Source organism: Myotis nattereri (genome assembly GCF_964212035.1).
Source record: "Myotis nattereri genome assembly, chromosome: 1".
NCBI classification, from domain to species: Eukaryota; Metazoa; Chordata; class Mammalia; order Chiroptera; family Vespertilionidae; genus Myotis; species Myotis nattereri.
Genome location: NC_138075.1, coordinates 31,152,765 through 31,293,927, shown reverse-complemented (window position 1 = coordinate 31,293,927; position 141,163 = coordinate 31,152,765). Strand labels below are relative to the sequence as shown.

Genomic DNA, 141,163 nt, shown 5'->3' with positions numbered 1-141,163 from the left:
TAAGAAATCAATAAAATATGTTTGTTTGTTTGTTTGTTTTTTAAATATATTTTATTGATTTTTTACAGAGAGGAAGGGAGAGAGAGATAGAGAGTTAGAAACATCCATGAGAGAGAAACATCGATCAGCTGCCTCCTGCACATCCCCCACTGGGGATATGCCCGCAACCCAGGTACATGCCCTTGACCAGAATCGAACCTGGGACCTTTCAGTCCGCAAGCCGATGCTCTATCCACTGAGCCAAACTGGTTTCGGCAATAAAATATGTTTAAAAAAAGAAATAAAATTAAAACTTCAGTTCCTCCGTCGCACTAGCCACATTGCAAGTTCCCAGGAGCCACAGGTGGCCAGTGGCTCCTGCGATGGACACTGCAGGTCTAGAAGATTCCCACCATCACAGGAAGGTCAGTCGGATGGCACTGCCCTCAGCCCCCTCTCTCTTCTTTATGATTCCTATCTGGAGAGACTGGAAGCTGCTGCTCCCTAGTCTGGGACCCCAGACTGTGCTGCCGACTGAGAATTCAAAAGCAGAGCCTGAGCAAAGTGGAAATAAACACCCTCAGTCCTCACTCAATGTTGAGTCCAGGATGGCCTTGGGCTCGGAAGTCTTGCTTTTCCTGAGTGTGCCACCCACCGTCCTGAAGCTGCCACCCCACCCTTTCAGGGAGCTGAGCCTGCAGCAGGGGGTCTGTTCTGCTCACCACCAAATCCACTGCATGCATTTTTCAGGGGGTCCCAGCCTCACCTGGTCTTCCGATCCAGATCCCTCTCCTAAAACAGCACATCTCCTTGGATGTTTCTCCGGTTACTAACCCTGCTGCAGGGTCCTGGAGAGAGAGAGCTGTTGCCTGTACACAGGCTCTCTTGGCCATTGGTTGTTAGTTTGCCTGTGAAAAGAGGCTGGCCGTTAGGGGTGGGAGGAAGTGGGGATGTGTCTCTCTGGGAAGACTGAAACAGAGGATGAGGCTTCTAGAATAGGGCAGCACGGCCTTCCCGCCTTCCCCGGGGCATTTAAAGCCTTCACTGCTTAAACTGGTTTGTATTGACGCTCTCTGTCGCGCAACCAACAGAATGTTAACTAATATAGAGCCAATCGGTCTGAATGTTTGGGAGGGGAAAGCCTCTGTCTGAAGACCAAGTTCCAGTCATGCTAAGACACCTGCAAGGAATGACGCACCTGGAAAGAGACACGAACCAGAGGCTCACAAACACCAGAGACCCACCCTCCCAGCGCTGTTTTCTGCTTCTGCTATTCCCCCTCCTCTTCAGCTCTCCCAAAGTCTCCCACTCTCTCAAGACCCTGTTAGACGGGGGCGGGGGGGGGGGTGGGCAAAGGGGGGGGGAGATACCTACAATAATGCCAAAATTAAAAATTTTAATTAAAAATAAAAGACCCTGTTAGATCCTAGTTCCTCCAAGAAGTCTTCCCTGACCACCCCAGCCTCTACCCTCTGGCTTTCAGTACTCATTATATTACCCAAGGACGAAAAACGTCTAATATCATGTCTGCTTTCATTGTTTGGAATGGCTCGTTATATATTTGCAGTTGGAATGGGATCTGATGCTTCTGTGTCCCTGACAGGAGCCAGCATAATGCCTGGCACAAACCAGAACCTCAGTGGATGTGTGTGGGTTAGAAACCTGTGGAAACCAGTGTGACACTCAGGTCCCCCTGCAGCTCCTCTCAGTGGGAAGTGAGCGCTCGATGTCAGTGTCGGGGATGCATTCCTCTAGCCAAGCTTCTGGCCTCTGACCAAAGGACTCTGTTTCACATCAGGAGGGAGGAGGGAGGAAGAGGAGGGACAGGGGAAGAGCGCGGAGAAGAGGTGAGAATGTCGACCTTTGCCTGATGGCTGAGGCCTGCAGGAAGCTTTTGTGGGTCACCCAGGAGAGTGGAGGAGAGAAGTGGCGCTGTGTCCCAGGCTTCTCTCAACTCCCCGGGGCAAGAGTGGGCGTGGGGTGAGGACAGGCTCAGGTCTGAACCAGCTCCTCTGTGGAAATACCTTCAGAGCTGGCTCAAGAGCCGCGTGGGGGAAACTAGCGTCCTCACGCCACGGTCACACCTCACTCTCAGTCCATCTCAATGCAGCTGGAGTTATACTTTCCACCAGACTTGGGTCAGAATGGTATTCGGCTATTTGCCAAACATACTCCCCCAGCCTTGAAAGCCCAGGATTTGCCAGCATTGAAGCTGTTATAATAATTTAAAGGCCTTTTGAGTGATGAGAAGATATTTGACATAAGCACATATCCTCATTCTTTGAAAGCCAACATTATTTGAATATATGCATTCTGGAGTCATACATCATGAGGGAGAGAATCTCCTTCCTCCCTTCAGGTGTGATCATTGTCACATCTGAGAGCAAAAGAAAATATTCAGTTAGGTCCTCAGCTGTTCTCTGCTTGTCTTCTGGCTTCTCTCTTTTCCATTTGGTTATACATTTCCCTCATGGGGGCCAGGCCACCTCTCGCGTCGTCCAAAAACCAGGACGCTCAATAAGTGACGACTGGATGAACAGATGGATGGTTGGATAAATACTCAGTAAATTCCTACTTAGACAAATAACGACAAAACCCTGTATTAGGGTTCTGCAGAGCAACAGAACCAGTAGGGTATCTGTATGCCTACCTATCTATTTAATCTTATTTTATTTTATTTTTAAATATATTTTATTGATTTTTTACAGAGAGGAAGGGAGAGAGATAGAGAGTCAGAAACATCTATGAGAGAGAAACATCGACCAGCCGCCTCCTGCACATCCCCCACCGGGGATGTGCCCGCAACCCAGGTACATGCCCTTGACAGGAATCGAACCTGGGACCCTTCAGTCCGCAGGCCGACGCTCTATCCACTGAGCCAAACCGGTTTCGGCTAATCTTATTTTATATTTATTATTATGAGGTATTGACTCATATGATTATGGAGGCTGAGCAGTCCCATGATCTGCCATATATAAGCTGGAGACCCAGGAGAGCCTGGGGTGCAGTTCGAGGGCCGGAGAGCCACAGAGCCATGTGGCAGATTCCAGGCTGAGTCTGAGGCCTCAGACCCAGGGTGCTACGGGCAGCAGAAAACTGACATCACAGCTCGGTCAGACCAATTTTCCCTCCACCTTTTGGTTCTATGCAGGCCCTCGATGGATTGGGGAGGGCCATTGGCTTCACTCAGTCTACCAATTAAATGCTAATCTTTCCTGGAAACACCCTCACAGACACACCCCAAATTTAACTAGATATCTGGGCGTCCGGTGATCCAGTCAAGTTGACACATAAAAGTAACTATCACAAACCCTAACACTTATTAAGCATTGACTGTATCCCAGGCACGTGCTGCTTTACTGATATTATCTCAGCAAATGTGCATGTGAAAATTACATAGAGAGAAATATTCTAATACTAGGTGACTTCTAGGGCCTCCTCCAGTTAGAAGATTCATTGGCATGGTGAGGCATTAGCGAAACTAGGATGTTGAGGTGGGGCTTGGGAACTTAACACTTGGAAGCAGAAATAAAAACTTCTGTTACTCGTTACCTCTTTCTGTGGACTAGGAGCTGTGCTAAGTACCTTTCAAATATTTCTCACTTATTCCTGAGTAATACCCTATGAGATAGGTACTACTACTTACCCCATTTCGAATGAGGAAACTGAGGCACAGAGCGATTAAATGGTGTCCCTAGCATTCAGGTGTGTTGACTCAAAAGCCTGTGTTCTTAGCAGCTCCCTGCTTCCAGGGGCACTGCAAAGCCCTCTGGCCAGGATGGAGGGCCTTGCCTTTCCACAGGGGTGCAGGTGAGCTGGGGGAGGGCATGGGAGCATTGCCAGGGAAACAGGGGCTGTGAGAAGGGGTGGCACCCCTGGCATCTGGGGCTGAGGAAGGTTCTGGAGGCAACTCTACAGGAGTCTCTGGGCCAGCAGGAGGCCAACGCCCACTCCTTTCAGCAGCACTTGGTAAACCGCAGCTTTGCTCCCTCCATGTCTCCCAGGGGCAGGCGGGACAGGATGTTCTGAGTTCTAGCAGCAGGACTATTTCTTGGGAACTATGATTCGGACTCAAAAGTCTGTGGTTGCTAGGCAAAGGCCCTGCCTTACCTTTTATAGCTGTCTGGCTGAAATGTCACAAATATTTACAGACTTGCTTTTTTCCTCTCTCATCAGCTTTGTGACCCTGAACACATTCTCCCTTGTGTGGTAGGCAGTTAGGCAGGAGCAGAGCTAGGATGATGGGCCAGGTACAGAGGTCACCAGGCAGAAAAGCTCCGGGTGTCTGGCCAAGGACCATGGTAGGGTGGCACCTCGCCCCCACGGGGCCTTTCCCCCCTTAGCAGCATATGGTTGGTCATGCGATTTGGACCCTCTGACCTTTCTTTCCTAGAGATAACATCTAGGCCTCAGTTACATTTCAGCTCCGGGCCCAGAAAAGCGGCAAAACCAGACAAGCGATACCACCAGTGACACCAACACTGACCCCGGGACCAGCTGCATTGAATAATGACCCCTGACCTGGTGCTGACCAACCAATCAGCGGAGACCTGGACACACCAGGAAAGCTGCTGAATATTCTATTGCGACCTTCCCCTGGGACTTCCCCTAAAATCTCACCCTTAAAATCCTTAGGATTTGGACCCAAGGCAATCTCCCTCCTGGGAACACTCCCAAGCCTTTCCCTTTCCTCTTCTCCCTCTCCTCCTCTCCCCTCCCCTTCCCTTTTCTCTCCCCTCCCTTCCCCCTCCTCCAGTTTCCTTATTACCTTCCTCACTCCCAAGCTCCGAGGAGCCTTCCTTTACCTCTATAACTTGTTTTCTAAACCCATTTCTTCAACAAATTACTTCTTCCTCTGTGGTCTTAACGTAAAAAACATTCAAACCTATAAAGAATTTTTGTGAGTTTATTTGAGCCAAACTGTCCACAATTCCCGGGAAGCAACATTGGGATTGGGATAGTGCTCCAGAGAACAGCGGTTTCTCATCTATTTGTATACATTGCAATCAAAGGAGGGGGTTTAGGTGGGTTACATGAAATCCATTGGTGATAGACTAGAGAGGTGGGAGGAAGCAAAGCCAGGAAACCTCTGGGACTGGATAAGAAGTAAAATGATAGACACACACTTAGGTGGGCGCAGGAACAATTAACATGATAATGAAGGAATTTGTGGTATCTGTCCTGGTGCCCAGGCACATTAGGTTGTGCCGCAAGGGGTCCAGAAATAGGGAAGTTACAAGTTACCCAGACATTTCAAGGATATGTTATCATAGATGCAAAAAGACAGATAAGCTCAGTTAAGGTAAAGGTTGGCCTTGTCAGTGAAGATACCGGCCTAGGAATCTTCCCACCATACCTGCCCACCATAACTGCTTTAGTTAAAGTTTAATTTCAGACCATCTCTGTGGTTACTTTAGGTGTTTGAGTTTGAAAGACTCCCTTTCGTCCATAATGGTTTTCCAAATAAATGTGCTCTTATAGATTGAGTCTATAAGATTTTTTTCCTAGCCGGAACTCAAGTGCCGAGATTGCTGAACCCCAGGTTCTGACCCCAGGGGTCTCACACCTGGTGCCATTCAGGCTGCCTACAACACTTTTCTTCCTATTATTCTATTTACCAGCCCCAGGAACAAACTTGTGAGCCCATAAGACTTTCTGGTGAGTTGCAAAACAATTCACACTGGCTTGGTTGGGCAGAGTGGGGTGGGAATATTTCTTGGGTTTGATTTGGTTAAGTTGCTCTCACTTCCTCTGCTCAAGTCTATCTGCTCCTAGGAATCTGGGATGGGGAATTTTGGTGGCCGGATGCTGGGTAAGAGCACGAGTTCAGGCTGCAGAGGGCCTGCACATGTCTCGAGTTTGCCATTAAAGAGCCACGTGACCTGGGACATGTGACTTGGCCTCTCTGAGACTTGATGTTCTTCTCATCTGTAAAATGGGAGAGAACTGTTAACTGCTTCAAAGGATTGGTGAGGGTGAGCCAGGCTAGTAAGCCAGGACAAGCAGAATAGGGACACTGAGACAGTTAAGCAGTTTGCAGCCATCTAGTAAATCCTATCTCCCCTAAACTAGGGGCACTTAAGAGTAAATGGTTTGCACTTCTCCCCAACCAGAGGGTAAATAGCGTAAATCACCCTATGCAGGGAGACAGATAGCAGAAATCCAATTAATGCTATTTGCCAACCACACCCAAGCACAGAGGAAGTTAAAAGAATTGCATTGGTACATGAGCATAAAGCTAGTGAATTTCCTGTTGATCCTCCCCTAAGACTTCTCTTAAATGCCCAGCCTTTAAACACCCTGAAAAGGAAGGTCAAGGTGCACTATCTCTGCTCTCCCTCCAGTACACCCTCACCTTTCTCCTTCCCATCCCCCTCCCCTTCCCTCACAAGCATGCATCTCCTAAACCAGTGATGGTGAACCTGACACGGGTGTCAGAGGTGACACGTGAACTCATTTTTTTGGTTGATTTTTCTTTGTTAAATGGCATTTAAATATATAAAATAAATATCAAAAATGTAAGTCTTTGTTTTACTATGGTTGCAGATATCAAAAAATTTCTATATGTGACACGGCACCAGAGTTAAGTTAGGGTTTTTCAAAATGCTGACACGCCGAGCTCAAAAGGTTCGCCATCACTGTCCTAAACTCTAAGGGGCCCTACCAGGCTTGCTACCAGGGCAGCGATGGGCCTGGGCAGCTTGTCCTGGGCAAGTTCCCTGACCCAGTCCCCAAGGCCCCCTTTCCTTTTTTTTTTTGTTTGTTTCACTTATTTATGCATTCATTGGTTGCTTCTTGTATGTGCCCTGACTGGGAATCAAACCAACAACTTTGGACAATGCTCTAACCAACTGAGCTGCCCGGCCAGGGCCTTCTGTGGCTTCTTAGTGACCTAAAGCAGACCAGCCTAGGCCCATTTCCTCACCTAGTTATTCTGTAGGCCTTCCTTGTTTCACTGTCCCCAGCTTTAAAAAAAAGTTGTTTTTTAAATATCCTCATTGGAGGATATTTTTCCATTGATTTTAGAGAGAGTTGAAGGGAGGGAAGGTGGGAGGGAGGAGGAGGAGGAGGATGAGAGAGAGCATTGATGTGAGACGCACAAGGATTGTTTGCCTCCTGCACTCACGCAGGCTGGGGTTGAGCCTGCAACTGAGGCACATGCCCTTGACCCTTCGGTCCATGGGCTGATGCTCTAACTACTGAGCCAAACTGGTTAGGGCTCACTGTCCCCAGCTTTAATAAATGTCCTCTAAAATTCACCTGGACTTGTCTGGCCAGTGTGGCTCAATAGTTGAGTGTGAACCTATGAACCTGGAGGTCACAGTTCAATTCCCCGTCTGGGCAGATGCCCGGATTGCGGGCTTGATCCCCAGTAGGAGGTGTGCAGGAGGCAGCCTATCGATGATTCTCATTATTGATGTTTCTCCCTCTCCCTCTCTGAAATCAATAAAAATAAAACAAAAATAAAGTAAAATTCACCTGGACTCATGTTGTGAAATTTTTCCTGCACGAAGTCAAGAATCTACACTACCCGGCTGGCCCTAAGCAGACCCACTAGGGCCAGGCCCCCTTCCTGGTAACAGGAGGACGGAGTGAGAACGCTGACGGAGCACAGCTGTCCCCATAGTCTGCCTGGCAGGACAAGCGCAGGCCTGGGATAAGGGTACTTGGATCCTAGCATCGGGGGTTATGAACACAGGCTTTCCTCCCTAGGCAAGCTTGGAGATGAAAAGAGAGCTTGTTGTAGCTGAAAGGTCCAATTTGGGGTTTCTTAAGATGGTAGAATCCAAGGTTTCTAAGATTGCAAGAGACGCTGGGATTCCTCTAAGACGGGGAGGAAGGCAGTTACATAGCAGGAGAGTGAAAAAGGAGTGAACCAGGCGACTTCCACAAAGCACCACACATGGGGAGATGTGAGGTTTTGATGGGAGTGCCTGGCAGCCAAGAATAGGAGGGGACTGGTGGGGTGTGTGAGCCTGCTCACTGCTCAGGTGAACAGTTAACCCCATTCACCTTGGGTCAATTCCTCATTCCCCCTGGAGGGGATGCTAGTGACTTCAGAAACTAGACGGACTTGGTCCCGGTTGCCCTAATCTGGTTACAGCCAACCCATGTTTCCTCTAGGGTCTGGCACAGAAACCAAAGGAAGGGTCTGCAGATCTGGGCCCCGCGGGTTCCTTGGCACAGCTGCTCTGTCCGCTTCCCCGACGACGAGATAGAGAAGTCAGGGCTGGGAACCCGTGGGCCCCAGTTAGGAAGAAAACATCAACAATCGAAATTACAGCCTGGAAGAACTGCCTCGTCTGCAAGTAACTGGGCAATTACCTCCCATTAAGCTCTCGTTAATTTGTTTTCTGAGGGTTACAGTACAGTCCTGGGTGGGTGTACCCACCCTGCTGATCACCAAGGTGTTGAAGAAGATTAAGTCTTTCAAATGAATCATGGTGGAACTCTTCCATCTGGTTAACTATAATAGCCGTACTTATCCAGCAGTATGAGCCAGGCCCTTTTATCTTTGGAGCCGTGGGAGGGATTGCAGGGTTTTTATTTTGAGTCCTGTTTCAGGGGAGGACGAGGAAGCACCAGGAGGGGAAAAGAGACACAAGGCAGAATTTAGGCCAGTGTTTTTCAAAGTGTGGTCTGTGGCTGGATCTCTCTTGCCTATGAATCACTTACTATTAAACAGGCAGAGTCCTGAGTCAGAAACTTTCCAGGTGATTCTTACAAATACTCAGGTCTGAAAATCTCAGGTAGAAGTGGAAAGCCTCCTGACATTGGGATATTACTGACAGTGATAAATGAGGTACACAGGCAACATCATTTCAGCCCATAATTTCTAAACCCAGCCCAGAAGATCTTCACGTTAGCATGAAGCTGGGTAAAGCTGGACTGTTTCATGTTACACTTCATCCATCTACTAGTACAGCTGGTGGTGCAAACAGAAAAAATGTCCGGCCCAAAGGCTAGAAGTCAGAGATGAAAAAGCTTATTTCATCGTCTCAAGGCTGACGTCTTAGTTTCAACTTCCTGCTCTCAGGTGTTGTAAATGCTGATACACCGTCCCTTTATCTTCTGATAACGAAGGTGAACATAAGTGATCTCCAGAAATGGTTCACACGTGGTTCCCAGGTTCTTGAAAAACCACAAGTGATTGGCAAAGGTTTGTGTTACAGACAAAAACTCAAACAAACAGCTCATTTCCTTCAAGGGCTCCTCAGGCAGTGGCTGGCAGCCTGAATGCAGTAAGGAGGGAAGTCTTCCCTTCCCTCCCCCCACATCTTCTTCCCCTTTCTGATGTCAGATTTTTCTGACACTATGGAGTCCAAACTGGGGGGAAAAAGCTATTGATAAGGAATGGGACTCCCACCCTCACCCCACCTCTGAGGTCACTGCCCTCTCAGAGTTGGTTACAGACATTTCATTTTATTCATTTCAGGAAGCCCGGGGGCCACAAGGCTCTGAATCAATATCTTGTAAGGCATACAATTGAACTTCGTTCAGTGTGCTCCGGGGAAATGCAGACTTGGGTTCTGATAGGATTCTGTTTACAAGTAGCCTGGGTAACTCTGGAACAGGTGGGAGTGACCCACACATTTTTACTTTTTTTTTTTTAAAGAAATAATCTTTTTTTTAAATTTTTTTTTTTTTCAGAGAGAGAGAGAGAGAGAAAGGGAGAGAGAGAATGAGAGGAGAGAATGAGAAAGAGAAACATAGATGCGAGAGAAACCTCGATCAGTTGCCTCCCACAGGTGCCCCCTGGGGCATCAAACCTGAAACCTGAATATGTGCTCTGACCGGGAATTGAACCCATAGTCTTTTCATTGTATGGGATGATGCTCCAACCAACTGAGCCACACTTCCTAAAAAAAAATAACAGATTTATTGAGATATATTTCACATACCACACAATTCATCCATTAGCATAGTCAATATTTTTAGTATTGTATTACTCCTAAAAGAAACCCCAAACCTGTTAGCAGTCATTCCCCTTTTCCTTCAAACTCCCCAGCTGTAATCTTTTTAAGATTTGCCTGTTCTGGACAGTTCATAAATGGGATCAGTCAGACATGTGCAGTCCTTTGTGACTGGCTTCTTTCACTTAGCTTAACCTCTTTAAAGTTCACCTATGTGGTAGTAGGAATCAGCACTTCATTCCTCTAATGACTGAATAATAGTCCATTGTACGGATATACATTCTGTTTATCAGCTGAAGGACATTTGGCTTGTTTCTACCTTTTGGCTATTATGAATAATGCTACTATGAACATTCATGTACAAGGTTTTGTGTGGGCAGATGTTTTATTTTTCTTCTTCTTTTTTTAAAAATATATTTTATTGATTTTTTACAGAGAGGAAGGGAGAGGGATAGAGAGTTAGAAACATTGATGAGAGAGAAACATCGATCAGCTGCCTCCTGCACACTCCCCACTGGGGATGTGCCCGCAACCAAGGTACATGCCCTTGACCGGAATCGAACCGGGACCCCTGAGTCTGCAGCCCTATGCTCTATCCACTGAGCCAAACCGGCCAGGGCTATTTTTCTTCTTTTAATATATTTTTACTAGAGGCCCGGTGCACAACAATGTGTGCACTCGGGTGGGTCCCTCAGCCCGGCCTGTGCCCTCTCGCAGTCTGGGGCCCCACGGGGGCCCCTTCCCCTGGCTGCAGGCACCAGTTTTCCTCCAGTGCCCGGAACCCAGGCCTTCGCTCTGCTCTTCGCCGGGAGGGGCCGGCGCGGCGGGCAAGAGGCTTCGCTCCTCGCTCACCGCATGCGGGCCCTGGGGGCGTGGCAGAGGCCGGGGCAGCGGGCTTCCCTCTTTGCTCTTTGCATGCCGGCCTTTGCTCGCTGCTCCTGCCCGGGGCCAGCTGGCTTCGCTCTGTTGCTTGGCACCTATGTATGCAAATTAACCATCTTTGTTGGCAGTTAATTTGAGTATCGCCCTGATTGGCCAATGGGAAGCATGGCGAAGGTACGGTCAATTACCCTTTTTGTCTTTTATTAGATAGGATTGATTTCAGAGAGGAAGAAGGAGAGATAGAAACATCAATGATGAGAATCATTGATCAGCTGCCTCCTTAGTTGGGGATTGAGCCCGAAACCCGGGCATGTGCCCTTGACTGGAATCAAACCTGGGACCCTTCAGTTCGCAGGCGGATGCTCTATCCACTGATCCAAACCGGCTAGGGCCTGGACAGATGTTTTCATTTCTCTTGTGCAAATACCTAGGAGTGGAATTGCTGGGCTGTATGTCTAACCTTTTCAGGAAGTGCCAAACTGTTTTCCAAAGTTCATTCTTCATTGGTGTCTGAGAGTTCTAATTTCCTCCTGTTCTCATTAACCATTATTATGTTTTTGATTTTAACCATCCTAAAGGATTTGAAGTGATGTTTCATTGTTTTTTTTAAATATACATTTTCATAGAGGCTAATGATGCTGAACATGTTTTCACATACTTATTGGCCATTTGTGTATCTACTTTGGAGAAATGTCTATTCAGATCCTTTGCCCATTTTTAAATTGGGTTATTTGCCTTTTTATTATTGAGTTGTAGGAATTCTTGACATATTCTAAATAAAGTCTCTTATTAGATACTAGAGTCCCAGTGCACAAAATTCATGCACAGGGGGAGTCCCCTCAGCCCAGCCGGCACACTCTCCTGTCTGGGACCCCTTGGGGGATTCCGACTGCCAACTGGCAGTCAGACATCCCTCTCACAATCCTGGACTGCTGGCTCCTAACTGTTCACCTGCTTGCCTGCCTGCCTGCTCGCCCCTCACTGGCCCCCTGCCGGCCTGGTCGCCCCACGCAGCCTGCTGTTCCCTTGTCCATCCCGTTGTTTCAGTCGTGACGGCCTCTGGTTTTTTATATATTAGGGTATGATTTGCAAAACATTTTCCCCATTCTTTGCTATCCTGATATGTCCTTTGAGGCATAAAGGTTTTAAATGCTGATGATATTCAGTTTTGTTGCTTGGGCTCACACTTTGAGAAACATTGCTAAGTCACAATTGACAGGAAATCTCCAAGTGTGGGACTTCGTTTCCCCACCCCAGCCAGCTGAGGCTCCTTCTCTGGGCTGGATGCACAGAGTCCCAGGGGACCTTCACCATGTTTACATCCCCTCCCACTCCTGAGGTCTACCACAATAGAGCAGCTGAAATGACAGTTTGCAAATGTCCTTTATTGTGAAAACTCAATGGCCTTTGTCTCTGGAATTTGAAATTTTGATGCACATGTTGGCAGCCAAGAGCTTGGAAGGAGGAGGGGAAGGGCCCAGAGAAGAAACCACGCCATTGATTTCCATAGTGAGTCATTTCTACTCTATGTTGTCTTGGTTTTTCTCACCCATACAGTGGGGGAAATACCTCCATCTCCCCATGTCAGTGGGGGTACTATGAAGAAGAACTCTTTGAGATCTTGGATTAAAGGCATCACTGAGGCACACGGTATTATTATAACAATAAATTATTTAATAGCAGGGAGAGTGAAGCTACTAAAGCAAGAATGGATAGGGGCAGGAAGGAGAGAGGCTGTGAGTTGTGGATGGAGGAGCTGCAGCCTACAGCTCCTGGGTCCAGAGACAGGTTTTTATTCTTAGAGGTGAGACTGTAGGTTTCTCCCAAATGGTTTGGGTTATTTCATCTGATTCAGCATTGCTTTACTGAGTGCTTCTGTAAGAAAACATGACACTCTTTTTTGGAAATAAACTCGATGTATATATACATTAAAACCATTAAAAACATTGCAAGACATTATAATCAGATGCTGAATTGAATATAATGAGTATCAAAAAGAAAGACCAGACGGTGAAGAGCAGTGGTCCCGTTATGCATCCCAGGTCTGTCACACGCGTGTGTGATCTCGGCTCCTCAGTTTTTCTCTTTCTGTGACTGCAACTGTTCACTTAAAAGGCTTAGAATAATGGCTGGCTAGCACACAGGAAGCACCCAATGTGGGATCTACCTGGGATTTCATCTTGCACTCCTTTTGTTGGTTACACAATCTTGGCCAAGTTGCTAGATCCCTCCCATCCTCAGTTATCCAATCTGTAAAATGGGCATACAGATAGTTACTGGCTCCCTAGGCGGCTGTGTAGACGACGGGAGACAATGTAAATCGCATAGTACCTACAAATGGTAAGCATTCGCTAAGTGAGTTATTATTACAGTCATTAACACTATTTCCCGCCCCGGTGGAGGGGTAAGGGGTGCGCTCAACGATTAGCTGAATCATCAGCTCTCTCAGGAAGCTGGAATATGAGATGGGCAGGAAGGTACCGGTAGGATTCCGGTGAGCAGAGAAGAAAGCGGGATCCAAGAAGACGGAGGCCTGAGGACGGACTGCCGTCTGGAAGGCAGGGAAGGACCCGGCCTTCTCCAAGTGTCCTCCAGCCCGGAGCCCGGCCGGCTGCATCGGGTCGAGACGTGGCGGCTGTGTACCCCCGAATCCCCTTCCACGTTCTCGACTCTCACCTTCCCCGTGGGCCGGTGCAGGCTCAGCAGGGCAGGCGCAGCCCCTCCCTCCCTGAGGAATGTGGGTCCGCGTCCCGGGCCCGCGAGGCCCAGCGCATACCTCCTCCCCCGCAGGCAGGAGCCCCGCTGTCTTCACCTCACCCTCCGCCCGGATCCTGTTTCAAAGTCACCTGAAAGCCATTTCCTTCCGCGTCCGCCCCTCCCCTCCCCGCCCCGCCCCTCCCCTCCCAGTAAATCTGCTGGAGCTTGCTTGTACCTGGAGCAGCTTTTTTTTTTTTTTTTTTTTTTGGGGGGGGGGGGCTTGTTTTGTTTTTAAGAATTCTCTAAGCACCGTTTACTATACACACTCGTCTACCCCCGGATCTCAACTATACCCAGTGGTTCTGATCCCAGCGTCCCTTCCCTCCTTCTTAGGAACAGGTTTGAACGCCTAACCAGTAGGACCTCCTCCAGGCTCCCAGCCGGGCTTCTCCCCTCTAGCCGTGTGCTGGGACCGCATCTTTTATCCAGGACCTTTATTGCTGAATTATTTCGCGTTTTCAAATGTATGCTCTTGCTCAAAACCCAGCCTGCTCCTGTCCCCTCCCCCCTCTCTGGTGTGTATCTTCCCATGCTACAAAACGGGGTCCTCTATTGCCGTAGGTTCTGCATCTCCCCCTCCGCGCCCCCCCAGTCTCGTGGTGGACTCCCTCCAAGCAATCGGCTTCATCTCTCGTCAGCTTCTCACAGGCTCGGATTTACATCAGGAAAGGGTCACGGGAACCGAGTTTCGGGGAGGAATTCAAGTCGTGCCTCTCGGACTCAGAAGAGCCAAGCGGACCAGCTCTGGTGGGTTCAGGACCCCCAAATCGGACCGCAACCGGAAGCCCCCTTTCCTGTGCGTGCCACGGGGGACGTTTGGGGGGTGGGTCCGGAGCCCTCTCGGGAGGCGGTGACATCAGGTATGTGACACCAGGGTGACCCCACCACGTGCGTGTTTGCATCTTGGAGCCTGGAGGCTGCCCGGGAGCGGCCCGCGCGCTCGCCCAGCTGCAGGCGGTGATCGCCCGCCGCGCGCGCTCCGCCGCAGCCTGCACCCCCGGCTCCCGCTCGCAGCGCCGCGAAGCTCCCCGGGCCCCCGCCGAGCCGCCAGTTGCTGGATTCCTGCAGCGGCCGAGCTCCACCCACTGGAAAAATTCCTGGGCCGCCCCTCCCTCTCCCCTCCCTCCCGCTGCAGCCCGCTCGGCCCCGACTTCCTGCCCTGCGCTGGGAGCCGCGCAGGCCGGAGTCCCCGGGGGCCGCCAGGGGCTGGCAGTGGGCGGGCGCGGCCGGCAGCCTCGGTTCCTTCCGCGAGCGGCGTTCAAACTCGCGCCCGCGTCGTCGCCGCGCTGGGCAGCCTCGCGCGCCGGGCGTGCGGGACCCGGCGGACGGCCGCCGCTTGGTGAGTGTCCTTCGGCCGCCCCCTCTCCCTCTGCCGCTGCAGCCGGTGGAGTGGCAGTGCCCGGAGCCCCTCCGAGGTCCCCACCTTCCCGGGACACCCGCCCATTCCCACGCGGGTGAGGACGCGGACTCGGTCGGCCTAGGGGGGCCCCGGGCTGCCTTGGCTCTTTCCAGGGCGACCCTCCCGGCTCAGGGCTGGAGCGCGGGAGGCTCTTGCAAGGAGACGTTTTCCGTCCTCCAGCCCCCACCCCGGAAACAAAAGGAGCGGACGCGCGGGGTGGCTCCGAGAGGCTCCGGATGAAGCCCGGGAAGCCCGCGAGGCTGCGCCCCCCTCCCCGCCCCCCTGCGCGCTCGGTCGCCCGAGGTGTGGTCCTTGCCCCGGACGGGGCGGGGGGGGGGGCGGCGGGGCGTTCTCTCCCGGGAGGGACCCGAGCCGCCTCGTCCTGGGAGCCCGAGAGGCGCCAGCAGCCGGTTCCGGACGCCCAGGCTGGAGCTCCGGATAGTGCCACACGGTGCTGGCTCGTGGGAATCGGCTCATGTCCTGGAGGAGTGAGAGTAGGTGCCTGGAGTGGGGTGTTCGGAGCGGAAACCACCGTCTACCTCGACCTCACCCACCCCTGAAATTGGGTTGGCTCATTCGCTCCGCATTCGCAGCCCTTTGGGTTGGAAAGCTAGGATAAGGCGTGCACACTTGAAAGTTTCAAGACGTTTTTCAGTAGCTGCGTTCACTCTTTGGAGCTGCTTTTGAAAACAAAAGGAAGAACGAAGTGGGAAATGTAATGGTGGGAGGCTGGAGAGGTGTGGCCTGGGGGGCGGGGGGGACGGTGTTACTGGCAGTTGTTAGAGTTTCATCTCTGAGGTCACTCTAAACGGTTGGCAGATGAAGGGGACCGTTCCCTGCTCTGGGGCCCCCAGGAGGGGACCTGGACTGCAACACCCTACAGGGAACCCTGGACTGGGGTTCCCAGAGTCTCACCGGTCCTGCCTCTGCACGCAGCCCAATCACACTGACCTTGCTCAAGAAATAATAAGCAGGGAGAGTGGTGACAGCCTCAGTGGCTCCCTGTTGAGCAAATCACTCTGCTGGACGGGGAGTGGACTGCTGAGTGACTTGGCTGGGGTACCTCGCCTCCACCATCCCTAGCAGAAAACCCGGGGAGTAAGAACCAGAGGAAGGTGTACCCCTTCCCTCTGTTATTCACCCCTTCCCTTCGGTCCTGGGACACCATATCTCCTTCCACACCTGCTGGTAACACTTTTGCTGCCCCCCTCCCCCTTTCGGGAGGGTTGGGCAATCCCTTGGCTCCCTGGGTATCTGGTTCTGGGTATGGGGCAAACCAAGAAGCAGAGGGAGGGGTTTGTGTAAGAGCTTGGGGGCCTTTCTACTGCCTTTTATTAGAAGTGGCATAGGTCTCTCTCTCTCTCTCTCTCTCTCTCTCTCTCTCTCTCTCACACACACACACACACACACACACACACACACACACATATCCAGAGCCCCATCACGGCAGGAATTCTTAGCTAAGGAAAAAAAAAAGAAGTGGTTATAGCAGGAGGATGGAAAGAGCTCTAACCTGGGAGTCCAGCACAGGATTTTGCTCAAGATTTAGTCCTGTCTCTACTGCATCCCATCAAAGACTGATAGAGTCTCTTGGGCTGGAAGGCATCTCTAACTGGCCTGTTCCATTGACATGAAGGCAGCAGAGCCCAGAGTTGGGAGGCGATTTGAGCCTGATCCCGGTTGGCCAAATAGGGACCAGCACTCAGGTTTCCTCACTCTGTCTAATCGTGCTTTTCCCCACATGACTTGGGCAAGTCACATGTCTTTTTTACTCAGTTTCCACCTGGGGTGCTTGCCTGCTCTTCCTCATAGAGGCTGGGGTGAGAATCCAGTGAAGCCACACATGTGGCGAGTGCTCCATAAATTCCTGTACAAAATAAAGGGCTCCACTGTGGCTAAACGGGGCTCTTTCTAGAGCGTTATAATTTCCTGGGGTCGTCCCACATGTGCCACAAGGAAGGGTAGACACCAGAAGCCAACGGTGAAAGTTTACACCCCTGGCCTGTAGTATCTCATCTCCAGTGTAAACATTTGCTTCACTAAATCTCAGGGTCACTGTTTACACTGGAGGAGGCCAAAGGCCATGGCCTGGGAGATGACCAGAGTTGGAGGGGAAAAGGACTGTGCCTCCCCCCCCCCCCCCCCCCCCCCCAGATCAGAACCTTGTGAAGGCTCTGGCTCCAAGCCTGGAGTGTTGCTACAAGCCCAGGCTGGAGCTGACCTAGCAGGGTTAACTGTGGAGCCATCTAGCTATTTTCTGTTGTGTTGGGGGTGCAGGGGACTCTGCACTTTGGGAATGTGCTGCCTTTCCAGCTGCACTGAGGGCTGTTTTCAGCTCCTCGTTTGCCCCCCTCCCCCCACCCCAGGCTGCCCCTCTGGCCCAGGCGGCTGCTCTGGCCCGCCTCTCTGGCCAGCTGCAGGTCCATAGGCCTTTGTTCCAGGCCCGCCCTCCCTGGCAGAAGCCCTCAGGCTGGGGCCTGGCAGCTGGAACTCACTCCTGTCAGCAGGAAGCCTCTACTGGAGTCGCAGAGGGCCTGGCAGACCCTCATTTCCTCCTGGGAGGCTCATGTTGGGGCCCCCAACTGGCCCCTGGCCAGATTCTCGCACTATCTTTTCTCATCCCCTTTCTTCCCCTGAATAGTTGGATCGTTCTCTTTTTCTTCCATACTCTTGCCTCTTAGTTCTGTTTTACAGCATTCATGTATTCATTCAACAGTTATTTATTTGGCACCTACTATATATGAATGCTAGTGCAGGAGACACAGTGCTGAACAAAATATGCAGCTATCATTGACCTATGCAGTGGACTTCTAGTGGGGGAAGCTGACAGTAAGCCTGGTAAATAATTAAACTAGAAAGCATTGTAGCCCTGGCCAGTGTGGCTCAGTTGGTTGGAGAGCAGTCCTGTGTACAGAAGGGTTGCGGGGGAGGAGGAGTGGTCCATCACCAACCCCTGGGCAGCCGTGTGTAAGGGAGGCAACCAATTGATGTTTCTCTCTTACATTAGTGTTTCTCTCCCTCCCCCTTCCTTTCTCTCTAAAATCAACAAAAACATATCCTTGGGTGAGGATTAAAAAAAAAAAAAAGCATTTTAGTGATAAGCAGAAAAATATGATCGGGAAGGTGGATGTGAATTTAGATGATGTCTAAGATGGAGTGGCCTGGGAAGCAGCTGGAGGGAGGGATGTTTGAGAGAATGCCTGAAGGAGGTATTTCCCTTCATCTCTGACTTCCTTTTCTTGAAAATCTTCAAGCAACACACTGCGAACTCTGACGCACCTGTGTGCAGATCCCAGCTTGGCAGCCTGTTAGCCCTGTGGCACTGAGCTCCTTTGTGCCTGTGTTTCTCACATGTAAAATGGAGTTAGTCATCATACTTACCACGTAAGGTATTGTGAGAATGAACAAGAGATGATGGACGTTAAGTGCTTAGCAAAGCCTATCCAGGTGTTCAATAAATGACAGTCTTGTTATTTCTCAACAGAATCCTGCAGGGGTAGCCTAAGATATTTAATGCTAAAGACTGTAGATGAGGAGTTTTTTATTTCAATTATTAGGTGGGAATGGGGAATTCGAGGGAGATGAAAATAGAAATCCTAGTTAGTGCAGCTTTTTCTACAGGACCCTAGGCTCTGGGTGGTTGAAGATGTGCAGGAGAAGGTGGATGCTGCCTGCCCTGGCGACTGGCTGGGTTGGGGGCAGCTCTGATCCTCTCTTGCTCTGGAATTCCCTGTGTTTTCCACCAGGGAATGATTCACACCTTAATCTCTGGCTTCTCTACTCTGCCTCAGGTTGGAAAGGCTCGCAGCCCCTCTCCCGGTGTCTTGTAGATAAGTTTGATGGCGTGGGAATTGGGGGTTGGGGGTGAAGGGGGTGGGAAATGAGGGAGGGCTGCCGAAGAGCTGGGCAGAGGGAGGGCGGAGCTGTTCTAGGGAGCCTGTGGAGGTGGTAGAGGATTGGGATGGAGGCTCAGAGGCAGCCTGGAAAAATGTTTTAAGAAGGTTCCACAGGGGCCAGAATGTAGAGTCACGGAATAGACAGACACTGTGAGATCTCAGCGTCTAGCTGCCCCCTGACTGCTCAGCACTGCCCAGCTCCCACCCCACTTCCACCTGCCAGCCTGAGGAGGTTCTACCCCTCCCAGCTGGAACCAGGACCTCAAAGGGAGGGGCCCATAGAAAAGACCGCTGTCACGGGCTGCTCACGGGCTGCGGTGAGCTGTTTCCTGGGGGCCCTGCTGGCTCCGGAAGCAGGGTGGTGGAGGGTGGGGCCCAAGGAAATGGTCATGGGCCAGACCACTCCCCTGGAGAGCCCACTGCGCTCGCAGGCCAGCTAGGCGGGCCCTGCGGGGAAGGAACTTGTGCCTGGAGACCAGCTAAAGCTAGATATGATCTGGCCTCAGAGGAAGTTGCAAAGAGGGCCCTGAACAGCCCCAGACAGTTTTGTCATAGAAGAGAGAAAAGTGGGCAGGGTCAGTTAACCTGTGATTGTACGGAGAGGTGCGTGTGGAGATGCTGGCGTTCTCTCTGGGGGTTAGCTGTCTGGATAAAGGCTGGTCTTGGCAACCGGTTTTTGCTGTGTTCATCTTATTTTGGTTAGAAGCTCTCTGAGGGCAGGAACGCTGCTTGACTCATCTTTGTTCTCCTGCAGCCGGTAGAACAATAGAAAGGAATCAGGGCAGCTGAACTTGCCCTGGGGTCCTGCCCTGAGGGATCCGGGCTTAGTGGTCTCAACTAGGCCAGCTTTTGCTCCAGGAAGTTGGGGGGGGGGGAGAAGGATGGGGGGGATGTCAAGCCCAGCCCCTATGGGCTGTTGCTATCTGGAAATGCAAGCTAAGGGAGAGGGGCTTTTGGAGCCCCTTTGCTGGCCTCTGGGGAGGGAGCTTTGGTTTAAGCTCAAAGAATGGATTTTCTGTTCCATGCTGACCTGACTGTGGGGCTGAATACAGGACACGATGGTGGCTGTGCATGAGCCTTTGGGAAACAGTTTGAGGAGGGTGGCTTTGATTATTGTTAGGGTCTGGTGGAGAGTGAGCGGATGCAAGAGCAGGGAAGTCAGTTTTACTGTGGTAGTAGTATCCCAAGAGGAGAGGTGGGTTCTGCAGGTACTACCAGGCTTTGAGACTCGTGTGTGTGTGTGTGTGTGTGTGTGTGTGTGTGTGTGTGTGTGTGAATCAGAGGTTCTTGAGCAATAGATGGCAAGTGTTTATTGAAAGGAAAAGGGAACCAGTATTCAAGCAGCCTCTATGCATCCTGCACATTGCTACATCCCCTGTGCTTGCTGGATTCCAATAGATGGTTTGTCGAATAATTAAAACCTTACTGTGTGATGAAACCTTAGGAATGAAAGACATTTTCACAGTCTTCACAGATGTTCTATTCCTGTCTGAAAGTGTCCAGGATAGAAGATTCTAAGAAGGTAACCTGTGGTCAGCCTGGAAAAGCGAAAGGGACCAGTCCTCCCACTCCTGCTGCATTTTGCCCCCAAGCAGACTGCAGGGTGTGCTTAATAGTTTTGAATATAGTTCATCCCATCACATGTCCCATAAAATGCATAACATCTCTCCTACCTTATTCAGGACTTGGCCACCCAGCAGCCATACTTATCCACATAAAGCCAGGTAGGTCTCAGGTCAGCCAGGACTCAAGTTACTACATTTCTTTCCATGTCAGCCCCCGCAGACCCTGTTTAACTTTTGTATATAAGCTGTGTCATCCTATTTCCAAGCCCGCAGCTGAAAGGAAGCAGCAAAGAAGAGTGTAAAGAGAGGGAAAATGACCATAGTGCAACTAAGCGTTGAGAGTAAGTGTGGATGGAGATCAAAGGCTATAAAAAGGCAGTCCTAATAATGTCAGAGTCGGAAGTCATTTATTTAGGAGGAATGGCTTGGCACTCCTGGGCCCTTGTGGGAAATCCTCATTTTGATAATTGATGCGATGATGTGGATCGACCTTGAGAGTATCATGCTAAGTGAAATAAATCAGTCAGAAAAAGCTAAGAACCATAGGATTTCACTCATATGGGAGATATAAAACTGAAACTCAGACATAGACAACAGAATGGCGGTTACCAGAGGGGAAGAGGGTGAGGGAGTGGTAAAGGGTAAAGGGGGTCAAATATCTGGTGATGGAAGATGATTTGACTGGGTGGTGAGCACACAATGCCATATACAGATCGTGTGTCATGTACACTTGAAACATATAATCTTATTAACCAATGTCACCCAATAAATTTAATTTTTAAAAAAAGGTAATTGATGCTTTGCTGGTAATTGTGACCCTGAGTCATCAAGAAAAGGTTAAATTATATCCCTTGGTCCTGTTTAGGAAGGAAGTGGAGTGCATGTTTTTAAAAGATTCCCAATCAAATTGACTAACATTTTTAAAAATGTTGATATTGACTAACATTTTTAAAAATGTTGATATTGCCCGGCCTGTGTTGCTCAGTGGTTGAGCATTGAGGTATGAACCAGGAAGTCACGGTTCCATTCCTGGGCATATGCCCCAGTTTCAGGCTCAGTCCCCAGTAGGAGACAGCTGATCAATGATTCTCTCTCATCATTGATGTTTTTTCTCTCTCCCTCTCCCTTCCTCTCTAAAATCAATAAAAAAATACTTTAAAAAAGTTGAACCCTAGCTGATTTAGTTTAGTGGTTAGAGCATCTGCCTGCAGACTAAAGGGTCTCGAGTTCGATTCCTGGTCAAGGGCACGTACCACGGTTGCAGGCTCCATCCCCAGCTCTGGTCAGGGCACATGTGGGAGGCAAACAAGCCATGTGTCCCTCTCACATCGATATTTCTTTCTCTTTGTCAACTTCCTCTCCTTTCCACTCTTTCTCGGCTGAGGATTAACAAAAAAAATGTAAAAAATGTTGATACTTAGGTAATAATATCACTAATCCTCTCAACAAGGAGAAATGAGTGGTGTTACCCCATCCACAGATAGGAAACTCAGAAACTCAGAAGGTTCACTGCGCTAAGACTTGGGGGTGAGATGACCTTCTGAGAGACTCGCGTGCATGCTGGTAGCCTTAGGACCCTAGGCTTTTGAAACTCCCGACTTTCTTAAAAATGTGGCTTTTTGGACAGCTCTCTCCGCAGGGAGTCAAGGTCTCACTGTGTTAACAGTAGAGCCAGGCAGGGTCCACCTTAATTCAGCTCTACCCAGGCAGACTGCCAGTTAGCCCCAAAGGGCACTTGCCTGGGTGAAAACAAGAATGTTTTCAGTACACTTACCCTTGCAGCACCTGCCTGGGTGCCACAGCCCTTTCTGAGGCCAGAGAATGACAGGGAGGAACTGCCCTTCCAGAAATCCCAGGCTTCTGTCCATCAGGAGCTCTGTTCCTTTGTTTCGGTTCTGGATGCTGCTGAAAGATGCTGTGCTGTGCAGTCTTGTTCTAGCCAGTATCCAGGGTGACGGGAGCTGCCCCATATGGGAACCCCTACCCCCTGTTCCCCCCATCCAAATCTGGCAAATGGTAATTTTATCAGGTCCACTGCTCTCATTTATTATTGAGATAGAATGTGACATACATTTGAAGCTTCCTTTGTTTTTCTCTCTAATCCCATTCTCTTCCCTCCCTCCCCAGAAGTAGCATTCTCCTGAATATGGTGTTTATCGTTCCTATGCATATTTTTATACTCTTTACTGTAATCTGTAAGTAATTAATATTTTGTGTTGCTTGAAATTTGATCTATACCATATTGAATGCATTCTTCTTGAACTTGCATTTTCTGGATTTATGCATGTTGATGTATTTAAATCTAGGTTCTTCATCTAACTGTGTCTGTTGGTATGTATTGTACTAGTATAAGTACATCACAGTTACCTTATTAACGGACATTTAGGTTGTTTCCATCTCCACAGCGCTATAAATAATGCTGTGTTGAACATTCACGTGCCCGTCTTCTCTGCTGTGTGTATCAGCAGTGGGATTACTGGGTCAAAGTTGTGCTTTTTAAGATACTGCTGCCCACGGAATGCCCCCAAATGATTCCTAACCAATTTATATTCTTACCAGAAAGATGAGAGCTCCTGTTTCACTGACATTTGGATTGCATCTTTTAACCTAGTAGACATGAAGTGGTATTTTAAAATTATTTTATAAATTGGTCTTTAAGGTAAGCACTTTGATTACAGGAAGGGTGGTCACTTTTCCTGTTTACTGGCCAAGCATGTTTATTATTCTGTGAATCTTTGCACTTTACATTACGTTTTTTTTTTTAAATCAGTTAATACATCCACATGATTCAAAACCCCAAAGGGAATACAGTGAAAAATTTCCCACCCCTGCCCCCCACCTTACCATCTCTGCACCCCGTTAGAGGTTCCATCATCTTCTGTTGATTTTTAGGAGTTAAAAATATGTTAAATAACCATCTTTTGCTGATGGTATTCATTACAGTTTCTTGATCTGTAAACCTGATGCTCACTTGCCCCTCTCCTCTGCCCTGGCTGTTGATAAAGATGGAAGGGTTAATATCCTCAGGCTTTGAGGGCTGGGGTGGGGGAGGAGCCGCATAAATGGAGTATTATTGTGCTGGTGAATGAGCTGGCTTTGTTCGCCGCCCTCTGTACTTGACTTCCTGCAGTTAGTGTCCCCGCGTTTAAATTGCTGGAGATATTTGCATGGCCTCCGCAGTGTGGTGCTCACCTGCCTGGCTCTGGCCTGGGTCCCCAGCCAGTGGGGCCTGCTGAATTGGAGTGGGAAGCTGCATTTCCTCTGTGAGGGGCCTCCCAGGCATCAGGAATGATAGAAATGCAGAAAGTATGACCCACACGCAGAACTGGTTCTGAATAGAACATTTATTGGAGAGGTTTTGCGGGAGGCGCAGGCGCTTTAATTCCCCAGGCTGTTGGTGGCAGCTCTCTGCTCGCCCCAAGCCTGTTAACTGCTCCTCTGCCGGTGGGAGAATGCCGCTCCCTGGTCCTACACGGCCCTCCCGGTGCTCAGATGGGAGCCCTTTTGAGAAAAGCAGTAGGTACCCAGCTGGGGCCAGGCCAGGGGGGCGAGTGGGGTGTGTTCAGGACTCTTGTCAACGCCAAGCTTCCAAGCCTTGCCAGGCGTTACCCCCCCTCCCCCCCGCCCCCAGTGAAACCTGGCAGCCTCAGGCTTTGGGGCAGAAGGTAGGTTTCTCCTTTGGGGGCTCAGAAACTGAGGCCCGCACAGGTACAGGGGTAGGACAGACAGCTGGTCCTTTTCATCCTGCCTGGCTGCTGCTTGTGGATTTGTCCATCCTGGCTGGGTAAGTGCACGGCAGGCCTGTGTCCTTTGGAGGTGGCTGCGGATGATTCTGTTGGGGCCTTTGGAGGCCTGCTGCTCTCTGAGCATTCAGAGTTGGGTGGTTGGAGGAGGGGGCCTTCCTAGAGTGACCCAGCGCTCGCACGCAGGCACTCACGCACTGGGAAAAGCAGAGTTAATCTCCTTCTTCTTCCTGGAGTTTCCTTTTCCCAGAATCCACAGAGCGTGGTTATTAGAAAATCAACAGTGGCAGGTGGAGCAGGTGAAAGGCAATTCTCCCCCGCCCTGTCTTGTCCGTGATGGACGGACGCCACCAGGCAGGGGCAGTCCTCGCCACTCTGGGGCAGGTGGCCATGCCAGTGCCCCCCACTTCTGGAGGGAGCTCTGGGCTGCGGGAGCAGGGGGGTTGGAGGCAGAGCCTGACTTGGCTGTGCCTTTCAACCTTGAATCAAGGTCTTGCTTTTCCAGAAGCAGGACTCTGGGCCAAGCCACTCTGTGCCGTGTGTAACCCTCGCGCAGAACCGGGGTTTGGGGACAGCTGCCCTCCTGTCCAGCTGTGTAACCCCTCAGCTGAGGGAGAAAGCTCCTCTCCTCCCACTTGGGAACTGGTTGGATGAGTTTTCTGGGCCTCCCTGGTGAGGCCCCTTAGAAGGAAAGGCAGGGACCTGGGGGTGGGGGTGGGGGTGGGGCAGGTGCTAGTGGGGAGTGGGGCCCTCCTGGGCTCTGGGACAGGGATCCCTGAGGGGAAGTGCGTGGTCTGCTGTCTGAAGGGCTGGCTGCCATTGAGAATTGACCGTTGTACGTGAGTCTGTCAGGTCTGCCTGGGAAATCCATGTTCCTGTGTTTTCTGGGTCAGGCACCAGGCCCAAGGTCAGCATCCAGGACAAGAAGGGGTGTTCCTTGGGGCTCTTCTCTTGCTGAAGTGTCTGAGGGACGGGAAAGGGCAGGGCTGGTTTGACTGACCGAAGCCACAAAAGGGGGCTGCGCACATTTATACACTTCTGGATGCTGATGCTTGGAAATGGAGAGGAAGCGTCCTGCTGGCGGCCGTGCCCCCTGAATCTAACTTGCTTGGGGAGGGAAAGTGAGGATTTGGGCAAGGGAATCCCTCACGTGCAAGGGGTACCCTGGCCCCTCCCCCAGCCGTGGGGGCAGCCCCTGGCCTGAAATTTCCATGGGAAATTCCCTTCCGGGTAAGCCCTGTCTCAGTTTTCTAGAGGAGGTGTTCTCGTCCTGCTTTTAGAGGCACTTAATTAATTCTCAGGTCGCTTCATAGCTTCACATGTGTTTGTGGCTTGTCCCTTTCCTCTTCACGGGGGTTGGAAGATGTCTCATTCTTTCTCGCAGGTGCTTCCTGGGGCTCTTTCTCCTCCTTTAAGCTGTCAAAAGAGTCAGCACCTTTTCGGGCCTCCGGGTTCTTGAACACTCCGGTTATCTGGACTCCTCCTGCCATAGCCCCACATGGCGGTTTCTCACACCTCGGCTCCTAGAGCCCCATCTCCACCTGTCTTGGTAGTTGTTCCTCCAGGCCTGGCTCACGTGTGTCCTTTTCCTAAAGCCATTGCCCATTCCTTCCGTCTGTTCTGGGCCTGCCTTTCAGCCTGGCCTCTCGCTGCCAGCGGCCCAGGTCCTTGGGTGGTCCGGGGTCTTTAGGGACTCAACTGTCCCAGGCTGCTGTCTTGCATCGAATGCCCTCAGAGCTCTGGCAAAAGCTTACTCACCATTCAAGACTCAGCTAAAATGCCCCCTCCTCCTTTAAGTGGGCCCCGCCCCTCACGTGGTACTTCTGTACCAGCATTCAGCGCACTGCTTTGTGGATCATCTATTACATGGCTGTTTTTCCTTCTGGAATTCGGTTCCTCAGAGACAGGGACAACATCTTATTTACTTCAGTGTCCCCAGGGCCCTGCAGGCATCATACTCAGGAGTGTTGCCCTAAACTGGAGGCAATCTGGGATTCCCATACTGCCCACGACACCACTCTCTTCCTCCTGTTATTGATGCACGTGTCTTGTTTCGCTGATAAACATCAGCTCTGGGGAGCGGGTTCTGTGTGTGGTTTATTTTTGTTCCTCCCACAAGGCTGCCACGATGTCTTTGTGCAAAGTGGGTGCTTGACAATACTTGTCCAGTGACTTCTGAAGCTACTTCGGTAGGAGGGGTAGTCCTGTCATCCCGAAAGAGGGCAGGCACTGGGGCAGAACCGCTGCCTTCCTCCTTCTATCCAGCTAGTTAGAGCAGAGCGAGGACTGGTGTCCAGAGATGCTGGCTGGAGCCCCTGGGCTCATTTGTACACATCCTGCTGCTTCCCCCTGTTTGATATTCCCTGGGACTTAGAAAATGGGTGAACACCATCTTTTTGTCTTATGTCCTGGCTCTCTCTCTCCGCATGTTCACCATGAAGCTGGTTTTTGTCTTTTCTTTAAAACCCAAGGATCAGTGTCAAGGACCACTTATTTGTGATCTTGCTACCTCCTATTACCTTAAATTCTGCTCCTACTCAGGCCTGTTCTCCATGGCTCTGTTCCTCTCCAGCTCTGAGCAGGACATGCCGTCTCTCCCTGTGGAACCCTGAGGATTGCGTCTTGCCCGCCACAGGGAGGGCTCGGAATTATTTATACTTCATCTTCTGGTTTGACCTTCTGTTGGGCATGGATGTTAGACTGTTTTCCTTTCCAGCCGAATTGCTTTATATTTGCCCTTTTAAGAGCTTGGGCCGGATCGATGCTGGGATCATAGATGATGGATGGTCAGTGGGGAGGGTTAGGCCATGTTGGCTCACCAAGTTTAACAAGTATCTTTGTTATTGATTTGAGATGTGGTTCAACATTTTAGGTACAAATCAGAAAAATCTTGTCCTGGTTGCTTATGAACAATAATAATTTAGCTATCATTATCATCATTGCTACCATTTGTGGTGGCCTTTCTCTGTCAGATGTCGTACAAATAGCTTTGCTTGTATCATCTCAATCTTGGAGATCAGCCAGGTTGGTGGTATTATTATTATTATTATTATTTTAAATATACTTTTATTGATTTCAGAGAGGGAGGGAGGGAGAGAGAGATAGAAACATCAATGATGAGAGAGAATCATTGATTGGCTGCCTCCTGCACACCCCCTACTGGGGATTGAGCCCACAACCAGGCATATGCCCTTGACTGGAATCGAACCCAGGACCCTTCAGACCGCAGGCCAACGCTCTATCCACTGAGACAAACCAGCTAGGGCCAGGTTGGTATTATTGCTCATTTTGCAGAGGAGGCACTTGAAGCTTGGCAAGGTCAGGTGACTTGCCCAAGGCCACACACAGCCCGTGAAGCGGAGGAGCTGGGGCTTAAGCCAGGTCTGCCTGACTCCAAAGCCTGTAGATCCATTTAGTGCATTGAACCTCTGGGCTCTGTGGGCTTGTGTATTCTCTGTTCCTCTGCTGAGAACTCTGGGGACCCAGCGGGGCCCCTCTGTTCCCACTCGGTTCCAGCTGAGATTCTCCAGATGCAGTAGTAAATGCTGCAGCTCTTGAAGGTGTGGCTCCTGTTTCCTCTTCAACCCCACCCCAGCCTAGAGGCCTCGAACCTGGCAGCCCCTACAGTGGGGAAAGGGGCAGCAAGATGGCTAATTGGCAGGGCTGGGTCCCTGAATTTTGCTGATAAGGAGCGGTGGTCCTATGAGCCTTTTTGACCTCGAGGTGAGAGGGGTGGGGCCTCTGGGCACATTGGCTCTGTGATTTCTAGCACCGGATTGGGCTACTCCATCTTCTGGGACGTGTGTCATTTCCCTGCTTGATGACAGGTAGTGCTGGCAGCCAAGTTGACCTACCCTGGCTGTGAGCAATATCAATTTCTAATCAACAGTAATTGCTCTCAATTGCCTTTAGCACACGTCTACGGGAAACGTCCTGCTGGCCTAGAGGGACCTTATTGCAGTTATTTCTCCAAACGCCAAAGGTCCCATGGGGACTTCCCCCGCCGCCCAGTTTCTTGTGGCTGGTGTGTGGCACGGCAGGGCAGCTGTCCTGCTCTAGTCCTCCGCCTGGGGCAGGCAGGCCGGGACTGGCAGGGTGAATGGGCAGTCACCACCCCTGGGCGCCTCTTGGCTGATCGGAAACTCGCTGGCAGTGACTAATGTGGAAACCCACTAGTCAAGGAGGAACCGGCTCAGATCTTGACGTTGACCACTGTTTACTGCTCACCTGACTGAGGGAGTGGTGAGAGGTGCTCCGGGCACGCTCCTGCAGTCCTTCCAGCGGGCATGTATGGAGCACCTCATGTGTGCATTGCCTGCTGGGGGTGAGGGGAGAATAGGGAGAGAAGGCCCAGCCCACGGGGTTTTTTACTATTTAGTCCAGAAGAAAAGCTTACATATGTGAGACCAGGAGGACCAGTGTTTTAAGCGATACTCGGGGCCATTAGAATGGAAGAAGTGTTTGGTGACCGTGTCCTCTGGTTGCTGTCAGAGCTCCCAAACTCAGCGGCTTAAAACATTTACTAGGTTGCAGTTCTGTGGGTCAGAGGTTAGCCTGTGCTCCTTCTGGAGGCTCCAGGGGAGAACGTCTCCTTGTCCTTTCCAGCTTCCGGAGGCTGCCTAGGTCCTTTGACTTGTGGTCCCTTTCCTCCCTGTCAAAGCCAGAAGCGTCTTCCCATCTGTCACTCTGTCCCTCTGCTTTTGTTGTCACGTCAGTGTGAGTTCCGCTGCCTCCCTCCCATAGGGACCCTCGGGATTACAGGGGGCCCACCCAGATCACCTAGGACAGGGGTTCTCAACCTTCCTAATGCCGTGACCCTTTAATACAGTTTCTCATGTTGTGGTGACCCCCAACCATAACATTATTTTTGTTGCTAACTTCATAACTGTAATTTTGCTGCTGTTATGAATCGTAATGTAAATATCTGATATGCAGGATGTATTTTCATTGTTACAAATTGAGCATAATTAAAGCATAGTGATTAATCACAGAAACAATATGTAATTATATATGTGTTTTCTGATGGTCTTAGGCGACCCCTGTGAAAGGGTCATTCGACCCCCAAAGGGGTCGCGACCCACAGGTTGAGAGCCGCTGACCTAGGATAACCTCCCTTCCCCAGGCCCTTAACCTGAGCCCATCTGCAGTCTCTTTTGCCATGTAAGCTAGCACCCAGGTTCCTTAAATCTGGGGATTAGGATGTGATATTCCTACAATCGGGTGTGCGCTGGAGGGGTTGGAAATGGTTGAGGAGGCCTTTCTGAGGAGGTGGTTTGACCAGGTCTGTGTAGAGAGGGGGGTCTGGGACGCAGTCCAGGTCTGAGGAAGAACAGGAGCCGTGAGTGAATGGGGCTGTGGGCTGGTGGGAACGGTGAGGTGTGGGCCAGCGAGCCTCCCACAGAAACGGCGCTTTCCTCTCCTCCCAAGGCCAGGCCGAGGGAGTTTTCTGGACTTGGTTTAGGCCCAGACTTCCTCCCGGATCCACGGGAGAGGGCCCGTTGGGAGTCACGGTCCTTTCCCTCCCGCAGCTGCAGTCCTGCTCGCAAGACGCAGCCGCACTTGGTGGCCCGCTGCTGTGCTGGGCGGTGGGAAACGGAATTCACGAGGGAAAATGAACCTGAGCCAGCTGGCCAGGGTTTGGGTGGCCCAGAAACGCTGGTCACACTGGTCGCACAGCCTCCAACAGTCGCCTTGGGCACATTCACTCTCCCGGGAGCCTTCCCTTGTCTGTGCTTAGGGTGCGGAGGGCCCCTGAGTCTCCTGGGAGGCAGGAGGGGCCAGCGTGAGGAAACTGCTGGTGAAAGGGGCCCAGAGCCGGCCCCTCTCAGGGGTCCTCCTGGGGAAAGCCTGGGGTGTCTGCAGGGTGGCTCCTGCCGGGGTGACCTCACTCGGCTCTGCCCAGGGAGAAGTGCCTGAGTGGGGGCCAGAGTTGGGGAGCAGCGTGGCGCTGGCTGTGCCAAGCTGTGGGCGGGAGCCCAGCGGAGGTCTCTGTGGAGGCTCACATTGCTTCTGCCCTGGAAACGGTGTTTGGAAAAGGTGTGACTTTTCTCTCCTGGTTCCTTCTGGCACCTTCTCTGAGGAGATCCTGACAGTGGAGTGGGGGGTGGTCCTGGGAGGTCAGAGGCTGTCTGGCTGCCTGGGCTGGGAGGAGCTTTAGAATGTCGTGGAAGACACAAGGCAGCTGGCAGTCCCGGAGGAAGGACTTGGCCCGTTGACCTCCTTCCCTTTCCCCCACTTTGGCCCGGGGACTTTGGAGCGGTTGCCTTTTGGGGGAACCCCCTTGCTCCTTTCCTGCCTCCAGAGCGGGCGTGGTGTGTCCTGCTTCTACTTCTTGGGTGTGGGGTGAGAGGATGACATCAGCTTCCTCCGCACCTGGACCCAGCCTCCCTGATCGGGAGTGTGTTCTGGGGCGCCTCCAGAGCACCGGCCTGCTCGGAGGGTTCACCAGCAGGCGCCCCTTCTTCCCTCTCCTGCCTTCTCAGCCCACTGGCGGGGAGACAGGGCCAGCAGGGAGTGTTGCTGAGTCCTGGGAATTAAGCAGAGGTTCTCCGGAAGGTGGGTGCCCCTATGAGACCGTTTTTTTTTCTGAAGTTGGTTGGGGGGAGCTGTGTCCTGTTGCTTCAGTGACAAGAGCCCTAAGGACAGAACATGGGGGGAGGGCTGTTGTGGGTTTTGGGTGATGTCATTTTCGGGGTGTGGGTCGGATGCGGGGCATGGCGCCCAGGCGCAGTGGGGAGGAGGATGTGCACTTGCACTTGCAGCTGCGTGGGAATCCTGGGGGCCTGCCTGCTGCCTGCCTCCTGGCTGGGGATGTTCGGGGAAGCTTGTCTGGAGGCAGATGACCTTACAGGTGTAGCTTATATTTAGATTTAGTGAAAGTTTAAACAAACGGGAAAAAAACACAAACCAGATCTCCCGTCCTCTCTTGCCCCCAGGCTCTTGACGGTGTATGTCTGAGCAGCAACTTGGGCCCCTGCGAAGGAAAGGTCGGCCCATCGGAGTGGCTCCGTTGGCTGAGCATTGTCTTGGGCACCAAAAGGTTGCAGGTTCGATTCCTGGTCAGGGCACCCAAAGAGAAAGGTCTTTTGTGACCTTGTCAGAGAGCGCGTCACAGGCCTGGCGTTTGAAATATCAGTTTTCTAGAAGACTGATTTGCTGATTGATGACTGAGTGGATTGAATCATGTTGAGAGATGTCAGCGGTCATGGCTGGGAAACAGGTGGAGGAATTGGGGACCTGGTGCCATGGGATGCAGTGGCCGCGGGCATCTGGCTGCCGTCTGCCTGTCGCCTCCTCTCGGCTCCCACTTCTCCAGCAGACAGGGTCTTCAAGATGAGTTGGAAGACCCGAGTTCTAATCTTGGCTTTGGGGTGAATCTTACAATATGAGGTGATGCTCAGTGAAGAAGGAGAAAAGGTTGGCTCTGCCCAGGGGCATGTGGGCAGCTCCTCTCTGTGAGTCTGAAGGACACACAGGGCTGGTTGGGAACAGGCATTTAGGACCAGATTGCACTCAAGTTGAGTGTGATGTCTCTTTCAGGTCACTACCAAGTGGTGTCTACTCACAGTCCGCACCGGACTGTGCCTTGTTTGCTCTCATTGCCCCCTTCACTCTTCATCTCTCCCTTGCTGCGTCTCTACATTCTTTTCCAGCCCTCCTACGCAGGAGAGAGAGCCTTGTGATCCTGGGTCTCCTGGTCACTGCCCAGCTTTCCTCATCATTCAAGGAATTCACCGTCTGACCTCATGACCGTGTGCGTTTTCCCTTCTCTGTGACCTGCCATCCTTTGCCCTGGAATCTGTAGCTTATTATGTTGTTCTAACAGGAGGGTAAATGGTCACAGAGTAGCAGGTCTAGGAATAGCCATAAGGAATCTTAACACTCAGCCTTTTACCTCCATGGGGCCTTTGTGGGGTAAATGAATGTCAGGTTAAAAGCCCCCATGGCTTATGCTGAGGTGAAGCCATGGCGCCCAGGGCTGTGACTCATCCTTGCCTGTGGTCCTGGCTGGTATGAAATCCATTAGGGAGACAGGAGAGCATGAACACTGGAGCTGAGTTCATATCCAGGCTCTACCACATGCTACTTCTGTGGCCTCAGTTTCTGCATCTGTAAAATGGGGATAATAGCTGTATCTACCTCTAGAGTTTTTACGAGATGTCATTGGCTTGTTAGGCCTATAGCGCTTAGAACGTTTTAGCTGTTAGGCTTGGTTTTAGTCCCGGAGGATTTGGGCAGGGGCATTACTTTGAAAAATGTGAGCTGGGCTTGCAAGCAGATGGTTATGTTTAATCAGAGAAAGTTGCTTCAAGTAGGAAGGGCACTTTAGTTTCCGAGCTCCAAGTGTGCATGGGGTACCGAAAGGGTGTCCGCAGAAGGCATCCTTTAGAGATAAATGTCCCTGAGAGCGTGTGTGTGTGGGGGGAGGGGGTTGTTAGTGGGGATTGGACCTGGCCAGCTGTGAAATCCATTTGGGACTTGGGCCTTTTTCCATTTAGCATCCCCCTAGGGGCTGGTTTCAGCTGGGACTGATGGGGGAGGGGGGAAGGTGGGGTGTGCAGGCCTGTGCATTCTGCAGTGTGCTTTGAGGACAGCAGAGGCCCACAGGGCTGGGGGGTAGGGCTGGGGCTGGGGGTTAGGGCTGGGGCGGAGCATGGGTCTTCCTCTTTGTGCTGAGATAACATGGTATTGCCCTGCGGCTGGTTCTGTAGAAAGGCCTGGCTGGTTCATTCTGAAGGCTCTTTGAAAAGGGAGGAAGAGGCAGCCGTGCTGCATTCCCAAGGGGCTTTCCTCCTGATGCTCAATTCCACCAGGGTGATCCTGTTAATTAACCTTTTGCTGCGCCTGAAGGGAGGGAGGATGCAGGGTTCACCCCAGTGCTGCCACCCATCCTCATCTGCAGAACGGGAGGCTCACATGGAGCAAAACACCCCAGCTGAGGCGCAGGGACAGAGCCCTGGGTTTGAGGGTCCGTGCTCCTTGCTGAGCCGGCATGGATGGCAGGTAGGTCTCGATGCTCCTGATGTAGCTCAGTAGACACACTGTTTGTTCATCATCATTTGCCAGATCGCCCTTAAGGCCCCCGCCCTTAGGTCACTTACAGTCTAGGATAGAAGGTCTGAAGCTGCTCACAGTCCCGTGCAGTGAGTGCTAGAGTAGGGTGCTGAAGGATTATGCAGGAGGTGCCCCAGGCTTGCCTTCTGGGAAGGTTTCTAGGGGCCCCAGGCTTGCCTTCTGGGGAGGTTTCTAGGGGCCCCAGGCTTGCCTTCTGGGAAGGTTTCTAGGGGCCCCAGGCTTGCCTTCTGGGGAGGTTTCTAGGGGCCCCAGGCTTGCCTTCTGGGGAGGTTTCTAGAGGCCCCAGGCTTGCCTTCTGGGGAGGTTTCTAGGGGCCCCAGGCTTGCCTTCTGGGGAGGTTTCTAGGGGCCCCAGGCTTGCCTTCTGGGGAGGTTTCTAGGGGCCCCAGGCTTGCCTTCTGGGGAGGTTTCTAGGGGCAGGCGGTGGTGGCTTCTGATCTGGACCTGAGGGTTGGATCTGAGTGAAGTGGTTGGGTTCAGTATGTCATGGGATGGATGGGGAGGAAATAATGTCCAAGCATAGAGAACATTTACAAAAGCCCGAGCCTGGGGTGTTGGCGTAGGTTGGGGCAGAGGCACAGGAAACCAGGGGGCAAAATCATCGTTATCGGAGTGATGGCAACTTCTAGACCCTTTTCCTCATAGCCGTGGTCTGTGATCTGGTAGCTTCTGAGACCTAGAACTGGGGGCGGAAGGCTGTGGGCCAGTGGAGGTGGAGGGATGCTCTGGAACCGTTTCCTGGGCACTTTCTGGGAAGGGGTGTGAGTGAGCGCTGGTCCTCTGGGGTGGAGGTGGCGTGTCTGTCCTTCTCCAAGGCCACGGCCCCTCCCCTGAGTCGCTGCTTCGGGCAGGCCTACCTGTGAGTCTGCCACCATCTGCTCGGGATAAAGTCCACCCGAGGCTGTGTTTGCCTCATCGGGGAGCAGCTTCCTGCTTGCTGCGCTGCCCTGGCTGAGCTGAGGTGAGCTGAGCCCGGGGAGCGTGGGAGACTCACCGGTGGCTCAGCCCTGGGGAATTTCCTGTCCCTGGGAGCCAGGGTGAGTCAGGGGCTGGTACCAGGTTCTGGGCCTGGGGTCAGGGGTCATGTGGGCTCAGCCTTTGTGCCATCTCCTCTGCCTTCTCTGTCAATATCTGGAAGTTTCCAGGTTCATGGTGTAGTCACTGGTGCCCCAAGATTTTGGAACCTTGGGGAGACTGTTCCCCTCTGGCGTGCCTGTCCTCTTAGATTTTAAGAGCCAGGTCTTTGCCTGCCTTTGTCCAGTGACCCCAGCACAGGCCCTGACAGGTGGGCACTTGGGAAGTGCTCTTAGACAACCACCATTAGCATCACTGTTTTGACAGTTTATGGAGCCCTTGCCCTGTGCCAGGTGCTCAGAGCCTGGAGGACACAACACTTGGGCAGATGGTGAGGAGCCGAGGGCCTGAGAGGCCAGGTGCTTGGGATTCCCTCAGAGGGCACCCCCGCCGTGGCTCTGGCCGAGGTGTTGTCTCTGCTCTTCTGGGGCCTCGGGTTTCCGAGCCCTTATTGTCCGGGTGTGGCCCACCTGTCTTCCACCCTGGAAAGGTGGAGGTGGAGCTGTTGGAGTCCGGAGGGAATGTTATCCCTACCAGTGGTTCTCAACCATCTGGCCCTTTAAATACAGTTCCTCATGTGGTGACCCAACCATAAAATTATTTTCGTTGCTACTTCATAACTGTAATGTTGCTACTGTTATGAAACATAATGTAAATATCTGATATGCAGGATGGTCTTAGGCGACCCCTATGAAAGTGTCGTTCGACTGCCAAAGGGGTCGCGACCCACAGGTTAAGAAACCGCTGCTAGAGATGCTCATAGGGTCTGGGGGAAGGGACTTCCTGGGGATTCCAAGTTGCTGTTTTTTTCTTTTTTTTTAAATGTTTTTATTTCAGAGAGGAAGGGAGAGAGAGAGAGAGAAACATCAATGATGAGAGGAAATCATTGATCGACTGCCTCCTGCACACCCCCTATTGGGGATCAAGCCCACAATCTGGGCATGTGCCCTTGACCGGAATCGAACCCAGGGCCCTTCAGTCCTCAGGCCGACACTCTATCTGGCTAGGGCTAGTTGCTGTTTTTAAAATTGTGGTAAAACTGTTCTTAAAATAAGATAATATTTGCATTTTAACCACTTTTATTAAGTGGCCTTAAGTCCATTCATATTGTTGTGTCCATCACCACCAGTCCACCCGCAGGACTTTTTATGATCTTGCAAAACTGAAACTCTGTATCCAACAAACAACAACTACCCCGGCCGCCCCCTCCCTCCCTGGCAGCCCCCCTGCTGCTTTCTGTTTCTGTGAGGACTCAGAGTTTGACACTTTGTCTGCCCTGCCCAGAATCTCCCCGGAGTGCCCTCGCCAGGCAGCGATGCCAGGATGCCCGTCTCTACCTCCCTCCACCAGGACAACAGCCAGGAGCGGCCCGTGAGCCTGACGTCCACCGCGAGCCTGACCTCCACCGCGTCCTCGTCGGGCTCCTCCCGGGACAGCCGAGGCGCCATGGAGGAGCCCAGCGGCCCTGAGGCCTTAACCAAGAACGGGGCAGGTTCCCCGCGTGGCAGGCACGCCCCCAACAGCAACAACAACTCCAGCACCCGGCCTAACAAGAAGGGACCCCTGTCCCCATTCAACAGCCGGGCAGCCGCGGCGCCTGCGCACAAGCTCAGCTACTTGGGCCGGGTGGTGCGGGAAATCGTGGAAACGGAGCGCATGTACGTGCAGGACCTGCGCAGCATCGTGGAGGTAAGGAGCGGGGGCGCCAGCCTCCTCTCGGGCTGGCCTTGCAGCCCAGCTCTGGCGCATAAACCTGCGGCCACCCGGAAAGACAGTTCTCCTGACTCATTTATCCTGGAGGTCTGCCTCCCCACCGATCCTCTCCGCCCTGACGGCTGAGGCTCACACTGCCATGTGACGGGGTCAGCCACTTGCTCCGCCAGCAGAACTTACTGTGGGTCCCCAGGGAGTAGACACCCTTGACGAGGAGGGAAGGGACTCTGGTGCTCCGTGGAGACAGACTCTGGACCCCGCCTGTCTGCTCCTGGATCCCTGTTTGCTCTGTTGTTCCCTAGCTGTGGGGTCTCAGGTACTGGGGTAGGGTAGCCCCTGAGGTTCCTCATTGGTAAAATGAAGATCCATGCACCTGTGCAGGTGAAGTGTGCACACTGTGCCGGGCACACAGGAGGAGGTGGCTGCCGCTGCGGAAGCCGCCTGCAGAGGGAGGAGTATTGGTTTCGCACGGCTGCTGTAACAAATTACCACAGACCCAGCGACTTAGGGCGCAGCCATTTCTTCTGTCTCTCTCGGAGCAGGAGGCCAGAAGTTAGAACCCAGATGTTGGTGGGGTGGAACTCCTTCTGGCGGCTCTGAGGGGCTGCCTTCCAGGCCTCCTCCTGCTCCTGGTGGTTGCTGGCCTTCCTCCTGTGCCGTGGCCTGTGGCTGCATCACCGCCCTCTCTGCCTCGTCTTCACGTTGCCTTCTTCTCCGCCTCTGTGGTTCTCTCCTATAAGGACACCGGTCATTGGACTTAGGACCCACTCTAAATCCAGAGCGATGTCGTCTTGAGATCCTTAACTAGTCGCATCTACAAAAACCCTGTTTCCAAATAAGTTCACGTTCTGAAGTTCCATGTGGATATTAATTTTTGGGTGCAACTATCCAACCCAGTCTAGTAGGTGATGCCTGTGAACTCGCGCTATAGCTGTAAAACGAGGCACGGAAGTGAGGTGTGGCTGGGGGCACAGGCTTGTGCGGGAGGGGTTGCGTTCTGATGCCTCTCTCCCTGCAGGACTACCTCCTGAAGATCATCGACACCCCCGGGCTGCTGCAGCCAGAACAAGTCAGCGCCCTCTTTGGGAACATAGAAAGCATCTATGCACTGAACAGGTATGAGTGGGTCCGACGTACACCCGGTCCTGCCTGTGAGGCCCGTTTCGGGGCCTAGAGAGGAATCCTGGGTGTCCTGGGCGGTGGCGTGTGGGCCCAGGGCCTGATCTCTGAGGATGGGAGGGATGGTCCATCCCTATACAGAAGTATAGCTGCTCCCTGCAGGGAGAGGACCTTTGGGACCATGTGCCCTGGGCCCTTGTGCTTGCTGGGTTCAGCCTGGGCCACGCCCCCTCAGGGGACTGCTAGACCCTTGCCCTGATACGCTCCCCTCTAGCTCTCTGTGGCCCCTTTGTCCCTCTCATTTTTGTCTCCCACTTGCGCATCTCTTAGTTTCTTCTCCATCTTCTTACCCCATGGGAAGTCCGGGCTCCCTGGAGGTGATCTGACCCTTTGCAGGGGTGGGGGATGTCCGGCCCATGGTCCATAGAAGGCTCGAGAAATCATTTGGTCTGGCCCTGCCAAGGCATTAGGGGTGAGCTAATTAAATGTTTGACCAAGTATAGCAGGATAATTTTATTTATTTTAATATATTTTTATTGATTTCAGAGAGGAAGGGAGAGGGGGAGAGAGAGAGAGAGAGAGAAACATCAGTGATGAGAGAGAATCATTGATCGGCTGCCTCCTGCATGCCCTACTGGGGATGGAGCCCACAACCCGGGCATGTGCCCTTGACCAGAATCAAACCCGGAACCCTTCAGTCTGAAGACCCACACTCCATCCACTGAGCTACACCGGATAGGGCATAGCAGGCTAATTTTAAAGTTGATAAATTTGTATGACCCACAAATGATGTTATAAATATCCAAATGGTCCTGGGCAGAAGAAAGGTTCCCCACCCCTGCTTTAGGGGAATGCACAGGTCAGGCAAGATGCGGTGGGGGAGGCTGAACAAGGCCTGGTGAGGGCTGCTTCAGGGCAGAGGGGCTCCTTGAGGATCCAGAATGTGCCGCCTGGGCCCACAGATGCCCCAGGGAAGGGCACTGGTCAGGAGGCCCAGAGCTGGCGGGTCAGTGTTGGCAGTTCAGCAGGCACCTTGCCCAGGCCCTTTAAGATGGGCAGGGAGACTTCCTGCTGTGCCAGCCGGAGAAGTCTGGGAGGGAGACCGAGGCCGGATTGTGGGGGGTTGGGAAGAGGGGAGAGCCCAGGGGGAAGCGGCAGGGGGAGCACCCTCTCTAGGGTTTCCTATAGAACAAGGGGTGCTGGGGTCTCACCCTGTTCTCTCCTTTTGAGCCGGGGGCTTCGGTTCTTTTACGAACCCCCCCCCCCCGCTCTTCTTTCTCCTTTAATCTCTGCTTTTGTGTATTTGACTCCTCCTGCCTGCAGAGGAGCCGTGTCCTCTCCCGAGGTGGGTACTGTTGTCCCTTCTTCCTCTTGCCGAGCATGTGGGTGTCCCTTGCTCCCCACCTCTGCAGTGTTGCTGGGTGCTTTCTTGGTTGCTGCCCCGGGCAGGGCTCACTTCGAGGGCGGAAGCCCTGACTCCGGCATGGCTCCGGCTGGCTGTGTATCTGGGCAGGAGGTTGGGGAGGGGCATGGTGTGTTGGTGGACGTGGAGGCTGCGAGTGGTCCGGGATCTGATGACTACTCTCCCCCACCCAGCCAGCTCCTCAGAGACCTGGACAACTGCAATAGCGACCCTGTGGCTGTGGCCAGCTGCTTTGTGGAAAGGGTGAGAAGGGCTGGCTGCTTGCCTCTTGTCCTCTTCCGTGGGGCTCAGTGGGACAGGGATGCCCACCTTCTTGGGTGCCCCTCTCCAGGGGAAGTGCCAGGTGTCCTGTCTGGAATGGGGAGGGTGTTGTTGGGTGGAGCCAAGGGTTGCTGGGTGGATGGCATGTCCCAGACAGATGGGTACAAAGATGGGCCTGCAGAGGCTCCGGGAAAGGGCACAGGGAGCAGGGGAGCAGGGCATGTGTTGGGCACACCTGGTTTACAGTCGAATAGGGGTTTCCCTGAAGTCACTCTTTTTGGTTTCTCCATAGAGTCAAGAGTTTGATATCTACACCCAGTACTGCAACAACTACCCCAAGTGAGTCATTGGGGTGGGGAGGGGTGGCTGACCCCTTTGGTGAGTCTGGGGCACCCCACCTCCCATCCAGGCCTTCCCAGGTGGTGACCGCCCCTTCCCCACTCCAGCTCAGTGGCCGCCCTGACCGAGTGCATGCGGGACAAGCAGCAGGCCAAGTTCTTCCGGGACCGGCAGGCGCTGCTGCAGCACTCACTGCCCTTGGGCTCCTACCTGCTGAAGCCCGTCCAGCGCATCCTCAAGTACCACCTGCTGCTCCAGGTAACCCAGGGCCCTGAGGACGGGGCGGCTGGGGGAGGGGCAGGACCCTTGAGTGTGGGCTGCCTAAGCCCCTGTGTCCTGCGCAGGAAATTGCCAAACATTTTGATGAAGAAGAGGACGGCTTCGAGGTGGTGGAGGACGCCATTGACACCATGACCTGCGTGGCCTGGTACATCAACGATATGAAGAGGAGGCATGAGCACGCGGTCCGGCTCCAGGTGCTCCAGGCTGGTGACGGCGGGAACATGCAAGGGTGGTCGGGGGTGGGGGGGCGTGGGGCCGCCCTGCTGGGGTGAGCTGAGGGGTGGTGTCCGTGTGGGGCAGGCTCCTCTAGGGGACCCAGCACTGGTTGGGTTTTCAGGAGCTCCTTGGAGTCCCAGGGGGTCCCCAGGAAGGTCATGAGAAGCCTGACCCTTCGGGTGGGGGCTTCTGGGCTGCAGGAGATTCAGTCGCTGCTCATCAACTGGAAGGGGCCCGACCTGACCATCTATGGGGAGCTGGTCCTGGAGGGCACGTTCCGCCTGCACCGCGTGCGGAACGAGAAGACCTTCTTCCTCTTCGACAAAGCGCTGCTCATCACCAAGAAGCGGGGCGACCACTTTGTCTACAAGGGTCACATCCCGGTAACCAGGCTGCCTCCACCTCCTCTGTCTGTCCCCTTTCCTCCTCACCGTCCTCACCCTCTTCACCGGCCCCCAGTCAGTGTGGGCGCAGCGCCATCCTTCTGCGATTACCCTCCCTCCCCAGCGGATCTCGAGGGACGAGGGCCCCCGGTCAGCTCCCCTTTCCCCTCCCTCGTTCTTGACTGCCCTCCCCCTCCTCCCTAGTGCTCCTCCCTGATGCTGATCGAAAGCACCAGAGACTCCCTGTGCTTTACCGTCACCCACTACAAGCACAGCAAGCAGCAGTACAGCATCCAGGTGAGGGGTGGGCTGGGGGGCGGGCGGGCTGGGGGCAGGCCCTCCTCCTCTGCTCGCTTAGCTGCAGGGGTCATTGTGGGCATCTCTCAGGCCCGAGAGAGGCCCTCTTTCCACCTCGGCTGGAGCACGCCCACGTCGTGTGCCTTTGGCCCGTGGTGACCCCTGGCTCCCTCTCTTGCCTCCGCCCAGGCCAAAACCGTGCAGGAGAAGCGGAACTGGACGCACCACATCAAGAGGCTCATCCTGGAGAACCACCACACCACCATCCCCCAGAAGGTGCGCTCCTGGGGTGCCCACCCCAGCTCCTGAGAGGGTGCGGGGAGCGGGTGTCCTTCAGAGCCAGCTGCGGGTTCATAAGGGCCCACCCTCCGGACATTGGCATCACTGAACAGCGGGGGCTAGTTCAGCAGATGCCTGGGGCCTCACAGAGCACTGTGGGGGCCCTCGCTCACCAGTGGGGGGGTGTGCGTCCGGGGATGCCCGGCACCTGGCAGGGTCCTAACCAGGTGGGTTTCTCCTCCAGGCCAAGGAAGCGATCTTGGAAATGGACTCCTATTGTGAGTGACTCTTTCTGCTGCTCTGCCCCTCATGGCACACCTTTCTCGGTCAGGCTGCGTCCCGGGGAAGCTTGGCCTGACACTGAGATTCCAGGGGGCAGGGCAGACCGGGCGGCTCCCTTGGTCAGGGCCTGGGGGTCTCCTGCGAGCCAAGGCACACGGCACTGCTGACGGGCAGACTCCGTGCCGATGCCCCGGGTGGAAGTGGATGGAAGATGCGAGAGGGGGAGCTTTGGAGGTTTCTGGCCCCTGGAGTTAGGGTGGCAGCAGAGGGGTGGTCGGGTACGGTCAGAGTCAAGGCCAAGGCTGAGAGTGTCCCAGAGGCCTGATTGTCTCTCCTGGGTGCAGATCCCAACCGGTACCGCTACAGCCCAGAGCGCCTGAAGAAGGCCTGGTCCTCCCAGGATGAGGTGTCCACCCATGTGCGTCAGGGCCGCCGGCAGTCTGGTAAGGGGAGGGCTGTGTGGGCAGAGGCATCTTCCTGGGGCCGTTTGCAGCAGCATTTGGGGCTGGCTCTCACCGCCAGAAATCCTGGGAAGGGCGGGTGTGTGTGTGTGTGTGTGTGTGTGTGTGTGTGTAGAGAGGTGTAGGAGTGTGTGTGTAGGTGTGTGTGTGTGTAGGTGTGTGTGTGTGTGTGTGTGTGTGTGTGTGCGTGCGTGTGCGCGCGTAGATCCTCTCCCTGTGCTGCCTCCACCGGGCACCTTTGGGAAGCCCACCTTTTCCAAGGCCCTAGGCATGCTGTTCACTCAGGCCTTGGCAGCCTTCTCGGCTCCCCTGCGATGGAAACCTCCCCTTCTCCGCTCCTGGGAGTCGGCCAGGAGTAACGCGCAGCATCACGGATGGCCCCGGCCCAGCCGCGGAACAGAGCAGAGGCAGGGCGTGGGGAAAGCAAGGCAGACTTCAAGTGGCATCAAATCCAGACGGGAAATATTTGCTTTGGGTCTCGGGGGAAAGTTCCACTTCCCTCTCCCGGGTTTTCCATGACGGGGCTCGCTGCTGTGTACTTGGAGTTTCTGGAGTGAATCGTCTACTGAGAAAGAGAAGACCTGGCTGTTATCCTTAGCTTGCCCGGTGTTTTCCACATGTTTCCACTCGCCCTTCCCTTTGAGGCCGGCCGAGGGACCGATCGGCTTCCGTCGGTACTGCCAAACTTAATCGCGTGGTGAGAGAGCCCTGGGGAGAGAGATTTGGGTGTGACTGGCTTGGGTCTCCGTGGTGCATTGGGCTTTGATTGGCCATGGCCCGCGAGCTCTCTGAATAACTGTGGATTGATGCGTGAACCGCGTGATCTTGGGAAGCTGTTGTGGTTTCATTTTGTTTGCTCCCTGTGGACCTTGAACCCTAGGCGAACCTGTCATGGTTGCAGGATTTGACGGTGGCGTATGTCCGTATGTTGAAAGCCCCACATCGGCCGTGTTAACTTCGTCAGTCTCTGGCCCTCTCTGTGTCCTCACCTTCCTTCTGTCATCCTCTTCCTGTCGCTCTGGCATTCCCCTGTGACCTGCCACAGCTCTGTATTGGGAGCTCTGGCTCACGGGCGTGCTCGTGAGTGACGGTGGTGGTGGCAGTAGTAAGTGCACCTGTCGCATCCGCATGGCAGCTATCAAGGCAGCAGGAAATGAGCCATTTTAGAGCCTAAGTTTCCACGTGGCTGAGAGTTTCGCTTGGAAACTCGAGAAGAGCTGGGTATTGTTTGTGTGCTTGTTTTGGGGCTTTAGCTTTGACCAGTATCAGAGAGAGGCATCTTTCTAAAAACATGCTTCATACTCCGGAGCCTTTAAAATAGAGGATGCTGGCCAGAGTTGAACTTCTCCCTTTCTGAAGTTGTGCAACGGCATCACTGTGGTGTGTGGACTGCTAGATTCTCCAGGGCTCCCGGGGCGGGGAGGAGGGGGGGAGAGGCCATGGTTGCCATAGAGACAGCCTCTGTTGTGTCCATCTTTACACTGACGAGTGTTTGCTCTGATCTGTCTTAGTGTGCTTGCCTGCAGTATTCCTTCCCCTTCAGTCTGTTCGAAATCAGTCTGTTGAACTTGTGAGGAGGAGTGTGTGAAGCAGGCCAGGCAGTAGCTGAGGAGGGAGGACTGGAGGGCCTGCTCTTGGCCAGCCGTTCTGCCTGCCACTGGGCCCTTTCTGCTTCCTCCTTTGAGGGTGCTGAGATGGGCAGGTAAATAACATTGATGGATAAGTCAGGTGCTACTGTCATTTTTGGTCACTTATTAAATACTAGAGGCCCAGTGCATGAATTCGTGCATGGGTAGGATCCCTCGTCCTGGCCGCTGATCGGGGGCCATCTTGCCCATTCCCAATCAGGGCCGATTGGGGCCAGCCGGCTGGAGGAGGGGCCGCAGGAGGTTGGCCATAGGAGCACACTGACCTCCTGGCCAGCCGGGGGGTGGGGGTGGGGGTGGGGCAGGGACAGCAGGAGTTTGGCCGGCTGCAGGAGGTTGGCTGTGGGAGCAGGCGTCATAGTGACCAGTCAACTGGTCGTTTGATCGACCAGTCGTAATGGTCACTTTAGGCTTTTATATAGATAGATTCTTGATTATAAGCTCTAAAATGAAAAAGTTGAGTGTTTGATGAAAACAATTGGATGTTGACGGCTATTGTGCAGATGGTGGGTGCACCTGTGCACACACGCCTCTCAGTAGACTTCCCTTCTGGTTGCAAGTTTACTGTGGGCCTCTCATGCAATGCCAGCTGGGCAAGGACATTGTGGGCTCCGGCCAAGGCTCTCTCGGGAGGTCCCTTGTGCCTGCCTGTCTCAGGTCTGTCCCCAGAAAGGCTGGAGTACAAGCTGGTGCCCCACCAGCCTAATGTCTGTGTTTTGTATCCTGTCCCCAGAGCCCGGTCAGCCCCTGCACAGCCGGGCAACACTCCCCAGCCAGCCGCGAGGCTTCATGGTGCCAGGCCTCATGGGCCGTAGAAAGTCGGGTGCGACCTCTGCTTTCCAGTGGGTGCTAGGAGAGGGCTTGGCCTGGGCTGCAGCTAAGGTGCTGACATGCTCATTGCGGGGAAGGTGGGGCTTGAGTGGAGCCATGGGCCTCCAAAGATCTGGCTGGAGATACGCCTCGTTGGTCTGAAGGGGCGGTGTGGGGCTGTGGCTCCTTGGGTCAGCTGTGCTAATTCAGGGGGTTGGGGCGGTGCTGCTCTTGGGGGCTGGCGGTCATGGCAGAGGTCCCAGGGCTGATGGGAGTGGCCCTGCCTCCCCGAGGGACAGGTGTGAAGCCGCCTCCTTTAGGCCCTAGGGCTGGGGGTTGGGGGCAAGCCTGAGTGGACTTTGAGCTGGTGATGGGCTGGTGGCGCTGTGGCTTGGGAGCAGGGCCGGGCACAGCTGTTTCCAGGCTGCGCTGACTGCCCATTCGCTTTCCTCTGCAGAGCCAACCAAACACCTGCTCCGGCAACTCAGCGAGAAAGGTGAGTGAGCAGCCATTCAGGTGAGCTGTAGGGTAGGGGCAGGAAGGGACGTCGGTAACCGTCTGGGTGGGGGTGTTGAGGACAGTTTAGAGGGGACTCTGTCTCTGTTCCTCCCTGGAAGTGGGCCTTTTGCCAGTTGCCCTCTATGGAGGGGGGTTGAGCCCCCCCCCCCCCATTCCTTTCGCTGTCCTCGGGTAACAGCAGGAGCAAGTGACTCGCACAGACCTGCACTGCTGTGCACCCCACCCCACCCCCGCTCTTTCTGTCAGTCATTCCTTTGGAAGGTGAGGGTTTGGGGAATAGGAGCCCCAGAGAGGTCTGCTCGGCCTCTGGCCCTATAAAGAGGCTCTTTCTCCTGTCCTCCCATCCCCTCTCCCTCCCCTCGCCATGTGCTGGGACTCTGTGGTGGTGGCAGCAACCAGAGCGGCCAGAGCAGCAGGAATGAAGGTAAGGCTGTGGGCAGAGGGGCCTGGCTGGGTTGAGAGGGGTGGGATTGCCCAGGTCAGCCCCTGGCCCCTTCAGCTCTCATTGTCTCCGTTCATTTGACAAATACCTACCAAGCACCTCCTATGTACCAGGCTCTGTCATGAGGGCCACAGAGATGAATGAGCCATGGCCCGTGCCCCAGGGACCCTTCTGTACCCTTTCCTGGAGAGCCACCCTGGTGGTGGCCTGCCCAGCCTGGATCCTCTCTCATTCTTTCCTCTCTCCGGGGCAGGCAGGCCTCTCTGGGGCTTTGAGTTCCTAACCAGGCCCCATTCCTGGCTTTCCCAGGTCCCAGCTTCCTACCATGAGAAACCTGCCCCCTCCTCTTCCCCACCCCATCTGTTCACCCCCCCCCCCCCCCCCGCTCCCCCTCTGGTCCTCTCTGGGCTCCAGTGGAGACCAGGGGTTGGTATCTAGATGTGGATTTCTGTATGAAGCCTCCTCACCCCCAGCCACCGGTAGGAGGGGGAGTGTTGCCCAGGGCTGGTCACGAGGAGTCTTTGCTCTGAACAGCATGCGGGCAGCGCTGGCGCTCTCCTGGACTGTGGGCAGCCCTCCCGTACTCGGGGCCTGCAGGGCCTGCAGCCGGAGCCTGAAGGGGCTGCCCGGGAGGAGCAGGAGGAGGAGGAGGAGGAGGAGGTGGTGGAGGAGGACGAGGAGGAGCAGCAGGCGTTTCAGGTCACTCTGGAGGACCTGGCAGGGCATGAAGGCAGCAAGAAGGGGTCTGGGCCAGAGCCCCCAGGCTCAGAGGAAGAGGAGGAGGAGGAGGAGGAGGAGAGCCTGGCAGTGGCGGAGCAGGTAGCCGACTTTGCCAGCTCCCTGCTGGCCGCCCTCCACTGCTGGCACTATCGGGCCAACGCTTTACTTTTCTCCCGGGGTGCTATGGTGAGGTGTCTCTTTGATCTCCCCTCCTCCTTGCATGTTCCCTGGCATGTGCAAGCCCATGCCCATCCTAGAGTCCCCTGTCCTGCCCTCTCCACCCCTCTGTCCTTCCTTTACTTCTGCCCTCAGCACTTCTTAACCCCTCACTCACTGTCACACCCTGGTGAGCCCCTGGCATGCACTGTTCCTGTCCTGGGCGTGGACTAGCATACCACCCAACGCGCGCATGACTAACGAGGTGGGGGGGGGGAGGGGAAGGCAGCACACAGCAGGGCTGGAAGGGTCAGGAGGGTGGGGCTTTTCTGAGGCCGCATGCCTGGCAGGGACCAGTTCACGTTGACTGTGGAGTGGCTCCGGTCCAGGGCTGGCTCTCAGCAAAGCCCAGCCCCCTAGGCTCAGGAGGTGCTGCCCGAGTTGGGATGCAGAAGGGACCGGCTCCCAATTGTCCCGGGACCTGACGACTGCCCTCTTGCTGCAGGGGAAGGGGCGCAGGGAGTCTGAAGGCCCCAAGAGCTGCAGGCGGCCCAGTGGCCGGTCTCCCACCTGTGCCGAGAAGCGCATGAGCTTCGAATCCATTTCTTCCCTGCCTGAGGTGAGGGGCCGGCAGGCGGGAGGGGGGTAGTGCAGAGGTGTCTGCAGGCGGGGCTTCCAGGCATGGGCTCTCCCATAGGGCCCATGGGGACAGGACTCCCGCCCCTTCAGGAAACCTGTCTGGTCTGTGGGTGCCTGGCTTGGTGAGCAGACTGCCCTTTTCCATGAATCAGAAAAGGTGCCTGTGCCTTTGGGCAGATGGGATCCCTTGCCCAGAGGGGCACAGTCAGCAGAAGTGACCAAATTTTAGATCCCCTTGGCCAGGCCTCCTTGGGTAGGGCATACGGCCCTGTCCCTGCCAGGGGTCCAGACACTTAAATCATACCTGTGCCCACCTGGGCGACAGGGTACTTCCTACATGTCTGATGTTTATTTCCTCTGTCTGTCCCCTGCGACAGCTAAGAAAGGTTGGGTGATGTGCCTGGCGTGGAGGGGCACGCTGAGACCAGACGGGGGTCTGTGACTCCGAAGCCCACGCTGTTTCCCACCACCCCATGCCGTCTGGGGCTGTCTAGAACGGAGTCCTTTGCTTCCCCTAAGTTATAAAGATTTGTCCATGAGGCCTAGACCCCGGGGTGGGCCTCACCTGGATGACATTGGATGAGAGCCTAGAGTGGTGCTATGCAATGATAATACGATGCTAGCCACACATCATTTTATTTTTTTAAAATACGTTTTTATTGATTTTAGGGGGGGGGGGGCGAGAGAGAGAGAGAAACATCAATTGGCTGCCTCCCGTACAGACCCTGACCAAGGACTGAACCTGCAACCCGGGCATGTGCCCAGACTGGGAATTGAACTGGCAACTTTTTGGTGCACAGGACAATGCTCAACCAACTGAGCCACACCGGCCAGGGCCGTGTGTAATTTTAAATGGTCCGGTAATCACATTAAAAAGTCATTTAACTGCCTTGGCTGGGTAGCTCAGTTGTGTGTCCCCCCGCCCCCCCCTAAAATCAATTTTAAAAAATCATTTAATCCAGCATGTCCCAACTACTATCATTTCAATATGTAATCAATATAAAAAGCCATTGAGATGCTTTGTTTTTTTTGTATGAGGTGTTGGCAGTCTGCAGTGTATTTTACCTTTACAGCTGTTTTCAGTTTGGATTGGCCCCGTTTCAGGTGCTTGAAGGCACGTGGGGCTGGTGGCTGTTCTCGCTGGACAATGCAGGCCTAGGTCTCGGGTTCTGCTCTGCAGATTCTGGACTGGATCAGTTCCTCAGACTATAGAGTGTTTTCTCTTAACTTCTCCCTACAGACCTCTCTGGAAAGCTGCCTGTTCTGGCCAGTTTTGTGGTTCAGATGACCTACAGGTTTATCAAATTTGCTTCCTTCCTTGCCCATCTGCCAGGCATATGCAGAGTCATCCACAGGAGCCATGTTCCCGTCTCGCCCTCTGGCAGGATTTCAGCATGTGGTCCTGTTGCCCCCCCCCCCCCCCCCCCGACCCTGAGCCGCACAGGAGGCCCTGGCCCCTCAGGGAAGTAGGAGTGGCCTCTCATGTTGCTCAGGCCTGGGGTTTGCACCCAGGACAACTCCCGTGTGGGGAGCACCAGGGCTCAGGGAGCTGCTCCATTGGGCAGGGCGTGCTGGCCCTGTGTGTGTGCCCCTCCGGTCCCTGTAGCTCCCAGACAGGCTGCACAGGCTCACCACTCTCCCCGTCTGCGCTCCGAGACTTTTCCTTGGCTTTGAGGACATGGGCCCAGCACCCCAGCTGCAGGGTCACCAAGGAACAGCCCTGCGTGCCTCTCCCTCAGACCTGTTGCCCCTTCAGCCCTAAACCCTCAGCCCCTGTCACTCGGCGTTGAGCAGTCGCACTGTCCCTCATCCCCCTGTCTCATGTGAGCTTTCTGTGCTGTCCCAGGTTGAGCCGGACCCCGAGCCTGGGGCAGAGCTGGAGGTGTTTGCTGCCGAGGAGGGTCCCAGCGCCGAGGAGATGCCCTCGGACACAGAGTCTCCGGAAGTCCTGGATGCCCATCAGGAACCGCTGGGGCGGGGCCACCCGAGCGACATGGTGGACTTCGTGGTGGCCGAGAGCACGGAGGGCATGAAGGCCTTGAGCAGCGAGGAGGAAGAGGAGGAGGAGGTAGAGGAAGAGGAGGAAGAGGAGGAGGAGGAAGAGGAGGAGGAGGAGGAAACGGGGGCTGCCCAGGAGCCCGAGAGCCTTCTGCCGCCCTCTGTGCTGGACCAGGCCAGTGTCATTGCCGAGCGGTTCGTCAGCAGCTTCTCCCGGCGGAGCAGCCTGGCCCTGGAGGACGGCAAGTCCACTGGCTTCGCGACCCCGAGGCTGACCAGCCGGAGCAGCAGTGTGCTCAGCCTGGACGGCAGCGAGAAGGGCCTGGCCCGCTGTGGCAGCACCACGGACGCCCTCAGCGCTCAGCTCCCCCCCGAAGTGGACCTCAGTGTAGGGGTGGCCACAGACAGTGGCCCCTCTGTCAATGGGACGGAGCCCCCAGGCCCGGGCTGCTCGGCGGAGACCGACAGGTCCTCCTGCAAGAAGAAGGAATCCATGCTCTCCACCCGGGACCGGCTGCTGCTGGACAAAATCAAGAGCTACTACGAGAACGCAGAGCACCATGACGCGGGCTTCAGCGTCCGGCGCCGGGAGAGCCTCTCCTACATCCCCAAGGGCCTGGTGAGAAACTCTGTCTCCAGGTTCAACAACCTTCCCAAGCAGGACCCGGAGCCGGTGGCCCCATTGGGGCACAAGAGACAGGCGGGCTCCAGGCCGGCTTCCTGGGCCCTGTTTGACCTCCCAGGACCAGGCCAGGCGGGTGCCGGTGCTGGGGACCCAGCTCCTATCACAGACGCTGAGTTCCGCCCGTCTTCGGAAATCCTGAAGATCTGGGAGGGGATGGAGTCTTCTGGGGCGAGTCCTCGGAAGGGGCCGGGCCAAGGCCAGGCCAACGGCTTTGACCTGCATGAGCCGCTCTTCATCCTGGAGGAGCACGAGCTGGGAGCCATCACCGAAGAGTCGGTCGCTGCCTCCCCGGAGAGCGCCTCCCCCACCGGGCGGCCCAGCCCGGCCCACCTGGCCCGGGAGCTGAAGGAGCTGGTGAAGGAGCTGAGCAGTGGCTCCCAGGGAGAGCTGGCGGCCCCGCTGCACCCCTGCATAGTGCAGCTCTCCCACATGATGGACGGCCACATGAGCGAGAAGGTCAAGAACAGGGTCTACCAGCTGGCCCGCCAGTACAGCCTCCGCATCAGGAGCAAAATGGGGACGGCCAGGCCGCCACTGCCGTGGGAAGACGCAGCGCCCACTGTTCCCCACCTGCCGGAGGAGGCTGGAGCGCCCTCGGGTGGCAAAGGTAGAGGGGGTTGGAGGTGGGCCCCTCCTACAAGTTTGGGGCAGAAGAACCTTTTAGGAGCCACTTGGCTTTTGGGAGAAAGTGACCCCTAAAGGACCTCTACCAAAGAGAGGGCTGGACCTCACACTGAGGGCCGAAGGGGAGCCCTGGCACCTGGTCTAACGCCCCGAGGCCTGCGTGCTACCCTGGTGGAGCCCTTCCTCTGCCCCCCAGCCCTCCCTCTGCCCCCCAGCCCTCCCTCTGCCCTCCCCAGCCCTCCCTCTGCCCTCCCCAGCCCTTCCTCAGCCCCCAGCCCTTCCTCAGCCCCCAGCCCTTCTTCAGCCCCCAGCCCTTCTTCAGCCCCCCAGCCCTTCCTCTACCTTCCCCCAGCTCTCCCTCTGCCCTCCCCAGCCCTCCCTCTGCCCTCCCCAGCCCTCTCTCTGCCCTCCCCAGCCCTTCCTCTGCCCTCCCCAGCCCTCCCTCTGCCCTCCCCAGCCCTCCCTCTGCCCTCCCCAGCCCTCTCTCTGCCCTCCCCAGCCCTTCCTCTGCCCCCAGCCCTTCCACTGCCTCCCCAGCCCTCCCTCTGCCCTCCCTAGCCTTCCCTCTGCCCCACCCAGCCCTTCCTCTGCCCTCCCCCAGCCCTTCCTCTGCCCTCCCCCAGCCCTTCCTCTGCCCCCCAGCCCTTCCTCAGCCCCCCAGCCCTTCCACTGCCTCCCCAGCCCTCCCTCTGCCCTCCCTAGCCTTCCCTCTGCCCCACCCAGCCCTTCCTCTGCCCTTCCCCAGCCTTCCCTCTGCCCCACCCAGCCCTTCCTCTGCCTCCCCCCAGCCTTCCCTCTGCCCCACCCAGCCCTTCCTCTGCCCTTCCCCAGCCTTCCCTCTGCCCCACCCAGCCCTCCCTCTGCCTCCCCCCAGCCTTTCCCCAGCCCTCCCCAGCCCTCCCCCAACCCTCCCCAGCCCTCCCCCAGCCCTCCCCAGCCCTCCCCAGCCTTCCCGTGGAGCAGGGCCTCTGGAGGAAATATGGCCGTGCCCCTCTCAGCGCCTCCTTTTTCCAGGAGAGCAGGAGCTCTCATCTTTCTTCCTTTGACCCTTGATCCTTGTCCACTGCCTTTTCTTTATTCTTCCTATTTCCCTTTGATAAAGGGGCCGCGCATGGTCAATGAGATTTCTCTTCCATCATCACACCCAAACCCCGCCAACCAGCCTTGCCCAGAGTGTGCTGAGGGCAGTCCAGAGGCCGCCCTTCCCGCCCCCTCCGCCCAGCGGTTCAGGCACCTCTCTCTCCTCACAGGCAGGCGGAGGCCGGTGCTGTCCCTCCACCAGGAGCAGCTGCTGGCCCAGGAGCACCGCCTGTCCCGGCCTGGCTCTGCCGGGGAGACGTCGCCGCGGTGCTCCTCCTTCAGCCCCCCGGCGGCCACCTCGAGGACCACTTCCCCGGGGGCCCGGCCCTCCAGCCGCAGCCCCCTCAGCCCCTTGGACACGGAGACTTTCAACTGGCCCGACGTCCGCGAGCTCTGCTCCAAGTACGCCTCCCAGGACGAGGCGGCCCAGGCCCAGGGCGGCCGGCCCCGAGGCCTCCCCGTCAGCCGGAGCTGCTCGGTGCCCAACATGGTGGAGCCGCCGGCGGCGGGCAGGCTGGGCCGCTGCCGCAGCCTGAGGGCCAGGAGGGGCCGGGGGGGCCCCGCAGCCGCCCAGCCCCAGCCTCCCGGGGGGCTGCCCAGCAGCTGGCCGCACGGAGAGGAGGACCTGCACGTCACCGCAGACGTCGCCCTGGAGAACAACCGGCGGGTGATCGTCTTGGAGAAGGGGCCCCTGCCTGGCCCCGCTGCGGGACCCGGCTCACCAGCAGCCGTGGGGGCGCAGGGCCAGGATCTGCAGGCGTCTGCAGAGAACTGGCCGAAGGAAGAGGATCCCGGGGACCCAGTGGACCCGAGCCAGCAAGGCCGAGTGAGAAACCTGAGGGAGAGATTCCAGGCCTTGAACTCGATAGGTTGACTCTTGAGTTGGGGAGGGAGGAGCTGGGGGATGGCTCCTTCCAGGAGATGCGCCCCGGGCCTCCCGAAAGGCCGGCCGGGAAGACTGCGCAGGCGCACTCAGCCAGTGCCTTCACCTGCGGTGACCGCCCTGCACTGCCCGGGCTCACAGTGGTCTTCCCCCAGGCCCGTGGGGCCACTTCCCTTGTATATAGTTCTTCTCTGATAAGAAGCCAAATATTTAAGCTCCCCTCTTCCCGGGAGAGCACGCCCCGCTCAGGCCTCCAGCGTGGGCTGGCCACGGCCAGGAGGAGACGGGCGCAGGTGGCTGGAGAGGCTCTGCTCTTGGGCTGTGCCTTTCCTTGGCATCCAGGCCGGAACGAGGCCCATAATTTATTGCTTTCCGTTCTGTGGTGTGTCTGTGAGTGCGTGTTTTCTCCGCTGTTGGTTCCCCTCCCACGAAGAATGGAACGGAATCGGTTCAGGTACTTTTGTGGGTTGTCTTGCTGACCCTGTGGATGTCGCTAATGTATACACATTTCATTATCTGCCAATGGTGCAATAACCACTGCTGACCAACCGACCTGTGTGCCTCTTTCCTGGGCCTGGCTGGGGTGGCAGAGTTGATCTGGCGGGGGTGCCTTAGAGGAGGCGGGCGTGGGGTGACTTACTGGGCCTGGCTGGGGTGGCAGAGTTGATCTGGCGGGGGTGCCTTAGGGGAGGCGGGCGTGGGGGTGACTTACTGGGCCTGGCTGGGGTGGGAGAGTTGATCTGGCGGGGGTGCCTTAGGGGAGGCGGGCGTGGGGGTGACTTACTGGGCCTGGCTGGGGTGGCAGAGTTGATCTGGCGGGGGTGCCTTAGGGGAGGCGGGCGTGGGGTGACTTACTGGGCCTGGCTGGGGTGGCAGAGTTGATCTGGCGGGGGTGCCTTAGGGGAGGCGGGCGTGGGGGTGACTTACTGGGCCTGGCTGGGGTGGGAGAGTTGATCTGGCGGGGGTGCCTTAGGGGAGGCGGGCGTGGGGGTGACTTACTGGGCCTGGCTGGGGTGGCAGAGTTGATCTGGCGGGGGTGCCTTAGGGGAGGCGGGCGTGGGGGTGACTTACTGGGCCTGGCTGGGGTGGCAGAGTTGATCTGGCGGGGGTGCCTTAGGGGAGGCGGGCGTGGGGGTGACTTACTGGGCCTGGCTGGGGTGGCAGAGTTGATCTGGCGGGGGTGTCTTAGGGGAGGCGGGCGTGGGGGTGACTTACTGGGCCTGGCTGGGGCAGCGGGATGTGTGGGAAGGGTCTGTTCTCGGCCGCTCTGCTCCCACAGACTTCTCTGTCCAGCCCCAGCTTGGCAACCTGTCTTGGGGGCAGGGGCTTCATGCCAGCCTTGAGCTCTTTTCCTCAAGGACCAAAGCTGGACTAAAGGAAGTAAGGGCGGGGTGGGGGGAGTGTTGTGGGGGAGGGTGGTGAACGGGACATTTTTCTAGTGGGCAGAAGTTTCCACTGTCTGGTGCCCTTTACTCTCTCTCGCCCTCATTCCCAGGGGACATCCTAGGAGGCGGGGATTCTGCACCTGGAGCCTAGAAACGTCTCCAGGCGGCTTGGAACACGGGGTGAGGAGTGCAGGTGCATGTTTAAGGGCTGCAGCCTTAGTCTTCATCTCTCCTCAAAGTGTCTGACTCAGAAAGGCTAAGAATGCCTCCCTCTTTCTAGTTGGGTTTTCTGCCCTTGGTCCATGGTGGACCTGCCTTGTTCTGCCCTGTTCCTTCTGTCTGGGGCCTGGGAGTGTCCCAACTAACGAGTTTTTCGAGATATGAGCCGTCTCTCGGCCGATTTTTTGCTTTGAGTTGCGAGCTAAAATTCGGGTTACGAGCCAGCTTCAGATACCCCACCGCTAGTTGGCACAGCGAACGTCACAGTGAACGCCACAGCATCAGCCCAGCATCACGTGTCTCACTCGTTCACTTTAAGATTTGACATACGAGTAATTTGAGTTACGAGCTCCGTCACGGAACGAATTGAACTTGTAAGTCAAGGCCCCACTGTAGGGGGTTGCGGGGCCCAGGTGGTAGAACTGTCCTGAGGGTCCCCACAGGTCTGCTGGTTCAGGGCCTCACGAGTCGTCTACCTTCGGGGGACAGACTCAGTCTACAGGTGGATGCTCAGAGTCTGCTGAGGTCAGAGGAAGCTGAGGCTGGCAGAGCCGACGGGCCAGAGACGCCCATGTTCTTCCCGCTGCCGTGTTCTGCGGCCACTTCCTGCCACTGAGGAGAGGGCCGGCTTCTACCAGGCACGCCTTGGGTCATGACATTGAGTAGCCACAAACCTAACGGAGCGAGAGCCAGGGGACCCGGGTATTGGTCCTGGCCCTGCCGTTCGCCTAGCCAGGCCACCTCAACTCTTGCTTTTCCCTCATCTGTAAACGAAGGAGGTGGATGATTCGCTGCTTCTCAAACTCCCTGCCTCAGACTCCAGCGGGTGGGGCCTGGGAAGTTGTAGTGAGTACTTTCCCCGGGAGATTCTCACACAAGCATCTGGATGCGTCTGAGAACCTTGGGCCAGCTCAGTGGTTCTCCCCGGCTGCCCATTAGAATCATCAGTGGAGCCTTTTGAAAAAATGGCTATGCCTGCATGTAGGGAGCGGCTATAGGGTTAAGCCTCGGACTGACCTGTTGGCAAAGCCACAAACAAGTCCCAGCTTAGAGGGCACAGCTCTCAGCATAATTAGGCTTGACCTATGACTCTCCCTAGATCCTATCTGGGTAGCTAATGGGCTGTGGGAGGTGCAGCAAGTGTTGCCAAAACAAGTGAAACTCACAAGGACACTGTAACTGTGGTGACCACTACCTTGTTTACCTCTGGCTATAAAATAAAGGCTCAGCTTGCCTCTGGATCTCTCTCTGGCCTCAGCCAGGCACTGGAGATCCACCTAGACCCAGCTTATTCTCTTGTCTTTTTTTTCTTTTTATATATATTTTATTGATTTTTTACAGAGAGGAAGGGAGAGGGATAGAGAGTTAGAAACATCGATCAGCTGCCTCCTGTACACCCCCTACTGGGGATGTGCCCGCAACCAAGGTACATGCCCTTGACTGGAATCGAACCTGGGACCCTTCAGTCCGCAGGGCGACATTCTATCCACTGAGCCAAACCTGTCAGGGCTTGTCTGTCTTTTCTAAATCCTTTGCTGCCCCCCCCCCCCCCCCCCAGGCTCACCGAGCCCTTGGCTGTGCTGGCACGGCACACCTACATTCCACCCCCGCCCGGGGCAGATGAGGCCTGGCGATTCTGGCGATTCTGATGTCCCGCGAGGACCTCTGTCCTGAGCTCTGGGGAAAGGCCTGCAGCAGGCCCTCAGATGGTTGGATGCATGGCCAACTGAGCTTGAATCGGTCTCGGGTGAGGCAGGACGTGGGTGCTGGCAGAGTTGGCCCGTAAGACTCAGAGACAAGCCAGAGAGTCTGGCTTGGAAATGGCTCCCGCCTTCCTTGCTCAACCAGCCTTCCTTGGCCCAGGGCAAAGGGAGGCAAGGCTTGTCAAATATGAAATGGAGAGAAATGTGGAGCATTATTGATTTATTAGAAAAACTAGTAAATGGGTTTCCTCTGTTTGGTGGAAGCACGTTTGAGCAGGTAGAGGACGAGGCCCAGTTGGCCCCAGGTTGCGTGGTCTGTGCCCAACAGGGTTGCAAAGTCCTCTGTAGCTGCCTCCTCCGCTATGTCCTCCCTGAGCTTGCATGTCCAAGGGACCAAGCCGCATGGCCCTTGGGCTCTCTGCCCCTCCCACTGAAGGGAAGAGGGGATCCAGGACCAGCCTCCGGGACCCTTGTTGCCCTCCAATAGGCAGGAAGGAAGTGCTGTGGACGGGAGCCTCCGACAGGCCTCCTGTGATGGGTGCTAGTGGGGGAGGGAAGCCTAAGGATCATCCCCCCTCAGCCAGAGTCCGTGGAGGCCAGAGGGTGAAGGGGCAGGAGGACCACCCAGCCATGCCCAGAGGGAGCTTCCTCAACTGCCCTGGGAGGAAGCCTGGTGTGCTGGTGTGGACTGGAGCTGTGTCGACCTAGTTTGGGAATTCTGTTAAAAGACTGCAGAGTAGAAAATGGAAGGACAAAAAAACCCAAAAACACCACAATTGCCTTGCAGGGCACCAGGGGCTTCGCCTCCATGTGGCATAGTCTCCCAAAGCTGGGTGCCTGCACTGTCAGCCCAGTTGGTGGAGGGATGTGGGAGCTGGCACTAGGCGGCGGGTCGCATGCAGCTGGCTACCCTTGACCGTTGGGGACCTGGCTGGTTGGGTCCTCGTGCTTCCTTTGGGGCCTTTCCATTCTTGGGGCTGAGATTCCTCGCTCAGGTGCTACTTTGGCACGCGTGGAGGGGAGGGGGCCCTTGTTCCTGGGCTCCCTCAAGACTGGCCTGGGAAGCAGTGGAGGGAGACTTGCCAGCACCTGCTCTTCAGCAAGGAACGCGCTCTGCCCGGAGCAGGACATGCCCTCAGATGTACCAGAGGCCTTCTTTCTTGCCAGGTGAGTATAGTTACCGCACTGCCTCCTGCCTCGGTTTCCCCAGGTGTAGGAAGAGGCTAGTGAGTGGTCTATGCTACGCTCCCTGTAGGTATAAAGAGGGCTGCAGGGTTAAGTGTACAGGGGCCACATGAAGGCCCTGGCTGCAGGGCGGGACCACCTGATCCAGGGATGTCAGGCTCCCATCGGAGAACCTCCCTCCCACGGTTCGTCCGCCGAGGTCAACTTCACCTTGACGTAGTGGCCTTGATCCCCGAGGAGTGCAGAGTTGTCCCGGAAGACTCAGGCTAAGTGCTAAGTGTTCCTGGGAAGGCCGGATGCCCATCCCCGGGTTTCTACCTGGCCTCACCCACTGCCGGAAGAATCTAAGGCTCCTTTTGGGGAGGGTGATGGAAGCAGCAGCGGCAGCCGTAGGGCCTCGTATTGTCTCCCCAGGGGAAATGGGCAGTGCCACCAGCTCCACCCCTCTGCGGGACTGAGCCCGTTAAGACACTGGGCTGGAGCTGCGTTGCTTTCGAAGCGCGGCAGGGACATCCCTGTGGACCCAGCCCCCTTCCCTCTGGAAGTCAACCTCGGCCGCCTGGGAAGGCCGTCCCTGTGCATCTAGGTTACAGGGCCCCTTTAGCTGTGCTTGGGGATGGGGTGACATTTGGTGACTTCTGCACTCGTGTGACTCCCCCAAGACCCAAGGCCAGGGCCTTCAGAGAAGCTGAGCAAGGGGTGCCCCACCTTCATGGCTCTGGCCCCAGCATTTGTCCAGCTGTCCATGGGTTGTGTGGTGAGGGTGGTAACCCCCAGTGAGGCCAGGTTTGCCATCCCAGGGCGGTAGGTCATACACGAACTTGGCTGCCTATCAGCCGGTAACCTCGGGTGGGACCAGCTATATAGACAGTACACATTGGGTATTTGGCTTTGGGCTGCTTGACTCCAGGTGCTGGGCTGTCCATCTGGTATCTGGGGACTGTACTGTCTCGAAGGGGGCCTGGGTCTGAGTTGATATTGCTGGTTCAGCTGCTACTGGGAGAGGTCCCAGCATGGAGAGGCAGCGCCTTAGGCAGTGTCAGGACGTGTCTACCTCCCTCAGGTCTGAGCGCTAGCCCTAAGCTTCAACGGAAGGTCTAGATTCTAGACTCTGGAAGGACCGCTGCAGAGCTTCCTGGCCCTTCTGCCACCTGTGGTGGTGGCAAAGAGTGCTGGAAGCAGCGGGAGGCCCCTTGCCCTTGGGACCCACAGACCTTGGAGGGGGGAAGGGATGTGGTGGCCCCTGAGGTGAGAGTCCCAGTTCTGAGGAAGCCCAGCGGGGAGCAGGGCCATCATGTCCCTCAGGCCCCAGCAGCCCTTTTCCCTCTGGGCCTACCTGGAGGCTCCTTCCTCGTGCCCGGGGGTGGCTCAGGTATTCCAGTGTCCTCTTCCCTTTCTCTGGTTTGGACCAAGTGGGGGGTGATCCCATGCAAGATCTGCTTTGGGAGTGGCAGCATCTGAGGACCCGTCAGCCTCCTGCTCTAGCTTGTATGGGGCTGGGGGCCGGTGCATCCTCAACATAGGGTGGGAGGAGGGCGTGTGCCTGGGAGACCGTATCCTACCCCCAGGCCCCGAGGCCCAGCGAAGCCAGGAGCCTGTGTCCCTGGAGCCGCTCTGCAGATGGTGGGGGAGCAGGCGTCGGGCAGGTGAAGGCAGCTATTGCAGTGCAGCGTGGGCCCGGGAGCCCCGCCCGGCCACTAGGAGCAGGCGGGCAGCAGGCAGCGGGCAGCCGGGCGGGAGGAGGGCTGTGGCCAAGGTCAAGGCCGAGGACGCCCCAGCCTGTCCTGGTCCGTCGAGGGAGGCACCGCGGCACCCGCAGCCCGGCCCCACCTGTGGGTGCCGCAAGAGGCTACTTCTTTTTGGGGAAGAAGCTGAATCTCTTCTCCTTGTCTTTCTTGCCAAGGCTGGTGTCAGGGCCGGTGACGGAGGGCAGGGGCAGGCTCTGGGCCTTGACGCGGATACTCTGGGACTCGTTGATGGCGGTGCTCACGCCCTGCAGCCAGGACAGCATCTCCTCCTGTAGGGCGGGAGGGTCAGGCCTCACACCTCCCCAAAGGACGGGAGGGAGGCCTTGGGACTGCCGCTTCTGAGGGCGCCTTCTCCATGTGCCCCTGTGTCCCAGGGGCTGGGCCAGGCTGCCCTGCACTTACCTCGTCCTTGCCATGGAAGAGCCACTCGCTGCCGTTGCTCAACCTAGGAGGACAAAGGGTTTCCTGTCCTGGGCCACGTCTGGAGCCCCTGCCCGGGCAGAGGGCTGGCTCTGATGCCACAGCCCCTCTCAGGCGCACAGCACCCGAGAGAGGTAAGAATCTGGGCCCTCAGCCTTTTTGATTTGAAAAATCCCTGTGGGGCAACTCAGGCATGGAGCTGGCCCCAGGTAGAGGCCCCTGTTCAGCCACTCCTGCCAGTCACACCACCAGGGGAGGGCGGTGGACAGGAGGCCTCACCTCAGTTTGAAGACGTGCTTCTTCTTCTTGTAGTTGGCAGCGATCTCACAGATGGCATGCCTCAGGGCCAGGGGCTCCTCCCCGTGGTAGGGCACCCCCAGGGCCAGGTTCTTGGCGTCCTTGTAGAAGGTCAGCTCGCTGTTCCTGAGCACGCAGTACAGGTGGTTCCAGGACCTGCAACGATGCAGACGGCCAGGTCACCCCCGTCCTGGTCCACGGCTCGACAAGTCCTAGAGCTGCCCCTGGTTTTGATGACACCATTTTTGCCCTGATAAATAGTAATACATTTTCTTGGAAGTAAAAGTCATCTCCATGTAATTTCATTTCCAAGTGTTAACTATTGTTAACATTTCATGTATTTCTAGTCTTTTTTTTCTATTCACATGTTTTTCTGCTCACATACCCGGGTGGACAAAAGTAGGTTTACAGTTGTGAGCATATGCAACAGAGTTTATTCTTGTATTATTAATTGTATTATTTATTTGTATTACCACTGTAAACCTACTTTTGCCCCCCCCATATATAGCTAAAATTGGATTATACTATATATCCACTTTTATGTCCTGCATTTATGCTTAACATTATATCATGAGGACATCCTCAAATCCTTAAATATCTCTTGAAAGTAATTTTGAATAGCTGTATGATATCCCATCACATGTATATAAATAATCCTTTTATCGGTGGACCAGGGGGTAAACATTCTTGTGCATAAACCTTTGCCGATAACGTTGATCTTACCTTGAGATACGTTTTTAATAGAATCGTCGAGTCTGAGACCAACAGCGTACACTTTGCACAGCACCTCCCCGTCCACGAGCACACTGGATTCTCAGTACAGAGCCGTGACGTGCTCAGCGCGGGGTTTTGTTTGGTGGTTGCTGTTATTTTTTTGTTTTGTTTGCTGTTACTTTTTGTTTTGTTGATATATGCCCAGCAAACTGTACTAGCACTTGTACAAGAAACGTATTTGTGCAAATCAAGGCTCGTCTCAGCTGGTGTGCTGGGTGACAACAGCGAGCTTGAAGCTGCTGTGGGCTAACGGAGCTCCCCCATGAGAAAGGGGGAACACATTGCCATTTCAGAGATGAACTCTGAGAAACCTTAAGCTCCTCTTCCTTCTTCCCCCTCCTCCTTTGCCTCCTCCTCATTCTTGCTTCTCCCTCCCTCCCTCCTGGAGGGCAGGAAGGTGGAACACTAGTAGGGCACGCAGGGAGGAAGGGCAGGGAGGTCGGAGAGAGAAGGTGACCTGTACAGGGCTGGCTGCAGAGCCAGTTCACCGAGCCCCGCTTCCTGACGCCCAGCTTCGGGCTCTCCTCCAGCCCCTCACCACCACCTTTGAGTTGTAGCCCAAGGAAGGCAGCTGCTAAGAAGGGTCTGGGTCTGGGAATACAATCCTGCCTGGAACAAACGGTTTAATCTGAGCTTCTGTTTCCCCATCTGGAAGATGGAAACCTCAATATCACAGGGCAGTCAGGAAGATTGCATCAGTCCTAACATCATGCCTGGTACGCAGTAGGAGCTCGATAAACGCTACTTTCCACCTTCCTGGTGGACTCTCCACATAGGCAGTACACCTCTTCAGGCAGGGGAGTCCCCAAATTCATTTCTGGAACTTGCATTAGCGTTGGCGTCCCCAGAACAGACTCTGTGTGCTGCCGGCTGGTCCTGGGACATGGCTGGCTTCGACCTCCTTGCCACCCAGTCCCTGGGACCCTGGACAGCGGCCTGAAGGTGGAGGCCCAGAGTCCTTAAAGAGGCATCTCTGGGTAGCAGAACAAAGCCAAGGGCGTGACTGCCTCCAGGTCAGGAAAGGACACAGCTTTTGAAGGAATTCCTCAAGGTCATGGAGTCCCTGCATCTACGCCGACCCCACTCTCCTGTATTATACAGCTGGGGAAACAAGCCCCGATTGGTACGAAGTGGGACTTGGTCAAGGATATGCTGTCAGTGCCAGACTGACCTACCCCGCCCTGGGATCAGAGTAACGGCACTGGTGGTCTCTATGCTGCTCCATAGCCTGGTCTCCGCATCAAAGAGGCATGTTATCATCATCTTACAAAGGGGGAAACGAACTTAGGCTGAGTAACTTGCACAAGGTCACAGCATTTGAACTTGGGACCAGAACTGAAGGCAGGCTTTCCCATCATGCCAGGTGTCAGAGGGGCGCCCAGGAACACTCACGGCCAGAAGTAGAGGGCACCCTCTCCCCCAGCACAGAACTATGTTGCCCAGGCTCCCCACCCACCGCAGCCTCTTCTCCACCCACCTGTTGGATGCCTTCTTGTTGGGCCCCTCCAGGTCGTGCTTGCGGCCCAGGTAGCCCTCCATCTGCACGCTGTGCCCGTGGTCCTGCTGGGCCGGCAGCGTGATGGGCTCGTCGCCCTCGCTCAGAGGTGTGTCCAGGACCTTGAGAGGCTCTGTGGCGGGCCTCTCATCCCCGCCGGATTTCTCCTCCTGCTCTTCCTTCTGCGGTCCCGGTGGGGGTGGCGGCTGCAGGTCCTGGGGCCACTGTCTCTCTTCTTCCCCCTGCTCAGGGGCACATGGGGGGAGCACACCTTGCTGGGGTTCTGCCCGGGGACGGCTGCTCAGCAGAACTGGGAAGCCAGCAGGCCCCCACCGGAGCCCAGTTCCCTTCTGCTGTGCCCCTCCTGGCCCTCCCTGGCTCTGCACCTGCTGTGGGTACCAGCTGGCCTGCTTCCCTAGTCTCTGCCCACGTCTCTGGCTCCATTCCCACCCCCCATCTGACATCAACAGGAGGTTCTTAGAGTGAGCCGAAGGGGCCCCATGGTTCTCTCATCGGGGGGTTTGGGACCCTGATGGCCAAGCCCGGCTCACCACCTGCCTCAGGCCCTACCCTGCCCTGTCACGTGCTCTAACTCCAGCCGAGTTCTCCGTGGGCTCTGGCAAGATTTCCTATGAAGGGCTGCTATTAGGCCGGGTTGAAAAACATGTGCATAAGATGAAGGGGAACTCTTCTGTTAACCTTCCCCTGTGTCTAAAACCTCAAAGTGAGGGCGCCAGGCCCTATGTGTCCCCCACGCCCTTAAAAAGGGAGAACCCAGCCTAGTTGGCCCTGCTCCTGCCATTTGATGGGGCAGCGGTTCCCAAGCCTGGATGCCTTTGACGTAAAACTCACCTTGAGAACGCGAATGCAAGAGGCCGGGACCCTGCCTTTATGCTGCTGCTTTAGCCTGGAGCGGGGTCAGCGCATCGGGCTTCCTTCATAAGCCTTTCATGCATGCTAATGTCGGAGGGCGGACCGTTGCCTGTAAGGAGTCCCTGCCCTGGGGAAGGACTGGCTTTGCCTCCCTGCACCTCCCCGTGGAGGGCGGGTGCTCCTGGCTGCCCACGCTGAGTGAAGGGCCTCCAGTGGAGCCACGCGCTGTGTCAGGTGCCCATGAGAGGGGAAGTAGCCCTCCCATTCCCCAGCTGGGCACCTCCTTATGCAGAAGCCTTGATCTGCCCTGTGCCTGCTGCAGGAGGAGAAAGCGGGCAGGCCAGATGGGTGGCTCGCCTACATGTCCAATGAGCACCAAGGAAGGCAGCCCAGCTCAAAGCCATCCGGCCAGAACCTTGTCTCAAAGGCCTGACTGCGGAGACCCTGCAGCGCCAGATGGGAAGGCCTTGAAGGCCGCCACTCAGCCGCGTCTGAACACCCAAAGGACCAAGGGCATCAACAGCCCAGGAGCTCCCCAGGAGGTAGTGATGAGATGGATCCCTTTTCTACTCCTTACTCCAACCACTGAAGATGAGTCGAGGCCCAGAAGAGCAGACCCCTGCTCCCCACTGTGGCTCCTACAAAAGACACAGTCAAATACGAAAGAGAGAGATGGAGGATGGGAGGATGTGGGCACCGTCTTGGACACCAGATTGAAGCTTTTAACTGAAATAGGTTGGGTAGACAAAAAGTGACCAAGGTCTGCCTGAGATAGCGCTAAGGAATGGAAAGGGAGGCTCAATGGCCATGTTCGAAGGCAGTGCTTGAAAGAAAGATGAAGCTGGTCATGTTTATATTCCATAAAGCGAGGGCTGTTCAATAAACAGGTGTAAGTTGGGGTACCACTAAGATCTTATAAAAGAAAGGATAACATGACTGGAAAAGATCGAAAACCACTATCCTAGTCAAATACCTTCAATTTATGAGAAAATCTTTGCTCAGAGAGGTTAAGTGACTTATCCAAGATCACACAGCTTACAAGTATTGGAGGCAATTAAGAACGTGCATTGCAGAACTGGACAGACCTGAGTTTCTATCACATCTATAGGGCTCTCATCCTTTGCTGTCTTAGAACCCCCTGAGAGTTGTGGCCAGGCCACCCTCATTTTCATGCATTTGCACAATTTGCATCTTCAAGAGCACAATGAGCCAGCATTGCCCACAAGGATCTGGAGGCCCAAAGCCTGGGTGTCCTCTAGCACAGAGGAAAGGCAAGAGTAACAGGAGTAGGGCTGGAGCCTGGGTTTGGGGTCCTTCTGGGAACCCCATCAGGCCAACCCTCTGATCTGGTGTAAGGTTTGGGAGGTGGACAGTATTGCAGAGTGAAGCCTTTTCATCCCTTCCCTCTCCACCTGGCCGTGCTGCTCCTCCCCGCACCTGCCCTGGGGTCTCGGGAAGATGGCATGGCAGACATTGGGTGGGGAGTCCGCAGACCCTCACAGCCATGCCTGACCCTCACCCAGCCTTCCCCTCCTGGGTCTGGTCTTACTGGAGGCCTGTGGGTCCACATTTTCTTCCTACACTTTCACTTCCATTTTCCTTCCTTTTGGGAACTGTCCTCTGAAAATAAAGATGCATTTCCCCAGGACTGCTTTCCAACATAACCACCTCTCTCTGCTTCCTCCCAGTGGGTGCCCAGCCCATTCCCTGGCAGGGGCATCCAGAGGCCAAGGCCCCTGTGATCAAAAGTTAACTGGCTGGGTCATGGGTTGGCTTCGGAAAAGGGGCGTTTCCAATGATTTCTTAAGTGCTCTGGACTGTCCCCATGGAGAGATTTAAAGTGCACCCTGTCCTCTCTGTCCCCACCGCCAAGGCCTGAGGAGAAGGCCCAGGGCTGATGGCTTCTCTTCCCCTGGCTGGGGGAGGGGACACCGATGAGAAAGACGGTGGCATGGTTTGGGCAGACAGACCTTCCTGCCCCAGGTTCCAGGGGTGACTATGCTTTGTGCCATCTTAGAAGAGGGAGTCGGGAAATAGGGGAGGAGGTGAGTTCTGCGGCCTCTGGAACCAGGCCATGGGGATCCTGCCTTGCCCAATAGGCGGAGGGGTCTGAGGACAGCAGAGCACCAAAAGGGGGGGCTGGCTGAGGAGCGGGGCCCAGAGCTGGGGGCTCCTTGGCTGTAGAGACAGGCAGGTTCTGCCAAAAGGCCCTGCATAGGTGAGGTGGTCTGGTTCCCGTCTGTCCTCCATTCTATAGGCAGAAGGCCTGCTGCGCTAGCCCTCAGGCCATTGGGAGGGTGCATGGATTAGATCTACACTGCTAAGCGGTACCCAGCCTAGAGACGGCACCCAGAGGAGCTAGGGACACGGCGGGGGAAGGGCCAGCTGCTTGGAGTTTCTGGGGGTCAGGCTGGGCTGGCTGGTGAGTCTTAGGCCATACGTGGGAGTGAGAGCATGAGGGAGAATGGCCTGGGGGTGAGGGCTGGAATAAGGGCGGTGCTGCCTGCAGCATGGAGCCGGGTTCTCTGGTGGGCAGGGGTGGGGGAGATGTGTGAGAGGCGGGCATGCGCACTGGCTGCTGGGGTCATGATGCCAGGGTAGGACTGGGGACATCTGCTATTGGCTGCTGGTTGGGGGACATGAGAGGATAGAAGGGCACAGACAGGAGCCTTTTATAGGATCGTAAACAGGGAGAGGCCCCGGCCACTGTTGGAGGTGGGTGAGGGGGGGATGGCCACCTCAGAATCTTGTAAGCTCAACTTTTTAGGGTCCTGCCTTGCTAGGAAGCTGGCTTGGCGGGGGGGTGCAGGCAGAGGGTTGAGAGTCTCCTCCACAAAGGAGGTTCAAGAAAGGGAGGTTATGGGCACATTTCTTCTCAAGAGTGGAAGGTGTCCTTCCAGGCTCAGCCAGCAGGTGGCGGGAGGACAGCACACAGACTACTCTAGCTTTGTGAACACAGGAAATTGTGGAGGTTCTAGAAGATGCTCAGTGAACCCAGGTACACCAACAAGCAAAGAAACACAAGTGAGGAGCTTCTCTCGAGAGGAGATGCTGATAAGCGAGGGCCAGGGCATAAGGGTGCGTCACAGAAAGCGAATGCTCCGCCTTAGCCGTCCGATGGTCCTGCCTGTGTCACCACAAGGACTGGGCCCAGGGTGTGTGTGTAGTGGGCCTCGAGGGAGGGGCACGCCGGGAAGGTTCGGGAGGGCTTAGGCAATGGATGTTAGAATTCATAGGGAGGGAGTTTCTTTTAAGAGATGAAAGGCTGCCCTAACTGGTTTGGCTCAGTGGATAGAGTGTTGGCCAGCAGACTCAAGGGTCCCAGGTTCGATTCCAGTCAAGGGCATGTACCTTGGTTGCGGGCACATACCCAGTGGGAGGTGTGCAGGAGGCAGCTGATTGATGTTTCTCTCTCATCGATGTTTCTCTCTATCCCTATCCCTTCCTCCCTATAAAAAATCAATAAAATATATTTTTAAAAAAAGAGATGAAAGGCTACAGTGAGGGATGGAGGAAAAAAATGAAGACTTAACTAATCACCTACCAGATGCCAGATGTTCTACCTGTACTCTCTCTTCCCATCCTCACACCCTCTCTGCAAGGCAGGTATCCTCACCACACCGATTTCAGAGGAGGGAACCAGGCCTGGGGTGGGGAATGAATAACTTGCCCACAGCCTCACATCTAGTGAAGCAGAAGGTTGAGATGCAGACCTGCTTCGGGGGGAAGGGGGGGGTACTATTGCTAGAGGGAAGTACCTGTCTGATGGGTCACAGCCCACATGGGCAGCTCGGTTCTGTAAGACACGTGGCTGGCCAGCTGAGGCAGCGGATCACATCAGAACCACACTGGAAGGGGCCAGAAGCGAGGCTTGGAGCCAGACAAGACCTATTGCTAATGCGGTAGGCAACCACATACCCCTGGGGAACTGCAGGTGTGTGTGTGTGTGGGGGGGGAGGGAGCTGGCCACTTACACCTGAGTTTTACCCTCCACCGGCACCTGGCACCTGACACCGAGGCTCTCCTCTGGGTGAGGGGCTGTTGGCAGGCAGGCTGTCCACAGTTGTTCACAAGGAAAGAAAAAGGGATGGTCTGTTGAGTTGAGAGCAGTCAGAGATGAAGAGATGGCCACTTAGAGTGATCAGAGACAAAAGTCTAAAGAGAAGTTGTTGAATAGGGGAAGAGGGTGAGGAGCTGAGGCTGGGCCAGGCAGTGAGGGTCCCCCGGTTGGTGGTGGGGATGAGAAGTGGGGTGGGGAGCAAAGCGGATCAACATGTGCTCCTGGGGCCAGCTGTCTGAGATGCCAACTGGGGGTCCAGGGAAGACAACAGGAGGGAACAAGAGCAGAAGGCCCCCAGGTAAAGTGAGGGCGATGGAGAGGGGAGTGTGCAGGGTCCCCTTGGACGGACGTGGGGGCGGGGGGGAGACCTGGCCCACTGGCAGCATCTGGGCCAGAGGAGAGCGAGGCTTCCTGGGGAGCTGTCTTCATCATTCCCACCAGGGTGTGGGCTCTTCGGGCCCTGCCCTGGAGAGCAGGGCTTGCTGGGTCGGCATCAGAAAGACTAACCAGATGACTCGCCCATCCAGCTCCACCACCCACTGTCGAGCCGGCAGCTTCCAACCCGACTCTGAGCTGAGGCCGCCCCGAGCCCACCAGTATCTGGGATGCTCTGAGACACAGCTTGGAAGAAAGAACTCGGGAGGGGCCTTTGGAACAGTGTGGCCAGAAAGATCCCGTCTGAACACAGCACAAAAGCTGGGCACACCCAGCAGTGAGCAGCTGTCCAGCAAGAGCCCAGAGCGAGCTTCTCTGGGGAGGCTGGAGTACCAGGGCCCGGGGCCAGAGAGCAGGCAGACACACCCCTGCCTCGCTGACTCAGGCATCCTGGGGAGGCAAGGACACGCCCAAGTTTAGGGGAAATGGGGTTCTTTCCAGGCCGGTCTGCTCATTATGAGCAAACACAAGATTTGCATTCACTGCAAAATGCGAAGCAGCAGCTCAGTTGGGCCTCGCAGGGGGAGGGGAGGAGGGATGGGGAAGCTTGCTCAGGCAAGAAGAAACAGCTGCTGCCTCCACACCCACATCCCTCCCAGGACGTCAGAGCCTGGGCTCTGGCTGCTGATGAAAGCGCCAGGCTGCCTGGGGGAGTTGCACAGGTTGCCAAGGGGGTAGCAGCTCTAGAGCCAGCCAGGCACTGGCTGAAAGGTGTCCTGTCTCCCAGAAGAGTGGGGAGGGCTGCAACTCAGTGCCCATCCAGCCCCAGGCACTGTCGCTTGCATTCTCCTGCTGGCTACTCTTCTGAAGCCACAGCGATCACAGGAGGAGAGCCAGGGTCCTAGTCTCAATGCCCATGCTCATCCCAGTCCTCGGGAAGCCAGCTGCAGGCAGCCTGGGGTCCCAGTGAGAGTGCCATCTGAGTGCTTGGGGGAGGGCGTTTTCTGTGACAACCTCCTGCGGGGCCTGGTAATGACTTGCACCGGGCAGCTGCTCTCCTGCGGGCCTGGCGCCCTCGAGTCCTGAACCACAGACCGCATCTGTCCAGGCCTGACTGTCCCAAACCATGAACCCCGAGGACACTGTTTTGTGTCACAGCCCCTAGGAGCACCTTTCAGGCATGTGATCTGTCACAGCAGCCTGGCTGGGAATTCCCAGAGCAGCCCCCTTCCCACCAGGCCAGGGACAAACCCAGGGCGCAGCCAGGAGACATCCAGGGCTGCTGGCCAGGGCCTGGAGTAACTCAGATTCTCTGCGATATCGCTTCTGTCCCGTGAAACCAACACAACATCTCAACGTCAGCATCTCACTCGGATGTCAAGGAGGATTCCGAGGCTCCAGAGCCCGGGAGATGAGGACCCTAGCAGGACCCCAGCCCTTCCCAGGGCCACACGCAGGTGCAAGGGAAACATGTAAGGTGAGGGTATTGGGGTGAGTGCGCCCCAGGCACAGAGAGGAAGGGGGCCCCCTCTAGCAACCAGGAGGAGAGGCAAAGGTACTGGCTGTGTCAGGAACTGAGATCCAGCTCTGCCTCTTCCCCAAACAGGGACAGAGGCAAGCACCCCAGCCCTTTGCCTCGTCCTTCCCATCTCCAGCCTCGCACTCACCAGCACCTGACAAGTGGGGAAAACCACTCTCCCGGCCCTCCCTTTATTCAGCACACTGATGACACTCAGGAATTTTCTGTAATCCTGCGGAGGGCTTTATAAGGGCGAGGAGACCCGGGAAGACGAGGCAGCTTCTCTAAATCATGCCGGGAGGTTCCCGAAGAACTCGGGGCGAGAGCCCAGCGTCCTGACCTCCACCCCGGAGTTGGCCTGCTGTCATACCTGCTTCTTCTGCTGGCCTCACACACACTTACTTACCTGCTTACCTTATGAACAAATCCGTTTTTACCAGAATATGCTCTAATGGGGAAAGGTGAGGGGCGAGGGAGGTGATGCACCACACAGCGATGTGTTTGAAGAAAATAGCGATGCAGGGAATGGCACTCGGAGCCTGCGTGTACATGCGTGTGTGTGCACACCAGGAAGGGGAGGGCCGGGTGGGGCCGGCAGGGTGGCCGCCTGTGGTGTGCAGCAGTCTAGACGGGCTCAGGTGCCTGGTCCGCTCCCGTCTGTTCCCCCAAGCAGGAAGCCGCATGCACCAGTGATGGGTCTCACAGGAAGCGACACGCGTGGGTCTATTCTATAGGGCACCGACACCAGACCACACACACGGGACAGCAGCCAGCCACCGCGCCCAGGCCCACCAAGAGAAGGCCCAGCAGACAGCCGCCGTCCTGGGAGAGGCCTTCGTGTCTGCAAAGGGCTCCCAGCCTGCGTGAGACCCGTTAGGTTTTCTTCTCGTATCAGAGACCAACGGGGGAGCACACCTCCCTCGGAGTTTCGTGGATCCTCATGGAAACTCAACGCAGGCTGAGACAGGACGGCAGCAGGAAGTGTTCCCAGGAGGCCTCGGGCCTGGCTTTTACGGAGTCGCCACTGGTTTCTTCCTGGTGCCGGGCACAGGCCCGTTTTCCCGGCTGGAGGGCGGGCTCTCTGAGAGGGTCTCCAGGGTGGGCCCACTCTTCCTTCCAGAGAGACTCAGGTCCAAGCAGGTTTTATTCCCCCGAACCCAATGACCTCCCGATGCTGGATGGAGGCGGCTGACACACATGTAATTACATTTGCACAGACGTACGTGACACAGACAATGGGTGGAGTCATTCAGGAGGTCACAAGGAGCCCGCAGACCGGGGACACCACTGCACACAGACACAGGGGGATGCACAGCCGAAGCGCGGGTGGTGCAGGAGGTGGAGGCGGGGGCAGCCCCAGCCCCTGTGTCCACAGTCCGTGCCAGCCCCCAGTGTTGGCGCTCCTTCCGGCGGGGGCTGTCACTGGGAGAAAGGGGCTGGGGCGCAGTCCACCAGAGACTCCCACAGGCCACGATGGGAGCTTGAGAGGGAACTTCTGGGAGAGACCCGGCAGCGGGAGCCCAGCAGTGCCCTCTGCTGGACACAAAGGGCTGGTGCAGCTCAGGAAGAGAGGCCTCCGACCAGGCTGGAGGCGGAGAGGGGGCTGTGTGTGTGTGTGTGTGTGTGTGTGTGTGTCACAGAAGTGTGTGCTGAAGGGCTGAAGTCTGGACCTGACAGGGATTCTGCACAGGAAACAATCACTGTGTGTGCATTTTTTTCTGGGGTGGTTGGTGTGCCAGAAATTTTCACCTAGAATACCAGTTTCCCTAAACCCGCAAAGGTTCAGGCAAGCTCACCAGGGCACCTGTAGAGGCGGGGTTCATGCAGAGAGAAGCCATGCAAGGCACATGCTGAGATTTTGCTTTCTTTTCAGCCGCTCCCCAGGGCGTTTCCCCCAAACCTGGGTTACAGACTCACAGGCCTCCTGCACCGACCCCCTGGGTCCTTTTAGCTAAGGGACCTCTTCCAGGCAAGGTCCTGAGCCATATGCCCAGGCAACTGGCAGCTGGTGGGTCTTAGTCCCCTCCCTCTCCTCCCCTCAGCCACACACGCTCCTTTTCCACAAGTGGGGGGACTGGCCCTGTGACCCAGAAGCCCTGGGGCTCTCCCCATGCTCACAGGGCTCCTTCAAGTCTGTTCTTGCCCCAGAACCAGCTCCACATCCAAACTCATTGACCAACAGGCCTCAGACCAGGAAGGTGCAATGGGGCAGGGGGCTGTGCCTGGGGAGGGAGAGGACTGCTAGAGGAGCGGGCGCCCTGAAATGCGTGGCTGTGGCGGGCACCCCTGGGCTGTCTATTTGTGTATGTGTGTGTATGTGTGTGGTGAGACACTGTGTTAAGGATGGAGTGAGGGGGAAAAAGGACCGTGTATGGAAATGAGTCATCCCTGTATACACTGTTTCCCCTGATGTAGATGGTGATGTATTTATACAAGAAAATTTATTAGACTAGGTAAAACCAAACTAATGGAGTCATGTCAGTGGGCTAACATGTCAGTTTCTTCTGGGTCGAGGGGAGGAGGGGAGTCAGTCTAGGAATTGAGAAAACCTAAGTGGAAATGCAGACTGGTCTGAAGGAGGAGTCTGGGGGTGCGGTGGCTGTGCCTGCCCTCGACTTCCGACCCGGCCCCGGCCCCGGCCCCGGCCGAGCCTAGTAGGGATGAGCAGGTTCTGGCAGCAACGACTCCCAGGAACTAGACAAGTGGGACAGGAAACTGACCGGGGACGTTCTCTCCGTGGCCGCTCGATGGGGACCTCGGGGGCCCTCCCCTGCTGTCTCGCCTTCCTCTTCTTGAGGCCTACGAAGACACAGCCCCTCCTCAGAAACAAGCACCTCTGAGGCCAGCGCCTACTCCAGGCCTGGCTCTCCGGCCCTCCTCCCGGAGCTCATGCTAAGTACCTCCCCATCCAGGCCTCCCAGCAGCCTGGCAGGTGCTTAGCAAGTTGCTGCTTCATCTGCCTTAACTTGCTGCTCCCACTGGCTCTGCCTGCATCAGGTCTCCAGCCACCCCGACTTGGGGGTTAGCCACAGCTCCTCTCTGCCCGCAAGCTCCAGACACTCCCGATTTCTCTAACTAGTGGCCCAGGTGTCAGAGGTCACAGGTGTATTTTTTAAACCTCAGGGGGGCCCAGCTGATGTAGCTCAGTGGTTGAGCATTGAACTATGAACCAGGAGGTCACAGTTCAATTCAAGGTCAGGGTACATGCCTGGATTGTGGGCTCGATCCCCAGTGTGGGGCGTGCAAGAGGCAGCTGTTCAATGATTCTCTTTCATCATTGATGTTCCTCTCTCTCTCTCTCTCTCCTCTCTCTCTCTCTCTCTCTCTCTCTCTCTCTCTCTCTCTCTCTCCCCCTCTCCCTTCCTCTCTGAAATGAATGAAAATATATTAAAAAAGATCAGGGGGCTGTTTCTGATTAAAAATGCTCTCCCTCCTCCTCCCCCTCGCAGAGTGCTCCAGCGAAGCCCACCACCCAGCCCTCCCCATACTTACCCAGTCTCCTCCACGGGGGTCTCTGGGATCTGGCGTTCTTTTAGCTCAAGCTGGGGGAGGAAAAGGCCAAGGGGGTCAGAGCAGCCAAGGAGCGGAGACTACTCTCAGACCCCTTTCTCTAATGGGCTCCCTGTACCCACCACACCCTGGCATATGTTCCTTCTGGGTTACCCCCTCTTGTCTTCGGGTTCAAAAGTCAGTCCTCTCTACCATCCCTGCTTCCTTCTCACTCCCTGCCTTGCCAGCCTTTCACCCTGTCCTTAGTGTCCAACAACAGCTAAGAGCTCTTGACCTGAGGTACCCTCCAGGCGTGGCCGCCCACACCCAGCCCGGCTCACCGTGGTGGGCTTCTCCAGGGCCGCGAAGCGCTCTGCCCAGCTGGCCGTGGACTTCTCGAATGCCTCGTGCCTCTTGATGAGCTTCTCCACACTGTCCACCGTGTGTCCGAAGTCCCGGCTGGCCAGGTAGGGCTCCTGGGCGATCAGCCACGCCTCAGCCACGGAGGCGTCCCGAGAGAACTGGCACACTTCCAGCACTGCCACGGAGAGCGAGACACAGGCCCCACGGGGCCCAGGGGGCCGTCAGCACCAGCGGCAGCTCCCGGGGACCTCGGGGACCCACACGGAGTGGGCAGTCAGGCATGAGGCCCGCACGCGTGCCCGTGACTACGGACACCCTGTGCAGGGGTGACCTTCTGCCGAGACCACTCCTTCCCCGCGCCAGGCCCCTACCTCATTTCCATCAGTAGTGATGCTTTAAAAACCCATCAGTGAGAACCGCAGCTGCCAAGTGACAGCAGCTCAGCAGCTCCGGCGTTGAGCATCTGCCCTCTGGGGGTCAGTGCGTGTCATAGCTACTGGGCAGTTGGCCGTTTGCTTTGGCTTTGATATATATAGATTGGGTGTTACTGCTGTAAAGAAAAGTTATTGAGCCCGGCCAGCGTGGCTCAGGGGCTGAGCATCGACCTATGAACCAGGAGGTCACGGTTCGACTCCCGGTCAGGGCACATGCCCGATTGCGGGCTTGATTCCCAGCGTGGGGCATGCAGGAGGCAGCCGATCCATGATTCTCTCTCATCATTGATGTTTCTCTCTCCCTCTCCCTCCTGTCTCTGAAATCAGTAAAAAAATACAGTGGGGCCTTGACTTACAAGTGTCCCGACTAACGAGTTTTTTGAGATACCAGCTGTCTCTCGGCCGATTTCTTGCACTGAGTTGATAGAGTAATTTGAGTTAACGAGCTCCTTAATGAGCTCGGTCTGGGAACGAATTAAACTCGTAAGGCAAGGCCCCACTGTATACATATTTAAAAAATTAAATAAAACAGCAGTTGGTGTGCAAAAAAACCAAAAAAAACCCCCCAAAAAACAAAAAACCCATCAGTGAGAACAAACTCCATTTTGAAAACAAGATGTAGTCTAGACATCTCCCTTTGAGGAGCTCTGCTCTGCCCTGAACAGCCTCTCCCCAGCCCTCGGCTGTCCCACAGAATCGTGCATGAAGAGCCAGGGGACCCGTCCAGGGCTTCCTGGCTCATGGCGCCCGCCTGAGTGGTGGGATTTCTCCACCTTCTGTGCCCAACATGCCTCAGAGCAAACATCTGGGATGCACTAGGGCAGTGATGGCGAACCTCTGACACACGAACTCATTTTTTTGGTTGATTTTTCTTTGTTAAATGGCATTTAAATATATAAAATAAATATAAAAATATAAATCTTTGTTTTACTATGGTTGCAAATATCAAAAAATTTCTATATGTGACACGGCACCAGAGTGAAGTTAGGGTTTTTCGAAATGCTGACACGCCGAGCTCAAACGGTTCGCCATCACTGCGCTAGGGCCAGTTACTTTAACTCTCCAAGGATCCCAGCGGCTGGCTCCACCAGCGTGGCCCTCTGAGGGGCTCCCAGAGGCCTGGGCAATGGAGCTTTGAGGATGAGTGTGTTGTGTGGGGGGGCTGCTCTCAGCAGTGGTGACATCACCCTCCTGCCCCGCCCAGCAGGCCTGGCCCCTCCCCTCCAGGTCCCCTGGCTCCCGGGCAGCACTCACACATGCTGAGCCGCTCCCAGCGGGCCTCCCACTTCTCATTCATCTCTTTCCTCCTGGACATCACCTGCTGCAGTTTCTCCCTGATCTGCGGGGAGGGAGAGAGAACAGCTCAGGCTCTGGTAACCCTGCCCCCTGTGTGAGTCGGTGCACAGAGATCCTGCAGAGACCGCTGGGCTTGGTCACACAGACCTGGCTTCGGGTCTTGGTCCAGCCACTGGCTGGCTGTGCAGCCTTGGGCAAGTTACTTAACCTCCCTGAGGCACCTCACCTAGGAAGCGGGTGTTGCCAACTGCAAAGCCTGCACACATGTCAGCAACAGGTGGGTTATTAACCTGCTCTCTCTACCAAGCAGCCAGCCCCTGAGTGGGTGTGGGGGGGCTCTCACACCAATGCTCCAGGGAGGAAGGAAGATGAGCCTCGCCAGGAAGCTGTCTGGTCCAGCGAGAGTGGGGGAAGGACGGAGAAGGCTGCCTGTCCCACCGCCCCCCTCACCTCCTCGGAGGCCTGGTGCTCCCTCTGCAGCAGGGACTCGCCGAGCTCCAGGCAGGCGTTGAAGTTCTTGCTGCGGGTTTCGATCTCCGCCCTGATGCCCTGGTGATACTTCATGAGCAGTTCCACTGAGGAGACGTCCCTGGGGCGGGGGCGAGGGGAGGAGGAGGGCAGGGGCAGGGGAGAGAGTCGAGGAAGGAGGAAACGGAGGTGACTCTGGTCAGCCTGATGCCAAGTCCTGCTCAGAGGGGCCGCCCTCGCCTGCCTGGGGTCTGAGCCCCCCTCTCCCCCCACAGGAACACTGGTGCTGACTGATGCCCTGGTGTCTCCCAATGGCCAGTGGCCAGGGCCTGGGCGGGGCCTGGGACCCCGGAGGAGGCCTGGGGGTGCTATTTGACGATAACAAGGTATGAAGCTCTGATGCAGGCCACCACGAAGCAGCCTGAACAGCGTGTGCTCAGTGACAGCAGCCAGGCAGGAAAGACCACACATTATATAATTCCATTTATGAAAAAAGTCTAGAGACAGAAAACAGGTTAGGGGCTGCTAGGGGCTCCAATAGGGGGGATGGGGAGTGATGACGGCTGGGGGCACATGGTTTCTTTTTGGGACGATAAAAATCTAAACTTATGCCCTGACTGGTTTGGCTCAGTGGATAGAGCATCGGCCTGCAGACTTGAAGGGTCTCAGGTTCGATTCTGGTCAAGGGCTCGTGTCCGGCGTTGTGGGCTCTGGTTCCCAGTAGGGGGCGTGAAGGAGGGCAGGACTGTCCCTCCCAGGGCATCACTGTCCCTCCCAGGCATCACTGTCCCTCCCAGGCATCACTGTCCCTCCCAGGGCATCATGTCCGTCCCAGGGCAGCATGTCCCTCCCAGGGCATCACTGTCCCTCCCAGGCATCACTGTCCCTCCCAGGTATCACTGTCCCTCCCAGGGCAGGACTGTCCCTCCCAGGGCATCATGTCCCTCCCAGGGCATCACTGTCCCTCCCAGGGCATCACTGTCCCTCCCAGGCATCACTGTCCCTCCCAGGTATCACTGTCCCTCCCAGGCATCACTGTGTCTCCCAGGGCATCACTGTGTCTCCAGGGCAGAGCCTCAGTGCAGCCTCTGAGACAATAAAGCCCGGAGTGGGCTGCCTTGGGGACGCCCCCTCACCTGGGCCTCTCCTGGGTCTCGATCTGCCGGATGATGCTCTCCATCCAGGAGAGGAGGTCGCGGGCCATGCTGAAGAAGCGGAACTTGTCTGCCGTGTCCACCAGCTGGGTGCGGCGCCCGGCACAGGCATCGAGCAGCGCCTGCCACGCAGCAGACACCTCCCGCTCCTTGTCCTGGATGGCGTCTGCCTTTTCCCCAGCGTACGCCATCTGCAGGCGGGTGGCCACGTCCTGGAACTGCTGTACCTGCGATCGGGCAAACCTGGACATTGTCCCCGAGAAAGATGCATCGCCTGTCTCCTCCCTGCCTCCCCCTCGCCAGGCACCTCGCCAAAGCTCCTGCTTTGGCAGCTCTGCTGAGGCAATGCCCCTCCCACCCCCCATGGGTGCTCCTCATCCAAGGGGAGCGAGAGGGACTCTATGCCCTTTGATCTCCTCAGAGATATGATCATAAGAATAACTATGTGCCAGGAGCTTCTAAACACTTTAATTTATTGCTCCCTTCATTTTTACAACAGCCCCATGACAGAGGACTAGGGAACAGGCCTGTCATTCCTGTTTTGGAGACGAGGAAACTGAGGTACAGGGCGGGGGGCTCAGTGATGGGCCTGAGTCACTCACAGGAGCAGACAGGGCAGCTGGGGGTGGGGTGAGCTCCCACGTCCCTGTTCACAACCTGCACGCTGCCTCACCAGACCCCTGTGTGAGGCCGGCCCAGGCAGTGCAGCCTTATCCTCAGAAGTCAGCGGGACTCTACCTGCCTCAGGGGCTCTGGCGCCCCTCCAGTTGGAGGACAAATGCCTAGGACGCCCCACTCTGGGTGAACCAGGCGCCTGAGCCTGCTGGGTCGGTGCAGGACTGCACAGCAGCTCATCTCTCCTGCCATGGGAGGCCCAGCAAGTCCCCAACAGCCGGGCCCTCGCCCTGCACGTTCTATCACACTGAACTCTATAGAACCCACAGACATTGGCAGTGCCTCGGGGGGTACCCCAATGATGGGAGGAGGGGGGTCTAGACAGATTTGGGGGCTCTTCCAGGTCCCATGTGGAAAGTCCGAACAGCCCAGGGCCGAGGGCAGTCTGTAGTCAGACTGCAAGGTTTGCATCCTGGCTCCACTGCTAATCGCATGTTCCGACACCGCGCCTGCCCTCGCTAAGCCTGGTCCTCATCTATAAAATGCAGGGAGCATCATACCATCCTCAGAGGGTGGCTCTGGGGACCCAGCCAACCCACATGTAACGTAGAACAGCGCCCGGTGCTAGGAGAGCGTTGTGTATGTGTCTGCTAATGATGCTTAATACTCTGCACAACCAGAGAAATTGTATTTTAAGGAATTTTGTGCGCTGGGTTTTTTGTAAAGATTCAGTTTGAAGACTAGAAGCTGGACATCTGAAAGCCACTGCTCCTGCCTCCCTGCCCTGAGCGGCTGCTTTCTCAGGAGGGGAAGTCCCCCGCGGAGGCAGGAGAGGAACTGACCCCGGGGCCCCAGGAACTGGCCATGGGGAAGACGGGAAGGCAGGTCCTGGAACCTGCGGGGGACAGTGAGGGACAGAGGCACCTGCACGCCCAGGAGGTGGAGCTCCCGCTCGAAGGCCGTGTGCACCCGGTGGAAGGACTCGGCGGTGCTGGCGTCCAGCCCCACGTCCTCGGGCAGCTCGCGGTGCTTCTCGTCGATGAGGCCCAGGATCTCGGTGCCCGTGTAGAAGTAGCGGTGCAGGTCGTAGGAGGCGGCCAGCAGCTGCATGCGCGTGTCGATGAGCTCCAGCAGGTCCGCCCACATCTCGTTCAGCCCGTCCTTCCACTCGGCGATGGTGGCCGCCTCTCCGTGGCCCGCGTCGATGAGCCGCTCGATAATGGCATTCACGTTGTCCACCCGCTCCTGTCCGATGGCCCCAGTCTCCCGGGCAAAGTCCCGGAATTTGTCCCGGAGCAGCTGGGAAGGGGTAGAGAGAAATGTGGTTATTGCCCAGCCGGTGTGGCTCAGTGGTCGAGTATCAACTTCTGAACCAGGAGGTCAGGGTTCAATTCCTGGTCAGGGCACGTGCCCAGGTTGCAGGCTCCATCCCCAGTAGAGAGTATGCAGGAAGCAGCTGATCAATGATTCTCTCTCATCCGTGATGTTTCTCTCTCCCCTTCTCCCTTCCTCTCTGAAATCAATAAAAATGTATTTAAAGATATATTTTTTAAAAAGAAATGTGGCTGTCAGGGCTCAGGGATGGGTGGTGTCCTCACACTGGCGGCAGACTTTCGCAGGTGGGGACTTGGGCCACCTGGCGCCGCTCTCACACCTTCCCCAGAGCCCACTGCCGGGCCTGCACCCTGGGCAGCACTTTGCAACGGGCGGGTGTGCGTGTGTGTCTGGAACCAGGGCTCCTGAATTAGAGGAAGAGGAAGAAAGCGGTCCGTGAGCACTCACAGTCACGTGGTCAAAGTCTTGCCCCATTTCTGGGGACGAGGCCACCAGCTCCTTCTCGGCGATCCACTGCTCCAAGTCGTCGGCCTCCCTCTTCAGCTGGAACAGGTGGTACATGTTCTCCAGCTTCCGCTTGCGCTCCTCGGCCATGTCCTTCAGCCCCGCATACTGCTTGTCCACTTGCCCCTGAAGCCTGATGATCTGCTCCCTGGAATTCAAAACAGAAAGCGCTCAGAGACGGCGACAGAAAACCCAGAGCAGCCAGCTCCGGGGGGCACGACCTACTCCCCCAGCCCGACCTACTCCCCCAGCCCGGCGACAGGGACAGGCGGGGAAACGCGGCTAGCAGCAATGGCAGCAACTTCTGGGAGGAGCTGGGGAGAGAAGGAACCGTCCCTCAGCCGTGATGCTCCAGGGGATGACAGAACGGTGTCCCGCTCGAGGTGGATGCTTCCCCCACTGCCCTGCGCTCAGGGAAGTCCAGAGAGACCAGTGCGAATGGGGCCGTTGCCATTACTCCTCCAGGCAGGCTGGTGGGTGAGGCCGCCTGAGCGGCTGCAGTCACAGCAGGAGAGCGGCGTGCAGTACCAGCGGCCCATCCTCGGGCTCCCTGGGAGATGCTGAGGGGGCCGCTGAGGACCCACAGCTGTGGATGCCCTAAAGGCAGCTGAGGACAGGGCCATGACGGGGGCAGCCTGTGTGAGGCCCATGGGCTCCCATTCATGTAGAACCCCGAGGTGGGTACAGGCCTTCCGCCTTCACCCGCTGTGACAGTCTTGCTGAGAGACTGTGACATCCTGAAGTGCCTTGTGGACCATTAGGAGGAGAGCAAGGCTAGTCTTCAGCGCCTCCTGGGAGAGTCTAACTTGTCAAAAGGCTGGTGCTCTCAATTCCCCCAGAGGGTGGCTTTGCTGTCCTGTTTTCTGATCTCTTTGCAAACCAGACCTTAGTCAGCCCGCTTTGAAGTTACCCACACAAAACCAAGGCATGGAATGGAACCGGGCCAATCGGAGGTCCAGAAAGCAGTTTTCTCAAACCCGCATTTTTCAGGAAAATGGTTCCCGTTTTCCCACTGGGTCTGAAGGGATCCTGGTGGGTGGGAGCCTGGGCTTGACACCCCAGTTGGCGCACGCACCCCTCGGGGTGGCCCGCAGCGAGCAGGCCCTGGGCCCGGCCGGCCAGCTGCTTGATGTTCCGCCCGTACTCCTCCACCGCGCGCTGCTGCCGCAAGTGCCGCTTCAGCATCACGATGGCGCCCTCTTCGTCCTAGGAGGCGGGACAGCATGAGCACAGGGAGTGGGCGGCCTGGTCACAGCCCAGCTCCTGCAGGTGCCCCAGGTGGGGGAGAGCCAGGCTCATGGACACCCACGGGGAACTGCGCCCTCCTTTCCTGCTACTCATTTTCCAGCAATGCCCACCCCCCACCTGCCTCCCCAGTCTGATCGCTACCTTTCCAGGCCCAGCTCCACCTTTCCGTTCCGTGAAAACTTCCTCTATCCCTTCAGCGTTTAGAGCCCCCCCACCTCACCTCTCACCCCTCCCACAGCTGTTCACCAGCACAGAAACCCATGGTACCCAAAAGGTGAAGGACCCTTGGGTTGGAGCAAATCTAAGTTGGCCGACGGGGTGCCCGGCTGCCGTACGTGCTCTGTAGAGGCCTGGCATCCTGAGAAGGAGGGCTCCTTGTACAGCCTCCTCCTGACTTCACGCCTCACATACTTGATTTACAAGTTCCCCACTGACTGCACCCCCCGCCCCCCTGCTCCCCTTCGCTCTTCCTCTCGGCCTTACACCCAGCCTGGCACCCCTAGCCTAGCCCACCTTCGGGGTCTCGTCTGAGATGACATAGAGCTCCTGCTCGCTGATCCAGGCCTCAGCCTCGCCCGCGTCCAGGTAGTACTGCTGGGCCTCGCTGGCATCCCGCAGGCGCCGCAGCCGCCCGGCCGCTGCCTCCCGCAGCGTGTCCCACGAGCTCTGCAGGTGGCCCAGGCGCTCCTCAATGTCCCCGCAGTCGATCTCGGCCTCCTCCACCAGCCGCTGGCCTCGCTGCAGCACATCCTCCACCCGGGGCGCGTGGCCCAGGATCTCGTTCTGCAGCGTCTGTGGTCAGAGGGGAAGGGCTCAGAGCAGGGGCCCTCCCACCGTGCAGGTGAGGGCCAGCCTGCAGCAGGCTGCCCAGGTGGCACCCTGGCACCTCTCACCCCCTCCTGCTCGGGGAAGCCAGAGCAGAATGGGTGGTGCCATAAAGCTGCCCGTGCCCACAAGCCAGGCTCAGTGCGGGCACTTCACATCATTCTCCTTTCACCCTCAGTCTTCGGAGATAAGCACACAAAAACTGGCACGGAGCAGAGGAGTGACTTGTGCGCAGCAAATGGCAGAGCTGGGATTTGAACATGGCTCTCCCTGACCCCAAGAGTGCTCTTGACTGCCCCCTCTTCTCCCTCTGTTTTAGCAGAGCTTCGTTTCTTAGTTGTACGGGACAGAGGAAAGAAACACCATCTTTAAATGGCCTTTTGATATCTTATTCTAAGAGCTTTCATGCCTATAAAACTACAGTTGACAGGTGCTCCTTGTAAGAGTTCAGGGTTTTCTTTTGTTTTTTCCCCATTTCTATTTCTCAAATCTCTTGTGAGCTCTGTATTATTTTCATGTCTGAATCTTTCATCACCAGAATGGCATTTTCCTCCCACTCTGGGCATTGGGTCACCTTTTTCTTCAGGGGGCCATGACCCAGGTGCCACTCACGTTCTGGTCCTAGAGGCCTGAGCCTGGGTGCTTCTCAGCCCCTTCCACCTCATCTCCTCGCTTTCTACAACTGCCCGTGGCCTTTAAAACCATTTGGAGGGCGGGGGCAAAAGTAGGACGTGCGGGCAGTACAGTCACTGTCAGCATGTCAACTACATAGAACCAGCAACATCCACACGTCACCTAACTCTCTGAAATGCATTTTTTACATTCTCCCGTGGTCTGTGCAATTGTATTCAAACTACCCATGGGGTAAGCTCCGTTTGCCTCTACTTGCCCTGAGATCCTATGACCTTGGCAAGGGACCCCAAAAGGTCTCTCAGTCTCTCTCTCTCTCTCTCTCTCTCTAATTGCTTTCTCGGCTCCTGTGCAGTGTGCTGACTTGTGATGTTTTCTTCCCTGACTTCATTCATTCAAAACATATTTATTAAGTTATTTCCTATGTACCAGGCCCTGCTTTAGGGACAATGTGGACACAAAACCCCTGTCCTCATTAAGCTTACACTCTGTAGAGGAATAGATGGTAAGCAGGTAAATAAATGAGTAAATGCAGATAATGGTGCTCTGAGGAAAATACATGAGATGAGGTGGTTGGTACTTGAGCTGGGGGAGTCTGGCAGGGCCTTTCTGAGGTGACCGCTGAGTGAGACATGAGTGGTGAGGGGGAGCCCCCACACAGAGACCTGGGGGATGAATGCTGCTGGCAAGAGGGAGGAGCACGTGCTAAGCCCCTGGGGTGGAGGCCAGCCTGGGCTGTCCGAAGGCCAGAGAGAGGCCAGGAAAGCTAGAGTACCGTGAAGGAGGGAGGAAGTGATGAGAGATGAGAGGCAGGTAGGAGCCAGATCAGACGAAACAGTGGTTGTTGATCCTGGTTGCACATTAAATAATCTGGGAAAACAGACACAGCCAGGGCCCCAACCCCAGAGAGCCTAATTCATTGCTCTGAGGTGGGACCTTTGCCTTCGCAGGTTTAAAAAATTCTCCAGGCGACTCCAATGTGCAGCCAGAGTTGGAAGCCATTCATGTGGCACCTTGTGGGATTTGTTCAGTTGTAGCGGATAGCCACGGGAGCAGCGGTTCTCAAAGTGGGGTCCCAGAGCAGCAGCAGAACCCAGAATCTTGACAGAGATGGAAATTACCAGGCTCTACTCCCAGTGTGACTGAGTAGAGCTGGCCAGGAGCCTGGTCGGCTATGTGCAAACCAACCCTCCGGGCGAGTCTGGTGCGCACTGAGGTTTGAGAACCGCTGCAATAGAGGGGACGATGACACGGGGTTGGAGCCTTCGCCAGGCTTAGCCTGAAACAGTCTGCACTGGGCGGCCACGCTCGCCCTCGGGCTCAGAGAACTCTGTTTATACTTGCCCTTTTCCTAACACAGTAACCTTCAGCCAGGCGAGATGACCATCTTTTGGCAACAACACTGACTGGGCAGGGTCAAAAGTCTTCAGTGTGAGGAGGCCTACCACCAGCTCATTTACAGTTGAGGAAACTGAGGCCCCAAGGATCCTGTCCTCGACCAGCCTCCTTCCTGTAAGTGGAGGCTGTGGTGCTGACCCCCACCCTGCCGCCTTCCAGCCCAGGTCCCTTCGTGCGGCCACGGGAGCCTCGGTGGTCAGAGCATGCCAACTAGAAGCAAAGGGCCTGAGGGAGCTGTTAGGGACCTCCTCTGAGAATCAGTCAGGCCCGGGCACAGCTGCTGGGCTCTGCGAGTCGATGCCGGCGGCTGTTACTTTGGGGAAAGAAGTACTGTCTGCTGTGAGCCTCCTTCCCAAGGAGCTGCAGTGCCGACTGGCCCTCTGGGACACCGAGTCCCCAGGCTCTCCTTGCTTAGGGCCTTGCTGCCCCCACCTCTTGACTCCAAGAGCAGCCCAGGAAGGAGGAAGGACTCTCTGTAGTCGGACGACTGGGCCAGAGGCAACCTCTCCTCCACCCAGAGCTGCGGAGACCAAAGGCAGGGGGAGGGCGGATGACAATCATGCCACCCTCGCCAGACAGAGGCACCAGAGCCAGGGCAGCTGGACTTGGAACTACATGACAACTCTGATACAAGAGGAAGTGTGGCACCTCTCACTTCCAGGAGTCTGACTACAGTACGACAGAGCAGAACGCCAATGCAGGTCTGCTCCACGTAGAGGCTTCCTAATGGGATTTGAGCTCCGTAAGTCCTCGTGTCCAGAGAAGTGGGGCCTTCTCACCCCGAGGACACCCAATAGGCCGAGCTCAGCCCTGGAAGAGGGAGAGCAACCAGGAGCTATGGGCCTCCTCTCAGGGAGGCCATGGGCTATAGATGCTGTAAATCACATTAAACCCCAGGCCAGAGCATCTGGGCCCTGCATTCACCGTGCCCTGATGGGTCTGAATGGCCCCAAACCTTGAAGCATCTAAATACTCCCCCACCCTGCCCGCCTGTGGTCCTCCCAGAATTCTGCCATCACCAAAGTTGTTCTTTTTAGGGGTCTGGGGACCCCACAGCTACTAACAAGACTAACAATCTGCTGTAGCTGGCCTTCTGCAGGGCAGGATGGGCGGGGCAGGGGCAGGGCAGGTCGGGTGGGATTGACAAGGTAAGGTGGTACTCACCTGGTTCTTCTTCATGAACAGCTGCACAGTTTGCAGATTAATGCCGTAGTCGGACGACTGGGCCAGAGGCAACCTCTCTTCCACCCAGAGCTGCGGAGACCAAAGGCAGAGGGATGGCTGATGGCAATCCCGCCACCCTTTCCCGAGCACTCGCCACGATCAGACAGGGCTCTGCTGCATGTCTGCCCGGTTCTTCCCAACCCCGTATCAGGAACCGCTTTTGCCCCCATTTTACAGACGGGGACATTTTGACATTTTGAATTGAGGTTCCAAATAACTATTTCCTGGTCACACGGGGGGAAGGTAATGTAGCTGGGAACCCAAGTCTGTTTGGCCCCTAAGTCCATGGGTGAGCTACCATTCAAAAGCACTGGCTTTCCTTTTACATCGAATGCAATCACCACAGCAATCCTGAGAGAAGGGGGTGAGATGACCGGACGGCTGCTGCTGAGAGCTGCCCTGGGCAGCAGCCAGCTGACCTGACGGCAGCGGCTGCCTCGGCGGCTGGGGCTTGGGATTGGGGGTTGTGGCCCACGCACCGTCTCGTCCTCCAAGTCACGGCTGATCTGCAGCTTGGCTCTGGATGATTCCAGCTGCTTCTTCCTCTTCCCCAGGGGCTCCAGGAGGTCCAGGAACCGCTTCTCGATGCTCATGTCAGCACCCCCCTCTTCCTCGTCCAGTGAGGGCATCTGGGCGAACAGCTCTCCCAACTCCTCCTTCCGCACATTCACTTGGTCCTCCACGCGCTGGGACACAAGGGGACAGTGTTGGCACCGGCCCTGGCACCTGGGCAGGCGCTCCCTCTTCTCCATCACGCATACCCCACCCGTCCTTAGGGGCCCAGTCTGAGCTCAGCCTCTCCCAGCAAGTCTCCCTGGACGCCCACTCTTCTTCCCCTCCCCGGACACCTGTACTTGACTTCTCAGACCTGCTTTTACTAACCCGTTTTGGATCCTTGTCTTACCCACTGCAAAGGGGTAGCAGATGGGTGATGACCAGGAGGCATTTTGCATGATAAAGACAAGCCCGGTTAAGAGGAACTGGCTTTCAGGTTTCGGGTTTGCTCCCCAAGATCCCTTCTCTTCCAACACTCCCAGTCTACAACCCGCACACGTGCCTTCAGCTTAGCCAACATCCGGTTGACACTGGTCAGGTCCTTGCCTGGGTCGTCTGACCGCAGCTGGTCCTCCATGGCGCTGATCCACTTGTTGAGGTCGGCATGGGTCTTCGAGCGCAGGTCGGAGCTCCTGGCGGCGGAGAGCTGCTGGGCCTTCTCCTTCGTGGTGGCCTGAAGCTCATCCCAGAGTTGGTGCAAAGCCTCTAGCCTCTGGGACACCAGGGCTGCAAACTGGGGTTTCTCCTCCATCAGCTGCTTTCCTTCCTGTGTGGGAGGGAGGCGAGCTTACTCCAGATGGTTGCAAAGGTAAAGGGGGGGGGGGGGGGGGGCGTGTGCGCCAGTGAAGCAAGGGATCTGGCTAGAACTTGGTGAGGCCCAAATGAAACACTGCACCCCCTGCGTTATTTGCAGTCGAAGGCGGGACAGGGGGAGCCGTATTTTGGGCAAATGACTCAGGCGATTGCAGTAGGGAGAGCTGCAGACAAGGGTCAGCTGGTATGTACTAAAATTTTTTTGTTTTAATTAAAGAAAAAAAAAAGATTCAGGATCCATCCAGGTACAAGCAGCCTGTGAGTTCCACCCTCTCGAGATCGTCTCCCCTGAGGCTGTGCATTAACTAACCTTCGGTGGGATCTTTTAGTTACTGACTTTTTCTCACCAGGTTTTCACCTGCATAAATGTATCTTTTCTGGGTGGGAACAGTATGATACGACTTGGGCCTAGGAATACAGACCACTCATAACAGTCAATATTTATTAAGGGCTTAACAATCGCCAAGGACTATTCTAAGTGCTTTAATGCTCACAACTCCCTCAGGCAGGGAGCTGCTATTACCCTCATTTTACAGAGGAAGAAACGGAGGTGCAAGGAGATTGAGTCAGACAGCCTGGCTTGGAGCCTGCACCTTAACTACTGCGGACACGGCCTGGGGTGGCCCCTAGGCCTGCTTCCCCCTGGTCGCCACCGCAGGAAAGAGCAAAGGTGCCTGCTTCCAAGATCTAACTCCAGCCACATTTTCCCCTTGGGCCCCGGGAAAACTCATTACAGAAGGCCCCTTGCGTCCCCATCTACAAGGGGTGCGAATGACCACTCCCCATGGTTCTGCCCGTCCAAACGGTGAGGGTCAGAGGACTGCCCTGCTCATGTCACACAGTCCCCTGTGCTGGGCCCTGGTGAGGAGCACAGGAGGCAAACAGAGACAACCGCTATTTTGGCGCTGGATGCTGCAGCTCTGATGCAGGTGTCTTCAGTGACCTGGACTGTCCCCAGACGCAGGTGACCCAGAGGAGGCACCCATCCTGACCAGCTTTAACAAGAATGGATGTATCTGAAGGTTAAGTACTATTCAGAGAAGTTTTTTTTCACTCCCAGGTCCTCTGATGTCCAGCAAGCTTCAGGACGGTGCCTACACCTGGGTAAAGCCCATTCCATAAGCATGCCCGAGCACTCGCGTTACTTACCGCATCGATGCTCTCCAGCCACCCCTCGTGGGAGGCCAGCTCTGCCATGAACGCCTGGTGCTTCAGCCATTTGTTGTGAAGGTTTCGTGCTTCATCATAGGAGACATCCTGAGATGTCAGCAGCTTGTCATTGATCCAGAGAGTGAGCTGTGGGCAGAAAAAGAGGGTCCAATCATCCCCGAGTGTACCCCTTTGGCCAGGGGCTCAGAGCAGGACCTGCTGCCCCCCTCTGGCTGCAGAAGAAAGCCGCGCAGTGAAGTGCGGACATAGCAGAGTACCACTCTCCATCTCTGGATCCCTAACTCCCAGCACAGACAACTTGACCCACATTGTCTCGGGGATAAAATATGGACTCGGGCCGAAACCGGTTTGGCTCAGTGGATAGAGCGTCGGCCTGCGGACTGAGAGGTCCCAGGTTCGATTCCGGTCAAGGGCATGTACCTGGGTTGCGGGCATATCCCCAGTGGGAGATGTGCAGGAGGCAGCTGATCGATGATTCTCTCTCATCGATGTTTCTAACTCTCTATCTCTCTCCCTTCCTCTCTGTAAAAAATCAATAAAATATATTTAAAAAAAAAAAATATGGACTCGGGAGGGTCTTCTACACCAGTGTGTGCAGGGTGACAACAGGGATATTTATGCTTCTCTCCATATATCCAGGACCTAGGACAGGGCCTGGCCTGTTGTAGGAGTATTTACTGGATGGATAAATCCACCCTTTAGCAGTGCGGTGAGAATCATTAACAAACATAGAGGACGTGTTATCAGAGGAAGAAGCCAAGCGCAGGTTAACAATGAAGGAAGCCTGGCTGGTGTGGTTCAGTGGTTGAGTGTGGACCCATGAACCAAGAGGTCATGAGTTCGATTCTGGTCAGGGCTCATGCCCAGGTTGTGAGCTCAATCCCCAGTAGGGGGCGTGCAGGAGGCAGCTGATCAATGATTCTATCTATTTCATCATTGATGTTTCTTTCTCTCTCTCTCTCTCTCTCCCTTCCTCCTTCTCTAAAAATAAATAAACACACACACACACACACACACACACACACACACACACACACCATCTTTACAGCCCTGGCCGGATGGCTCAGTTGATTGAAGCATCATCCCATACACCAAAAGGTTTCGATTCCTGGTCAGGCACATACCTAGGTTGTGGGTTGGGGTGTGTGCAGGAGGCAACCGAACGATGTTCTTACATCGATGTTTCTCTCTCCCTTCCTCTCTCTCTGAACATCTATTTAAAAAAACATATCCTTAGGTGAGGATTAAAAAACACACACATCTTTGCAGATTCTTTGAGAAATGAAAGTATTGTGGAACCAAAGATTCCTGAGGATGACCCACACTGTCCAGTACCGAGTTCTCCCGAGGAACCCGACTCTGAGTGAGAGAGGATCCCTGTGGACCTCTGGGCTCTTTGCTCCCAGAAAGGGCTCTCCTGCAAAGCCGCCGGCCTCGCTGGGCCTCACCTCCTGGCAGTTCTGGAGGAAGTTCTGGAGCTCCAGGTTGTCTTTCAGAAGAACGGAGGCCTCCTGAGCCTTCTCGTTGTTCTTCCTGTGCCTGGATGGGAAGCCAGAAGCCGCAGTCACAACAGGGCTGAGTCTGGGGTCCCCATGCAACACTGCCAGCCCCCCCTGATTCAGCCCATCACCCTGGGGGCGGAGAGTACCTGTCCTCAATCGACTGCACCTTCTCCTTGATCTTGTCTGCGTAGAGGTTCCCCTCGGCCACCAGCTTGTTTCCAGAGTCCACAGGACTCAAAACCTTATCCTGGTTATTCTCCATAGACACCAGGAAATCCTCGAACTTCCGGATCCCAGCCTCTGCAGCTTCTAGGGAGTCTGGGGTTTCCAAGTGAGCCAGCGTGTATTCCTGTTGAAGCAAGTTTCCAGACGCGGCATGAAGATAACCTGAGGAGGCGGTGAGGGAACCTGCCAGGCCAGGGCGCCATGTGCAGCCGTGCGGGTTATATAAAGCGTGAATGATGCCCCCCGGAGCTGTGCAAGGGAGAGGTTCCCCAGACCTTGCTCCCCACCCCTATCCTCACCCTGGGGTACCCACTGTACCTAAAGCCATATGGAAGGGTACCGCCCAGGGGGAAATGCACTTCCCTGGCACTGACCCAAGAACAGGCATAGTTTGGGACAAGGGCTGAAAGGGGCACATAAGAAACAAGGAGGATTGTCTCCCTAATTAGTGGCTAAAGAGAGTCCCAGAAAAGCATAATTTGGTCGCTGAGCACCTGTAGCACATTTGGAGACTCACCAGTGCTGCTGCCCTGAGAGACCACCCCCCCATCCCCGGCTCTTGCCCTCCCCCCCCCACCCCCCCGCCCTGAATACCTCCCTACCTGGTTGCTGAGGATGGCTTCAGCCTGCTTGGCATCTTTCTGGAACTCCTGGAAGCCCAGGCACTGGGCGAGGAAGTGGCCGCGGCTCTCCCACATCCGGCGCAGGGCGTCCCAACCGGTTCCCAGGCCCTCCAGCCGCTGGCCCAGGAGCAGGTACTCGGGGTCCGTCTGGCCACGGAGTACTTTCTCCCCAGACGCCTTGACGCGCTCGTAGCTGTCCTGGTGCCCATCGATCTCGTCTTTGATGGCCGCATGCTGCTGCAGGAGCTGCTCAGCCTCGGGGAGGGACTCGGGCGTGTCCTCCGAGGCCACGGCCTTCTGGGCCATGGACAGCCAGCCCTGAAAGTCGTCCAGATCCTGCAGGAAGGCCTGCAGCTGGCTGGCTTCACCCAGCGAGGCCTCCTGGCCCTGCAGGGCTTGCTGCAAGCCCTGCCACAGCTCTTCCACATATGCCTGCCGTCGGCCAATGTCCTCCTTTAGTTCAGGGTGTGACTCCATCAGCCACCGCGACTCTCGCTCCAGGGCACCCACACGGGTCTGGATGGCAGCCACGTCGCGCTCCAGCCCCGACAGCTTCCGCTGGATGGCGATGACGCCCGTCAGGTCCCGGCCCAGGTCCTTGGTGGACTCCACTACCTTCGTCTTGTCCAGGATCCACTTGCTGGTCTCCTCACAGTCCACGCAGTAGTTGTGCACCCGGAGGGCCGAGCCCACTGCCTCCCGCCGGTCGGACACCATGGTCTGGAAGGCCTGCCACCTGCAAGGGGGACACAGCGACACCCTCTTCGGTGACTCTTCCCGCGGGACGTCCCTTCCCAGATTTCCCACCAGAGTCTCTCCCCAGAGACCTTGCACACTGAGAAAGTCATCAACCCACCAAACTGCAGTGCATAAGGTGCATTTATCCAATTTTACCCAAGACAACACAACGCCAATCAGGTCTGTCCATCAGCAGGAGGCAAAGCAGTGACGTGATTCCAGCCATAAGCGGAGGAACATGACACTTAGCTGGGCTCCGTGTGCAGCTGGATTTCAGGCTAACATGCAATTTCCCAGACCCACTGAAATACTGAAAATGACTAGGAAGCCCACATTATCAACCTGAAGAGTGCTGCGGGGCGTAGGGTCCCAGCTGCCCTAGGGCCGTGGTCGGCAAACTGCAGCTCGCGAGCCACATGCGGCTTTTTGGCCCCTTGAGTGTGGCTCTTCCTAAGCCTTAGGAGTATCCTAATTACGTTAATAACAATGTACCTACCTATATAGTTTAAGTTTAAAAAATCTGGCTCTCAAAAGAAATTTCAGTCGTTGTACTGTTGATATTTGGCTCTGTTGACTGAGTTTGCCGACCACTGGCCTAGAGGAACCATGAAGAGGCCTGACCCTGTTCAAAGTGCCCAGGGCCTGAAGGCCACCTTGGCTCTAAAAGCAAAGAGGTGAAGAAGGAGGAGGAGGATGGAGGGGATAAACTGGGATTATAATGAAAATGAATAACATAATCTTAATCTTTAGGTGCAGTGCTGGAGTGAAACTGGGAGGTGTGCAAAGATCTGGCAGATGGCCTGGGGCCTGGGGTGGGTCTGCAGTGCCTAATAAGCCTTTTTTTAAAAAAATATATTTCTCCTGATTTCAGAGAAGAAGGAAGAGGGAGAGAGAGAAATAGAAACCTCAATGATGAGAGAGAATCATTGATCAGCTGCTTCGTGCATACCGGCTACTGGGGATCGAGCCCGCAATCCAGACATGTGCCCTGAATGGCAATCGAACCTTGACCTCCTGGCTCACAGGTTGATGCTCAACTACTGAGCCACGCCGCCGGGCCAGCCACTTCACTTTTGATCACAGGTTCCAGCTCAATCTCTGGCCCAGGTTGGGGGTACATATGGGAGGCAACCAATTGATGTGTCTCTCTCATATGGATGTTTCTCTCTCTCTCTCTCCCCTTCCCTTCCACTTTCTCTAAAAATCAATGGAAAAATATCCCCAGGTGAAGATTAACAACAACAACAACAACAACAACAACAACAACAAAGAAGAGCAAAGAGTCATCCTCTTCCTCTGCATAAACCTCAGATTACAAAGACATCTCCTGAGCTACAGTCTGCCTCTTCGGATGCTGAGGCAATCGGCCTGTTGTAGTGGCTCCTAAGAACCCCCCTCCCCCGTCTCCCCTGCCTCCCTTTGGGCCCCCAGGTATCCCCACTGTGCTGATCCTTTTCTTCCCTAACTGCACCTCCCCAGTTGCCTCGGGCAGAACAAAGCTCAGAAACAAGTGCGGGGAAAGGGACAGGGGCCATGGGAAGGCGGGGACCACGCGGCACTGTGTGTGTGCAGGGTCCGGGGTGACCAGCGGGACACGGGCCTGCGCTCTGCCTTGGAGATCCTCGAGGACTCCTGGGCCTTTGCGCCTGCATGGAAAGCACCCCCTCTCCAAGGGCTCCTCAGGGCCCGTGTTTTGTTCTGAGCATGAAGTGTGCTCAAGGCTTCCTGCTAATTCTCTTTCTTCAAGCCAGCCGCAAGATGAAGATGCACTTCGGTACAGACAGCAGCTTTCCTTTATGGGCAGTACGTAAGAGCTCTCAGAAAGCATTTTCCCTGCCTACGAAATGTCCAGGGGACGTGGCATGAGTACACGTGGCCTGATTCTAGCCACGGCCACTCAGAACGTCCCCCCTCACACAGGATCACCATCCCGACCCTCAGGCACAGTATGTGCAGCCGCGTGAACACATCTCTCTCCCTCCCTGGCCGATCACCAAACAGCTCCTCCCTGCTGCTACCACAGGGCGCAAGCCTGGCAATGCAGAGCAGGCGACCTGCCCTTTGGGCCACACCCCCAGGGGTGTGTCAGGTGCAGGGTGATGCCCCCAGCTCCACCCACACCTCACCTGGTGTTCAGGTGGTCCTGGTACTGCTTCACTTCCCCACTGCGTGGGTGACCACTCTCTACCAGGCTGTTGGCAGCGAGGTTCACGCCATCAATCTGAGTCATCAACGTCTTCATCTCCTGGTCCAGGATGTCAAACCTGATATGGACAGAGACAGCGAGGACTGGTGAGGCAGCAGCAGGCACTGCATTGCCAGTGGCCACCCAGTCTCCACATGTGTAGCTCTTGCTTTCTCCTTCCACTTCCTAAATACTTTTGACCAGGTAAGGGGTGAGGCTGAACACACCCTATTTGGGGGTTCATGGGCCCAGTTTCGTGGGTTAGCATTTCTTGGACCAACCTAGGAGAGAGCTGGTTCCTTGCTACACCGGCCACCAGCTCAGCAGAGAGGCATAGGGCAAAAACGAAGTGATGGGAGGTTAACCCCCCCAGAGACCATCTCCCTCAACTGCCCCAGTTGCTGCTCTTGGACCCCAATTCCACTGCCTTGACACCTTGACCTGAAAGATACTCACCAGCCAGATGCCCTGGCCCTGAATAGGAGAAGGGACAGCTGCTGGGGGGAGGGGAGCCGTGTAGTATGAAAGCTGACCCTCCTGGGGCAAGAGCCCAGGTCCCTCCAGCCTCAGCGTGTTCCAGGGAGGCACCTCCCCCTCCTCAACTCCCGGGATTCTGTACTAGGATGCACGGATGCACATGGGCAGGCCTCCATACTGGCGTGCCACGGAATCGGAACACCGGGAGTGGCAGTGGCCGTGCAGACCAGTGGTTTGCCAGCTGGTCTCTGTGGCTTCTCTGGGTTCTGTGGCCTAGGGACAGCCACAGAGAGCCAGAGCTGGTGGGCCCCAACCTCTCACCCCCCCTTAACCAGTCAGCTCTACTTTCCTCTGCGTTGCATGTCAGGGGTTCAGTACATAATTCATTTGAACACAGGCTGCTATAGCTAAACAGTACTTGAATAACTGGACTAGAATGAGCCCCTTTGTTTATTTTGAGGAAGGCCGCAGGGGTGAAGTACCCAAAGCCACAGAGACGGATTGGAACCCTGGCCTCACAGACAGACGTTGGCTGATTAGAGGCTGTCCCCGCTCCCTCCCTCCTGGCAGAGGGGGAGTGCATGCCCCGGGGTGAGGAGGCGGAAAGGCAGGAAGAGAGGCCGGGCCCTGACCTGTGCTGCACAACCTCCAGGTCCTCCAGCGTGTCTGGGATCTCCATCTGGGCCAGCCACTTCTCCTTCTCGCCCATCCACAGCTCACAGGCATCCGTCTCCCCAAACACCGTGTACAGGTCCAGGGCCTCCTGCAGCTTCTGCCGACGCAGGTCCGCCTGAGCCACCACTTGCTGGTAGAGGTCCCGGAGGGCCTGCAGCCGATTGGTCACATCCGGGGAATCCCGAAACTCTTGGGGGAAGCCCTGGGCCTGCCGTTCCAGATGCTCCATCACGGCCCGGCTCTCCTCCAGCTCCTCCAGGAAGTCCTTGTGCTTCTTCCCCAGGGCCCGCGTGGCCCCTTCATCCTGCCCCACGTCTTCTCCGGAGAGCAGCTTGTGAGCATCCTGCAGCCAGGCCTTCAGGTCGTCCGCGTCGCCCTGGAACTGGAAGAAGTTCTCGGCATCCTGCAGGTTCTTCTTGCGGAAGGCGGCCAGCTCCTTCAGCTGGGCCCACTGGGCGGACACCTCCTTGATGCGGGCCTCGATCTGCGGGTGCCCGAACTGCTTGCGCGCGACCATGCCCTCTGCCTCCTGGAAGATCTGGCCCAGGTGGGCGTCCAGCCCGCGGAGCTCGTCCTCGAAGGCCTTGTGCTTGCGCTGCAGGATGAGCACGCTGGTCAGGTCCTTGCCATAGTCCAGGGAGGAGTAGATCTGCTCCTTCTCCTTGATCCAGCTCTCGGCCTCGTCCATCTCCCAGAAGAACTTCCAGAGCCGCTTGGACTGCTCCAGCTGGGCCTTCCGCCCGGCTGCCATGTTGCTCAGCTCCTCGAAGCACTGCTCCAGGTGACTGACGCGGTCCTGGATCACCTGGGGGTCACAAGGCTGGTACCCTGGGAGGCATGGGAGGAGGACAGAGGAGAGGGGTGAGGCTTCATTCATGGGCGAGCTCCAGATCAGCTGCCAGGCTAGACTCCCATGATCTGGAACCTGCCGTTTCACTGAGCTTTGGGGTTGGATACAGGGGGTCTCGGTTGCTCAGAGGGCAGGGCATGTTCTTAATAATTATTCCCAGGAAACTTTCAGGGATAAGGGAGGTTAAAAGTTGGGTCAACTCTCAGTAGAAATGTACTACGTGAAATTATTTTTTAAAAAGCTTAGGCACAGAGAAAAGCATTTGAGATTTTGCTCTCCATCAGGTCAGTTTGGGCTTAAATACACTTTTATAAAAATTAAAAAAAAAAAAAAAGCTTAGATACAAATTTCAAGATGATTCTTCAAGGTCCTATTTAAGACCCGAAGCTATAAACCTAAATGGTCTCTGCCGTAACTTGAACCAGCAGAGAGGATGAAGGACGGATGATGTCTCATTGGTGCTGATAAACACCTTCTACTCACGGATTACCAAAGCGGTTGCCTGGTCTGGAGAGTTTTGCTATCCCTCAGGCTTCTTTCTTGCACCATTAGCTAACGAAGGAGGCGGAATTCTAAAGCTAAGGAGATTTATCCAAGCTGGGGTGCCAGAGAGCTGAGCCAGAGGGTGGGGCCCTGGCTTCGAGGGAGACGTCCAGATTCTCACCTTTCCCCTCGGTGAACTGCAGGGTGGCCGTGTTGATGGCCTTCACTTTGTCTCCTTGGATGGCGATGTCAGCCTCCATCAGCTTGTGCTTCTGTAGCAAGTCCTCAACTTCCAACAAGTGCTTCCCGAACTCAGCGGATAAGAGGTGAGCCTGGCAGAGAGGACGGGTGGAGGGAATGAGGAGAGTGCAGAGATCTACACGCCAGGAGCAGAGACCCCTCCAGAGGGGCGGGGGTCCATGGGCTGGGGGAGTCTGTGCAGTTGGAAAACAGCTGCTGCTCAGCATGGAAGGGGCTCCAGGGCAGGGGTTCCTACTGGGGGTGCCCATCGGAGTCATTCCTGGACCGCCTTCCTTGAACCCCCTCACTAGATCTCCTGCATTTGCCCAGGTTTGAGGCCTGGGCAGGTGTATTTTTTTTTTTCAAATGTATTTTTATCGTTTTCAGAGAGGAAGGGAGAGGGAGAGAGAGAGAAACATCAATGATGAGAGAGAATCATGGATCAGCTGCCTCCTGCATGCTCCCTACTGGGGATCGAGCTCACAACCCGGGCATGTGCCCTTGACTGGAATCGAACCCGGGACCCTCAGTCCCCAGGCCGATGCTCTATCCACTGAGTGAAACCAGTGAGGGTGAGGCATGTGTATTTTAGAAAGTCCTATGGTCACGCTGAGGTGGATGTGGGCTGAGAGCACTGTGGTGGAGGGAGGGGAGATTCAGACTTCCTGGTTGCCCCTATGCGGGCAGATCTGGATGCTCCAGGCTCCTCATCAACCCTTGTCTCTCTAGACCTGCAGGTTGGTGCCTGTGCTATTATGAGCCCAAGATTTCTCGATCATGGGGACAGAGTGGACCTGGGCTGCTGACTTTCCGGAGCAGAGTGGGCCAAGCAGTGGACAGGCAGATGCAGCCAGACACGGTGTTGCAACCGCTTCTCCATTCTGATTCTGGGATGTGATTGGTTGGGAGGCGTCTAGGGAAGCATGTGCTAACTGCAGGGCGGGCACTGAGGCCCAAGGGGGGTGCTGGAGGTGGGGGATGGGCAGCCCGGGCCCACCTTGATCTCGTCCATCCAGTCGATGCTGTGCAGCATGTCCTGGAAGAGCTTCTGCAGCGCCAGGGTCGTCTCGAGTCTCTGGCGCCGGGACGCCAGCAGCTCCTGCAGGTAGCTCCACAGGCGCAGGATGTTGTCCTTGCGGGCCGTGATGCGCTTCTGGTCGTGGTAGTTCTCCTTCTCCAGCTCCTGGGCCAGGTCCTCCAGAGCCCGCACCCGCTCCTCGTAGGCAGCCGTGTCAGTCTCGATGGCCTCGTGCTTCTTCTTGGCGGCCTCCACGGCTGCCAGGTCGTACCCGAAGTTATCCTGCCCACAGAGAGAAACACAGGCCGCTCAGTCGGGCTCCTCCCCAAATGCAGAGAAAACCGCCGGTCCCTGCGGAACAAGGGCTGCGGGGGAAAGAGCATTCCCAAGGCTGGGTTCTGCCACCTTTCCCAGCCACCTTATCAGAGCCAAGTCCCAGTGACTAACTGTCTCATAAGAACCTTTACAAGAAACTCGAGATTTCATTCCCTGTGCCATACCTGTGGGTGTGCTGTGCGTAGCGTACATTACGAACAGCCCTTCTCGGCCCCCGCACTCACCACCTGCCTTGCATGGCCCTGCCCCATTCTGCCAGGAAGGGGCTCCGACTCAGAACCATGCAGCTGTGAACAGCTGGTTCCGGGGTGCGCACACTCTCCAGTTCTCTCGGGACACCTGCTTTCCCCTTTCTGGGTGGAATTTAATTTGTTCCCAAGCTCCGAGTGAGCAGGGACAGAGGCTGTCACGGACAGTCAGCCTGGGGTCCTTTTTTAGCCAGTGAAATAGGACCCGGCCCTAGAAGCCAGAGCCCAAAGGGATGTCTGCCACACACAAGATGCGCTGTTTTCACCCCACCCCCAGAGGACCACTGCCTAACGTCCACTCGAGCCCTGGCTTTAGTTGATGACAGGTTCAGGGGCCATTTTTGGAGTTGTGAGGCTCTTTCCCTAAAAATGAGACTTTAAGTCCTGCAGACTCCTTCCTCCGAGGTGAATCTTGATCCACCCAGTCCTGGGGAGCAGGGCTGCCAGGCCTCGGAGAGGCTTATCCATGGCCACGGAGAGGTTTACCCATGACCATGGAGGTGCCAGCTTGGGCTCCAGCCCCGCCGACTGCTGGGGGCTCTGGAAGTGCGTCCTCCGTTACCTGGGCCACCAGGCGCTGGTTCTCATTGAGCCACGTCTCCCTCATGGCGGCCTTGCGGTCAAAGCGCCGGGCCAGCTGCTCCAGCTTTTCCTGCCGGATGAGCTCGTTTCTCAGGGCCAGCTCCCGTCGGTACTCGGCTTCCTCCAGGCTCTCCCAGGCCTGCAGGGGGGACAGAGCAGGATTCTTGGGGCACAAGAGGAACACCTGGATTTGGGGGTTCCATCTCTTTTGCCCAACACTGAGTGGTTTCAGGAATATAGGCTCCCAGGGGACGTTATCTGTACTGAATTCAGGAATGTCTGGGCCCACCGAAGATCAGGGAGCCCTGGGTATGAGCTCTCAGATCCCCCTTCCCCTAAACCTGCCTGGGACTTGACCCAGTATAATGTTACTTGTCTCTGTGACTGCGCTGTAAATGGCTACTAGTATATGGCTACCTCCGTTCTATTAGAATTTCCAGGGGGTATTAAGCATCTGAACCTTGGAAATATTAGAAGGTGTTTCCCTTCTGTTATAAGTAGTTAATATTCCATATTTAAAGAAATCCAATGTTCAACAGAGACGAGATTATAATAACTGACTCCAAAAATGGCTTCTGAGCATCTGATCAGGGGCTGAGTTGATGGATGGACCATGGGTGGAGCTGACCTCTTAGAATTAGGTTCACAGCACCCAAAAGAGCCAGCCTACGCAGTTATTAACACCATGGAAAGTGGCTTGGTTTGGCCCCAGTGACCCCTCCCTGGGCCCTCCCTGAGAACTCAGTCACTCACTAGTAACGCGTAATGGGAATCAGTACTGTACCCGGTTGATGTCAGACACTAGCTTCCCGTCGTGGGGCGTGTACACTTTCTGATTGTTGGCTCTCATCCGGGACTGGATGGTAAAAAGTAAGACTTCCAGATTCCCCTTCTCCTGAAACCTGCCGAGAAAACAGAGGTAGAGAGACGCATGTGGAGATCCCACAGCCAACCTGTGTGAAGTTAGCACGGGACCCTGGTAAACTGGAGCTGGGCCAGCAAAGCATATTTCCTTAAAAAACGAAAAGTGAAAAGGATCTATAGGTGCACGTATCTGTTAAAACATCTATCATATTCACCAACTGAGATCTAACGGTTACAACCCAAACTGGAGAAAACACAAGAGCTACCACAGCGTTTGCTTAGCATTTGCTCCCCTCGGGGAATGGCTACCTGGCGTAGCCTGGGAGTTCCTATAGCTGCGGAGTTTCACCAATCGATACAAAGAAACTCTCCCCTATTCATAAATGAGGAAGGCTTCTGACTAGCTCTTTAGTCAGTTTTTATTGAGTCAGTAGGTCGTCAGAGGCAGCGGCATCCACAGAAGAACATATTGCATTGAAAGCAGCGTTCACCTGAGTCCTACTGAGCTGGCTCTCCCAGAGGCCAGCTGCTCCCAAGCGGGGAGGACAGGCTGGGTTCTGGGAGGATTTTAGGTATCGGAGATGAGACCTGGCAGCAGGACGAGGACTGGAACTAAGGTCCAGGCTCCAGGTGTCTGGGTACTTTCCTATTTCTGCATGTATGCAAGCACCTACCCACTTCTACATCCTCCACCTGGCAGTGGAGGATCAGCTGTATGCAGGGTCTCCACGCTGAGGCCAGCCTCATAGGTCTGACTGCACACAGGCACTTCAGGAGGGCTGTGGCCCTGAGCGCCGTCAACACAGCCCAGAGATATCACCCCTGTGTGCAGAGCCTGGTAGACCCACAGGGGATGTTATCTGTATTGAGTTCAGGACTTTCAGAGTGGCTTAGTGTCAAACCAGAAATCAGATACTTGTTTATAGTACATTCTAGATTCCGTGTCTCACCTTTCCCTGTTTGAGAGTCATGAATGAAGAGCGTGGAAGATGAGAGGAGGAGGAACCGGCAGAGGGTACCCCTGAGGAGCTAGAATCTGTTTCCAGAGAGCTGGGCAAGCTAACAGAAGGGGAGCAGGAATGCATTGTGTCTGTGGGTGCCTGCTTTCATGTGTGTGCATGTATGCACATGAGCCTGGATGGTTGTGTGTATCTGTGCATACGTGCACCCACCCAGGCCCTGAACATGCTGGGGAGAAACGGAAGTCCCGAGAGGCGGGCTCAGAGCTCTGCTGATGGGCAGTGACAGAGGGGAGAGAACAAGAAGAATGCACTTGGTGATCAACAAGGCCCCACACAGAGGGCTCTGAGGCTCGGAATGCAGAGGTCATCAACTCAAAATAAACACGAAGCTCAGTGCACAGACGAGAAAGGCACTCTCCAGCGCAGGCTCTTTGAAGAGACCGGGAAGCCTGAGATTTCACTGCTGCTCCCCCGTGGGGATCTGGGAAACTACTTTCTTTGGCTACGAGTCAAGGGTCACTCCTCAATGCCCATTTCCTACAGGCTGATGGCTTGGGAGCAAGGAGGCCAGGACGGGATGAAGGAGGTGACAGAGATGCAGCTCTCTAGAATACGCCTCCCACGTACACATCTCAAGGCCCAGAGCCTGGCTCTGCCTTTAGGCAGCTGGTTCTCAGCCCCTGATGCCCACCCTCCCTCCCAAGTGCCAGGGCTTTACTTGGGCGGCTTCTCCACGGTGCGGTAGGTGCTGAAGGCCTGTAGCTGCTGCTGGACGCCGGTCAGGGAGTTGGCAAATTTGCGGCTGTTCAGGACTGTGATGGTCTGCTCGATCCAGGTGAGCAGGTCCGAGGCCAGTCCGCTGTACTTTTCAATCATCTTCTCTGTCTCAATGGCATGGTCGATCACCTAGGGAATAGCCTTATTACTCCTCCTCATCAGAAGAGCAATGGTGCTTCAGTGAGGACCACAGGCGAGGTGGTCCTTTTTCTCTCTTCCCTGGAGCATCCCATGTTGGGCTATTCTCTGGGGCCAGGGCTGTGGCTCAGGCAGAGGAATGGCCTGGAAGTGCACTGGCAACCTCAGCAGGCAGCTGGCCCTGCTGGGGTTCAGAAGTTCCCAACTCTTCCCCTAACCCTACATAAGAGTGGTCAGCTCCCTGTGCTAGGACACCAGCCACTAGAGGGGCCAAAATCTTGTTCGTTTTCAATGCATATTAGGAATGGAGGGCTTCCAGGCACTGTCTTTGCTAAGCACCAGGCACACACAGATGAATGAGGAATGGTGTCCACCCTCAAGCAGCTGAGGACCCAGGAGGGGAGAGGAATCTGGCATGAGGGTCTGCACAGTGGGGTGGCTTCCTGGTATACCATGGAGCCTAAGAGGCCTGAACCTACGAGAAACCAACAAATGAAAGAAAGCCTGTTTTGCTCCTGTGGGAATATTCATGAGACGTGGGTCTGCAGGTGGAAGATGGGCTCAGAGTTGCAGGCTAGGACGCCTTTCAGGACAGACTGCCAACCTGCGTTGGAATTCAGCATGGGAGCCATTACTTTGGCTTCAGAGGAAGTTGGTGGGGGTGACCTGCCCCCCACTCCCCTCCCCTAACTGCAGCTGGAGCCCAGGCACAAAGCTCTTGGCATGGGAAGGCAGCATCCCAGCCAAGGCCTGGATGGCAAATGCGGGGACACTGGTCACGAGACACTCGGTACCTTGCCGATGCGCTTGCCCTCCACCGCCAGCACCTTCATCTTGGAGAAGTAGTGGTAAAATGCCACCACGTAGGTGATAATGGATTTCTCATCAGGGTTTTCTGTGAAGACATCTGCAAGGGGAAAGGGTGCTCTCAGGGCTGACCCGGAAGCCGGAAAGGTCAGGCTGAGAGCGTTTATCTCCGTGTTTCTCCAGCATGAAGTTCAACTACAGGCACCGAGTGGCAAGCAGCAGGAAGAGTAATGGTCCGGAGATTTTAGAGAGGATGGACCATAAGTTATGAAAGAAAGAAGGACCCAAAGGCCAGATGAGGTGCCAGGAACCAACTGGAGCTGAAGGGCAGGCCCCAAACAGAGTCCTGGCCTGGCTGCCCTCCCCTCGCTGTGCCCACGGCTTGCCCAGCACCTGGCCTAGACCCCTCCAGGTGCCCTGTCAGTCTGGCACTCCCTCCAGCATAAGAAGTACTGTCTCCCACCCGTACAGTTACGACTGGAGTGGGAGCTGCTCACCTTCAGGGTCGAGGAGCGGTATAATGCCCAGCTGACGTTCGGCCACATCAAATGCATGCTCCAGGTTGTGTCGGGCGTTGGAGTCTTTCAGTTTATCAAAGTCGATCAGGTCAGGCCTGAGGACGAAGCCAGACCGTCAGTGGCCACGGCATCCCCACCAACAGGGCAGCCCTGGCAGGGTGCAAAGATGCTGGCAGATGGAGGGAGGTGATGCAGGGAGGTGATATGAAGACCCTGGCAGATGGAGGGAGGGGGACGGGCAGGAAAAGTGGGAGGAGGATTTGGGAGTGAGGCAGGGGCAGCTGTGAGCACCGGCACATGGGAAGGCAGCAGAGGGAAGTTAAGGGAGGCCGGGCTGCGGAGGGTGAGAGGAGGACCAGCAGAGGTGACATTCCCGTGAAGCTTGAACAGCAACCTACATGCTGAGTGCAATGTGTCCCAACACCTTCAGGGGAACTGCCCCTCCCCACAGCCCCTCTGCCCTCTTACCGGTGCTTGTGTATCAGGGCATTAAAGGCCAGGCCATCCTTCCAGCTGGAGGTGAAGTTGGTGACATTGACGTGGGGGTAGCTGCATCCAAAAGAAACATTAAATTCTTTTCGGGTCCCAGACAAATGTATGGACTTAGGGGCCAATACACAGGAGAGGAATGGACCTGTCTCTCCTCAAGCTGCTTCAACATGAGGGCAGCCGTGAAGCCTCACAGAGGCTTCCCCATAATGTGGGCCCCAAAGACTCATACACCCAACAGAGCCCCCAGTCCGGCCCACACAGCTGTGGAAAGGAACCCTCTGTTCCCGGCCCCAAAGAATCAGGTCAGGATAGACTGTGCATCCACTACTCCGAAGCTGCTGTAGTTCTGGGTGATGGTGTCATGTCCCTTGGGGACGGCAGTGCTCAGGGGAGCGGGTGGGTGGGGAATGTGGCGGCAGCTGGCTTCCAGGGCATACCCTGCCGTCTTCATCTGACACCATAACAGCAACGCATCCTTGGCCGAGCGCGTCTCGCGACCTTCCGGACCTTCCGGAACAACAATGTCCTGAATCTGGGGATGAAGGGACCAGAGGGAGAGGAGTTAGATTTGCAAATGGCTCATGCCTCCTTGCTCTCCATGGGGGGCTCCTTCCCTCTTTCCTCCTCCCTAGCCATCCGTCTGGCAGCAACACCACAGCCTGAGGCCTGGGTCCCAGTGGCCTGTTTCCCGGCCTCAGTCAGCGTCAGCAACACACAGGGGCAGTGACGAGATGGCTCTAACTTGATAACTCTGATGGGATGCGGCGAATAAACACGACACCGGGTTCCTCCCCAGGAGGGACATGCCCTGCAAGGCCGGGAGCAGCACTGACGCTGAAGGTACTGGATTTGGATCAGGAGCTTCTCTTGCCTTTTCGTTCTGCCCAGTCCTGTCATTGTTACTGTTTAATCGAACTCCCCCCCCCCCCCGCCCCCGCCCCCGCATGGTGAGATGGGACACCGGAGAGCACTTGGCCGGGCTCTTCAGTCTGAGACCTGTGTGCTGTACCTTCCTCTTCCCTCCCTTCCCTCCTCTGACGAGGCTCTTTCTGTCCCCAAACCAGCAGGTGGACGGTCCTGCTTCCTTCCCTTGAGCTTTCTACATTTCCTTATAAATAACAAACCTTGAAGTTCAGGGCGGGAAGAGAGAAGTTTCTAATTGAAACACATAAAAGCAGATCTTCTGCACTGTTTTTGCAGTTTCTGAATCAAACTATGTCAAAACCCATAAAGTTACACATATGGGGGGAAGGGGACAAAAAGCAGATCTTCTAGACCAGCGTTTCTCAACCTGTGGGTCGCGACCCCTTTGGGGGTCGAACGACCCTTTCACAGGGGTCGCCTCAGACCATCGGAAAACACATATATAATTACATATTGTCTTTGTGATTAATCGCTATGCTTTAATCATGTTCAATTTGTAGCAATGAAATTGGGGGTCACCACAACATGAGGAAATGTATTAAAGGGTCGCGGCATTAGGAAGGTTGAGAACCACTGTAGACAGACCTCAGCGCGGCCACTAATTCTCCCTCCTCCCTTACAGGGCCAGGCTGCTGACTGACAGCCTGCCCGGAGCTTCAACAGTTTGACGATGCAGAGAAGGGTCACTCCTTCCCACCGGCACTTTCCCACAGGACGGGTTTCTAGCCTCCCCAGAGTGTACACACACACACACACACACACACACACACACTCCCTCTTTATTCACCATTTTATAAGATTCCCAGACCTGCCTGGCTCGGAGAGGCTCCCTCCACGGCCCCTGCCCTCTGGGAACCCACCTGGAAGCGAAGGATGATGGTCCAGATGAGGCCCAGGACCAGGCGGTGGTTGCCGTCCACGATGTCGTGGGAGCCCATGTTCTCCAGGTGCACACGCTGCTCCTTGAGGAACTGCAGGGCCTTGTCCACGTTCTCCAGGCAGTGGATGCGCATCTTCCCCTTCGTGGGCTTTGGCTGGGGGACAGCAGTGGCCCGTGGGCATGGAGGGACCTCACAGTGTCCGCAGAGGTGGCCGCAGCCTGCACCAGCTCCTACCTTCAGCAGCCACCCTCCACCCTCCTGGCTCAACTCCAACTCCCACACTCACGCCTTGACACTTTCCAACCCCATTCTTTCAGCAAAGTTCAGAGGTTCCCTCCCTCAAGCATCCTGCAATCAGGCTGCATCAGTACCGAGCCTGGGGCTAAACCAAGCCTTCTGGGTGGGTGATAAATGGTATTCAAACCCAATAAGTAACCGGTAGTTGAGCACTTATTGGGTATGTGCCAAGCACAGTGATAAGGACTATTTACTGCCAGTTGGTGATAAGAGTGGCTTTCAGTTTGGTGACTGATAATGGGTCTATCCCACCATCCAACCTCCTCCCTCCTCACCCCCCAGTGGCACCAGCCAAAATTCAAGGGACCACCATTGATGGGTAACCTCATCATCTGAAGGGTTCCCAGGGGGTAATTCTCACTAGTGGGCTTTTAATGCAGGGTAAGAGGCAGAACTTAGCCTGGAGTTGAAAAGGCAGCAGAATAATATGGTACCTTTTCACCAGACCCCAAGGATCTTAGATCACTTCATTAGGCACAGGTGTTATGTCCCTAGTTTCACACTCGGGGGGGGGGGGGGGGGAAACAAAGCAAAGAAGGTCAGGCGTGATAGGCCCAAGGTCACAATGAAAGTAACTGAGGAAAACATGGACCTAAATCTGGTTCTCCCTCGGGGGCAACATTACTGCTGGTGGGTTACAACCGAGAGGGCCCGTAATAGACTTCCATGCATAAGAGCAATGGAACACACAAGACAGCATCTTCCACACTTTCCCTTGGTTCCAAGAAGGATGCACAATTCTCCAGCTGGGTAATGGGAAGCCATCAGTCCATGTATCTCCCCCTGTGCACGGAGGTTGAGCGTGGCCATTGCAGACCAGCCACAGATGCCCAGATCCCAAGTGGAGAAAGTCAAGAGCTCCACACGGCTTCCTGGAGAAGCATGAAGGCTGGCAGAGGCCAGAGGAGGCCAGAAATTCTGAGAACAGGTCAGAGAACCTAGCCAGCCACGGGGACACCGCACCTCCTTAAGTATGAAAACCTCCCAAAAGAATAGGGAGAAACCTGGAAGGCCAGGAGAACTGGAGAGGCCCCCAGACCATATCTTTCCTGAAGGGGGATGGCCCCAGCCACAGGCCCCCGGCACAGCAAGGAGCGTTACCAGCATCTCTCCAGAGAGCACCTCCAGCAGCTTGATGAGCATCTGTCCATCCCGCAGGTCCTTGTAGAGGTCGGTGATGCGACAGGACTTGCGGGCCAGGTGCGAGTTCACCCATTTCGTGAAGGTCTTCTTCTGAACAACTTCTCGCTCATCTGTGTGGGGAGAAGAGTCCTAGGTTAGGTTCCCGAGGTGGGCAAGGGCAAGGGGCAATGGCATGGAGTCAAAGGGTTTTCTCTGAAACTCAGAGTCCCCCATCTCTGGCAAAGGAGGTTGATGTATCTATTCCACACCCTTCCTGGAAGCATTTGTGATCAGAGCATAGCCTTTTGGTAACACAGGCCCACGTGCTGTGACGGGGCCAATGAAGAGATAACTCCCACTACCCTATTCCATGCACAGTATCAAGACACCTGTCCTTCATCCATCTGTTTTCCTGTGCCAGTCAGAATGTTCTGTACCACCGTGCCAGTGAGCTTAGACTTCAATGCCAGCTTCACCAATCCAACTATTCAGCAAATATTCCCTCTGCTAGAATCGTCTCTTGACCTCTCCCTCACTCCACTCTTTCCCCTAAATCCTATTCATCCTTTAGGAATCACCCTGGCGGTATAAGATTTTTCTCCTTAAAGTTTCTTCTGACCCTTCACCTAGGTCAGGTCTCCCCTTGTGTGCCTTGACCCTCGCGTTTGCATTTCTCATTTATGTTTTGCTTCACACCTGTACTAATTTAAAGTCTGTCTTGCAGGCTTCTTGAGCCTAGGGAAGTCTGTCTTGCTCACCTCTATCTCCCCAAGGCTTGACGCCTGACACAGTGGCTACCCCATAGCTGTATTGTGGCTGAATGTACGGACACGGATTCAGTTCCTGCTGGTGCAGGCCTGTGCCAGCCTGATCACACATGAAGGGAAAACAAACTGTCTGTCTTCGAGGAGCTCCGGGGAGGGAGGAAAGAATGATGAACAAGGAGACAGGGAGACCATGTGCAATCTATGATCCGAGTGGAGTTGGGGATAATAGAGGCGTGGCCGGGGGGCTCCCCACGACTATTTCTCTCACACCCAGAATGGCAGGCAGGGGCTCTCCACCTTCAGACCCGGGAGCTGACATGACACCCCCAATCCTAAGTCAGCATCAGCCAAACCAGGCTTCTGGCCCACACCGTAGCAGTGCAGGCGGATGCCTCTCAGCACCTCTGCAAAGCCTGGCGAGCTGTCCAGTTAGGGCTGGGAAGCTTGACGAAGATGCTGGAGGAGGGCAGAAGGCTGGGCTAGGAGAAAGACTGGGGGAGGGTGAAAGAGAGAGAAGAGTGGTAGAAAAATAGAAAAAAGTGGGGAGAAGAGAGGAAGAGGAGTGAACCTCCATCTGTTTGTTTTAGTGAACTGTTTGTGGTAACCGGCTTCTGGGCACTTTGGCCGAAGACTCCAGGCGGGAGCTGACTTGGCAGTGTGGCTGGGCCCGGGGCCCTGGAGGATCCCCAGGGTCAGTCACAGCCAGGAGGGAATGTCAGCGCCTCAGGAGCAGGCTCACTGTTGTCTGCTCAACTGAGCCCCAACTGTGGGAGGGCTGGCTTCTTAAATTATTAAATATCTATGTAACAACAAAAAGAGAAGTCCAGTCAGCACCCTCTCGAGGGTACAATCCTGGCGGTTCCCGAGGCTCACAGCATCAAACTCCTTCCCCCTGTGTGGCTATTTTAGTGTTAGGAGCTCAGGTCCTTTATTCATTCACCCAGCAGATGTTTACTGTATACCCATCAGGTGCCAGGCTCTGGGTGGAGATGGGGAATTCAAGGACAGGAAGGAGGGCTCCTATTCTGAGTCAGACATATTCTATTATAAATATGATGAGCGCTGGAATCGTACATAGAGAATTCAACGGCAGCCATCTAAATAAGACTTCTAAGAAAAGAAAATACTACAGCTAAATACACAAATCTTATGTAAATAAAACATTGAAGTGGCATTCATTCATTCTAGGACATTGGGCAAAGTTTCAGAGGGAAAAGACCCCTTACTCATTTGTTGGCAGCGAATTAAACCACTTTCCTGATTTCAAGGACTGCTTCAGTAAAATACAACTAAAGTTTTGATGACGTAATTAACAGAAAGCAGTTACATTTATTCTGGGACATGTCTGGTTCCAACAGAGTCTGCCGCAGTCCCACGGAAGCTGTTCCCCCAAACCCGTATCTGTTCTTTATTTAAAAAAAAATAGGTTTTTATTGATTTTAAAGAGAGAGGAAAAGGAGAGAGAGCTAGAAACATCGATGAGAAGGAAACATCAACATCGATGAGCTACCTCCTGCATGTCCCCTGCTGGGGATCGAGCCTGCAACCCGGGCATGTGCCCTGATGGGGGATGGAACCAGCAACCTCCTGGTGCATAGGTTGATGGTCAACCACTGAGCCACACCGGCTGGACAACCCAGATCTGTCCTTTAAGAGACCAGCTCTTCCAATCAGTTGTGGAGCTTTTGACCAAGGGGCTGAAATTTTTAGCCCCTTTAGAGGTGAGTGTCTAAAAACACTAAAGTCCTAGTCCTGGTGTGGCTCAGTGGTTGGGCTTCCTCCTGGGTACCAAAAAGGTTGCTGGTTCGATTCCCAGTCAGAGCACATGCCTGGGTTCCGGGCTCAATCCCCGGAAGGGGGCGTGCAGGAGGCAGCCGATCGATGTTCCACTCTCACATCAATGTTTCTTTCTCTCTCTCTCTCTCTCACTTCCTCTCTCTAAAAATCAATAAGAAATAAAAACACTGAAGTTCTTTCTTCTCTCACTTTCTCTGTCTTTAAGACTCCAAAAATTTCACTACATGGTTGCTAAGACCCATTCCCCTGTGCCTAGCAAAGTGTAACAAAGTATGCCTAGCTGGGTGCGTGGGCTTTAATTCTAGGCTGCTGGGTTGGCCCATAAATCAGTGCGATGCCCCCGGTCTTCAGCACACGGACGATACCTCCTGGCCCCCCAAATATGGGAGGTGCAGGTTTAGAGCTCAGGCAGGCACCCGGGGTCCAGGCCTCCGTTTCCTTGAAGGCTGGGGTGAAGCTGCCTGGAATCCCCAGCACCTGAAACACGTGGTGTGGAGACATGGGAGCGATTCTGAGAAGCCATGTTGGCCACAGGAGAGAAAAGGCCCAGGGGTGGGGATTAATTTCCATTAGCTCGTTGGCTCCGGCTGCTCCACATTGGAACACTCAGCACATTCTCCCAGCAGGAGCCTTCCAAGTGCAGGAGAGGCTGTGGCTGGGAGCCAGCTGGGCTGGGAACCCGGGTGGTTCGGAAAGGCCCAGGAGGCGGCCGTGCATTGGACCTGGTGTCCCCAGGGGGCTTGGGCTGCTCTGCAGGGACCTGCTGTGGAAAGGAGGCCTCAGCCAGGCCTGCCAGCACAGGCCTTATTTCTAGAGCCCTAACCCTGCCAGCACAGGAAAGGAGACAAGCCTGCCAGCATGGCCTGACTCGGATCCACTCGTGCCTCTGCTGCCATCCAGTCCAGGGCCTCTCCGTTCCCATTTGTGTCTCTCCCTTTCTTTCCCAGGCTGTGGCCATCCTCATTCCTGCCTACATGTCAGGCCTTCCCCAGAAAACTCTGACCAAGGAGCTAGAATTACTGTCTGGGCATCGTGACTGGGTGGTCTTTCCTTTATATCCCCCTTCAAAGGTTTAGTTTGAGCCCTGGCCAGGGTGGCTCAATTGGCTGGGCATCATCCCATGCACCGAAAGGTTGCCAGTTCAATTCCCAGTCAGGGCACATGCCCAGGTTGCAGGCTTGATCTCTGGCAGGGGTGTGCAGAATGTTTTCCTCTCTCTTTCCCTCTCCCTTCTTCTCTCTCTGAAAATCAATAATAACATTTAATTAAAAAAAAAAAAAAGGTTTGCATGGCTGGTGTGGCTCAGTGGTTGAGCACCGACCTATGAACCAGGAGATCACAGTTCGATTCCCAGTCAGGGCACGTGCCCAGATTGTGGGCTTGCTCCCCAGTATGGGGAGTGTAGGAGACAGCCAATCAATGATTCTCTCTCATCACTGATGTTTCTATCTCTCTCTCTCTCCCTCTCCCTTCCTCTCTGAAATCAATAAAAATATATTAAAAAATAAATAGGTTTAGTCTGAGACCAAAACTCAAATACTTATCCAATAATATGTGAGTTCATACATGGAAAGTGCTTAAAACAGTACCTGGCCCACAGAAAGCTTGCTGTCATGTTAACTATCATCGTCAGCATCACTACTATTACTATTACTATTAATTACTATTACTATTATTACATGCAGGCCCATCCTAAATGCTGCAGGGAGCATGAGGCAGGCTCACTCTCCCCAAGGGCCTCACAGGCTAGCTGAGGAAATCAGACACAAATCCACAAAAGTTAATTTTGCAACCACACAAGAGATAAAGGGCAGTTCACTTTAATAACACAGAAGCTGCCACCAGGTAATATTGGATTGGTTACCAGATAAATGGCACAGACAATAAATGGTTGGGGTCAAAGAGGAAAGAGGTCGTTTCTAATTGGAGTCATCAAGGGGCGTGGGGAGGAGCTCAGGAAGAAAACCGCTTTGGACACAGGCAGAGGAGGAAGGGAGCAGGGAGGCGGGATGCGCCCGCAGAGGCAGAAAAGGACAGCGCTCACTCAGGGGATACTGAGTAGCTACAGGTAGAAAGAAAGCATGTCGAAAACTAGATGTGGCTTTACACTAGATGTGGAAAGCCTTGAATAAAAGGCTAAGTAGTTTAGATTTCATTCTAGAGGCAAAAGGAACCCCTGAAGACGCGGCAGGATTATTTTCTGAAATATTAATTTGTAGGGCTTCCCAATGATAGTAAACAGACAAAGTGTTTCAGCTTAAATTTAAAAAGAAGTGTACAGAATGACAGATCTCAGAGGGAAGGGGGTAGAGGGGATGGGATGAAATTAACCAAAGAACATATATGCATATATGCATAGCTCATGGACACAGACCATAGAGTAGGGAAGGCCGGGGCCTGGGTGGAGGGGGGTACAAAGGGGAGGAAAATGGGGAATAGCTATAATATTGTCAACAATAAATAAATTTTTTAAAAAAAGGATTCTGAGGCACACAAAAGGTTTGAATAAGTAGAAAAGCATGCCCAGTTCTCAAATAGGAAAACCCAATATCACCAAAATATCAGTTTACTCTAACTTACCTATATGCTTAATATTATTTTAAATCTATTTAAATTATGTAACTTAAATTTAGGCCAACTAGAGAAACTGTAAGAAAATTCATTGGGAAAAGCAACTAAAAATAGCTACAAAAATTTTTTTAAAAAAGAAAGGTAATAAAGGGTGAACAATTTTCTCAGGTATCTATCTTTTCTATTAAATATTAAATCACAGAATAAAGTTATAATAATAAAACCGTAGTGCTAGTGTATGAATAGATATAGACACATAGAAATACTCCCAAGTACACATATGCAGTTCCTATCTGATAAAGGTGGCATTTCAAATAAGGAGAAAGACAGGTCACCGGGCAAAGGGTGTTGGCAAAACTAGATAGCCATCCAAGAAAAATTAAATTTTTAAAAAATATATATATTTTATTGATTTTTTTACAGAGAGGAGGAGAGAGGGATAGAGAGTCAGAAACATCGATGAGAGAGAAACATTGATCAGCTGCCTCCTGCACACTACCCACTGGGGATGTGCCCGCAACCAAGATGCATGCCCTTGACCGGAATTGAATCTGGGACCCTTCAGTCTGCAGGCTGACGCTCTATCCACTGAGCCAAACCGGTTCGGGCAGAAAAATTAAATTTATACCTCATACTTCAGGATACATTTCATTTGGGTAAAAAATTTAAATGTATAAAATGAAACCATAAACTACCAAACTTAATGTTTTTTGTTGTTGTTTTTTAAAATAACCTTTGTTTAGGGAATATGACACAAAATCCAAAAGCCAAAAAGTAAAAGACCTACAATTCAACTATATTAAAAACATTTTTGTGTGGGATAACATACCATAGCAAAATCAAACAAAGGAGGAAGCTATCACAAAGGGCTGACCTAGTATGTAAAGAGCACCTACAAATTAATAAGGGAAAAGACCAATAATCCAACAGCAAAATGTACATAGGGATGTGAACAAAGAATTAATAGAGAAAAACCACAAAAGCCTCTTAATTGTGTAGAAAGTTATCCAAACTACTCATAATAGATGTACAAATTAAAAGTATATGTAATATATACACACACACAAGTCTAATACATGGTCCTTAACTAGTTTGAACAAATAAATCATAAAAGACATTTTGAGATAACTGGGAAAATTTGAATATTAAGTGGGTATTAGATTATCTTGGGGAATTATTGTTAATTTTATTAGGTATATTAATGGTGTTTTGGTTAGTTGAAAAATGTTCTTGCTTTTCAGAGATATACACTAGAGTATTAGTGGTAAAATGTCATGATGATCTTCAATTTACTTTAAAAATACTTCAATCCCCCAAATGAATAGCAAATATGGAAAAATATTACCAGTTGTTAAATCTAGGTGATAATTTATTCTACTTTTATCTCTTTTTGTTGTTGTTGTTAATCCTCACCTGAGGATATTTTCCCATTGATTTTTAAGGAGAGTGGAAGAGAGAGGGAGAGACAGAGAGAAGCATCGATGGGAGAGAAACGTTGATTGGTTGCCTCTTGTATGAGCCCCGACCAGGGCCTGGGCTGGGGAGGAGCCTGCAACCAAGGCATGTGCCCTTGACCTGAACGGAACCTGGGACCCTTTGGTCCACAGGCCGACACTCTATCCACTGCGCTAAGCTGACTAGGGTTCTATTTTTTTGTATGTTTGAAATTTTTCATACTAAAAGTCAAAAAGTAAAGTGAAAGTATACCAAGATACCATGTTTCACTTATCAAATGGGCAAAGATCAAAAGGTGTGAAAAAATACCAGTTTGGCAAGGAGGGGGGCGGATGGGAAGTATTCATATGTTGCTGGAGAGGGCAGAAAAGGCAATTTGGCAAGACTGATCAGAATTACACATGCACATAGTTTTGAACCCAGTAATTCCACTTCTAGGAATTTATCCTAGAGATAAAGTTATACATTTGGGAAATAACTTACATACATAACAAGGATATTCATTGCATGTTTTGAAATAGAACAAGATTAAAAACAACCTAAATGTCCACCAAAGGGGGCTGGTTAACTTAAAATTGTATGTCCAACCCTGGCCATTGTGGCTCAGTTGGTTGGAGCATCATCCTATACACTGAAAGGTTTCAGGTTCAATTACTGGTCAGGGCACATGTGGTAGGCAACTGATCGATGTTTCTCACATCAATGTTTCTCTCTCCCCGCTTCCCTCCTCTTATAAAAACAAATTATATGTCCATACAATGGAATACTATATAGCTATAGAAAAGAATGAGGAGGCTATTTATCTATTAATATAAAACAATCTTCAAGATATATTGGGTGGAGCCCAGCCAGCATGGCTCAGTGGTTGAGCATCGACCAATGAACCAGGAGTTAATGGTTCAGTTTCCAGTCAGGGCACATTCCCAGGTTGCGGGCTCAGTCCCCAGTTGGGGCTGTGTAGGAGGCAGCTGATTGATGTTTCTCTCTCATTGATGTTTCCATCTTTCTATTCCTCTCCTTTCCTCTCTTTATAAAATCAGTAAAAACATATTTTTTAAAAAGTTATTGGACAATGATTCTAACTGCCCTGTGTAAATGGGATTGGACAGGGGAGAGGCCAGAGCCAGGGAAACCAGCTCTTAGGTGGCTGCAGAAGTCTCTTGTGAGGTGACATGGCCCACTGACAAATGAACTGTGGAAATGAAATGACAGGAGCTGATTTGAACAATAACACAGAACACAGGTCAACTGGCCCAGCAGGTGACAGAATTCAGAGACCGTAAGACAGAATTAAAAAGGAGTTCAGGGTTTTGATCAAAGAGGCTCAAAAAGCTGGCGGTGGGAGGAAAAATGGGAAGCAGGGTCTCAGGTAAGGCACGGAGGAGGGGAGAATGCAGGTCTGAAGGTCATCCAAGAGGCGCGGTATGCACTGTGATGACTTTAAAACCCTGTGATTTTCGTCCTGTCCTGCCACTTCCTGCTGTATGACCTCCCTCATCGATGAAAGGGCACAGTCACAGTTCCCGCGGCCTCCTTCCGAGTGCCTGAGGGTCAGCCAGATCATCTGGGTAACAGGCACCGAGAACACGGAGCAGCTGAGCAAACACTGAGCACTGTTAGTGGGCGCGCAGGTGGCGGCTGCATGGAAACACTGCGCTCGCTGGGACTGCCGGGCACAGAGGTCGAGATGCCCAGGATTCAGCCTCAGCTTCAGCCTCAGCCTCAGCCTCAGCCCAGCTTTTAGTGAACAGAGAGAATTTCTGGAGAACCCACTGATTTGCTAGAAGGGATCGATTCGCTTTCCCAGGCCAGGAAGCAGAGCTCCACAGTTCAGGGTGAAGAGGCATGCGGTCAGCAGGTCGGCGCTGTTCCGCAGGCGACTTCTCCACAGGCCGCCAGAGTTGGAAAGGCCTGAGCATCATCTGGTTCCAGCCTCTCACTTTCCAGTGAGGAGACAGAAGCCCCGAGGAGCCAATGTCACCGAGTGAGGGGAAGCCCATGACAGTAGCAGGAGGACAGAAGAAGCACTTTGCTGGGACGGACCATTTTCTCTTCCACACGGCCACCAAGCTGGCTCACACTGCCACCTTCTTCCTGGACCACTGTGCCTCCTCCCCACAACCTGTTCTCCCACTGAGGTCAGAGTGACCTTTAAAACCCCTAATGCAGTGGTGCTCAACCTTGGCTGCACATTAGAGTCACCTGGGAATCTTTTTAAAATCCTGATTTCTGGGCCTCATCCTCCGGAAATTGTTTCTTTGGGAGAGAGATAGAAACATCAATGATGAGAGAGAATCACTGATTCTCCTGCACACCCCACAAGGGGGATCGAGCCCACAACCCGGGCATGTGCCCCGACCGTGCGGGAAGCCACCCATTGCCCATACTATCATGAGAGTGCACCAAGGAACGTGGAAGGCTGATGGACCTTGGGTGTTAGCAGGGCTAACACCAAGCACCATTGTTCTGTTGAGATAGTGGTGACTCGAAGCAATTTCCTGACCTAATAGCCTCAAAGTAAATGTTTACTGAACCTTACTGAGCTCTACTGATCTTTATTGACCATAGAGATGGTCTGTCTGCTACCTGTTTGCTATGCTTTACTGAGGGCAAGATGTGTATCTAAAATTGAATGAAACGTGGATAAGGCCAGGTTTCAGTGTGCCTCTCCAAGAGAGAGGTCTCCACCTGGCCCTCCATGCCTTCCAAATTCATATTTCTTGTATAGTATTTTCATTTGTGCATCGGCCCCTCCTTCAGACCCTAAACCCCTGCCGCAAAGGTTGTGGCCCGGCTGGGAATTGAACCGTGGTTGATGCTCAACCACTGAGCCACGCCAGTTGGGTCAGCCACTCCTTTTGAGTTTCCTACTACTTCCTGCCCGGACCCTGAAGACAGCCATAGCCTATAAGGGCCCCTGCATTGTGGCTCCTGCCTGCCCCTCCTATCTCCACCCACTATTCCCCTCATGTTCAAACAAGCTCCAACTCATCCTTGGATGACTTATCAGCTATAGGTTATGCTATAAACTCACAGTTCTCAGTAAGCGTTCATTGCATTATCATGACTTGTCATTATGCACATGTCTGTAGGTCTAGAAGCACATGTGATGATTTTATCTCCTTCCTTCTCATTAGACTGTACGATGAGATTCCTTGGTTGATCTAGCTTCCAGAGTCTGAAGGCCAAAGGGTTTGGAGGCAAAATGCTCCCAGAGATTTGGCTGCTACCAAGCCTCCCTGTCATTCTCCCTCAGTGACACGATTAAAAGGGAAAATGAACAATTGCTACAGATGCTCTGAAAACACCACCTCTTTGGCCGAGCAGCATGCACGGGGCCCATTGCAGGGGGTGAGGGGAGTGGGTGCTGGCTGCTCCCAGGAGCCGTGAGCACAGCCAAGGCCTGGAGCCAGAGCCTGCCCTTGGGAACGGAGCCGACGGCCCACAGGAATGTCCCGAAGATGGAGGAGGCTATTGGCGTGGCTCACTCACTGCACCGCATGGGGAGGGAAGAGTCTTATTATTAACCTCGGTGCATTAATATTTGATCCAGCGTCTCCACGATGACAGTCATCCAGAGAAAGGGAGCCTTTGTTCTGACAGCTCTTATCAAGAGGAGGGGCCACGGGAGAGGTGTCATGTGCTGGGCAGGACCACACAGTGCAGGTGGCGCACTGGCCTCGCTTGCAGGGCTGTCTGCACAGGTACCTGGAGGTTTATCTGCACAGTGGCCTATCTAGGGGAAGGAGGGAAACTCACAATGGCTGACCTCCAAGAGGAAGCTGCTGAGCCAATTTTCTTCCTTCTGACAGTAGTACACTGGAATGATGGTTAATAATTTTAGATATTTCCGTGAATAGTATATTTTCTCAAAATATAGTCTCTAAATGAAACTCCATTTCACGTTTTGAAATCTGACAAGAAAACACTTTAAAAAGACCTCTCACTAATGACACCCTCTCTGTTCTCACATGTAGCGTAAGAGAGACATAAGGACCAGAAACACCGGATGCCTTGGTCGCCAGCAGCTGCATCCGAATTTATCGACTTCACGGGCTGCCAAGAAGCTGCTGGTCCCCACCACCTGCCACCACAGTGTGGGCAAGCCCTGCCCTCTAAAATAAGTCACTCACCCTCTGGACATGAAACCATTCTCAGGCAACTTGGGCTCATGTCATCCTGGTACAAGTGGGGAAAGGAGTTCAGGGAGGGGCTCAGCATCATCATTTGCCACCAAAGTCAGGAAGGAACCCAACGACGCTCTCCAGAAAGTTCCTGGGGAGCCAAGGTGGGTGGGCAGGGAGCAGCAGGGTCTGAGAACCACGGTCCTAAGGCTCTGAGGGAACACCTGTCAATCACAGGACTTGACCTTGGGGTCTGGGCACAATGGGTCTGGAAGGTGTTCAAGGTTCAAAGTGGCAGCAACTCCGTGACTCAGAGCACGGGACGCAGCTTGCAGTGCACCTGCTGTCCTTCTGCGTTCTCTGAACTGTCCTCGACCAACCTCGCCACTCGGCCTCGGCTCATTTCTAGTAAAAAGGCCACAAAGAGAGAACGCAGCAAGGAAGCACATCTCTAGTTTGAAGCATCACTTGGGTTCCAATTTTGAGTGGGCTACACGAGTTGGTGCACTTTGTTGGAAAAGGGGAGCTCTGTGTCGTTTGTCCCTCAGTAATTGTTCAACAGGCGGAAGAGGAGGAGGAAGGGCGTGTCTGGCCCTCCTTCTTATAGGCCTTCTCAGGCGGCCCTGGGCTGCAACCTTCCAGAGGCCTCTGTGCAGCATGGAGCTGGGATGCCAAGCTGTGTGCAAGTGTGAGGCAGGGGGAGCAGGAGGGAGGAAGGAGGGAGGAAGGGAGGGAGGGGAGAGAGGCTGGTGCACAGGGTTTCTCTTTTTGGGCGCCTTTCTGTGGCACTGCTCCTCTCCTAGCTGGACCACGTCTGCCCTGAGCCACTGGGGTACACAACCAGGCGTGAGGAGGTGTGCAGGCAGGCGGAGGCCTCCCCTGGGATGAGGAGAGAGCGCACAGAGGGCGGGCATTCTGGCTGGGAAAGTCCCTTGCAGCCTGCAGTGCTCCTTCCCTCCTCCAGGTGCCACAAATGTTTACCGAATGGCTGCCAGTATGAAAAGGGGAGGGACAGGCAGGGGGTGTGACAATGAGATGACTCTAGGAGGCACTGAGAGCTTTTCTACTGTAGCACTAAGGCTGGAACCTTTTGGAGGGATAGGAATTTGGCCTGTTCAGCTGCTCCCTTCCTCTAACCTTTCAAAGCAGATCCAAAGAGTGGCCTGTCTGGGAAGGTGCCACAACCATCAAAGCAGAGGACAGCTCCCTGTTCAGGAAGAAACCTCATGGCCACTCACCACAGAACCTCAAAAAGTGCTGCCAGCTTTAGAAGCTGACATTGAGAGCTAACATCTGCCCAGGGAACCTACTGGGCAAATATTCCTGCTGGGCTCCCAGGCCTCCCCTTGGCATTGCCAAGGTCAAATCGATCTTCTCCCAGGAGCCTTCTGTAGCCTGTTCCATCCCACTTTCCTGAACCCATCTCACTTCCACTTTAGCCAGGCTGATCCGCAGTTTCGAATCCAGAGTAATTCATTCTGGAGAGGTCAATGTGGTGGTTTCCACACCGAGTAGCCAGATGGCTCATTAATTCTGGCCCAGGAAGGGAGCGCTGGGGATGATCAGGGAGGCGGAAGAGGGGCTGCTTCCTTTGGGGCTGAGAGGAAGTTAACTGAGAGGCAGGAAAGATGGAGTCCGGTTAACCAAATTCAAGTCTTCCAGCTACAGGTCACTAAGCAGAGACGGACTCACAGGAGGTGCTATACCAGGAAGAGCACTTAACAAGCTCATCCTCTGGTTCCTTGGGCCGATGGAAGAGACACACAGCTGGGATCCTGGCTGCTGGCCTTGCTGAGAAAGTTCTCACAGCACGGGGTTTCATCCTCAGGGGCACTGGGTCTCTGGGGACGAAGCCGAGCGCTCCAAACACAAGCGTCAGCCTCATTTCCCCAGTCCCTGGTTCTTTTCTCCAACCCAGGCCTTCTAAGAAAAAAGAGGGGTAAGAGGGAAGAAACTGGCCCTGGAGCAGGCCAAGGTCACTGGGCCAATGAATGAATTAATGATCTTGAATGTCTGAAGTTGGTAGAAGAGAAAGGACAGAAAGATACTAAGGTTTCCTATAAATACAAACATTCATTTGCCTAGTATTTTATTATTAATAAGAAGCTTTCATAAACTTCCTCTTATTTGATATTCACAGCCTTGGCAAAGCACTGCTGTCCTGATCTTATGAAACAGGAAATGGATCCAGCCGTCCTCCGTAGCAGTAGCATTAGAGGTAGAACCAGGGCTTGGATCTGGGACTTGTGACATTTACCCAGGACCTTCAATTTCAGAAAGAAAAGGCCAGGCCAACCTTGCCACATATACCCACAAAGCAGATCACCACCATCTTATAAGAAACACAGAACCAAGCACCTTCCTTGCCCTGCGACTCTTAGGCATGGGGGTGGCCGAGCAACACACTGAAATGATGAGAACCACAGGTAGCTTCTGCTGCCTGAGCCTCTTTGGAAAGACTGACCCCTGCCTATTCTGCCCAGGCAGCTCCAAAGACAGTACTGAAGAGAAAAATGTCAACAAGTTAAAACTGGGGAGACTGACATTTCCTTTCTCTGCTCTGCCTACCCTCCTGAATGGGTCCATTGGCCATTCTACTTTGGACCTTCTCAAAACTTTAGCTTCTCCCAAATTCACTCAGAGTGGACTCTTAGGTTTTTGTTTTAAAAAATCTTGAATGGACCCCAAACTTCCATGATTATTTGTTAGCCAGATGTTCTCTTCTTTTCTCTCTCTCTTTTTTAAAAAAAATATATTTTATTGATTTTTTTACAGAGAGGAAGGGAGAGAGATAGAGAGTTAGAAACATCGATGGGAGAGAAACATCCATCAGCCGCCTCCTGCACATCTCCTACTGGGGATGTGCCCGCAACCCAGGTACATGCCCTTGACTGGAATCAAACCTGGGACCTTTCAGTCCTCAGGCCGATGCTCTATTCACTGAGCCAAACCGGTTTCGGCTCTTCTTTTCTCTTTTTAAAAAGAAATATATTTTTATTGATTTCAGAGAGGAAGGGAGAGGGAGAGAGAGAGAGAAAAACATCAATGATGAGAAAGAATCATTGACTGGCTGCCTCCGGCATGCACCCTACTGGGGATCGAGCCCACAACCCGGGCATGTGCCCTGACCAGGAATCGAACCATAACCTGGTTCATAGGTTGACTGAGCCACGCCAGCCAGCTGAATTGTTAAGGTCCATGCAACTCTGCACACCGTGGTTCCTCTCTCCCGGGTAGGACATTCAGGTTCTATGGGAGATAGGTGAGGAACAGGCCAGGCTGGCGGAGACTCTTTCCTGATCAACACATTTCCACTAGTTTCCCGGGCTGCTCATCAGACCTGGTTATACCTATAGGCCAAGTGGACAAACTCATAGCCTATCCGCCTGTCAGAGTCATGTGCACCCTTCATTCCCAGCCCAAGCCACTTCCTCCACAAACAGGTCCTTGATCCTTTCTGCAGCTCTTCCTTTGCTCTTTCACTGCTATTTAATTAGGTGTCTTTCCTACGGTTCTTCTCTATCGTGCTAATTAATTATGATCATCATTCATTTTCCCTAATAGGTCAGAAACTCCTTAGAGACAGATACTATGTAGAATTCATCTCTGTGCTTCCCCCTCCACTCTCATGCCTGGCCAGGGGCTTAGCTCTGCATGTAGTAGGAGTTCAATAGATAGTTGTTAAAATGGAATTTGCCTTAGTTTCTTAAAAAACAGGGTGTATGTGAAATGGATAAAATGGTCCCCGCACGAAAGACAGTCCCATTCCTCAAAGGTCCTATGTCAAACCTTACGGAATATGGTACCCCTCTCCCTCCAGCCACACCACCAGGGTCACTGCAGCCAGATCAGCCAGCACGAGATATAAAGAAGGCACAACCAGACCGGCAAAGGCAAGGGTTCTGAGTTCGGTTATATAAAGAGGTTAACATTACATAAGCAAAAGCAAGGGGCTGGTGCTCTTATATGTCCGCAAGGAAAACCAAGGAAGGATTTTGTGAGGGAGGGGTGGTGAAGAGGCAGTGAAGGAAAAAGAAAGGGAGTTTCCTGCCAAGAACAAGGACACAAAGGGGGATAGCCGAGACCTGAATGGATTCCCCACCAGGACAAGAGAATGAGACACCACCCATTCCTTGTATGGGGACACACAGACACTCCTGAGGGGAAAGGTCATTATGGTCTCAGAGGGGCCTAGGGCCCGGCTTCTGCCTCAAGGTCAGCTTATGTCCCAAGGGCTGTGGGAGCAGAGGGAGGGAAGTTGGAAGAGTACTAGCATGAAAGTCAGATAAAGCCATGAGCAGTAGGGGTGGTGGGAGATTCCATCCAGAAAGTACCTGTGGGAAAGTCTTATCCGTCTTACAAGGCAGAAGATGGGAACCAGCAATGAGGGAGGGAAACAAGTCAGATTTGGGCCCATCACTGGTAGAGCAGGTGAAACAGTCCACCCCTACACTACCCCATAAAACTCAAGCTCTTTCACTGGCCAAGGACCGAGGTTCAGAATATAGCTCCCCTGGGCCAGGCTCCAGGGAGGCAGTGTGCATGGGGGTTGTTGGGGCGGGGGGGGCAGAGTGGTAAGGGGAAGGAATCTTAAGAATCAGAACTCAGCCAGCAAGGGGAGGAAATCTATTCTGAACCTGCTAAGTAAAAATCTAATTTAATTCCAGTTTCAGGATAAGAGGTTTAGTCCAGAAAATCCTCCTTTTCGAGGCAGTGTGGGAGGATGTTATCTGTTCTCAATTTTCTATCAAATCGCTCTTTCCCTTCGGGACCACAGAGAGGATATGGTCGTTCCTCCATCCAGGCCCAGGCAGGAGACTGAGGTGCATACGGAGGCCCCACACGCCTCTGCCCGGCTGTCCATCCCCTCGGACACTTCTTTGCCCAGACTTTCTCTTACTTCTGACTGTGGCCACAGGTCATGCAAGACACAGGCAGAGGGCAGGGCCCACTGGCACCCTCTCCCGCCTGGGAGGAAGTGCAGGACACGTGGAATGGAGGCTGCCTGAGCCTGCGCTCTCTCCCCAGGAGGCCCAGCCTCTCTGAGCCATGCAACCACGTCTCCATCACGGCCCTGCCAGGGCTCACGTCAACGCACACAGAGGATTCACCACAGACAAGGAGGCGAGTGAACCTCCCCTACCCCCCATAGCCCCAAACGGTACCTGCCAAGGCCTTGATCCGGGACCTCTCAAAGAGCCTGGCCGAGCTGTTGTCATTATCCAGCTCATCATCCGGGGCATCCCAGCGGGCATTGATCCGGCTGTACGGTGGCTGGTTGGCCACGTTTTCAAACTCCGTGGCTGATGTCATGTCAGCAGGCTCTCAGCAGCTACACCTGCCTCAGTCTTCATGGAAGAGTCCCTGGGGGGGACAACAACACAGTCAGGGGCTAGCTCTCACCCCCTTGGACTTTTTCTCAGGGGGAACTTATTTGGAGCATCCAACAGGAGTAGATCCTTGTGGGAGCAGCACGCAGTGCCATCTGCCTGGCCATGCTTCCTACCCGGGTCTCTGGCTCCTTGGATATAAAATATTGCAGCAGCAGCAGCAGCAACAGTAACAGCGGCAGTGCCGGCGGGGACAGAGAGCTGATGCAGCAAGGGTCAGGATGGCCAGCAGGTGGAGACATCAGTCGCAGCAAGCCCGCTTCCTCCAAACCCACCGCCACTGCTGTGGAGCCTGAGGCTAGCGGGACAGGCTGGGCCTGGGGCCAGGACCCAGCCTGGGGTGGGGGAAGAGGAGAAGAGGGGAGAAGCTGGAGGTTGCCTGAAGCTTACTCAAACACGAACCAGTGGGAAGAGGGATGAATGTGAGCTTCTGGATGCCATTGGTGTCAGCAGCCCTGGCAGCTGTGCTGGGGGAGGTTTACTCCTCCCAGAGGCTGCCCAAGAGTTCTTTCCCAGCTGCAAATATTCAGAAAGCTGAGCTCTGGTTTTGCCTGCTCTGAAGTGCAACCAGGTGCTCAGACAAGGTCTCCTGTTGAATCCCAGGACAGAACAAGGAGCCCATATGAGCCTGCTGTTCTATCAAAGCCATCAGCATGATGGGGTGGTGGTGGTGAGGGGATCCCATGGACAATGGAGCTGTGTGTGTTCATCTATGCAATCAGCATGGTCATTAGGAGCCCTGGATATTCATTCATTCATTCATTCATTCATTCATTCATTCATGAATTCAAATATGTACCAAATATGAGGTGGCAGGCACTATACTAGACAATTATGAGCAAGACAGAAAGGGCCCTGTCCTCATGGACCTTATATTCAGGCAGCAAGACAGACGATTAAATAAGCAATTACAATGAGTGTGATGGGTGCCAGCCACCATTGGGAAAGAACAGGAAAGGTGGGGGACTCGTGGAAGCACTGGGTGTCAGGGGAGGAGAAGTTTAAGCTGATTCCTAAAGGAAGCTTGGAGGCACCCGTGAAGGGGTATATGGAAAGGGATGAGTCTCAACAAAGGGAAGAAGGAGCAGGAGCAGTTCTGAAAGTGAGGAAGAACATGGCAAAATTGGAAGCCGTGCCATGTAACTAGAGGGTGAGGGCCGGGTCAGGGAGGAAAGTGGGACAGGAAGCTAGAGGCACTAGGCTAGGTCCTGAATGTCTGAGGCCTTTGGAAAACGATTAGCTTTCCTTTAGCCTTAATTTCCTCCCCTGTACTTGCTATTCGGTCATCTCCCCAGGGACCTTAAAGGACTCCAAGGTCAAGTCTGTAAGAGAGGACAGGGAGCCCAGAGCCTTCGAGTCCAAGAGAGCAAAGGGAGGCGGGTGGGGAGGCTGCAAGGCGGACAGATGACACGTGTCTACAACTAGTGAGCTGTCAGGTAAACCACTCCCTCACGAATATATGCACCACACAAATACACACACATGCACTCATATTACAAACACAGACACACTCTCCAACATAGACACTCACCCACCCAAGCAGGCACGCATTTGAAGAAGAAGTGAAGCAAGCTCACCAATCCAATCATAACTGCAGGGCTAAAACCCTTGTTTTCCTGACAGATTCACTTCATAGCCTTTTTCCCACTGTGATTAATCAATCCCACCACATCCCTTTGAGGTGAGACATGAGCCAGAATTATCCACTCTAATTGCACAAGGGAGAAAACCACGCCTACTGCAATGAGGCCTCCCCAAGGTCATCTAGGGAATGACTGCCGTGGCTGGGACCACAGGCCAAGCTGCAGCCAGTTCACCCCCTCGGCCAGGCGGATCCTAAGGAAACAAGTAGGAAAAGAACATGGTACATGGGGACAGAGGGCATGCCCCAGCGTCCAGGACTTGACAGAGGTGTTTGCTACTCAGGGAAGGGAAGGTGGAAGGTGGAAAAGCCAGTCATTGCCCCAAACACACATGCCCTACGATGCCAGGCCTGCATCCAAGAACAGCCCTGTCCTTTGGGAAAACCTACCATCTTCTTCAGATGCACACGCTACTTCCACGGCTGGCATTTCCCACCCAACTGGCTGGGCCAAGGGAGTTGGGAAGGAGTCCCAACTCCACATGCCTTTCCCCACTTTCCTGCAGGGGCACTACAGCTGGCTCTGAGCGGGAGAGGGACTGACAGGCCCAGGGACCCAGTACCGAGAAGGCTGAGCTGCCAGATGCAAGAGGCAAGGTGAGATCAGATCCTGCGTGCAGGAGGTAACCGGACCCTGGCTCTCCTTGTCTTGGGCTATTTTTAAGAGTGGCCGCGAGAGGCCCAGGCCACGGGGCTGGGGGAGTGAGATTACCTTCGCCGTGGCTCCGTAAATAAGTCTGCCCCAGAAAGATGAGCCTGAGCAGGCAGCCCAGCGGCCCAGCATTCGAGACAAGATTGATGGCCCCGGTGCAGAAGAGCAGCCACTAGACAGCAATTCATCCTGCTTAAAATCGCCATGCCTCCTGCGACTGCGGCTCAGGGAAGGCAGCAGCCAGGCAACGCTCTGCCCGGAACGTGAAAAAACACACGTGTGTCTAAATATATAAGCCTAGAGTTTTCTTTCTTTGCTTTCGTATTTTCTAGCAGGGTCAGGTCCCTGAAGACAAACACCAAGGAAAGAAGATTCAGAAACTAAAGGGAGGCCCTCTTCTTCCTGCACCCCACCCCCCACCCCGCTGTACCCACCCCAGTGGCCTGCCCAGATGGCATTCCATCAGAGCCAAGAAGGTGTGTGTGTGTGTGTGGGGGGGGGGCATAGTGGCAACGGGAGAATCTTGGAGAATTTACGTGTGAGCAGCAGAAAATAAGAAAATAAAAAAACTACAGATGGTTATTCTAGAAAACCAAACCAAAACCATACACACACACACACACACACACACACACACACACACCAACCACAAAACCTCGATGCCTGAAACCAAATTTAACCCAATGTCACTCATGTCTATTTCCATTATTATCAAATTGTTCCTCTGAAGGCCTCGCAATAAAGAAGCCATCAGGATGGGAAAGAATAGCATATGTTGGGGGCTCATAGTGGGGATAACTAACCCAACGGGGAGTCATGGAAATGACATCTAAATTGATATCTGAGGGGAACATGGAGACGAGCTGAGCTGGTCACGTCTGGAAGGCTGTCAGTCATCTGGGGATCTAGAGTGGCCCTCTGAGTATGAAGGGCAGCAAGCACATGGCTAACAGTAGACCCCACGCTGTACCTCACTCCCCTGCCATGAAACCCAGGGAACAAAGGCCTAAGGAGTAGTTCCTTGTTCAATCACTTCCCAATTCACCCCCAAGCTTCCAAGAAGTCCTCATAACCTGTCAGTATCTGGTCAGCATCTGGCCTGTGTCCACGAAAGCCCACCTTTCCCGCCTGTCTACCTGCCTGTCTAGCAGCTGGGCAAGCCTGTCTCTGAATGCAGAGTCCCTCACCCGGAGAGCTCTGCCAGCCTGATCCCTGGTTATATCCTGGGCAGGATGGGTCCCTAGAAGACTTGCCCACAGCTCAGTACTGAAAAGCTCATCTGACTGCACGGGGCACCCACTGGCAGAAGGAGCACCTGCTTGGTTAGTAGATTTCACAACATCACTGACGAAACCCACAGCTCCACCCTTCCCACGTGTGCCCAGGAACCCATCCGCTTCTGAGATCAGGTGTTAGGCCTCAGAATCTCAACCTCCTGTGCTATGCCCAGTTAATCCCCGGGCGGCTGGAACCCAAGAAGCGGCTGCAGTGGCAGCTGCTTTCAGCCGGTAGGGTGCTGCCGCAGCCCTAGCTAGAACTCATCTCGGCCCTCCCCACAGTGCTGAGCACAAGGGGATGGATGTGCTTCTCCTCCCTGTCCCATCTCCTCTTCTCTGGGCCACACAAATGTGTGAAGCAACAAAGCCCAGTCTACTTCAGGCGTGGGAAACGGGGCGGCGGGGGAGGGGGTGTTGAAGGGGGAGGGATACAGGGTGATGCCGTTCTGCCTTATCAGGGTCACAGGTGGAGGCTGTTGCAATAGCTTGGACACCATCTTCCTTAGAGAATTTAGACCCATTCTACCTATGTTTTCTCTCTCGCTGTGAGGTTTGACCCCCTACCTGCTGTCTATTTTGTACTGCCCCCAAACCTGCTTTTTAAATATATTTTGGTACTATGACAACCCAGGTCAGGAGATTAAACCCTGAAGTTTCTCCAGTGACTTTTCTGCCAATGCCTTTGTAACGCACATTCACAGACACCTCAAATAGTCAAATATATAAGCACTCACTAAAACGGCATGAGAGAATGAAACAATGAATATTGAATAAATAAATAAAACCAGCAAGAGAGCCAGTGAGATGCCCAGTAGATTTTCAGAGTACTCTAAACCTACCTCCAGCCTTACCCTCCTCCCTACCCCCAAGCTCTAGTCTGGCACCTCCCTCCGTCTACCAGACATCTCTACCTAGAGATTACAGCTCAGTCTCAATATGGCTAAGACTGAGCACACGGCTCCCAGGACAGGAGAATAAGGGGGTTTCAAGAACATGGGTGACAGAGAGGCCAGGTAAGCACACCCCCTGGGGGTGACCTTTCCAGCAGATGGACATTACCTCCAGTGCCTGGACCAAGCCGCGTCCCCTCCCTCCCAGAGCACACTCTGCTTTTCTAGTCGGTAGTTCCCATCCCGACCTGCCTGGCTCCCAGGTCACCAGTGGCAGGATGTGGTTTGGGTTTTTTAAAGTCTCAAGATTCCTATCCATGGCTGCCACCATGAAGGATCCCCATGCATTTGCAAGGTCCTGGTCATCCTAGCTCACTGCCGTTTGGTAAGGCCTTACCCAGACCCTTCAGCTCCAGTTTCTGTCACCAGGCAGGGACTTCAGGCACACATGTCACAACTTGTCCCCTCCTCATGGAAAAATCTCTTACTAAGAACCGGCTCTGGTTATGCTGCAGCTGCTGGGATGGGGGTGAAGGGTGGGATCATGGCCCCAACATTTCTTACAGATATTTGGCTGGGGAACAGGTGCAGCTCAGCTCTGATACAGGGATTGTTCCATTAGCCCTCTATCTTAATAGCACCTATCAGTGCCTCACGTTCTACACAGAGGCAAATGTCCGCTGGGAATGATTTGAGGAGACAGGAGAGGTGATATTCTTAACATACGTACATAGTTTTCAAAGACCAACCTCTACTGGGCTCAATATCTCCATTCACAGAAAGCTACTACAATCCTGTAACTTTTCTTCTCTCTCCCAACTCACTTCTTTCAAAGATAGACACTGACTCCACTCTCCAAGTAAGTAACAGTCTATGGTAATTGAAGTGAAAATTGATGTCCAATTTCTCATCTTCCATGAAGACTTTTCCAGGATGCCCACTGTGACCTCTCTCTTCTCTGATGAAAACTGCACAGGGGGCCAGTGACATCTTAACATTGGAAGTGATCAAGAATAGATCAAAATAATCACTGAGATATTTTTAATGAAGTAACTGATTCAGAAAAGATCATGAAAAACAACAACTACTAGATAAGAGGTTGATGGGAGCTAAACAATAGAACCAAGTTCCCAACACTTGAATTCATTGATGAACCTTAGTATCACTAAGAGCAGAAGAGCTAGATACGGTACGTCTCCTAATATGATGCAATACAAACAACGTTGAGATCAATGACATTCTTGCCAAAAAAAGGTGAACCTCAATCTGATCAAGTCTTTAGAGCTAACTTCCCATTTATAGGAATTATAGGATATCAAGAGACAACTTAAATGACAACATAAAGAATCAAACAAATCCAGAATGTGGGACATTCTGCAGACAACTGACTCCATCTCTTTGACAAGTCAGTGGCATTAAAACACACACACACACACACACACACACACACACACACAGAGAAGCAGAAAACAGTAGGGACTGCTGTAGATCAAAAGAGATTTAGAAAATGTAATAGCTGAATGCTTTGTGTACCCTGTTTGGATCTTGAATTAAAAATAACTATCAAGAAACACTTGTGAGACAAACAGGTAAATCTGAATACAGCTTGGTCTAGGCACTGCTGGTGATGTCCACTTGCTGGAAAGGTCACCCACAGGTGGAATGCTGGGCCTCCCCCTGCCTAGACTATAGGTTCCTTGTAGGCAGCAGCCATGTGTGTCTTATTCATTTTTGTATGCCAGTGCCAAGCACTGGGCTTGGGACAGATAGGTACTCAAATATTCTCCTCCTCCTAGAGACCTGAGCCCAAATTCTGGATTCTCTTTAAACCCCTCTGTCCCACCACACATCTTGATCCATGCACTGCCCATTCAGTTTTCTCACTTATGTGTAGTGAGCACTTATTTAATATTTACTCATCACTAAGGCCAGCCACTGTGGCTCTGTAAAGTGTCTTCCATTCATCATTCCTTTATGTTCTAAAGCTTCCACTTCACTCCAGGTTCTTACCGTTCCCCACCTGGACTTGTGTAACGGCCCATCTCCGTACATGCTCAGTCTCTTCGATCCATCCTCAGAGTGACACACTTCTGCTCCATGAGCTTTCAGCAACAGTGTCGCACAGTCTAATCCAAGGCCCTACACCATTCGGCGCTGAGCTCATGTTCTCTCTTACGCTAACTCTGCTCCAACCAGGAGGGTCCAAGTGTCCCCCATCCCCACTGTTGTGTCATGTGCTTCTACAACTTTGTGTCACATCCCATATGCTGAAATGTAGGTACCTCTCCTCTTTCCTTGCATTTTAAAATAAATACAATTTGCAAACATTTAGAAACACAATATTTAACATTTTCCTAGAATCTGAGTGAGGTTGCCTCTCCTCTCCTATCTAACCTCATGGATCCTTCATTGCCTCTGTGGCCTAGTGAAGGGGGCAGTCAATCAAGATGGGCTCAGGGAAAGCTTGTGATGGTGATCTGTGCACTCACTCCCCTCCTCAGTCCCAACCTCCCCCAGTCTCATTGCTGTGCTGGGAGAGGCCTCCCCTCTGCCCATCCTTCCAATCCTGGCAGGAAGGTGAGTCTTGAGCTCTTCTCCCTTTCATCTTCGTCTTCATATGCTCACATCTTTCCTTTCTTACATAAAACTCCTCCTTGTCATCCTCCCTCTCCTCCTATTCAGAGTCAAACTCCTTGAAAAAATTACCAAGATAAAAACAGGCGATTTACAAAAAAGGAAGAGATACTCAGGTTGTTACCCAAGAGACTCAGAATAAAGCCAGGAGACACCCAGGCAAACATCACCCAGCGGGATAATGCCCCGGTGTAGATGATGACATGCAGATGGGAGTGTGGACGGGCCGAGCCATTCTGGAGGGCAGCCTGCCAGTTCTCAGGCAGGTTACATATCTACAACTCTGTTTCCAGGCATACAGACCAAAGAAATTCTCACTCGGGTCTAAAAGGAGACATGCAAGGATGTCACTTAAGCACTGATTGTGGTGGAGGAAGGTGGGTACACTAGTAACCTGGGTGTCCATCACTGGGGGGCGGGTAGTAAAATGTGGCGAATGTGCACATGGAGGACACTAGGCAGCACTGGAGGATCTTAAAAACATAGAATAAGAAACAGAACGAGATCCATAACACACCACTGACATAATGTAAAAATACATGCATACAAAACAACATATATTATAAAACATATACAAACAAAAATAACTCTTAAAAACATGAAAATGGTTGCCTCTAGATAGGAGAGAGAGGAATAGAAAGGCAAATGGAAATAAAAGGAAATCAACCAACCAACCAACCAACCAGGAGAGGGGCCTTGACTAGAAAATGACCATGAACTGAGAGGTATGATGGCCTACCTCTGCTGCTAAGGTAAAAATTTATGTACATTCATAAGAGCTTCCTCATTCCATACCAAACTCCTCAATTTATTGAAACCTGACTTCCCCCATTTCCTCATAAAATGATTTTCTCCAAAGGCTACTACTGACTCGTCTTGTCCTTGTTGCTGAAAACAACAGATGGTTTTCAGGTCCTAGCTTGACTTCTCAGCAGCATTAAGCTCTGTTGGCCATTCCAACATTTCCTGAAATCACTCCCTTTGTCTTCCAGGGCATGCTCCTTGTTCTTTCAACTCTCTCTTCCTCCTTGGCCTGCCCTGTGGGCTACTTTTCCTCTACTGTCCCTTGAATGGTAAGTTTCTCCAGAGTCCTATCCTGGGCCCTCTCTACTTCTTCCTGTCTACACACCGTCCTTAGGCTCTCTACTTCACTCCCATGACCTGAATACCACCTCATGATAATGGCTTCCAAATCTGCCTCCTCAACTACCATCCATCATATCCGACTGCCTCTGAACATCCACCTGGCAGAGCCACAGGCCCCTCATATTCAGTATGACCCCCAACTGAATCTATCACCATCCCTGTCCCACTCCCTCCTGCCATTATCACTGTCCACCAATATCCCAATGGCCTAAACCCAAACCTGAGGTCATGCCTACCCCTCTCCTTCCCTCACAGTATCTCACAACTCATCCCCCCCATGTCTCTCAAATCTCGCGTCTCCGTCTCCACTGCTCCCTCACTTCTAGCCACCATCATTTTAAGTCTAGTGATTCCCTGCTGATTTCTTTGTATCCATACCCATGCTCCAGAAAGATCATCTTAGAATACAAATATGATACTGTCACTTCCATACTTTAATAGCTCTTCCCTATCTCAGAAGAAAGTTTTAAACCCTAATAAATCAGTCAAAGCTCTTCATGATCTACTGCCTACCTGAACACTTTTCAACCCAACCCTTCCTCCCGCCATAAAGAACTCTATTCAGTTTCCTGGCTCTCTCTGGTCGTGCTTTTCGCACATGCTGTCCCTTAAACCCAGAAAACCCTCTCTCCTTTTCAGAATAATTTCTTGTCCTTTAGAACTCATCTTCGTCTGCACTCCTTCAAACCCTTCCCCCATCTCACCACCATCCCCTGGGGCAGTGGGGTGCTTCTTTTAGGTTCCCATCACACTCAGTGCTCATTTTCATCAAAGTGTTTAACCACCTTGTAGGATAATAATCTATGTCTCTATCTTTTCCAATTGACTGTAAGATATGTGAAGCCAGGGACATCCTAATTCATTCTTTTTGTCCTAATTACCCAGCATAATGCTGTGTATGTGAAATGAGACTAAAAAATGTTGAACAAATGGAGAACTGAGAAATGCAGAGCCCTTAAGAAGCTAACAGTGGCTCCTGCAGAGAACACCCTATGTGGAGGCCAATTTGGAGGTCAGGGTGGCCGGGGGGCTAGAGATAGGGCACACAGCAGGAGTGCTGTGGATCAAGGCTGGGCATCGGTGCCTTGACATTGCCAACTGCTGCCCCTGCAGCTTCAACCACATGTTCCTGCCACCTCTTTCCTTTGGCTAGACTGGCAGCAGGGATGGGCAGAGGCGACAGAGCCCAAGCTCCTATAAATGTCTGCAAATCTTGAAGCCACTCAGAGCAGCTCTGATTCAGCCCATGCCTCAATTTCCTCACCCAAAACATCAAAGAAAGCAGCAGCTTCTCACCCAGACCTCTTCTAGACAGGGAAGCCCTACCCCACTCAGTGGAGGATCTTTCTACATCTTATAATTCTTGTGTCATAGGAATGTCAGTCATAGAGTGGTATCTCTGCCACACAACCAAAAAGAGCTATTTTAAAAGTCGAATCTGCCGAAACCGATTTGGCTCAGTGGATAGAGCATCGGCTTGCGGACTGAAAGGTCCCGGGTTCGATTCCGGTCAAGGGCATGTATCTGGGTTGCGGGCACATCCCCAGTGGGAGATGTGCAGGAGGCAGCTGATCGATGTTTCTCTCTCATCGATGTTTCTAACTCTCTATCTCTCTCCCTTCCTCTCTGTAAAAAATCATTACCTGATATCAAGACTTACCATAAAGCTACAGTCATCAAGATAACATAGTATGGGAAAAGGACAGATATATAGATAAAAGGAATAGAATAAAGTCCAGAAATAGACTGTACACACACACAAACAGACTAATAGAATATATACAAATGACTTTCAACCAAGGTGCAAAACCAATTTAATGAAGAATAGCCTTTTCAACAAATGGTGCTGAACAACTGGACATAATATAAAAAAGACAATAAACCTTGACCCATATTTCACACGATATACAGAAATTAACTCAAAATAAATGTAAAACCTGTAATTATAAAGCTTCTAGAAAAAATAAAACAGGAGAAAAATCTTAGTGATGTTAAGCAAAATATTTTAGATAGTACACCAAAAATATGATCCATAAAAGATCAGGTAGCATAAAAGAAAAATTTGATAAATTTGGCCACCTAAAGTAAAGATGTCTGCTCTTCAAAAGACATTGTTGAGAGAATAAAAATAGACAGACTGGAAGAAAATACTTGCAAAACATGTATCTAAAGAACTTGGATCCTGACTATATAAAGTACTCTCAAAACTCACTGATCAGCCCTGACCGGTTTGGCTCAGTGGATAGAGCGTCGGCCTGCGGACTGAAAGTTCCCAGGTTCAATTCCGGTCAAGGGCATGTACCTGGGTTGCGGGCACATCCCCAGTGGGGAGTGTGCAGAAGGCAGCTGATCGATGTTTCTCTCTCATCGATGTTTCTAACTCTCTATCCCTCTCCCTTCCTCTCTGTAAAAAATCAATAAAATATATATAAAAACAAACAAACAACTCACTGATCAGATAACACGACCTCAAATTAAAATGAGCAAAAGATTTATACAAATATTTCATTTAAAAAAAGCTGTGCCGAAACTGGTTTGGCTCAGTGGATAGAGCGTCAGCCTGCGGACTGAAAGATCTCAGGTTCGATTCCGGTCAAGGGCATGTACTTGGGTTGCGGGCATATCCCCAGTAGGAGATGTGCAGGAGGCAGCTGATCGATGTTTCTCTCTCATCGATGTTTCTAACTCTCTATCTCTCTCCCTTCCTCTCTGTAAAAAATCAATAAAATATATTAAAACAATAAATAAATAAAAAATAAATAAATAAATAAAGCTGTATGAGTTATAAGATACAAAATCAAGATACATAAATCTGTTGCATTTATATATACTAACTAGAGGCCCAATGCATGTGCAAGAATAGGCCTTCCTTCCCCCGCTGCCAACACCAGCTTCCCTCTGGCACCCAGGACCTGGGCTTGCCTCCAGCCGCCAGCAGGCACCTGAGACCCAGGCTTCCCCTGGCAGGCACCGGGGACCCTCACAGCCCTGGCTTCATCTGGAAGGTTGTCTGGAAGGATGTCCGGAAGGATGTCCAGTCTAATTAGCATATTATGCTTTTATTATTATAGACAACAAACTATCAGAAGAGAAATTAAGAAAACAATCCCATTTACCATTTCAACAAAAAGAAAAAAATTATCTAGGAATAAATTTAACCAACGTGGTTGAACGACCTATACACTGAAAACTATAAGACAAAAACTATTAATGAAAAAAGTTGAAGATAACACAAATAAATAGAAAGATATTCCATGCTTATGGAATAAAAGAATTAATATTGTTAAAATGTCCATACTATCCAATGCAATCTACAGATTCAATGTACTTTCTACCAAAATTCCAGTGGCATTTTTCACAGAAATAGAACAATCCTACAATTTATATGGAACCACAAAAGACCCTGCACAGCCAAAGTAATCTTGAGAAAGAAGAACAAAGCCAGAGGCATCACACTCCCTGATTTCAAACTATATTCAAAGATATAGTAAGCAAAACAGCCTGCTGTTAGCATAAAAACAGACATATGGATCAGTGGAACAGAATAGCGATTCCAGGAATAAATCCAAGCATCTATGGCCAGCTAATTTACAACAAAGGAGCCAAGAATATACATGGGAAAAGGACAGCCTCTTCAATGAATGGTATTAGACAGCTATATGCAAAAGAATGAAACTACACCACTATCTTACACCATACACAAAAATTAACTCAAAATAGGTTAAAGACATAAATATAAGACCTGAAACCATAAAACTCCTAGAAGAAAACATAAACGGTAGACTCCTTAACATCAGTCTTAGTGATAATTTTGACATCAAAAGCAAAAAATACATACATCAAACTATTAAGTTTCTGCATAGCAAAGAAAACCATCAAAAAAATGAAAAGGCAACCTACTGAAAAGGAGAAAATATTTGTAAATCATATATCTGATGAGGGGTTAATATCTAAAAACATATAAAAAATAAAACTCAATAGCAAAAAAACCCCTCAATAACAAATAATATGACTAAAAAATGGACAGAAGATCTAAGTTCACATTTTTCCAAAGAAAATATACAGGTACATGAAAACAGGTACATGAAAAGGTACTCACATCACTAATCATCTGGGAAACCCAAATCAAAACCACAATGATATATCACCTCACACCCATTAGAATGGCTATTACAAAAAATACAAGCTATACTAGTAAGTGTTGGATGGCGAGAAAAAGGAACCCTTGTGCAATGATGGTGGGAATGTAAATTGGTGCAGCCACTCTGGAAAACAATATGGAGGCTCCTCAAAAAATTTAAAAAAGAATTACCATATGATCCAGCAATTCCATTTTTGGGTATTTATCCAAAGAAAACACTAACTTGGAAACATATATACACCCTCATGCTCATTGCAGCCTTATTTACAAAATCCAAGATATGGAAACTAGTTAAGTGTGCAACAATAAATGAAAGGATAAAGAAAATGTGAGGTATATAGATATATAATGGAATATTATCTATAATAATAAAAGCATAATATGCTAATTAGATGACCTTCCAGACGAAGCCAGGGCTGCAGCCACGGGATCAAGGGATCCAGGCAGCTGCCGTGGTGCAAAGGCCTACTCTTGCATGAATTTTGTGTATCGGGCCTCTAGTTCAACTATAAAAAGAATAAAATTGCCGAAACCGGTTTGGCTCAGTGGATAGAGTGTCGGCCTGCGGACTGAAAGGTCCCAGGTTCGATTCCGGTCAAGGGCATGTACCTTGGTTGCGGGCACATCCCCAGTAGAAGATGTGCAGGAGGCAGCTGATCCATGTTTCTCTCTCATCGATGTTTCTAACTCTCTATTCCTCTCCCTTCCTCTCTGTAAAAAATTCAATAAAATATATTTTTAAAAAAAGAATAAAATCTTTACATATGCACCAATATGGGTGGACCTTGAGGGCATTAGGATAAGTGAAATAAGTCAGAGAAAGACAAATAAGGTATTACCTCATTTATATGTGAAATCTAAAACAAAACAAAAAACAAGCTCATAGATATAGAGGACAGATTGGTAGTTGACAGAGGCAGGAGGAGGAGGGGCAAACTGGGTGAAGGGAGACAAAAGGTACAAACTTCCAGTTATAAAACAAATAAGTCATGGGGATGTAATGTACAGCATGGTGACTATAGTTAACGCTGTACTGCATATTTGAAAGTTGCTAAGAGAGTAAATCTTTTTAATTCTCACCTGAGGATATGTGGTTGGTTTATTATTACTAGAGGCCCGGTGCATGAAAATTCATGCACTGGAGTGGGGAGTCCCTCAGCCCGGTCTGCCCCCACTCACAGTCCAGGAGCTCTCAGGGGTGGGAGGCGACCCAGTGATCAGGGGAAAGTGACTCCCCTTCACATCTCTGCTGCTGCCACTGCCGGCAGCGCAAGCCTCAGCTGGCCCTGGTTACCTGAGCCTTAAGCAGCCCTGGGAGGCTGGGCAGCTACCATCTGAGGCTTGCCTGCACCTCGGGCCAGCCCTGGGCATCTGGGCAGCCACCATCTGAGGCTTGCCTGCACCTCGGGCCGGCCCTGGGCAGCTGGGCAGCTGACATCTGAGGCTTGCCTGTGCCTCAGGCTGGCCCTGGGCGGCTGGGGGTCTGAGGGGACTGGGGGACTCTGGAGGCAGCTGCGCGCCTGCCGCCCCAGCGGGGCTGAGGGGACTGGGCACTGCCATCTTGTGGCTGTGGGCGCCACCATCTTTGAGGGTGGGGCAGTCAATTAGCATATTCCCTCATTGGCTGTGGGTGCCACCATCTTTGAGGGTGGGGCAGCAATGAACATATTCCCTCCTTATTGGCTGTGGGTGCCGCCATCTTTGCGATGGCATGAGGGTCAATTAGCATATTCCCTCTCTATTAGATAGGATTATTAGAGGCCTGGTGCATGAAATTTGTGCACGGTGGGGGGGGGGGTTCCCTCAGCCTGGCCTGCGCCCTCTTGCAGTCTGGGACCCCTAGGGGGATGTCTGCCTGCCGGCTTAGGCCTGATCCCCAGGATAGGGTCTAACCTGGCAGGCGGACATCCCTCTCACAGTCCAGGGCTCTTGCAGTCCAGGACCCCTCACTCCTTACAGCCCGCCTGCAGTGGAGGTGGGAGAGGCTCCTGGCACCGCCGCTGTGCTTGTCAGCCATGAGCCCAGCTTGTGGCTGAGCAGCACTCCCCCTGTGGGAGTGCACTGACCACCAGGGGGCAGCTCCTGAATTGGGCGTCTGCCCCCTGGTGGTCAGTGCGCATCATAGTGACCAATCGTTCTGCTGTTCTGTCAATTTCTATATTAAGTTTTTATTATATAGGACTGATTTTAGAGAGAGAGGAAGGGAGAGGAAGAGAGAGAGAAACATCAATCGATTGCATCCCATACACACCCCAACTGGGGATTGAATCCACAACCTTTCAGTGTATGGGATGATGCTCCAACCGAGTGAGTTACACCAGCCAGGGCAAGAGAGAGCAAACCTTAAAAGTTCTTGTCACAAGAAAAAAGTCTGTAATTATGTATGGTGACAAATGTTAAGTAGACTTATTGTGGTGATCATTTTGCAATGTATAAAATACTGAATCATTATGTTGTATACCTGAAACTAACATGTTATATGTCAAAATTCAATTTAAAAATATATGGATGGCAAATAAGCACATGAAAAGATGCTCAATTTCATTTGTCATTAGAGAAATGCAAATTAAAACCATAATAAGATACAACTACACACCTGTTAGAATGGCTTAAAAAAAACTAACAATAACAAATGCTGATCAGGTTACAGAACAACTAGAACTCTCAAGCATTGCTGGTCGAAATGCAGAAATTGTACAACCACTTTGGAACACAGTTTCTTATAAAATTAAACACAAACTTACCATATGAGCCAATAATCCTACTCCTAAGTATTTTTTCCCCTAGAGAAATAAAAACTTAGGGTAACACAAAAACCTCAATGCAAATGTTTATAGCAGCTTTATTCGTATGACCAAAAATTGGAAACAACCTAAGTGTTCATTTACTGATGAATAGATAAACTAGCTGTGGTATATCCACACAGGGAAATACTCAGTGGTAAAAAAGAATTTACATACATACAACATGAATGAATCACAAAATGCATTATGCTAAGCTAAAGAAACTAAACTCAAAAAGCTATATACCATATGCTTCAATTTATGTGACATCCTGGAAAAGGCAAAACTATAAGAACAGAAAATAAATCAATGGTTGTAGGTGTTAGAGTTGCGGGAAGGGGCTGACAATAAAGGTGTACGAGGACATTTTTGGGGGGGTGATTGTGGTGGTGGTGATTCTCTGTATGCATTTGTCAAAACCTATAGAAATATAGACCGGTAAGTAAATTTTACCTCAATAGATCTGAAACAAAATATTAAAACTAAAAACAAATAAAAAGACTAAAAGCATATACTTCTTGAGCACCTACTATGAGACAGACTTATTGTTATTCACTGCTCTGATAATAATGACATAGAATAATTACTACGACTTATTTTATTTTTTAATATATTTTTATTGATATCAGAGAGGAAGGAAGAGGGAGAGAAACATTAATGATAAGAGAGAATCATTGATCGGCTGCCTCCTGCACCATTGCCCCTCCCCCCCACACACACACACACACGCACACACAGGGGATCAAGCCCGCAACCCGGGCATATGTCCTGACCAGGAATTGAGCCCTGATCTCCTGATTCATAGGTCAACACTCAACCTCTGACCCACACTAGCTGGGCACTACAACTTATTTTAAAATAATGAGAGAGTTTTCTCAACAAAGGTACTTTAATGCCGTATATATAAGGATGATATAAGCAGGGATTCTGCACTCAGGTTGCCTAAGCCATGGATATAAGTATGATACAATAAGATACAATTGTGTAAGTGTCGAAGGAGAGGCATAAAGAAAATGCCATGGGATTTCAGAGGCAGAGAATACTGAAAGCTGGAGAAACCAGAGAAATCTTCATGGAAGAGATGGCATGTGAGTTATGATTTCATTGTCCATATAAACAATGTTTTATCAGCAAGTTTTCTCATGCACTTTTTAAAAAATCTAATAACCCTGTGAGACAGGTGAGGGAGGTACTATTGATCTCAGTTTCAGTTCGACTAAGAACTTAAGAGATCAAGTTCCTTGCTCAACATTTGGGCAGCAAAGCCAAAGTTGAACTCAGGTCTTCTGAAAGGGCGGTTCATCCTCTGCTCCATGGTACACCCACCCAGAAGGAAAGTTATCCTTATATAACATAGAGAGAGAGACTGCTAACAGCCCATTTCTACCTCAGGATCTTTCCAAGAGAATGGGCTACTTCTTGCCGGTCTGGCCACGAATTTGAAATTTTTAAATCTTTCCTGCAGATGGAAATGAGAGCCAGCAGAGTGGACATTTTTTTTATAGCATTTGTTTAAATTCACAGTGTAAAGGTCTCAACGTATCTTTTATAAATACTATAAAAAGCAAAAGACATGAAAGTTACAAGGATAATATCGACTGCCTCAAATGTATGTAACCCTGAAATTGTGTAAAATGTACCCTTGACCTTGGAGGGCAAATTAAGAAAGCTGTACTCACTCTTGGAGGGGATCAGCTCCCCAAAAGAACTCCAAGGCTATTCCAAGAAGCCTCCTTGTGACCTGCAGGAAAACACCTGTTCACACACCTCACTTGGCTGAGCTGGACCCACAGAGCCCTTTCCTCTTCACTCCTTCAGGCACATGGGAGTTCATCTGACACACACAGAACTCCGTGCTGTGGGGCTTGTCTCCGTGCTAACCACCAGGCTAAAGATCACCTTCTGCAGGGAAGAAACGTATTACCTAGGAGATGATAGGACCTCTACATTTTGCTGCAATCTCCATCCTTTTTTTTCTCCCTCTTTTTTAAAAAAATTTTTTTTATTGATTTCAGAGAAGGGAGAGGGAGAGAGAGATAGAAACATCAGTGATGAGAGAGAATCACTGACTGGCTGCCTCCTGCACACCCTCCACTGGGGATGGAGCCTGCAACCCAGACATGTGCTCTGACCTGGAATCGGACCATGACCTCCTGGTTCATAGGTCGATGCTCAATCACTGAGCCACACTGGCCAGGCAAACTCCATACTTTTTGTTCACTGCTAACTTAAATAAGATGATGCCGTTATGAACACCGATTTAATCAACCAAATATTCATAGTGGATACTATGAATGTGCTCAGAATGAGATGGTCCTTTCCTCAGGCGCTTACAGTCAGGCAGGTAATTTAAATGTTCCTCATCGGCACAACTGGAGAAACTGCTTTCTCCTTTCTGCGTCCCAGGTTTCTCACCTGGATCAGAGAGAGGGAATTTCTCCAGCTATTAAGAGGTTGTCATCACACATTTATTGAGAGCTTACCTTGCGCCAGGAAACAGACTTTACAAACACCATTGCATGGAATCCTCAGAACAACCCCGTGAGGCAGCCGCTCTCATTATCCCCATTTTATTGGTGAGGAAACCGAGGCCCACAGGGTCCCGTGATTTGCCACAGTCCGTCAGCCAGTCACTGACAGAGCCAGGGTTCAAACCCAGGCGGTCTGCCTGTGAGGCCCTGCCCTTGACCACTGTGATCACAGTCCCGCCTGACCCAAGCCCTCTGCAGGAAGGAACGCGGAGATCAAAGGAACAGGATGCTTATAAACAGCTTTTAAATCATCTGAGACAGATTCCGCCACATCCAGGCAACAAGAACATCAAGAAAGGCAACAGGAAAGAAAGATGATCTATGCTGCGAGGCCAAAGAGGCCCTTTTGGGTCACAGTTAATCCAGCCCCGAGATTGCAGAACACAAGCACACAGGGTCTCCAGCGCGCAGCAGACCCACGTTTCCTGTGAGATCTACAAGCTCCTTTCCCCACAAATCGTCACAGACATAGATAGAGAAGACAGGAAAGCCAGGAGGAGTCGCTTTCCCGCTACGCACAAGGGGCAGAGCCAGAAGGGAAATGTTTCTGTCAACCCCCGGCTCCCCTCCTCAAGCCCCACTCTATTTTGAAGGTTCCTCTTTAACACGGCACACATCGGTCTATTTACAGGAGAAGGGAAACCCCAACCTGCGGAACTGGAAGAGGCTTTCGTGCGGGAGCTTTCCCAAGGTGCTGCCGTTCGATAACACTCTCCTCCTATCTGTCCGAGAGCGCGGCAAATGCTATCATCTGAAAGCACCCAGGCCAGGGTACCCCAGTTCTGAGCACTGTACATGGGCTACCCAGAAGCTCCCCCTGGACAGCACGTCAGCGCCTCACCCCGCGATCAGGCTGAGCTGCTGGCTAAGTGACTGCACCACATTCCTCTCTTGACGTGACCTGACTCCAAATAGCTTGGCGAGGGCAAGGGGCAGCAGGAGCTGCCAAGAGCCTGTCGTTCCCGGGGAGGTGTGTGTGCGTGGCCGGGGTGGTGGACACATCAGCCAGGGTAGGTCATCTGAAAGGTATGGAGAAGTGAGTGGGCATTGCTAAAATCGCTTGGAAGCTAAAAGCTAGTCACGCCTCCACGTTCCCGAGTTCGTGAGGGCAACACCCCTCCATTCAGCAAGGGCTCGAGCCAACCTCCAGAAAGAACAGGAGTGAAGCACGCAGGGGATTTAGTGCCAGAAACAGACTGAGGTGGCTTTGATCTGGGGAAGTGAACCAGGCAGTACGGCCCAGTGGTTAGGGGCATCCAGTGTTAAACTGCCCTGGAATGTGTTCAGACGTAGCCATTCACTAGCTGTGTGGCCTTGGGCCATTTACTTCAACTCTTCAAGCCTCCATTTCTTCATCTATAAAGCAGAGTTAATAATAGTCATCACCTCACAGCACTGCTGTTTGGATCAAATGAGATTATATATTTAGAGTCCTCAGCAGAGTGCCTGGCACGGAGTAGGGCCCTGAATGTGTGGGTCGCTCACACCGCACAGTCAGCTGCTGCCTCCACAACTCAGAGTGAACCAACCGCTAGCCTCTCTGTGCCTTAGCTGCTCCAGTGATTAAACAGCAACTATTCCCCCCTCTGCTTGTGGCACTTAGAAGCTGAGGGGCTTTTTACTCGTCAGAAATGTTACCCAGTGTTCCCACGGCATCCACACAGATGCCGGGCATCTTGCCCCTGTTGCATATCTGTGTGGGTCCTCTCTACGTTGAATGACAGGCGTCTTATTGGAACAAGCAGCCTATACGTCTGCACTTCTCAAGGCTCCCACGGTGCCTGGAGCAGACCTGAGGAAGCAACATCTCCCCTGACGCCAAGTGCATCTCCAGGAGAGATGCTCGGGGGAAGGATGCAGAGCCGTTGCGCTGTTGCTGCCCGAGGTTTGTCACGTGACTCCTTCCTTCCCTCCAAAGGAGGGAGAAGAAAGGTGGTTTTACCCCACTGGGGCGAGAAAACAAATCAGTGTCCGAATGTTTGCCACAATTCTCCACAACAAACAAAGCAGTGACTTCCTTGCTTTCTCACTTCTACTTGGCCACAGCCCATGACACTCCTTAGCTTCTCATGATGGAAGAAAAGGGACAGCAGGGACAGTCCATTGAGAGTTAGTATGGGCACCAGGCTTCCTCCACTGGCTGCCTTCTTGGGATAAAGCCCCCAGCTGTTAAGCAACCTGAGGAGCGGGCTCTGCAGGCTGCAGAGCAGGGATCACTGTCTGGCTCACCTCAGCAGCTCCCCCCGCCAGGGCCCGCCGGCAAGCTCCGAGAATACCGACGTTCATCTTCTCTTAGCATCCGCTCGTGTCCCTGACCCGAACTATTCTACCACCTCTGCCACCTCCACCACCACCAGCCTCCCTCCCAGAACAATGACCATTATTAACCTGGTGTGTTTCCTTTCCACCTAATATGCTTTGATTGTTTTCAATTATAAAAGTGACATAGGCCAGGCCTTTAGAAAATCCCAATAACAACAAAAAAGAAAATCCCCCCCAAAACGGCTGCAGTTGAAATCCAACAAAAGCAGAGCGTGCCTGCCCTCAAAACGGCACAGCCACGCTGAGCGGAGAATCCTCACGGGAATATGTGGCCGCTACGCTCGCCAAGAGATGCTGAGCAGGAGTCCCAGGGTGAACTGATGGGCCAGAAAAGCCACCTTCCTCTGTTCTTACAGCTGCCCTCGATTATGAGTGAATGAAGGCCCTCCGTTGTGAACTGTCCACACTATTGCCGTCCACACCTCCTCCCCGCTCTCCCGGCAGCCAGACTGCTGGCTACTCCTCGGTGAAAGGGTCAGGTCCCAGCACTCAGCAGGAATTTGTATCTCCAACGGCAGACATTTGTGGACCATCCCAGAAAACAGCTATAGAACAATCATGGCTAGCAAGACCCGAGACCCTGGGAGGCTCTCTGTAAGTGGTGTGCATAGCTCCTTTCATTATCAATACACTCCTAGGAATGCTTCCCACTTTCTCCATTTAATAAAGGAAGACACAGGCTTACAGAAGTTAAGAGAGGCCGGGGTGGAGTGTGACATGTGCCAGCCTGGCACTGGTCTGACAGCAGGACTTTTGGATGAATTGCCACTGATGATAAATTTCCATGTATGAACAGTCCAGTAATTCACATTAAAATTCAGCAGGGCTTCAACTGAAAAGAAACTCGAAGATGCTAGGACTCCCCACAAACTTCTACTATTTGTAAAAGTCAGATTTACGATTCTTCTCTCCCATTTCTACCCAAAATCCATCTAAACCACATCCCAGGGGCCCCGCCTGATTGAAGACCTCTCTTTGGTGTTTAGAAAGTGGACTGCTGTTCCCTTGTGATCACAGCATATTCCTTCAGATGGAGGGGAGGCTGCTGTCCCCAATAGGCCTGAGCATTGCAGGGCACCAACCCAACCAGACAAAAGACCCATATAATACTCTACATAAAATACTCCCTTGTTAAAGAGAAAGACAGATAGATCTAGAACACAAGCAAAACCCTGGGAAATGAAAGATCCAAAGTAACCTATAACCAAACCAGCCCAGACCGTGTGTATGAAACAGACTCCTCCTAAGCCCCCACCCATTATCTGGGCCTGGCAGAACCAGGCCCGCTCCCCGCTCTTATCTCTCTTTGTGCCCTACACAGTCTGCGACGCCCACTGCATGTGGATGTCCTTATCAGAAAAGAGCCACTGAACAAGCGTCTGCCTTTGAACAGAAGCAGCTCTTTAGCCCGCCAAATGTCGATAAGTCTGCGCATGCCTATTGGTGCACAAATTACGAACACATACATACAGCTCACGCACACAGGGCGGGCACCGACTGCAGGGCAGGAGGAGTGAGTGCCTTTGGGAACAGCCAGCCTATTTACAAGCTGTAGTCTTGGCCCTTCAACTAACATACCTGCCACTCCCCTCTCCTCTCTGCCAACTAGAAAAGGAGGAGAACACAACTTGCTGCTCTGTGAATGAAAATGCATCCATTCCACAGATATTTTTCTGAGCACTGTGCTCTCAAATTTAAGTTTTTACCAAACTTCAGATTCTAGAGATGAAGATGAAAAGGTTGTCCTGTACTCCCCTGTGTGACACTAGTATTAGGGGACAGCAGGATTACCTGGTTTACAGACTTGACAAAATATAACTGTCCTTGACAGTATGAACTCATCATTGTTTAGGGGTCAGCGCTTCCCACGTGTGCAGCCAACATCGTGAAATGACCTCTGCAAGAAGCTCGTCTACTCTTTTTATCTTTGAGTCAAATTATTTTGACTCTTCTTAAAGTTTAC

The 141,163-nt window shown here is 53.4% G+C and overlaps 2 protein-coding genes across 2 annotated transcripts; one reads left to right on the top strand and one right to left on the bottom strand.

The window, feature by feature from the left end:
• Positions 1–23,986: 23,986 nt before the first annotated feature.
• Positions 23,987–51,918, top strand: PLEKHG3 (pleckstrin homology and RhoGEF domain containing G3). The gene is made up of 18 exons (XM_081107049.1): positions 23,987–24,057; positions 35,568–35,972; positions 37,015–37,112; positions 38,712–38,781; positions 39,092–39,138; positions 39,246–39,396; positions 39,483–39,614; positions 39,837–40,019; positions 40,224–40,316; positions 40,506–40,592; positions 40,840–40,873; positions 41,222–41,320; positions 44,252–44,290; positions 44,715–44,737; positions 45,290–45,661; positions 46,137–46,250; positions 48,117–49,560; positions 50,828–51,918. Exons 2-18 carry the CDS (start codon positions 35,607–35,609, stop codon positions 51,529–51,531), a joined length of 4,056 nt encoding a protein of 1,351 aa, XP_080963175.1. The 5' UTR covers positions 23,987–24,057; positions 35,568–35,606; the 3' UTR covers positions 51,532–51,918.
• A 3,134-nt stretch (positions 51,919–55,052) lies between these two features.
• Positions 55,053–119,105, bottom strand: SPTB (spectrin beta, erythrocytic; the record flags this gene model as incomplete). Its single annotated transcript, XM_081086052.1, has 35 exons — positions 55,053–58,049; positions 58,183–58,225; positions 58,480–58,653; positions 60,749–61,008; positions 70,314–70,392; positions 71,086–71,135; positions 71,424–71,620; positions 73,134–73,218; positions 73,626–73,764; positions 74,780–75,024; positions 76,337–76,711; positions 77,195–77,399; positions 78,327–78,457; positions 79,013–79,291; positions 82,517–82,606; positions 83,056–83,262; positions 83,634–83,897; positions 85,094–85,240; positions 86,563–86,653; positions 86,763–86,965; positions 87,444–88,200; positions 90,329–90,466; positions 91,497–92,367; positions 93,054–93,204; positions 94,110–94,412; positions 95,277–95,435; positions 96,081–96,198; positions 97,841–98,028; positions 98,832–98,944; positions 99,342–99,457; positions 99,831–99,911; positions 100,292–100,386; positions 101,639–101,812; positions 103,058–103,209; positions 118,958–119,105. The coding sequence occupies 35 exons, from the start codon at positions 119,103–119,105 to the stop codon at positions 57,882–57,884; spliced, it is 6,996 nt and encodes a 2,331-aa protein (XP_080942178.1). The 3' UTR covers positions 55,053–57,881.
• Positions 119,106–141,163: the final 22,058 nt, after the last annotated feature.

Bases quoted from the DNA above. Each gene is read 5' to 3' on its own strand.
- PLEKHG3 (XM_081107049.1), top strand. From the start codon at position 35,607: ATGCCCGTCTCTACCTCCCTCCACCAGGACAACAGCCAGGAGCGGCCC. The intron at 38,782-39,091 runs GTGAGAAGGGCT...GTTTCTCCATAG, and splicing joins CCAGCTGCTTTGTGGAAAGG to AGTCAAGAGTTTGATATCTA. The intron at 44,738-45,289 runs GTAAGGCTGTGG...TGCTCTGAACAG, and splicing joins CCAGAGCAGCAGGAATGAAG to CATGCGGGCAGCGCTGGCGC.